The sequence below is a fragment of the Choristoneura fumiferana genome, chromosome 6 (genome assembly GCF_025370935.1).
Source record: "Choristoneura fumiferana chromosome 6, NRCan_CFum_1, whole genome shotgun sequence".
NCBI lineage: Eukaryota > Metazoa > Arthropoda > Insecta > Lepidoptera > Tortricidae > Choristoneura > Choristoneura fumiferana.
Genome location: NC_133477.1, coordinates 12,987,578 through 13,124,954, shown reverse-complemented (window position 1 = coordinate 13,124,954; position 137,377 = coordinate 12,987,578). Strand labels below are relative to the sequence as shown.

At 36.5% G+C, this 137,377-nt stretch overlaps 3 protein-coding genes across 5 annotated transcripts; 1 reads left to right on the top strand and 2 right to left on the bottom strand.

Moving 5' to 3' along the window:
• Window positions 1-24,732: 24,732 nt before the first annotated feature.
• Window positions 24,733-32,687, bottom strand: LOC141428662 (uncharacterized). Of its 2 annotated transcripts, XM_074088667.1 has the most exons (8): window positions 32,600-32,687; window positions 31,475-31,642; window positions 28,389-28,540; window positions 28,068-28,113; window positions 27,666-27,746; window positions 26,923-27,026; window positions 25,401-25,636; window positions 24,748-24,825 (listed from the first exon to the last, which is right to left on the bottom strand). In XM_074088667.1, the coding sequence occupies exons 1-7, from the start codon at window positions 32,615-32,617 to the stop codon at window positions 25,531-25,533; spliced, it is 675 nt and encodes a 224-aa protein (XP_073944768.1). In that variant the 5' UTR covers window positions 32,618-32,687; the 3' UTR covers window positions 24,748-24,825; window positions 25,401-25,530. The 2 variants fall into 2 exon arrangements, with proteins under 2 accessions (XP_073944769.1, XP_073944768.1); XM_074088668.1 differs by lacking the exon at window positions 25,401-25,636 and having other exon boundaries at window positions 24,733-24,825.
• Window positions 32,688-46,856: 14,169 nt separating this feature from the next.
• On the top strand, window positions 46,857-99,126 carry LOC141429108 (sodium-independent sulfate anion transporter). 2 transcript variants are annotated; one of them, XM_074089310.1, is made up of 13 exons: window positions 46,857-47,019; window positions 73,788-74,010; window positions 75,087-75,282; window positions 77,759-77,898; window positions 78,248-78,328; window positions 79,050-79,213; window positions 83,749-83,903; window positions 84,616-84,777; window positions 85,574-85,686; window positions 91,754-91,927; window positions 92,932-93,082; window positions 93,672-93,845; window positions 94,188-99,126. In XM_074089310.1, exons 2-13 carry the CDS (start codon window positions 73,810-73,812, stop codon window positions 94,379-94,381), a joined length of 1,905 nt encoding a protein of 634 aa, XP_073945411.1. In that variant the 5' UTR covers window positions 46,857-47,019; window positions 73,788-73,809; the 3' UTR covers window positions 94,382-99,126. The 2 variants fall into 2 exon arrangements, with proteins under 2 accessions (XP_073945411.1, XP_073945410.1); XM_074089309.1 differs by lacking the exon at window positions 46,857-47,019 and adding an exon at window positions 51,662-51,758.
• A 136-nt stretch (window positions 99,127-99,262) lies between these two features.
• Window positions 99,263-110,412, bottom strand: ect (ectodermal). Its single transcript, XM_074089311.1, has 8 exons — window positions 110,269-110,412; window positions 109,901-110,124; window positions 108,795-108,902; window positions 108,299-108,706; window positions 104,213-104,420; window positions 103,585-104,038; window positions 100,797-100,931; window positions 99,263-99,630 (listed from the first exon to the last, which is right to left on the bottom strand). Exons 2-8 carry the CDS (start codon window positions 110,115-110,117, stop codon window positions 99,493-99,495), a joined length of 1,668 nt encoding a protein of 555 aa, XP_073945412.1. The 5' UTR covers window positions 110,118-110,124; window positions 110,269-110,412; the 3' UTR covers window positions 99,263-99,492.
• Between the last annotated feature and the right edge of the window lie 26,965 nt (window positions 110,413-137,377).

Genomic DNA, 137,377 nt, shown 5'->3' with positions numbered 1-137,377 from the left:
TGTACGGACAACAAAGCGATTCAACAAGGGACCCGTTTTTGCTTTAGAAATACGTAAAGTAAATTAATACTTCCTAAAGTTAATTTATTGTAATTATATTTTAATAATTGCTTTGTGGGTTCTACACGAAAATGTGTCGTATGGAGGACTAACTTAAAAAGTTGTAGTTCATTACGATTTTAACACAACACACGTCAAAGTAACATTATATTGTTTTCATCACGCTTGCTCGTAAACAATGTTCTAACAAGCAGGTAACGTCTTTTCTTCTAGCATTGCAGCTCAGGGGTTTTTTATTCGTGGAAAGACATAGTTCATAACGTGATACATGTTTAAGTCCAAGCAAAGAGGTTACAAATGGCACGGTAATAACTTATTTCCCATCATCATCATCATCATGTCAGCCGAAAGACGTCCACTGCTGGACATAGGCCTCCCCCAAGGCTCCCCACTCAGACCAGTCTTGTGCATCGCATCCACCGCGATCCCGCGATCTTAACCAGGTTGTCGCTCCATCTTGTTGAAGGCCTACCGACAGCACGTCTCCCGGTCCGCGGACGCCATTCGAGAACCATTTGACCTCATCGGCCATCAGTCCTGCGAGCAATGTGCCCCGCCCATTGCCACTTCAGTTTCGCAATTCTTCGACACGAGGACGAGGCATCAACATTAATAGCGAGTACTTCACTCACCTTCGATTCGCCGACGATATTGTAGTCATGGCTGAGACCATGGAGGACCTCAGTGCTATGCTGGCTGACCTCAGCAAAGTTTCCGACCGAGTTGGCCTGAGAATGAACATGGGCAAGACAAAAGTCATATCTTATGTCCATGTTGTGCCAACTCCCGTATTAGACGGAGGCTCTGCGCTCAAAGTTGTTGACGAGTATGTATACCTAGGACAAACGGTCCAGTTAGGTTGGTCCAACTTCGAGAAAGAGATCACTCGTCGAATCCGACTCGGCTGGGCAGGTTCGGGAAGCTTCGCAGTGTCTTTTCATCCAAATTACCGCAGTGTTTGAAGTCAAAAGTCTTTGACCAGTGTGTGTTGCCAGTGATGACATACGGATCCGAGACGTGGGCGCTAACGATGGGCCTCATGAGGAAGCTCAAAGTTACTCAAAGGGCTATGATGCTCGGGGTTTCTTTGCGGGATAGAATCAGAAATGATGATATCCGCAGTAGAACTAAGGTTACCGTATTTCCCATAGGGTTGCCTAAATTTTACGTCGCATCAGTGGTGACAAGTATGACAAAGGTTTGCACAAACTACGCGGTGTTTAATCCAAAGTTGTGCCTAGCTAACACGTATCCGGATTTCCTAACGAACATTTTTACTCCACATTACTGGTATAAAGCTAGATAAAATGCAAATACTCAAAAACACTTTTCAACCCAGTGCTATAAACGTAGACAGTAATGTGAGCTTCGGAAGCCATAATCTTAATAATTCCTAATGCATTAGTTTGCCTAACAACCGTGACCTCAGCTATAAACATGAAACCTTTATGTAAATGCTCACCGGCCAAGCCATCCGTCCACAGAATAAAGACTAATAAATTAGCGAGTATCTCCGGAGATGGTACACAAAGGATTACCGCAGTAACCTCCAAAATAAACTGAAAAGTCTCGGAAACACGAACGCCTGGTCACGTCAGTCGTGTCTACAGGATAAGCTGAGTAGACCCCGATAAAATTGAGACGGATAAGGGTACAGCGCGACACTCAGCAGCTTTTTGAGGATCTATCTTCATATCATTATATTTGAAAACCTTCTTACTTAATGTATTGTGTGGGGCCAGTGATTGGAGTGAGCTGAGGAAACTAAATCGTGAGCCAGAAAGGTCGTATACACTAACTGCGAGGTGAAACGAGTTCATCCAAAAATATACTTAACTCACGCTTTTTTGTCCAGGTTGAAAATAATTCACTTCAAACGACTGAAATACTCTGACAATTATATTACCTACTTAAAAATAGCAATAATTAAATACTACACGCTTAATTATATCCAAGCATTTTCAACTTGAAGAAAAGTGATTCCTTAATTAGGTTTTATTTATTGTTTATGTCAGAACTACAGTAAAGGTATAAACTGGTCTAATAATTACTATCTAAATCAAATAAAAAACTTTAACTCTTTCATACATATTTGAAGCTGGTCATTATTTGTCTGAATTAGTATTAGGTATCTAAAGCCGTTAAACATTAAAAGTTATAAATAAAAAGGGAATTAAATGACTGCAGACTTTCACAGATTCCTGTCACATTCAGATATACGGCATTCCACCCGGTAATGTATTGCATTACACGTGACTCAACAAAACTGCGCCATGAAAATACCCAATAAAATAAAACTAATCCAATGAAATATTGGCCTGTGAAACATAAATTCAATTTGAGAACATTCTTTGCAAACAGAACGCAGATAAAAGTAACAAGAGCGTCTATAAATAATTACTTAACTTTTAGATTCATATCTCGGAACTCCGGGTGCGGAGCGACTCGTTTTTTGCGGGTCGCGTCCACAATGTCCGCGGTAAATAATATATTGAGTGACAAACGTCTCGTCCTTCTCTTTATTCGGGTCACCCTTGAACCGAATATATTGCGAGCAATTTTCGGGGTCGTTTACCACGCTCCGGGACGCCAATGATACGCTTCTCAAACTTCGCGTGAGCTCGCCCTGTCCTTTACACATATACGTACTACGTAGCAATTCGCGTTACGTTTGTAAATTGCTTTATACGGCTATTTATTTATGTCCCGTGATACGATTAAATAAATTCGGTGCGTGCATTGATCACCGTCGTCGTTTGAATATTTGAACACAGATTGGTCGGACGGAATCTAATTACTGTAACTCGTATTTTAGGCTCCGCTGGGGTTGCAGGATTGTCTTCGAGCTGTGTTTTTGTCAACAGCCACGTCGCGACAGTTGCTTAATCATGAATGACACGTTTACGTATTCAGAAGGCTCGCCTCTCCCGCTAACGAGAAGACGAGATAAGTTTACAAACGTCGTCGTCTTGAATTCCCTACGGTGTTCAGCCCCGCGTTGATTGTCCGGGATTTGAAATTAACATAACAGGAACGTTCCGTGTTCAGCGACTGCTTTAGATACGGCTGTAAGACGAAACGATGTACATGTTTGTTTGAATAGCGAATTGAGCTCTGACGTCCTCTAACGTCAGCCTCATAAACAATGGGCGCCTTGTCTCCTATCCCGGTGGCGCGTTTCTTGTGTACGCTGCGCCTATAGGTGCTCCACGAACACGCTTTGCTTAAGGATAGTTCCTATTCCTCCGAGACAATCGTCATTATTAACAACGTAATTACTATATACTGGATTGTGCCAAACAACGTAATGATGGCGCGATAATGTATTAAACTTTTGTTTCCTCGTCGCGTTAATATTCAAGGCTCGTGATCAATAAGACGAAGTGTCAATGCTACTTTTTACAATTAACTCGTGAAACAAACGTCGTAGTTCAAGTAATTCAAGGCGAGGCAGATGAATCATTAGTCCTGAACTAATATTAACTCTGTGTTGTGCAAACAACGAATTTGGGGTGTAATATCATCAGTGCGGGCGTCGCCGCGATGCGTGTGCGGGCTCTTGTTTCGCTTCAAGCAAACGTTCTTTCATTTTCTAATGGATCGGCACTGAGGGAATATTTGTTGGCAAACTTTCGCCAGACACAGATATTTACATAACAAAGAAAGGGGTAAGGGATCCCGAGTGTCCCGAAAAACGTATTCTTGTCAGGAGTCCGGATTTTGTAAAGGATTTGTCGGTCAATTTCGCGTCAGTACGTTTTTGTTGTACTCAATTTTGTGCATAATCAGGATCCGGATTTAGTGACGCGTGTAGGCAGCTCGTACTTTATTAAGCCATGAGAATTCCTGAGGAGATTTATTAGACTTTTTTGTGCTCAGACATATATTTACATACCAAGGAACTTATTCGTACTTAGTTAATAACGTGAGCTTATAAAGGTGAAACTCATTTTAAAAAGCGTAGTATTCTGCAATTATGCTAGACGTTCTTTGTTTGATATCCAATAAGGTCATATTATTCAAACTTGTGTTGTTTTGATAGCTTTGTCAAAGGCTCTTTTTCCCACAGGATGAGAAAAGTACGATAGCCGCGAGTTCAAAAGGATATATTAAGGGGTTGCTAGACAATCCACATTTTTTCGGCAATGTGTGGCGGTAATTTTACGCACCAGTATGACCTATGGCTGTGGGATAGATAGAGCTTTAACCACAAAATTAGCTGGTAGTGGTCAAGTTTCTGTTGACGCTAGTAGAAACACTAAAATGTTCTAGTCTTACTTTTGAGACGTGTGTCTTTCTTTCGCATAGGGAAGATCAAGTGAGAGCGGGCAAGATGAACTAGTCCGAAAACAAAACTGCTGTTAACAGATTTTTTTAGACAGTGTACTACCTAATAAATAACGATATCAAATCGTCAGTATACTTTAAAAAAACTCGTACCTCAAAATCGATGTTTTCTGAGTAAATTTGATGAAATATATTTTAAAGCTCGTCTTCGTTGACGTACTCGTATTGATTTGAGAGAAGAGATTTTTTATAAAAAATAAGAACGATGCGCTGGACATTGTACGAGTATTGCCGTAAAACGTTGATCGTGTCGAAGCCCCTTTACATAATGCTGAAAGCCACTTATGTCGATTTTGTTCTTTGTTTCACTATTGTTTTAAGAGAAAGCTTTTTTTCTACCTGTAATGATACTCTGATTTAACAATGAACTGAATTGGTAACCCTGAGGCCACTATGTATGTGCCATTAAGCTTAATTATTCTGTTTGTTATTTTGTTTAGGATATTTGATACCTTAATTCTGTCGTTGTGCATTATTATATTCTGCTGAGATATGACCTACGAGCAATAATAAACAGTTGATACTTTTTCTTGTGAGTACACATATATAAAATATAACACGTATGTACATATACTATTAATTCAATTTTGACCGTAGTTACAGGAGAGGAAAATTACTTAGTTGCGCCCTACAGCGCAGCAATGGGTAACAGGAAACATAAATATAAATAAATTAAACATAATTCGTGCTAGGTGTGCAACGTGCTTTGTTTAGCCATTATGAGTACATTGCTCTTAAATTGTCAACCAGCACTTGTCTTCAGTGTAGCTACATAACTAATTTAATTCTGCAAGCAACGATGAGTTTGGAATCACGAACTTCACTAGATTTCCTCAAATTAAGGGCATGTTTCACCACTCATTGATAAATGTATGTTACAGATATCTATGTGTTGTCTCTATTTGTATTATCCGAATAAATAGAAACGGTATCACATTTATCTGTCACGTAAAATTTATCCATGAGTGGTGGAACAAGCTTTTATATCTCGCAAGCCTAACTCAAACTGTTGCAATTTACTAAACCGTCAAGTAATGTTTATTTAAATTGTTAAGTCAAGAAAAAGTCGTCCGCGTTTAGACTCTGAACTCTGCTAAGGATCACCGTGAAGTCTACTCTAGTCTACTATCTGCAAACTAGTTATCATTCCTCACCTTGTTTACGATATTCCCTTCTCCCTCGTTAGAAATTTTCCGGTACGTTCGCCACTCGAAAACTTTTTCGTTTCCCCATTTTTTACTCTGGAAATAAACATTTCCAAGCGTTTTCTTACTCTTATACTTTTCTTACATTTGACACTACCAAAACATTATAAAATCTTTGCTACACTCGGCAAACATTACTTTTCAAAAGTTCCCTGCTTTTATCTACTGTGCAGTTTGCGGGGAAATAGAACTGTGTCAAAATGGCAGTTAACTTTGCCTGAGCTGTAAATGCCTCCAGCTCTTGTCTTCATGAAGTTCGTTTATGTAATAACATTTTCATATCCATATACACACGCGTATGGGTGTTTAATGTATTCATATTTTGCTTTAGACTCAAAGTTACCTACTTGCCACTTTTGGCAGCGGAAACTTGGAAAGTAGGCGTCTTATAAAACGTGATGTTTTTTACTGGTTTACATTGTCGCAAAAAAAATGAGTTTGACTCAAATGGATAAAAGATCAAACAAATTTTTATCTATGATTTTAATTTACCCGTGTTTTTCAACCTACTACTATTTCTATGGCGCTTAATAGATAGAGCCAGATGGCACACATTACACAACAATATAAACTTACATTGTGTAGATATCATGTAATCGTTCACATGCATAATAGGTGTATAACGCAAGACCTGCCTTTTTGACGTTGGTCATTATAATCGCTTCACATGCCTATTAATTATTGCATTCAGTTTTACGCCCCATAATACTGGGTGGACCCTGTAACAGGCGCAAGAAATTAAACCACAGTTTCCTCTAACAGTTAACAAACTAAAGAATGTATGGTAATTTTCTGGCCTACTATTATTTTGACAATATTCCAGGGCTAGCTCTCGGAAGTTATTAAAAGTAATCAAATTTTGCTGTCATTTCAATAAATTACAACTCTAAAACAACCAGAAAGTACGAATGTGAGGTTAAAATTAACATCGTTTGCTGTTCATGTATATCTTAAAAAGCATTTAAAAACTCGTCAAGCTGTCTTTGTCATACATCTACACTATATCAAACCGAAACTTTTACAATAACCAAGTTTGAACATTATGAATTTACGTAATTTCTAAGAAAACTTTAGTTCCACCTGAGATTTATTATTGTTACATTGTCAGAGTACTCATTGCATTTGAACTAAATTAATATAGGCTTATGATTACGATTCGCTCAATAAAGGCAAATGTCTGAGCCTTGCATGTTATATGCATTTAAGTTTTTTATTTAAGTACATAAGTATGATTATCCGTTGCCATTAAAGTACCCATTGTATAAAGCTTTGCTTAGTTTAGGACTAGGTCAATTGGTGTCAATTGTCCCATGATATTTGTTTATTTAACGTCCTAGTTATTGACATGCGAATGCCAAAAATATGACACTGTTGTAATTTCATATATTTTAAGATGGCAGCTACTGGGATAACTACAGTACAGTACTCGAAATTCCACGAACGAACTGACTACGAAGATTAATGTCCCGGGTTTGATCCCGTTCGGGGCAGATATAATGATGTACGAAAATACAGTTGTTTATTCTTGCGTCTTGGATGTTTTATTTATTGACTAAAGAGTTATGTTTATCCGTTGCGTGGTACCCGTAATACCAGCTTTGCTTAGTTTGGGACTAGATCAAAATTTATGTCCATTGACACATTGTAACATTTTTTTTGAGAAAAATGTATGTACAATAATGCTTTTTTAATGCTTTTATTGCTTGTTTAACAGGAGAGGCTTAAAGCGCTCGGTTCAACATTGTCATGCGCGGTGAGCGCAGCGGCAAGCGTATGTTTGGTAATTAGACCAGCTGATGCAAATTGATGCGCGTATTGCGCGTCAAACGCATTGCGTTTAACGCAGCGTTTAATACTGAACCGAGCGCTTAATACTGCGTAGCTTAATTGCCGATGAAGAAAGTCTGTTATAGTTTATTTTATACGTATTTATTGCGAAAGAATCACCCAAATATCAGACAGAACCAAATTATCAATAACATAAAATTCCCTGTACGCTCCCTTAACAAGTATATAGGTAAGCAATTCGAGTTGAGGAAAATGTAAAAAAAACTTCAGCGCAGCAAGGGAAGCGTTGAAATTTTGACAAATTATGCTTGATCCGCAGAAAATATGAAGGAAGCGGCGTTCCAGCGAGTAACTGACGAGTGAGTAATGCCCTTTATATGAACCACAATTTATTCGGCTTTGCTGTACCCAGCTAATACTAAGCCCCAAACATAATATTGCTTGAGGGAAAATTATACCCGTCATCCATTGTACGGCTTTGCCTCAAGCGGTGCTTTTTTGTTGCTAATTGTCACACGTGTGCGAGGAAAATTTGGGGTTCGTAACGTCTAGTTACTTATCTTTTTTTAAATAAAAATTCGCCAATTCTGAATCAGACTCGTGCACCCAGGGTTCCGTACAAGTTTTTATATAGTTTTATCAAAATAGACGCTTTGATAGATATGATTGTTGAATTTATAATATCCACTGTTAACTGAACTCCGCTTCTAAGCAAAATTTACGAAATATGAGGTCGTAAATTAAAAAATGGTCCCACAAAACTTACAATGTTTTTAAAAGACCTATACAAAGATTCTATAATTCAACTTAATATTATGTAGCCTAATTTTTTCGGAAGTCTTAACTTATTTGTATTAATTTAATCAGTTTTATTTTTTATAATAACACAGCTATTTTTCTGTACCAACTGTACCATTTTTATTCCTTGATTTAAAAGGTAAAGTTACCCTTCAGGAATCTTAAAAAGCTCTACCTAAGTGGATAGAGTGCAGTCAGCTATCTCCCAGAAAATTTCACCTTACAATGAACAAATCAAATAGTAGTACGTGTGATGTTAACAAGAAAAACGAAAGAATGTCTGCACCCCAGAATAGCATCAACCGTTAGTTGAACTAGAGTTCACAGATCTCAAAGTTTATTATTTCGTTCTTTGTTCCCGCGAGACTATTCCTTTCGTTTTTATTATAAAATGGGGATTTACTATGTTATCATCTGAAAAAAGCAGACGCGTTACATATCCCCAAAAGGAGATAAATATTTTATGTCATAATTCATCCGAGCTATAAAAAGGGTGAGCGCAGACGAGCGTCTCGAAATGATTTTGCGCGGGCCCGCGTTAGGGGGAAATATGGTATCGCCAGCACACTGATGCCCGGGGTAATCTCGGGAATAAAGATAATATCTACTTACGTTAAGGAAACTAATTACAAGTAACGTTTAGTTTTTTAAAGTTTTACTACACTTTCCTTCGGTTCTATCAATACAAGTTAAGACTCATGCGTTATGCAAACAGACAAGTCAGACTGAAGATCAAAAAATTACGGTTTTTAATGGTTCACGTTTCACTATAATAGATAATATTTGTTACGGGGTGTAGACCGTGATTACTTGTAACTCCTGATTTTTTATAGCAATTAATTAATTAATAACCGGGGCAATCGGCACCAATTGACTAAGTCCCAAACAAAGCAAAGATTGTATTATGTATGGGCTAGGCAACGGATATACATACTTATATAAATAAATACATACTAAAATACATATTAAACGTCCAAAAGCCGAGAACAAACATTCGTATTAGGTACCTAATCATTAATTAGAGAGCGGATTTGAAGTAGCGATCACAAGTTTAATATGGATATGACTAGTGCGATTTGTTAGATGTTACGAGTAGATAGATAGATTTATTTACGAGTATTAGATATCATGTTGTTTATTGGTCTTACAGTTATCTTATTAGGTACTTACTTTCTTACTTACGGCAATGCAATGCAATGTTATTCTTGCAGCAAAGGTATACGTAAAGAAAAATAAATAAAGCATAAATCCTTTGTGTCCGATCCCGAACCGATCCCGAAATCTCAAAATAAATCCAATAAGTATACAAACATTTTGTTAAAATCGGATCAGCTTTGATTCCCATTTGAAATTTATTTATATTTCTCTTTAGTTAGACTATATTGTTATTTGTGACGTAAACTTTTTTATAACAATTGTGCACTCAACTAAGATTCCTTCAATATTACAATAGATTGTGTAATCAACCTTTGCTGGACTTCGGAATAACTACACTTTTATTACGTAATTATTAAAAAAGTCTTTTCAAAACTACCAGCTGTGTTTTAAGCTGCTTTCTACTCCTATCGCTATATTAAGGTCAATGCCCTCGACTTACTAAAATATGAAACTTTCTCAACCATCTTTTCTGCTATTAACCTCGAGCTATTCTTTTTACTACACTTTAGAATAATATCAATAAATCTTTGAAACCATATTACAGACTAACTTGACAAAATATATCAAAAAAACGTAATATGGTATAAGTATTATTATCATATTATCATGTTTTAAAATACAGAATACCGAGTAACACTATAGACTATACAATATTTATTATTATTAATATGCGAGTTTTATTCGTACATTGTTTATGCTTATTTTAAAAATAAATAATAAAAAAAAACGGCGATGCTAACAAAGAAAGCAAATCAAACCAATGTATAATAAAATTGGCATGTTTCCTGTTCTGTTACCGACCACTGGATGTATTTTTGTGTGTTTGGAAAAAAGACAATGGATTAGAAAAACATGCATCTCATTAGGGTTTCATCCTCGATGCTCATACGAGAACAACTTTTGCTTATTAGCAAAACATTTCAAACAAAATAACAAGCGGGAAAACTTTGTTATTACTATTACAGCCATTGAAAACTTCTTCCATTATTTAAAACAACTGAATTATCAACAAATGAACTCCGGTAATTTGCGAAACTAAGCTACATTATTAGCAGTGACACTGGATCTAATTTACTGAAATTTGCAGCAATACTTACTATCTTATAATTGGAAAAGTTGGCCCACAAAAACGGGGGCTGGCCACAAAAGAACTATAAAATGGCAGTTAACTTTCCCAAACGACTTCTCAATACCATTAGCCGAATGCTGTCTTAAGTACCTAAACCTTGTCCTTCTGCTGAGAATACACTCATGGCAATCAGTTGATGAAAATTACATTTTTGTATGACCAATCTCCTTGTAAGTGATCATAAAAGTGTTCGTATAGCGCGAGAGTCGTAAATCTAGTTTACTATCAGGAAATCGAGACCTCTTGTCACTTGTGTATGGACGTTTGACGACATTGTATGAGGCGTTTATGGATATTATTTTAGGACTGCATGTAGTTTTCTGCGATGATAAATAAATTTGTTGCCTCAGTTGCAAGGCTGAGCTGATATACCAGACCTGCTAGTCGTTGTGCTTTTTACAAGCCTTAATTAACTTCATCTTGTATATTTGTTTGTTTGCTTCCAATCTAGTTGTAGGTACAAAACAAGTACAATCCACAAAATGTACAATCAGCAAAAAAAACTTGTATGAAAAATGTTTTTATAGTAATAATTACTATTGTTGAGCAAAAAAAAGTTCGGAGTTAAACAAACACGGTGTTTTGAAAATCCAAAAGAATGTCTTCAGATAGGTACATACTTAAGTGTGATTGAACACCTGTGTTAATGTTATCTAGAATTATTTTTAATGGTGTACGTTGGTAATTCATATTGTACCGCATCAAAGGCTTGAATACATTTTAATCACACATTCCGATTAATAGTCGTGGTGGCCTAGTGGTGTGACCTATCGCCTCTCAAGCAGAGTTTCGTGGGTTCAAACCCCGGCTCGCACCTCTGAGTTTTTCGAAATTCATGTGTGAAATTACATCTGAAATTTACCATGAGCTTTACGGTGAAGGAAAACATCGTGAGCAAACCTGCACACGCCTGTGAAGTAATTCAATGGTATGTGTGAAGTTCCCAATCCGCACTGGACCCGCGTGGGAAATACGGCCCAAGCCCTCTCATTCTAAGAGAAGGCCTGTGCCCGGCAGTGAGACGTAAAAAGGCTGGGATGGTGGTGGATTCCAAAATTAAAAAGTTCCTAAGCGATGTTCAGTCAAACTAACCTATAACCTTACTCCGAATTCATTTTATCCACCGTTATATCCAATAGTTTCCTTGCACCGATTTATAGTACGTAATTAACTTAACATATAATTAAAAAAACAAGGGAAAATTTTTAAAACACCCTTGTACAAGCCACAATTGAGAAATCTCTGACTAGGCGGATGTTTAATTAACCAATTTAAGTAAATTACAGGAGGGGAAAACATAATATGATATAATAAAATAAATAAATATCACAGAACATTATATGCAAGTAGGTACCTAAGAAAATATAGTACATTGTGTCTTAAGGGCGGTAAATAAGGAATTACGAACGAGAGTCTATTAGAAGCCCGATGTCGAAGACTGAGGGCTTTATGAGTCGATGTTCGTAATTCTAGTACCGCCCGTGTGACATGCAATGTTTTTCATCTTATAGCAAATGCGAGTAAAATTGTATATTTGTTAAAGAAAATCTAATATTTTTTCAAAAATTGCGGATACCGCTGACTGCGCTCTTGGCAGTGCCAGCTCCCCGCCGCCCTCCCGCTCCGCAGCATGTGCCTGACGTGCGCGCGCTCTTGCAGCAGCAGCACGCGCAGCAGTATCAGTACGGGCGATGACTCATTTACCGACTTTGGGCTTCATGACAAGAAAATTAGTACGGGCAATGACTCATTTACCGACCACGGGTTTCATGACAAGCACATTAAGGTCGAGGGTTTTATTTGGGGGGTTGCAAGCAAGGTAGCCTGCTTGTTACGACACTATTTATGAGCAAGTGTGATGAAAAAATATTTTTGACCTAGACAGACATTATAGACAGACGAAAGGACAGACAGGCAAACGAACTGATCCTATAAGGTTTCCGGATTTCCGTTTTCTTTTTGAGGCATGGAATCCAAAATCGCGAGCACACTCGTTGGTTTCTAACAAACGTTCGGGGCCGTATCTGACCCGATCGGTATGATTAAACGGACAACCATCCAATCCACTATGCAAATACCGTATCAGTACGCGAACCCCGACCCACGAGTCAAAAAGTGTACACGAAAACCTTTTTACGATTTGCGTATTGTCCGAACGTATCTACTCGGTCCTGTGGGGCTACAACGAAATGCGAAAACCGAAGTTCGTATTTTACCGTCCCTCTCACTCTCGTATTAAATAATATTAGCATTAGCGGGACGGCAAGATACCAAGTTCGAATTTAGCACTTCGTAGTATAGGGCCTGTGCCGTACTGACCAATATACCAATAACCTTTTCGTTAAAGAGCAGGATATACTCATAACCGAGAAGCGTTTGTGACAAATAAATTTTATTATGTAATTTTTTTTATGAAAAGTGGTTTTCGTAGACTACTTTTTGTTGACTGTAGGTACGCTTTGTCGTCTGACTCTTAAACCAAATTCCAAGTCGATTAAATTAGATTTCCATGTTTTGACCCATAACAATTTTATTAAGTAAAAGCTAAAAAAAAAGTTAGGTACTACCGTAACAGCTGTAACAAATATTCACACGGATTTCGCGAAATTGACACGATTATGTATCTTGTTGTTCACGAAACATTGTCATATTGGCTGATCAAGATTCATCTTTGTATCAAGATAGGTAGTTAAACCTCCAAACAGATGCCATTATGTATATTAGCCACACAGCAATTTTGATTCCGTCCATATTACCGTATAAATTGAAATTGATGCAGCCGTCGTAACAATGGAGTAGATACGACGTGATTTGGACAATCACATTTAATAACCCAAAAGTAGCACTAGGAAATAGATAGGAAAGTACTTAATAATAACCTGATTTATTATTATTACTATGTTGACTGCGCAGTGCCCATACAGGGTTCAATTCAGTATTTATTATTAATTTAGTATTATTATAAAATATGATAGGTTGGAACTAATGAGGACACTTCGTTTCGGAAGGGATGGGAAATAACTCTTGACACTTCATTCATAATTATTTTTTATTCTTCATAATCATCATCATCATCAGCCTACAGCAGTCCACTGCTGGACATAGGCCTCTTCCATGGCGCGCCACAACACTGTCTTCAGCCCCTCGTATCCATACGCCACCAGCGATCCTCTTCATCCGTCCACCGTGCCTCAGGACGCCCTACACTGCGTTTTTATTCTTATTAATTGTTAATAATAATACTACATACCTGTGCTGTTTCCCCGTCTGCAGTTTCCCACGGTTGGTTCTATTAATTGTTCACCACGCGGTGTTAACCACGCAATGACAATTTTTCTAATTATTTACTTTGTATAATATCATTCATTATTATTATGTATCACCGAAGCAGATTGACGTAGGGCAACTTTTATAATAAGTAGATTACAAACGAAAAAGCGTGGCCTGGTTGTTGGCGAAGCGAATCGCATGTTGTTTTGTTTGTTTTTTTATTGTCTATTCTTTCTTTTTGTTAGGAACAGGAAGGGTAAAGGAGACTGGCCAGTGCCTATGCCTTCTTTTTGGTATACCTACCTACGTTATGCCTATACAATTTACTTTTCATTTTATAAATTGGATCGAAATACAATATAGGTAACAAAATACAACATATGTAACATTTTCATTTTAAGTTTTTTTTAAAGTGAAAATTTTATCGGTCTTACTGTATTATTTTACTATGTAATATTTTTAATGTGTGACCAGATGGTCCTAAAGGAAGACCAGCGCCGTTCGCAAGACCGGCAGATTGCTGATTTGGGACCATTTCGTTCCATACATCATCATCATCATCATCATCAACATCATCTCAGCCGTAGGACGTCCACTGTTGGACGTAGGCCTCCCCCACAGACCTCCAGTTGCTTCGGTTGGCAGCGGCCTGCATCCACCGTGAACCTGCGGCTTTAACCAGGTCATCCGTCCATCTTGTTGGTGGACGTCCTACGCTGCGCTTGCCGATCCGTGGCCTCCACTCGAGAACTTTTCGGCCCCAACGGCCATCCGCTCTCCTTGCTATATGGCCCGCCCATTGCCACTTCAACGAGCTGATTCGCTTGGCTATGTCGGTGACCCTTGTTCTTCTACGTATCTCCTCATTTCTGATTCGGTCCCGTAGAGAAACCCCAAGCATAGCTCTCTCCATAGCTCGCTGAGGAACTCTGAGCCTATTTATAAGGCCTAAAGTAAAGCACCACATCTCCGACTATACTGTTAATAATAGAAATAGAATGTTATTGCTTGTATTTCCGTTCAATATCGAAGTCATATTTTTTTATTCTTTTGCAATCTATTTGAGCCCTAAGCTATTTTGTGTTGTTTAGTAGATAACAGTAGGTATTCTCCAATTCCATTTTGAACCCCAATCTCCACAATAACGCAAACTTCGTTACAGATTGACTTGAAAAAATAACATTGCTTTTTAGCCTGATGTTAGCTCCCCGCTTTTAGCCCCCATGACATTTAGGGGCTGTTTCATCACCCATTGATTAGTGTTAACTGGCGGTTAGGTGTGATGCCATCTCTATTTGTTTTTTTCGAATAAACGGAGACGGCATCAGATTTAACCGTCATTTAACACTAATCAATGGATGGTGAAACAGCCCCTTATACTCGTATTCCTCTTATCATTATACTTCGTTTATTTTAGCATTTGAAAGGAGGTAAGCGACTTTGACATGTCTTTTTTTAAAAGCACTTGTGAAAATGAAGTCACTTCAAACATATTGATTGCCGGACTGCTACCACCATCTTGCTCGCTAATCCTGCCGTGTAGCAGGAGTACTTGCACTGTTGTGTTGGGCGTGGAGAGTAAGACAGCCGGTAAAATTATAGGCACTTGAGGTGCTTGAGGATCCCATCTTAGGCCTCTAGGTTGGCAACGCATCTGTAATACCCCTAATGTTGCAGATGTTTATGAGAGGTGGTGATCACTTACCATATATATATATATTCAACAAGAAAACAATTATAGGTAGTCATTTACGCATTATTTACATTTTATAAATAATAGTTACTATTTTTTAAAAAGCGTTGTTCCAGTAACAAAACTCGTCAAGATTGTTAACATATTTATAAGCAATACTATCATATAATAGATCCTGGTTATCTGAACAAATATTTATTATTATTATTTTAACCCTTTTTCTAATGAAAAAATAAACGAATTATCGTTGTGGTCAGGACCGATGCACGTAACACATGAGCTAAGCGGGCCTAGATACATATAAATAAGCATCGAACGCTAGCTCTGATCGCTACGGTTATTTTATTGGACTGCCGCAACGCGCCGACGGCTGGTATCCGAGATATTCGGTAATCAGTGCCAGGCCCGTATGCCAATCAATGGCGTACCTTTCAACGCGCTCTTTTTTTGGTCGACATTGCAATATCCTATGAACGGCAGGTTTTTTGCATTTGTGATTTGTTTTAGCTGTGGATTTAAATACGGGTGCGTGCTTTTGATGTATGATAAAGTGCGTACGGTTCACATAATTTAATTTTTTCTTTCTTAACTAGATTAGCTGAAAAAGATTCCTTATTCAGGATAAGATTACCTTATAGTTCTGGAAATGATGCCAGCATTTTTAGAACCTTACCTTTATAGATGTACTTTTAGTTTGGGATAGCTGTAAGTGCCTAAATAGATATAATTTAATTACCTAAATATAATCCAATACTTTTTTCTGTGAAAGTGTATCTGTATTTTTTATAACGCAACAAGGAGTTTACATACCTACTACAAACATCCAACAACATAATTAAAAAGAAGATAATTTATTGAATAAAATTAAATAGAACCACCATAATACGTAATCCAAAAAATTCAACTTAAACCTATAATTACATACTAAGACCTTAAAAGTAAATTCGCACTAAATACTTCCATGAATGTACTCGTATCTCTACTATTATTATTATACACTGGGGGTTGCTCAAAATGTGCTCTCCTAATTTTCACAGCAGCCTCTACTACACTCTCGTTACTCCATGAATGTTTTGTTCATTTTCAGTATTTTCACCCGTAAGAAAGATGAGGCAATGTGTTCGTGGAAAAATATGATATGTAAATAAGTTAGTGACCCTTCTTCGGCCACTTTCAATACATTATCGGACCAATTCATACTAATACTATAAATGGGAAAGTGTGTATGTTTGTCAGTCTTTCACGTCGAAACAGGATCGACGTGATTTTTGGCATAGAGATAGTTTATGGAGAGTGATATAGCCTACTTTTTATCCCTGAAAAAGGCACAGTTCCCGAGGGAACAGCGCGCGATAGCCGAATTCCTCGCGGGAGAAGCCGCGGGCAAAAGCTAGTCATATTAATATTATAAATGCAAAAGTTTGTGAGTGCGTGTAACGTATACGTTTAAACGGCTAGGCGGATTAAAAGAAATTTGGTAGATCTTAGCTGGCTATTATGCCAAGATTGGTTTTTGGAGTCTATTTGTACTTTTTATTTCAACTCCAAATTTTGTTACGTTTACGGTCATCCCGTAAAACCCATATCGAAAATACAAACTGATACATAGATGCACAGAAAAACTAGAAAAAATAACCAGCGCTGGGAATCGAACCCAGGTTCGTGTCTGTACCCCTGTCCAGTCTCGCATTTTAGGACGACTAAATATAATATTATTTTCTTACTCAGGAATCTACCATATTTTTGAGAAATCAGTAAAATCCCGGAATTTCAGTTTTCCTTTCAGACAAACAGAACTCAGAACAGATTCACGCAAACAGAACCGCAGGGTAAGGCATTTTCATAAACAAAAGAATGGTGGAACAGTAATGGACGAATGGACTTTAATCCTATAGGGGCTAATAGAAATATGGGATGTCGAATAATACATTGATTGATCTTATACAGAGGAGCTTTCTTAACTTTAACAAAGTTCGTAAGTAGGTAACTTGCAAGGTATCGAGCCTCAAAGAGGGCTCTGTCCTTCATTCCTAATTCATAAAAATTAAAATATGAGTGAGATGCAGATAAACATTAGTACAAAGAACATGTTTTGTTTAATTTTGTATCAACTGTACTTATTACACTATTTATGTGCCAAGGTTCTTCATTTGTTTCCAGCCGTTTTAGCGTGCAAAAGTAACTAACATTATCGCACTCCGAGATCAACAGCGTATGAATTCAAAATATTACACCATTTTGATTAAGAGAAGTTTCCCTGCCGGCCGCACGGCCACGTTATTTATTCGTTTGGGATATTGCTGTCTTTATTGCTCGTGACAAAGCGTTTCAACTGGAAACCGTACATTGAACATATATGTAACAAATTAGATCACTGCGTGCTAAAATGACTATACTCAAATATAAACTACCTTATAATGTCTTAAGGATGCTTTACCTCTCTCTAGCCGACTCAGTCATAAGCTACGGCTTAAGTAGCTACGGAAACACATATAAAACTAATATAAATAACATATATAAACTGCAACTGAGCATTCTTAAGCTTATAGTGCCAAAATATATAAAACACAATCTCAACGATGAAAATAGTTACTTTAAATAATGTAAGGTTATGTCGGTCTTTAATAAGATAATTATGTCAATTGTTGTCGTGGAATATGACAAAATAAACCAATTAAAAATTAAAAGTAGGCAAAAACAATTACGTAACCTAGCTTACCAGCCTAGGTATGTTCTATCGCAGTCTAGAAATGTATATGGTAAGAGAACGTGGGAAGATACATATAGCAGTATCCTCAAAAACAAAAAGTCGTGTAAACAGGTTTTAAAAAAAACATTATATTGGAGAAGAAGACGACAAAGGGTAAATGCAAGTGTGATGTTATGTTATTGTCGTTTTTTTCGTTTTTTAAAGTAAATATTGCCGCTTGTATAAATTAAATAGATAGTTCTTAATATAGATGATGTTTAGCATATATATATTTATATTATGCTGTGAACGGTGCGGTACATTCGCGTCTCATATAAACCTTTAACAGGTTTCTGTAGCGCATCTTAGCAATAAGTATTTTTTGTAAAAACTTTATAATTATTGTAAAATAAAAGATAATTACGTCTAGTCCATACTTACAAAATTTCATCTATTTCTGTTGCCTAGTTTTCAAATGAGACCGGGACTACGTTTGTATGGAGAATGGAACGAAGAGATTTGTCTTAAGTCCTTTCAGAAATTAAATAAACTCTTAATTAAAATGATTCATTATTTTGAATTGATGTGGCGGCCTTCTAGTTGTTTGACCTATGGCCTCTCAAGAAGAGAGGATGTGTGTTCAAACTCGAGTTCACACCTCTGAGGTTTCCGTAATTTATGTGCGATACATTTGAAATTTACCTCGATGTATATGGTAAAGGAAAATATAGTGAGGAAACCTGTATAAACCTGCAAAGAAATTCAATGGCGTGTGAAGTTTGCAATCCGCACTGGGCCGGTGTGTGATCTACGGGCCAAGCCCTCTCATTCTGAGAGCAGGCCTGTGCCCAGCAGTGAAACGTTTATGGGCTGGCATGATGATGATATTCTATTCATTTTTAATACTTAAATAGAATACTTATATAGCAAAAGTTTCGATATGTTAGTGTATAAGAGAAATAACATTGTGTTGCGCAACCCAATAAAAAGCTCGTATTTCGAGCTGAGCTTTAAAAGTTGATGAAACTACATTCAGTGATTAATGTAGGTGCCGGCAACACTTTACTACAATTTAAATTACTCACTAAAGTTCGGCATAGTGTTAGGACGAACATTAAATAGCATGCAGAAATATCAAATGTCCGAAAGTTTCGGTCGTCTGGAAACAGTTTCGCAAATTGCACGTAATTTGTGTGGTTGCCTGAGAGGAATTTATGCTAATGGCCGGATGGTATTCGTCTAAGTTATAACAGACCTTGTGAAGGGGTAGGCTTTAAACATACATGTGTACGAGTAGTCCAGTAGTGCGGCGTGAAACTTTAATCTAGACAGCCCGGTGCGAAAAAATACATTGAAACTACGGCGATTATGATAGTGATCGTTTTTTTTTACATAATACTGACCTGTGATTGGTCCCTATCTAACCTGAGGTAAAGATTTTTTTTTTTCGTTTTTATTTCTACATCGTTTTTATATTTCGTTATTATTTCGTTACGGATCTTTGCCGCTGATAGATTACTCTAGTCCATCATTTCGCATTAATACTGATACAGGTCAAATTTTCTTTCTTTTTGTATTTATTGTGAATGGAAACAGATGGGTTAATGGAGATTTTCCTGCCATAATTCGTCAGTGGATGAAGTTGAAAAAATTTCCACCAGTACAGTCAAGGAATTTCATTGATGGGCCACCATGGAACCTTTTCAAAGGAAAAGTCATTACGACTTTCCTTGTTAATGAATACCATCTCACTATGACGTTTACTGTGAAATGGTTCCATTGTGGCCAATGAATTAAACTCCTTAACCATACCTATTTATATTTGGGCATTAAATGCACATAGTAGTCGCTAATCCTCTGCCACGTGTTGTAGTCTTAATTCCTTGCAGATACCCATGTTGAAATCAAACATTTTAAAGCATAATGGAAGCTTTTAGTCGTTTGATTCCATCGTAAATTTTTGGTCCTTCTCGGCCCTACTGTAATTTAAAAAAGTTTTAAATTCTTTTTCTTTGCTTTCATGATTTATTTGTCCTCCAGTACACTTTAGAAATACGTACCTTCACAAAAAACCTTTTTCTACTCGCGTACTGAGATGTGCTGCTAACGATACCGCTATTGGTAATCCAATGAGGTGCATTGTGTGATCGCAACTTTGACATTTAATTGTGAAACCTTTCACAATATTCATTTTCAATGTTGATTTAAAAACAAAAAAAAAACTTCAACCATTCTATTTTATTTACTTAATTATTGTTAAATCGACTTTAAAGATTAATTAAAATATGTTTACATAAACAATTAATGAATATTGAATACTTACATAACGGACAATAAATTAATTTTACAGCTATTATTAAATTTTAATATTTCAACATTATTAAATTTGGCTGTATGTATTCGAAAAAGTTCCGAAATGTTTCAAAATAGCGGGGTTTGTTTTGCTTTTGCACGGAGTTCTTGAAAATTAAAAGAAATAAAAGAGTTAATCACTATTTAAACCACTTTTTATCTGTGAGAACAGCCATTGAGACAGTTGCATATATAACTATTATAATAGCATAGAAAATAAACGTCCATTAATTGATTGTTAACTTTCACTCACAATACCGGAAGAATAGATTATGCCGGATAATATTACTCGAAAGACATAATCACATCAAATTTCTGCCACTAAACTAAAACCCTGTTTTACCACTCTCAGACAAGTTCCTAGTAGTTTATGTGACAGATATTTGTAATGGCAATGGCGTCTCTATTTTTATCCAACTATAATCAACAGACATTTTATTACAGACATCTGCCATAGAATAATTTTCTATCAGATTACGCTTTTCATCACTAAAATGACCCGTTGCGGTGGTATTAATACCATTATCAATTAGAGAGGTTAGGTAAAACGGCATATTTCGATTTAAATAAGCGTAAACATTAACTTTACCTACAAACAATGAGGTCAACATTTAAAGCGTCTCATGTCTGACTATCGACGTTCTGAAATATCAGTCCTCAATTTTAGCCATAGGGATATTGCCTTTGCATGTGGATTGCGTTCCAAAAGCGATGCTCAATCATTGAGGCGGCAAGCACTAATGTGAGGCTAATTTGGCTATTCTGGCCTTTCACATAGGTAGTAAATAGGTAAGCTTGTTAGCCGCAAATGCAAATAAGTGATGTTGAATAAATATTGCTACTAATCAGAAAAAAAAATCCACGTAAGAGCTTAACGTTAGACCTGGTACATTTTTAATATCTGTTTCAGAAAACCTATCGCAATTTTTAAATTGCAATTGAGATGAATTTGGGTCAGTGATGTAAAAACGGTTTTTGGAAATGAATATTAATTTATGAAAATATTTAGTAGTAAAATTATCACGGTGAGGTACCTTCTCAATTGTATTAAAATCCATATTAGCTCATTAAAATTTGTGGTGTTTCCTTTTTTTTGTAAAATTGAAATATTTTTCACGTTGCTTTTTTTGGTTAGCAGTAAAAGCATCATCACTTAGATTCCGAACAATCTGCAAAAAGGTTTCAATATCTGGCATTTATCATATTTTTGTCCTCCAAGGGTTATCATAAATAAAAACTTTTCCATGTTGAATCTTCACCCACTAAAGCAAGTAGTTTTTGTTGATTTTGACAATTGTTGATATGACTTTTATAACCTGCGACACTGTTCGAGTACAAACGTCATCATTAATGATTGTATAAAAATGTTTTCATAAAATGACGGGTAAGTTAATTTTGGTGAACAAATAAAAATAAGTCACAAGTTAAGTTGCTTGCCCTATCAAATAATTTTCAAAATGATCATTTCAAGATATTGACATATTATTCGTATCCCTTTTAATTTTTTTTTCAAAATTATCAGCAATAATAATCTCTCTAAGTATCAGATCTACTTATGTACAGAAATATTGTTCTGAAATATGTCTGAAATACAAGCATTCACCAACTGTAATAAAAATAATCAGAACCAATTTAATCAGATAACGATTAATTAGTACTCAAATTACTATCATTACTTAAATAACAGGGCAATATAGTTAATATTGAAACTGTGGCTGGTAATTAGGTTCTGCTGTTAGATTAATACTATTTATTACTGATAACCAAATGTTTCCAATTATAGACAAGACTGATACCGCGGCTGTTTCTGCTGTTTGGTAGTTGGCTCCACTAACAGATATAATGTAGAAAATAGTTGGGCCTAAATGAAAGAATTAAATCCAAGTGCAGCGTGTACCAGGGAAAATAATAATATGAAATATCCTTTCACTTACATCTGTTAATCCTGTCGAAACGTGGGTTTTACAAGGTTTCCCTATTTCTCTATTTCCCTTCATAGGCATAAGCATAAGCGTCACGACTTTGAGACTGTATAACATTTTTCGTCACGGTCAGTGACTACTTAAAAATATTTTAAATTGCTTGGTTAGGAAGTAAGGTAAGTTTAGATCTCAATTTTTAGCATAATTTTACAAAACAGAATTAGATTGTGTTAGGTACGGTCGGCTCCCTAACTTTCCATTTTTTCATACAATTTGCATAGAAAAGTAGATACTTTTCTTAGAGTTCACCCTCACTAGACCGAATATCATAAAAGCTAATTTCACTAGGGATACCAACGTTAGATATAATTTTCATTAGCCCTAATATCATGACAGCTAAACGTGTATGTTAGGTTCAGAAGGCTAAGGCGGGGAGCGAAGCGGAGCGTAGCTCCCGCCTTAGCCTTCGACGTTAGGTAAATTTTATAGCAGCCAAGATAACTCCCACTAGGAAAGTAGGTTGGATGGATGACATTCAATATGTTTCCAAATTAAGGTGTTCCAATCAATACATTTGACGAAAATAATGTTTTAGCTTTTTGATGTTAGGGCTAGTGAAATTAGGTACAACGTTAATTCGGAATGCTAAAATTAGGGCTAATGAATAGTTAGGAAAATCAAAAATTCGGCTTGTTGATTTTAGGGCCAGTGAAATTTAGGTACCACGTAAATTCGGAATGCTAAAATTAGAGCTAATGAATATTTAGGAAAATAAAAAAATTGGCTTTTTGATTTTAGGGCTAGTTAAATTAAATGTAACGTAAATTCGGAATGCCAAAATAAGGGCTAATGAATAATTAGGAAAATTAAAAATTCGGCTTTTTCATTTTAGGGCTAGTGAAATTAGTGGTAATGAAAATAGGATTAAAATTTTTGGACTACCATAGGAAAACCTTTTCTTAGGGCCTCGACTGTACTCGTAGTATGTCCAATATGTGTCCCCACAATTTTAAGTACGGTTTATCAAATGTTATTCCCTTGTATTATTATGATTATTATTTAATCCATGTATTAAAGTTAAAGTTATGTATGTTTTTTTTGCGTTCAAACCGAACCAAAACAATTTGCATATTGTCAAGGGAAGCACTCAATAAGTTTGGATTCCGGAAACTACTCGGTAACAATAGCTTCGGTTTTTCGCCAGTTTATTAGCTCCAGTGTCAATATTTGTTTGAACCCCATCCGTTCGGGAGTTAATTACCCTTCTCCATTTCAAACTTTTCAGTGGAAATTCCAGGACTGTACATACATAATCCCTGCTGGCTAAACTCTGATCCGTAATTGAAAAGCGAAATTGTAAACAAAAAACTGTCGCTGTCAAATGGATGCACTAGATTTATGGCACACCTTTTGTAAGGGATGTTTTGTTTGGTTTGTATTACACGCGGAATTCGGACAGGGTTTAGAAACAAATGTAACCTTTGTGTTATACCAGACTTTCAGCCGTCTACATGCCGAATTTCATCCAAATCCGTCCAGCTGCTTAAGCCTTAACCTTAGCCTTAACTTAAACTTACTCACTCGCAAACTTTCGCATTTGTAATATTAGTTATATGGAAAAAAAACATTGATTTCAAATAGTTTCTACGTACTTTTTGTTTCAGGAATAAATCTGTTGTTACTGTTTTTGGTATCTAATTACGGCCCTGGTTACAAAGTGATGAAAATTCAAACAACAAATTAGTCCTAAAACAACATTGACTGGTGACTATGTTAAAGGGGAGAAATCAAAGGGTCCTTTTGCACGTGTTAACCCCGAACCTATTTCCGAAGTGGCTTCAATGCGGCCGCAAATATAAATACGTTTAGATGTAAGTTTCACACGCCCTTTGAAGCTCGATCATTTTTATCTCAGAGTACTCTATACCAAATAACATTTTAGAGGAAGTTCCCCTTTTTTACAAATAGGTTTTTTAGGGTTCCTTATCTGAAGGGTGACAAAAGAAACTGTCCATCAGTCTATCTGTCGCAAGGCTGTATCTCGAGAACGAGAAATTTATTCATAACCAGCTGTTGCGGGTCTTGTTGTAATCCTGTATAATATACGTGTAGTTTCCGTGGAATATACCATGTACATAACTAATTAGGTACCTGGTACATATTAAGTACATATACGAATATCAGGAACTAAAATGTTTATACGACCGCATTCTAACAAATTTGATACTCGTAACGTTCGCTCTACTAAAAAAATAAACTCATATTTTCCAAAATACGTATAATTAATTACAGAAACTGTGTTAACATAGATATCATAAACATACAGAATTAAACCTCTTGAATGGTATCTCTATCCGTTTCGGTTTTCTTCTTTATTTACTTTTTCTTCACTGCTCCCCATTAAAATTCTGCTCCTGCATTTAAAATAATACGTTACAAATGGACCGTCGCCATACTTAGTTCCAGATTGTTTCATTAACTTTTATCCGACAGTCGATATCACAATTAATTGAAAAGTTGAAATAAGAATCGGAAAAGTTAGCACGAATGAAAACTGTGATCAAATGCACAATACTAAGTAACAGGCAGTAGACCGACTCGGCCGTATTCTTGAAATGTATACCTACGGCTGCGCGGAGCGCTAGGGCTAGATAGTGACATAAAGTTGTATAGATATTTTTGACGTCTTGGTAACGTACCTACATATTATATTTATGCCCTTGACTGTACTTAACAAAATGTAAACAACCGAAGAATGTTTTAAACTAAATACGTTTTTAAAAATGTGAATTAATATAAGTTCAACTTCATAGATTCGATCGGATTTATATTTTGATAGAAGGTTTAATTTGTAAATAGCAATTTGCATATTTTTTTTAATGTAATTTTCTATAAATAGACACATCACTATGGTTTACATTTTGTTAATTAGTACCTAGACAAATTTTAATAGACTAATAATAAAGTGCCTAATAGGTATTAATTGTACCTTTCAGAATCAGCGTTGAATTTAGGCACCCGTAAACACTGCAGTGCGCACGTTCTCGTGACGCCGCCATTATTAAATAAAATATTATAGTATGTACCCAGTTACTTAGTACCGAGCGTTTATAGCCACGTTACGGAATCGAAACGGGGGCGAATAGAGCGGGTAGCGCAGCGCGCGCAGCACTCACTCGACCATGGTCGCTGCAGCGACCGGACTGCGCGGCGCGCGGCGTGGCACTGTGAAGTTTGGTTAGCGGCCGTGTAAGACGTTTCGCTGTGTGCGTGTGTCGATTCGGGCGCTCTAGTATGAAGTCGAATTACTGTCTATATTACTTGTATTGTGTCAAATGGGTAATCGGCTGTCTTTTGATTTAGTCGTTATTCTTAATAATGTACTAGTAAATTGATAACGTTTGAAAAAGAAATTTAAAAAGAAATAATACATTTATTCGTACATTAACTAATATAAAATAAAGAAAAAAATGTATAGATAGGTGATTCGACTAAGATTTAATCCAAACAAACAAACATTGCAAGTAAAATATAAGCTTGTAAAATAGCGAAGGCCACGTCAAAACACGTTTTTGCCTTAGAAATTTTTCACGTTTTCCTTTTTACTGTTTGTTTAATTCGTTTGACAGACGTTCCTGTTTATGAAAACATAAAAATGTTGAGTTATAAATTGTTGAAGTAGCAAACAACCTGTTGTAAACAGATTTTTAAATAAGTAAGATATTAATTTACAACATTTATTTATTTATTTATCATGTTAAGTTACATTATTATAATCATAAGCTCGATTTGAACGACTTAAAAAAAGTCTTATATAATATTTATTACAAAATTATTTCATTGTTTTTTTCTTAAATTCTTGTATTTCAAATAAACATACAATACATAACTTCTTTTTATTTTTTCAACTCGAAATTTACAAATTGAATGAATTTTGTAAATAAACACACCAGTGCGAGGAGTGTTAGTATGAGTTGTGACCACATCGCACGAGCCGAGCGAGCAAAGCGAGCGTGCCGCGGCAGCGGCCGACTAAGTACCAGAACCAAATTAGTCGTTAACCTTAGCTATTGTTTGATCAAAATCTATTTAACAAAAGTTTTACAAAACCGATATGGCGGTGTTTCATGTTATGCCTAGGAATTTCATGGTCTGCCTAAACTGGCCAAATCATGAAATGGCGGCGTTTCATGATATCCCTAGGAATTTCATGATCTGCCTAAAAGTCACTAGTAGTCACTTTGACCGATATGACGGAAGTCCCTAAGATATATCATGAAATATCGCCATTTCATGATATGCCTAGGAATTTCGTGATCTGGCGGATTTTACGATCGGCCGCCGACATATAGACCCAGATGATGATGAAATAACTGTCAATAATTAAAGATTATTAAGCATTGTTATGTAGAAAAAATTACGAGTACTTAGTTGAAGTTGAGTTAGACTAGGCTTAGAGTCTAGTCATGTTCTAGGTATACACAGGATATGCCCTGATCTATTATACTTACGCTTGCGTCGATTCATAGCGGCTGGGAACTAGGCAGCAATTGGACTCCCGATACCTGATATCCCGTTTCTTGTTGCACGGCCACGCCAAACTCCATGCGTCGTTCTATTATAATTAAAGAATATGCAAATAAATATTAAATCAACGTTATTTTTAATAATTCGACAGGAAGAAATTTGATTTCAGAGTAACGGCCAACCTCGAGTAATGGAGTGGTTCTTTAAGAAGAAGAACAATCAACATAAGGTCATTATTAATTGCATATATTAATACCGAATACTGGTTGACACTTAAGAGTTATGAAGCAAGAAAATTCACTAAATGGGTCATTTTTTAAAAGATATATCAGAAACACAATTTTACTTTCACTATTCAAGTGATTTATTGTTTGCAATGTTCGTTTTTTGACTTCATTGCATTAAAAATGTTGTGATGAAGAACATTAATTTAATATGAAATGACAACTTAACTAACTAATCCACTTGAATAATGCTAAATAAAAGTAAGCTAAAAACTAGACTAGTCCTGCATTTATTAATTTTTCCTGTGAAATAAAAATACTTACCTAGAACTGAAAATATTTTTTACCTCCTATTTTAAAAATAAAGTTTAATAATTTTGTGATTTAGCAAACGTTGTATTTGTTTAAGTGAGCTCCGTTCTAGGAATTTAATAACTCGTAAATATACATATATAAAGGAAAATATGGGGTGGAAAATAGCTGAACAGTTGAATATAACTCACAGTCTTTGCACCTTTGAACACTCTTTGCTTCTCTTGTATTTTTGATTCACGAAGACGCTTTTTTTCTATTATTTCATCCTCCTAGAAGTATAAGAAAATTATAGGTAGGTAACTAGCCTTTACCCGCGGCTTCACACGCATAAAACATTTAGATCTGGTAATTAAGTTGGAATTGCGAAATTTTCCTAAGTTCCCTTGGGAATATACAGCGCCCTTAAAAATGTGTATTTTAAGACAAAGCGGTTAAGATTTTAGGGTTTTATCTCGTGGTAATATCAATATACTAGTGGGGACATAAAAAGTGGTCTAATATTTTAGAGATTCAGCAATCACATACAAAATTTCGTCCTTATTCGTGAAGCCACTTTATTAGTAGGCTGTAAGAGTATCGAATAGACTTACAATAAAGTCTTGATATATGACATGCATAGATTCTTCCACATCAGGGCTGCAAAAAATGAAAAATATTTTTTAAAGCAAAATAGACAAATTTTGATATTAGCTAAAAAGACAAATGATTCAAACAAAATTCTCTAGCCGAATCAGGTTCAGAATATAGAATAGGTCTAAACGTAAGTCCTACTAAAATCTAGACTAGGAGTATTTTAATCCATCCAGTTTCACATTAAAAATTAACAAAGCGAAACAGTTGCCCTTGAAACTTTAAATTAGTTTCCAACTTCCATAGCATGCATCATCCTGGAGCTATAAAGTTGAACTTACGCGGACAAGACGAACTTTATCTCTAGTCCAGATTCGAGGATCATATCGTGGGCTTGTTGAATTGTGAGTGTGGTGGAATCGACGTCGTTAATACTTTGAAGAAAGTCACCAACTTGAATACCCGCATGCTCCGCGCGACTTCCTTCCTTCACCTAGAATGAAACAAAATAAAGTAGTAAAAATCTGACCCTCAAATGTATGGAGTAACAGTAACAAATAATTTTGTATGTACCTAAAGTGGGCCAAATTTTATGCCGCTGCTGCACTGATTTATTACTTAACTACCTATGTGTTTTTAAATGATTACGGTGAAATGAAAACCAAGGAATGGGTTAGTTTGACTGAAGAATTATGTAAAATGTTTGCAGAAGTTTTTACAAATGTTTTAGTATTATTTTAGTCAGGGCATAAATATTTATACAGCCATAGTTCAAATAAATTGATTCTCGCACCAAATGCCCAAAATTAATCTAGGTATCTTTAAATGTAACTCATAAAATAAAAACGAAATTAACAGTCAAGTTCCCAATTCGTAATTAAATGCTATAATTAGAATTTTTGTGGATTAAGGGATACTTATATGTTATTTATTACATTTGACAATCCATTTTGGTTGCGGTTACCAAATGAAAAGGGTTTCAGGTCAACGTGTTTAGGATTTCACAAATGGAACGGAGACGTACTTAATTGAAGTATTTACTTGTATATTGTAGCGGTGAAAGGCATGCTTCATTTATCTTAGTACTTAACTACTTACATTGAGTCTGCCCTTAGGGTGACCTGAGTCACACAAATCAAACTTTATAGACCTCTATAAGGTACATGTCTCGTGCTATTAAAGTTTAGTTTTTGAACCCTTTTAACCCTGACTATGTTCTTTCGTACAGCTAGTCCCCGACTACAGTAGCGGTCGCAGTAACGACAGGTCAAGGAGTGCTAAGAATCCCCGGCAGAGGACCGCGGCTACAATGGGGGAGTCCTATATCCAACTGTGGACATCCTATGGCTGATATGATGATAATGATGACTCCTTTTACGTCGTGATAGCCCACCTATGGTCTCTCAAGTAGAGGGCTGTGAGTTTGACCTCGGACCTCTGAGATTCTTCGGAATTTATGCGTTGAAATTTCCCGTACACTAAAGTGTAAACGGTGAAGGAAATTTGTGACGAAACCTGTAAACATTTGCGAATAAATTCAACTGTGTGTAAAGTTCCCAATCCACACTGGGCCCGCGTGGAAACTGCAACCAAAGCCCTCTCATTCTGAGAGGAGGCTTGTGGCCAGCAGTGAGATGTTTACAGGCCGAAATATTGATGATGACGCTTTATAAACTCACTAAATTTTGCCTACAACTTTATCAATGGCCCATGGAAAGTTAGCAATATCCAATTATAAAAAAACATAACCTTCCTTGGGGCAGTCGGGTAAAAAGCAGCTTAATGAGTAAATCAATTAGTGTAGCTTTCAATTGGTGAAAGATAGGTTTTGTCGTGTGTGTTTTTCCATATTTTCTTTGAGTTTCTGCTCCGTTGTTTTAGGTACTAATTTTCGTAAGGAAAGTGTTAAAAGTGTAGCTCTACCTAAAATTAGCGTGACGCTGCGGGTTGTGTAGTAAAAATGTTCACTGCACGCCACTGGAACCTAATCTTCTCAATATCTTCTACCTACCTATAAACAATCTTGCCTAATTGATTCACTGACTTGAGTCAACACGCCAAAACTTTTGCGCTTATCTCTTTATAACTCAGCAAGCTAAAAGGATGGATTTTTGAAATTCAAGATAAAATACATTCATTAGAGTTATGATAATAAATACATCTGGCGATATCGTGGTTATAAAATTTAATGTGTTGGACACATTTTTCGACTCAGCCCTTATTCAGCAAGTATCTGGAGTGTAATGTTTGATAAGGAAATTCGTTTATCAAATATTATTCAGTTAAACTTTACTTTAACAGAATATGTGTAAAGTTAAAAAATGCCGTAATGCAGATAGGTACCTACCTATATATTGTCATTTTTTAAGTTATTTATTTATGAAGCACAATTTTTTCGAGACAATAAATTAGTTATATTTCCTCCTTAATTTAGTATTTTACGCAATATGCAATGACAATATGTCTATGTTTATCAATATGTTTTGGCGTACCACTAAATTTATCACGACTCATTTATTTACACAGGATTCCATTTTGGTCTTGATCGTTATTTTAAATCTGGAAAGGATGTAACACTTACATTGCCGTTTAAGTGACAAATAATCTAATCTATTATTTAAATCTTTGCTTTACGATGCGCATGTCTGAGACTGACGTCATTGAACGAATAATAAAAATAATATAAATGTCAAGCAAAACAACTAAAAACACGAGGCATCCATGTAAGTATTTAGCTATTTAAAAATCTATATATTTATTATCCCAGCTCAATCGCGGCGTCGATAACTGCTCAAAAAGGAGGTTTTTGAGAGATTGTAGTTCAAAGAGGCTAATTTTATTGGTGACTGGGTACTTTACTAAAACTCGTCATCATCATAATCAATTATTAAAAAATCTAAGATTTTTGTAAAGCCAAAAAGTTTTCGAGTGCACTGGATGGGATTCAAACCTGCATTCCTTGGCTATGAAGCTACGAAGAAATAATATCGTTTGACTTATTATTTATTCGTAGCTATGAAGTAAAACATTTTATCTCTTTCTAGAAAAACAAAATGTAATATGGACTTTCTATGGTTGTGGTAGCATTATGACGTCATAGTTCATGACGGATTTCTTTGTTTAATTGACGATTTTAAAACCATTTATCTTCATAATCTTTTTAGACATTTAATAAACTCTTTCACAAAACGGTTTTGTCAAACAATAAAGAAATATTTGAACACATAAAAAAATTGCTGCCCGATCGGGACAGATATTTGTACGAATAATACAAATGTTTGCTCCAAATGTTAAACGTTTATTATTTTAATTTTATTTATAATCTCTAGTTCTAGCTTCTATTTACTAGTACTTGTTCTGCTTTTACACTTATTAACACCTTGATCACTCACTGATAAACCTATGGTTAATTTAGGAGTCTTCTTACCTGTGTGACCCTCAACGGAGTATTATAGTAAGCCCCACCAGCGAGACTGAGGCCCCATAAGGTGTCATCGAAGTTGACTCTCTCATGAACTCCTTCATTGCTCGACTCCCACGTCGGACGCTGTTCAGCTTTCCGTAGTTCTTCTATGAGAGCACGAGGCAGTTTCATCTACAACAAGAATAAAACCACTCCGAAGTCAAAATCAAAATATTTATATTCGATTTGGGCTATAACAAGCAATTATAGACGTCGAAAAATCTAACTTAGGATATTGAGAAGAAACCAGCAAGAAACTGAATGATGTATTTTAACCGACTTCAAAAAAAGGAGGATGTTCGTTTGTATTTTTTTTATGATGTTACCTCAGATTTGTTTTTTTTTTCATTTCAAACGAGCTTTTAAAATTGTAAACGGTATCAAAATTGTACACAATTTAAAATAATAAACGTTACGTATTTCTTGCTTCTGTACCTAATGTAAAACAGGGCTTGAATACTGATTAATTATGATGTCAAAATTTAAATAAAATAATACTAAGTCATAAATATTATACAGTTTAATTTAATAAAACAATGATCGTGTTATTGCTTTACTGGTAGTAAAATTAGCTTGAAAATAATTCAATTAAATACTATCATATTTACGACGTCTGTAATCCAATGTTATAATAGCGATAATATTTGAAACAAGGATTAAAAACTGGCAAAATTAAATCAGTTACTTTAATTTAATCAATTACTTTTTAAGGTTGACTGGTAGAGATCCCTTAAAGGGATAAGACCGCCTTTGTAACACGTATCTTAAAGTTTGTCAATTGTATTTTGTTTCTTTTCTTTTATACAATAAAGAGTTTGGGTACATAATTGTACATACATACTTATTACAGTATCGTTAACTTTTGAAGGGACTTCTAATATAAATATTTATTTAAAAGTGCTTACTTATAATAAAATACCCATAAATATTTTTTTGGAAGTTGGAAGTCCGAGGGAGAGGCCTTTGCCCAGCAGTGGCTAATGGCTAACGAAAAAAAAAATTTTTTACTTAAAACATAATTATAATGGGTATGGTGTAAATCAAACAAACGTATTAAATTATTACACTTGGAAACCTTGCCGAACTTACATTTTTAATTTCGTCCATACTTCAGAGCGAGATTGCGGATTCTTAGTTATTAGCAAAAACCGCTTGGGTAACACTTTTTACTGACAAGAGTGCACTGAATAATGAATCAGTCGGCTTATTCTGGATCTAGGACCGGCTTCTTTAATTGGACGATATTAATACTCTATGATTGGCATTATTAATGCAACATCGATAAATCGAACATTGTTTAACGACGTGCAAAGGGAAGTTGGTAGAGAATATAGGTAATGGTTTTTTTGTATAGACTAGACAATTACCTATATATAAGGTGTTAATTAAATAACTTAAAACCTCAGACACCCCAATTTTTTTATTTTATTTTATGTTAGTTGATGGCATTTATTTTTGAATACATTCATTATTTTGAAGATTTTCGTGTGTAATGCTAAGTCGGTAATTCTACTTCATTTCTAACTCTACATTATGCTCTACACTTATAAATAATTTGTTGTTGTTGTTGTTTTTTTAGAAAAATCTGGCGCTGTCCATTGGAGCACAATTTTGCCAGTGTCTAGTAGGTTTTGCCGTTGTACGGTAAAAACATTATAGAAAACGAAATATCCATAAATAATTTGTATTTGTCAGTTGCGCTTTGACTTTTTAGAAGAAATTCACACATTGGCAGCAAAACGGCCAGTATTAAATTATCGAAATAGTATGCAACCTCGCTAAAATATTTAATTGGCGCCTGTTGCAGCCGTCTTTTAGACTGGGCACAATAAAATACAAACATTGGAACATAGAACCTCCTCCTTTTTTTGAAGTCGGTTAAAAAATGGTATTTAAGAACACAAACACAACCTAATTTAAAACATAGTTTATTCGATTCTACTCTCTATTCTGAGCAAAGTACTTTCTGGTTTTCAGTTATTTAAGTAATTAAAACCTTGTATAAATAACTTACTGATTGTACAAATTTTGTACTCTCTGCCAAATTTACTTGCTTCTTTATTAAGGAGCTGTTTCACCACCCATTGATTAATTTTCTTTGTTGGATAAATGTGATGCCATCTCCGTCTATTCGACCAAAACAAACAGAGACGGCATCACATTTATACGTCAAATAAATTTAATCAATGGATGGTGAAACAGGGGATTAATCTTCATACGTGTAAGTAGATGACATTTTGAAGTTTGGTCACACACACACACACACACACACACACACACACACACACACACATCAATAATGTATATCCTAACCTACGAAGCCCAGATCTAGTCTAGCCGAGGCCCGAAGCGCAAACTCGAAATTTTGCTAACCATAAACTGAGCACTTTAGGTGTTCAAAAGGTTTATAATTGATGTCTGGACGAAGATCGCCAACTCAAATGGGGGACACCTAGAATAAGCTTTAAAAAAACTGAAGCAAAAAGATTTAACAGTTTTAACAAATGCGAGCGATGTTACCACACGTTATATGCGCCTATTCCGAAATAAACATGTCAATTTTGATATAAAGACGTCAAGACTTCTTGACATGATGTGAATTAGGGGGCGGGAAGGAACGCAAGGCACTCGAATCACTGGCAACGATACAAATTCCACCACGAACCTATAAATCAACTAGAACCGTTACTAGGTATTAAACTAACAACTCACACGAACCAAATATAAAATAGATTTATACACTATTGAGTCATTCCAAACTTATAACAAATATTTTTCTAATCCCGCAAATGTTATAAATTTGATATACGTATTCATATATAGCTGGACGTATGGAATAACACATACGTTACATTTTATCCCTTCCACGGGATCGGGATAAAATCTCTAAATTTCCACCACTTGGGTTAAGCCGAGTTTAGACTTGCAAGAAAACGACGACGAGTTTGTAGTGGTCAATCGAGCGCCGCAATGTAATGCAACTTGCACGACTTTTCTTGCAAGTCTAAACTCGGCTTTAGAGTCATCAAATTTGGCGCGAGTTTTTTTCTACAATACCGTAATTCAAAATGTTTTTGGAAATTCCCCACTTTTTTTTTTAATAGTCCCGTAGCTTAAATTCGACTGCTAGATCTAATGGTCTACGCATGCAACGCTCCAGAAAGAGGCTAATATTAGTATACCTAAAGTAACTACTAAACTAGAGTTATTTTAGACGAAGAGTTTTCGTGACTTTCTGTCATGAACACCGGCAATAAAAATGAGTTTGAAACTTTAAATTTTGGATCACTTATATTTTTATCACAGCATAGTGCGAAGGCCTCCTGTCTATACCGGACTTCGGTTCCCAGACATGAAGAGAGATTTCTCTATCGTGGTGTCCCCCATGCTATACTATTTATTTACAAATACCATTAGTTTATAGTTACAACTACTAGATACCTACTCTGCAAAAATTTGTTTTGGCGGAGCAGTAAGGATTTTAGTGATTTAAGTATGATCCAATATGTCGTCAACTTTTAGGGCAGCAAAAAAGTACTCGTTTTGTAAATGTGTGTTGTTTAATAGAACTTAATAAGCACTTTTTCGCGTGGTACAACGAAGAAAAACTTTTAAAACATAAAAATCACGCATCGTTTATTAGACCATCTGCTGTAAATATAAGGTTAATAAAGCTTATCGTAAAAGCATTTGGTGTCAATGTACACCAAAACGACTACGTAAGATTGTGAACGTAAAATAATTAAAATAAATTCTAGTCATGAACATACACAAACTTCTAGTTATTCATAATAATGTTTTTAGCTTTACACGTGGCATAATTTTTTAAAAAATACTTTTGATTTTTGGTAAAATAGAGCACCCAACAATCAGTAAGTATACGTTATACGACGAAAACAAGCAAAAGCAACGAATACGATATAAAAAAAGCTTTGGAGCGTGTTTTAATAAATTAATTTCGCATTGGACAATAAACGTAACCAGCAGGGCTACTACGAAACTCGAAACTCGAAGTTCGTATCGTACCGTCCCTCTCGCTCTCGTATTAAATAGTATAAGTGTCACAGGGATCGCACAACACGAACTTCGAGTTTCGTAGTAGCCCTGCTGAGCTGTACGGATTTAAAAAGGGTTTGTATGCTACAGCGTGGTTATTAAATTTCGATTTTAAGCTTTATGCTTCTAGGTGATAAGAGGATTTTGATTCCCGCCCCGTTTTTGCGATACATCCGCATCTGTTCAGTGTGGTGGAAAAACGTCCCAGCCCGACGCGACGCCACGCCACGCCACGAGGCGGGATTACCGTGTCAATGTAAACAAGATCAGTGGAAATATTTTTCATGCAAGAGCAACGCAAATGGTAGTCGTTCCATCATTTCGCTCCATCTTCGTTTCGCATGCTAACATTTATTTCAGTCGGGGTAAATTTCATTTCATTGTTTTGTTATTTTACGCCAGAAGAAATTCGTGTTTGTATTGTGTTATTGTTGTTTCATAATGGGGTGGCTCTTTCTCTTTTAAATGGACGCAGATAAGTTGGCGTTAAAGTGACGCGGTGTTTTGTTTTGTCTTTTGCGTGATCGTCGACGTAAATCTGTCCTCTTTTCTTTTAACAGCGCGTATCTTAATTTAGATTATTTATTAAGTAAATCGTGTAATACTGATCAGTTGATTCTGCGGATATCGTGTCTTATTAAATGTCTCACATCAGCCATATTTTAATGATACTTGAGTCTAAAATAAGCCCGACGAATAGAAAATTGCCGGAGAAATATTCAAAATTCAAGCTAAGAATCAATAACATAATTTTGCTTATCAACGTTCCGCGATGATTAATTATGGAGCTCATTACAAAGTCCTTATCAACTTCTAATAATTGATTGAAGCACTTAATTAACATGTCTCCCGCACGCTCATCTAATTGGCGTTGATACGTTTCCAATTATTTTTTGCCACGACATACCTAAATAGGGACCGATAGTAATTCGTGTTTTCATTCGGGAAGGGGCACATCGGTAAATTAGATCAACACCCAGCCAGGGGACCCGAGGGAGGGCAAATAGCGGCCGCATTCCATCAAGCCTATTACGCTTATATTCGTTTTATTGACTCAACTCTGCCCAAAAAATTCTGAACTACAAATATGGTCTCTTATTAAAACACGATACGAGATAAATTATGGAAGCATTGTAAATCAGAGAGCAATTTGCTTAATGAGAGAAATTGCGGCAATATTTGACGTCCAACGTTGCATTTGACACTGATTTTAAGGGTGACATCGGCAAGGATTGTTCGGCGGCAGTAAGGAAATAATAACAAAAAAACATTTAATAAAAGATTCAAGTATGTTTTATAAAGACTTAGGTAAGTAAGTAGATAGGTACTTATGTATTTATGTGAGTTGTGGTTTCAAAATTTGCAAATTTGACGACTGCTTGGGTGCTTCGATTGAGCTGTGGCAAACTGTAAGTTCTGTAATGTGACTGAAATTCTGTTAGTCCAGCCAAAATCATTTTTGCTGGATGGAACTCTTTAAGGCATCGACTTGAAACTTGGTACGTGGCTGAAAGCAATAACATTGCTCAAAAAATGTATTTGTGATGTGCAAAGAAGGTACCTATGTATTTATATATGTAAACTCTTTATTGTACAAAAGAAAAGAAACAAAACACAATTAACAAACAATTTATTGATTAATTGATTGAAGGTATTTCAATGATTACATACATTAGTTACCAATGAGATATACACCAGCTTTAGCCTCATCTGCACTTAACATTAGGTTAGATAGGGGTCAATCATGGTCAGTTTTATGTAAAAAAAAACTACTAAAGCTTATGAAAACTTAAAAGGTATGCACAACAACTGCTTGACAACAAAAACGGCGAATTAGTGGTAACGTCAATTGTAGACAGAAAAAATACGATAAGTAGCAGGTACAGTCAAGGCCATAAATATATATACGTTACCAAGACGTAAAAAATATCTGTACACCTTTATGCCACTAACCATAAGGTCGATATATGCATAATATATTTGACGCTATGGCTATTAAATATATATGCCCTCGACTGTACATATTTCCATTCCTCTTTTAAATAAGTTCTTTGGCTAACACCAAACGAGCAATCAAATTCATCTAAGGCTTTCATTACATTTAAACACTAGCCGTTAATTAGTTTATTTTTGCAAAAAGATTTCAATCGAGTCAGTATACCCTAATTTCATTTTCTAAGCAACGTCGGAAGAAACGCGCAGTGGTAAAGAAAATATTCCCAACGAGTTTGTAGCGAACTCAAGTAAAAGTTCGAGTTATTTGTTGCTAATTAACAAATTATGCAGCTCGGGGAGTTCTTCGTTTGTTCTTTAAAGGCGCTACGAGCTCCGGCGTAAAGGCGAAGATAATTATGATAATTATCTCGATAACGATTTAAGTAAACAATAAGATATTTACAAGATAGGTTTGTACACTTTTTGCATTGATTTAATAATGTTTCATGTAAAAATGAGATACGGAATAGCCTTTACTCATGGCTTTATTTGCTTGTTTGCTTTATATTACATGAAAAACAACCGTACAAAATGTAATGTCTACATAATAATAATATAAACCAGTCAAATCTTGCAATAAAACCCTAAAGCTGCACAAGGTGATGTACGAAACGTTCATTCATGAACGCGTGTGTACCTACCTAAAGCTACATTTCGGGATATTATTAAGACTCCACATGAAATTGTTAAAAAAGAAAGAAAGAAAGACAGAAAACATTCATTCATTAATACGGAGGACACACAAATACAATAAAATTTACACAAATAAACCAAAAAAAATACACTAAAATCACGTAATTACGTAATACGGTTTTTTCCTTTACCGCAGTGTTTGTGGTAAATTTTAAATGTTAATTTTCGCATTTATGAGTTCCAAGAACTCTTAGTTGCGGGCCCAGGTTTGAACTTACTAGGCAACTGCGGCTAACAATAAGTCAAACGAATTGCTAGCACAGCTTTTATTAATGATCTAACTTTAGTGAAGACAAACTGCAAAGGTAATCTGTTCGCCCCTGACATTATTTAGAAAAAAATGCTCACCCAACTTTCAGTTTCTACTTCCGACGTTTTCAACCGGTGTGCCGCGTATATTTTCAGGTTTGCCGCGATACTGTCGCGAAGTGTATGCTGCATTGAAATCATGAATATCTATTTTAATGAGCAAATAGAACGAAAACAACTGACGCATGACAAGTGCGATTAATAAGCCGCTCCGCTGTCCATTATGTTAATACATTATGGGTATACTGAACGGAACCCTCTACGCGCCAGTCCGACTCGCACTTGGCTATTTTCTACTGGTGTGCCGTGAAACTTTAATGAACGAAAAGTGTGCCATTCAATCCAAAAGGTTGAAAACGCCTGTTCTACTTTCAAATTAAACCCAGTAACGTTGCTATTGCTGTCTTTAGAAACACATAATGACCAGCAACGTGTCACCACCTAAACCAATGATTACCTAATATTGCACGTAATTCCTTAAATACTAGGTTCATTTCCAAACAACAACTTTAACTTTGCAAAAGCGAGCCGGTGATTTCGGGTCGTTACACACGGCCATCTGTCGAACGTCGCATCAAAGGATTTCACATGGATTTAAGTGTAAACATTTGCATGGCGCTAACCGCGGCAACCGGCCGGAAAATTCAAGTTCTTTCCGTTAACGGTCCGTCAAATTTACGGTTGAGGATATACTTAACTGACAAAAAACCGTGGTGGCTTAGCAAGGGCAGATTCAGCTTTATAGCCGGGCGCCATATTTTTTTGCAAATCAAACATTAAAACATATACAGTTTGATCGGGGTCGAAATCCCAACTATTATTTTCTGACTCAGAAAATAATTGCGATCTTAACTTTATATCCCTTTATTAATAAATGTACATTATTTTGTGCACTTAAGAAGTCACATGCATATAAAAACAAAAATAAATAACCTAAAAAATCTTAATTAATCCCTTAATTGAAACACTAATGTCCTATGTTTATTAATTTATTTTATTAAAAATAAACTAAAAATTAAATTAAATTAGGGTCATCCTACTTTTTAAGGGGCTGTTTCACCGTCCATTGATTAATTTTAACTGGCGGATAAATGTGATGCCGTCTCCGTCTATTCGAACAAAACAAACAGAGACGGCATCACATTTTACCGTCTCCTAAATCCCTCTTTGAAAACTAATCGTCTTTGTTGGAATATTTAGAAACTATGAGTAGTAATGTCACATTTTATTCACATAAATCATTCATTCATTATGTCAAAGTCAATCAACGTCAAAACAAAGTAGAGCTTCTATAATCTCCAATAATTCGTTTGTGTTTTTTTTGTTGCTGTAAAAAACAAACTAAGGCATATACCTTTTGTCCTATCCTATTGTGATCATCATCATCATAAATCATCAGCCGGAAGACGTCCACTGCTGGACAACGGCCTCCCCCTTAGAACGCCATAATGAACGACAACTCGCCACTTGCATCCACCGGTTTCCCGCAACTCTCATCGATGTCGTCAGTCCACCTGGTGGGAGGCCTGCCAACGCTCCGTCTTCCGGTTCGTGGTCGCCACTCTAGGATTTCCTATGGCGGTACTTTGATGAAAGTATGTAATATATTCATTTTATGCTCCACAATCCCGAAATCACCCTTACCTCTTTATTGTAAAATAACATTAATCAAATAACAAAATCAACTCTCCTCTTTCTTCGCAGAAAGGTATTAGCTTTATTCAAATATCTACTGTTACCCTAGACTCAGCCCAGGGCCCAGGCAGGGATCATAAGGTCATGGGGTCATGAGGTCATGACCCCTCCACATGACCCCTTTCTATTAGTATAGAAAATTTAAAACAATGTAGAGTGCCTCTAGTAAAATATAGAAATAGATTAGAAGCATACTTCATTTCACAGACATTAAGATTGTCCACATCCAACTAATTTCTCCAACTGTAACTGGTAGAACTTGAGACCACATCTTTTTTTCACTAGTGTAATGCCACCCTTAACGTTTCGTGAACATTTAAATTTAAAACCATAAACAAACATGAAAGGATTTTTCATTTTAGTTTATTCCGTTTTCAGCTAGAGCCTGCGTCTTAATTTGTCAAAGGGCGTTGCTTTATTTTCTTTGACGTGCGATATTTGTTTTTGGTCAAAGGATTTTTAACCTTTAGTCGACACATACCTACCAGAGATTATAAAATTTGAAAGTTGTAAAACGACCATTTTGTTGCATTTTTTTATCGCTAGAATCGATAGACATGTATGTTCAAAATAGTCCATATAGGTATCCGGCCAGACCTCCGTGACCCTCAAGAAATATAAAGGAGCCAAAATTTATACAAGTCTCTCTCACCCTATTGGAGTCTCACAGCTATGCCATATACAGGAAAATTAAATTAAATATTGTGTATTTCGTCTGAGCAGTTTGTACCTACATATAAAAAATCCTTTTATTAACTATCCCGCAAAAATTTCCAAAAAAAAACCGGCCAAGAACGTGTCGGACACGCCCAAGATAGGGTTCAAAAGCCATTACGAAAAAGTCAAGTAATATTTTTAAAGGATTTCGTATTGTGCGAAATCTTCCAAGTTTAGGTATACAATAATACCTTAGGCTGCTATTCACTCTTAAACTACTAATAATTCTCAAGCAATCTTAGCCGTTATTTTATATATAGTTACTTAATATAAATTTTATGATTTTTTTTATTTTATATTAATATCCTCCTAAGTCCTCGCTTACTTTATAAAGGACTAATTAACACTAAGAATAACGGCCGAATGTACTTTATAAGGTACAAATTCTTTATTGAATAAAGAATTCTAAGAATTTGGAAATTATGTCCAAAATAACAAAGCAGTGACCTGCTTCTCGTTCTGCTTCTCGTTCTACGTCTAGGTCTTAAACGCTAACTTTGTTAAAAAATGTCAGGACACAGGATATATATATTTTTAAATTTCCACCAAACAGTTTAGATTTTAGAGAGGTGGGGCGACCCTCGATTTTAATGAAAATTTGCACTTTTAAGCTGAATATTTCGCAAACACATCACTGAGTCGAAAAATCGTCTCGTTCTCTGAGTTTAGCTAGCCGCGGATAGACAGACAGACAGACAGACCGACAGATATGGAAAAAGTAATAAGGGTTCCTAGCTCACTACGGAACCCTAAAAAAACGTCTTATTGCACCTCTGTGACACGATAGCAAAAGCCCGGAAAAGCTGCACTACATTAAATATTAGCGCCACCTAACGGGTCCAATTATATTTTCAAATCATTCAGGAACTTATTGAAATATACACATAAAATTACCCACGTACAGAAGAATTATATATTTATAATATAGTTATCTACGAAACCACTAATTCCCTATCCTGTGGGAATTACGAAAACCTCTATGACCCTCACGATCCAGTTCTAGTTCTAGATCCAGTGGCTAGGATGTGCAGTAGGTACTCTACTCGTAAACTAAACTGTATTTATATCAATTAAAGATAGAATTAAAGACAACAAAACATGTCCGTGTTACACCGATGTATTTATAAGGCGTTCCCATTCATCTACCGAAATAATAAAAAATCGGCTAAGTGCGAGTTGGCCTCGCGCAAAGGGGTTCCGTAGTTACCATTATCTACACAACATTAGACATAAACATAAAACGGCAAAAAAAACACGTTTGTTGCATGAGAGCCCCCCCTTAAATATTTATTTTATTCTGTTTTTAGTATTTGTTGTATAATAGCGGCAACATAAATAAATCATTTAAACTGTCTAGCTATCACGGTTCACGAGATACAGCCTGGTGACAGACAGACAGACAGTGAAGTCTTAGTAATAGGATTTGCAGGTGGTAGGACCTTGTGCAAGGTCCGCCCGGATTGCTACCACCATCTTGCTCGTTAATCCTGCCGTGAAGCAGCAGTGCTTGCACTGTTGTGTTTCGGCGTGGAGAGTAAGACAGCCGGTGAAATTACTGGCACTTGAGGTATCCCATCTTAGGTGTTAGTACTATTATATATTCTGTGCCACTGGGTTAGCAACGCATCTGCAATACCCCTGGTGTTGCAGATGTTTATGGGCGGTGGTGATCTCTTACCATCAGGAGACTCACTTGCTCGTTTGCCATCCAGTCGAATAAAAAAAAATACAGGGTCCCGTTTTTACCCTTCGGGTACGGAACCCTAAAAACTGTACCTACATACAACTTAGTCTATAACTGTATAAGTATAAGTATTAATTTTCCCGTGACAATTTTCTACAATCTTTTTACAGTAAAACAACAATCATCATCGAAATGTAATTTAGCGCCATTAAACAATACCCAGTAAAACCGCCATAACTTCTATAGCACCTACGTTATAAAGTTACTTTTACCGTCACATTTTATTACCATTTTTATTTGAAAATATACTTAGCGCAGCGCATCAAGGGGTGTTGGACAACCGCGGATATATTGCAAGACATTCATGACCGTATTTGTCACCCTAGAACCCTCGCCTGTGAAATTGTGCTCATATTGTAAGGGCTAATCCTCCAAGAGAATTCATCAGGTTCTAACGTGCCCCTTATCACGACCCTCGCACTATACAACTAACCAGTTTATTTATTTTCTCATTTTTTAGGGTTGCGGAGCCAAATGGCAAAAACGGAACCCTTATAGTTTCGCCATGTCTGTCTGTCTGTGTCTGTCTGTCTGTTTGTCCGTCTGTCTGTCTGTCTGTCTGTCTGTCTGTCTTGCAGTCCGTCCGCGGCTTTGCTCAGGGACTATCAATGCTAGAATGCTGTAATTTTGCACGGATATATAAGTAAACTCTGCCGACAAAATGGTACAATTACAAATTCAAAAATAATTTTCTTTAGGGTACCTCCCATAGACGTAAAGTGGGGGTGGTTTTTTTTCTCATCCAACCCTATAGCGTAGGGGTATCATTGGATAGGTATTTTAAAACCATTAGGGGTTTGCTAAGACGATTTTTCGATTCAGTCATATGTTTGTGAAATATTCAACTTTAAAGTGCAAATTTTCATGAAAATCGAGCGCCCCTCTAATATCTAAACCTAAGGTGGGTGGAAATTTTTAAAAACATTTAAGATGGTAGTAAGTATATCAAACTTTCAAGGAAAACTATAACGGCTAAGTTTGCTTGAGAATTATTAGTAGTTTATGAGTAAATAGCAGCCTAAGGTATAGAATATTCCTGAACTTGGAAGATTCCGTATAAAATACGAAATCCTTAAAAGAATATTACTTAATTTTTTCGTAATGGCTACGGAACCCTATTTTGAGCGTGTCCGACACGCTCTTGGCCGGTTTTTGATAGAACTCTTAAATCTTGCGAAGGTAGACTTTTGTAGCAATGCGCTACCTTTCCGTTAGAATGTTCGCTGCAGCTAAGAATTCAATAAAAATTCATATGCTTTTAGCTTTAGGATATTGCTAACGATTTCGAGATGCGGCAGCTAGAAAGCTGCCTTGGCTTTTTGTGGGAGCTCTAAAGAAATAGGTGTAGGTACTTATCAACTTGGTATCTAAGTAATTGAATTTTATCATTATTTTGGTCATTCCATCTATTTCCACCTATTTTATGTGAACTTGGTTGGCAACAAAAACAGAAATTAATAATGTCTGTTAATTAAAAAAAAAAAAACATTTTATACATCCTTTTTTGCTTCCTGTACTTTTTGTTGACTGTACTTGCATTGTCATCGAACATACATAAATATTACGTAGGTATACCAAATACAAATCAATCCAAGTCACTGGAAGTGGGTAAATCCAAAATAGCTTGCAAGATTTCAGCCGAAAAAAACATCAACAAATTAAACAGGAGCAAATTACGAGTTTAAAATTACATTCTTGAAAAGACATTTTGTGAGGTAAATCAAAATGGTTAATAATAGTATACTTTTTTTATCGATAAACTAAAATAAGCCAGATTATATACCCGCGGTGATTTAGCCACTTGAGCATTAGAGAGAATGATCTATTTATCCGATCGTTTATATTACTTTTAGTCTCGAGGTGCAAAAACTCTATTTTTTTCAGTTCGAAATTGCATGACAAAAAAAATAGAATGGCGCCACCTTCTATGCGGAAAAAGCATAGAACAAAGACCACGTAGACTAAGAACGTAACATTTTCGTCATGAAAATGGTCCACACACAATCTTATTTTATGCCAAACACTAAGCAAGTAGGTACTAGCTGTTTGAGTTTATCTGAGTCACTCGATGTAAATTAAAAAAAAAAAATACTTTTACTCCCTAGGGACTAAAGTACTCACTTTACTCCCGCCTCGCAAGGTTATATTGGCCTACTTTTAGAGCATGAGAAGTGAAAAGTATTTTTCTGCGAAACAGGATTCGAGAAGGAGCTACTCTGAAAAACACTTTTCATATCATTAAATGTCTCTACAAAGCCCAGGTACTCACTATAAATACGTACCTACGTTCTGCAGCACCAGCGAGTCAAATATCATCCAAATTAGCAAACATCCGTTGCCTCCGCTTATTTGTATTCTAAACTCTTGTTGCAAAATAGACGCCATTACCCGTTGTTTCATTAGGGTTGCCAACTACATTAAAACGTTAGCGGGAGGGTGGCCATAAAAACTGAAACTTATCAAAGACTAGGTGCGTCAACCTGCGAGTTAATGAGGCGACGTAGCAGCGATAATACCACCGTTACCGCGTTACTACCGCGCGACGGAAATATTTCCTGGGAATTTTATAGTAGAAAGATTAGATAATCTACCGCTTCTTGAATGATCGTTAGGGAAGATGTGAAAATTTTATCGCACTCTCCGTAGTTGTTACCTTGGAAGGCTTAAACTGATTGCAGATTTGATAGGCACGGATTGCAAAATGGAAGCGCTGTCGATTTTATGTTTGCAGGCGGCAGGAAGTATCTTTTCATAAAGTGCCTGGACGCCGTAACAAGAATTACTCTTAGCGTGATAAAAACTTTTGAACCAATTTTGGGCGTGTAGATCGAGATTCACCAGGCTATTAATAAATCGCCGTGAGTTCATAGTCATTGTTAGTCATCTACCAGTATCTTTAGCATATAAAAATGTTAGATAAAAACCCAACCTAACACAAGCACATCATGCGAACGGGGCTTCTTCAGTTTTAGATCAATATTTAGGGTGAAAATGAAAAGATAAGATAAGAATTCGTTTTAGTAGGAAACTATAACTCTATCAACTACATATTTGATTACTATTTTTACGTATGTAGCTCAACATTGAATATTTTTACTTCTTTTATTACGGCGTACACTCGTAAATGTGTGTGTGTGTGTGTGTGTGTGTGTGTGTGTGTGTGTGTGTGTGTGTGTGTGTGTGTGTGTGTGTGCGTGTGTGTGTGTTTGTATGCCGCAAGTACCTTAACTTCTTACCTTACAGGTAACTACTTAGGTACTTATAAAGAAAAATACAATTCGAAGTCAGTGACAGATAATTTAAATAGCTTTGGAATTTAAAGATATTATACTTTTAGAATGACATCAATAGGTATCCTGTTTCTTGAATTCATATCATATTAAGAAAATATCTTGTAAGTTGTAAGTGTTGTAACTACAAAACATACATACATACATACATAAAATCACGCCTCTTTCCCAACGGGGTAGGCAGAGACTATATCCTTCCACTTGCTACGATTCTGGCATACAACTCTCGCTTCCTCTACATTTATCAATCTCTTCATGCATGCACGTCGGTTTAGAGTACTCCTGACGACCTTTCTTCTTTCTTTCTTTCTTAACTACAAAAACTTTTAAATAAAGCGCTACTTGTCTTTTTAGTGACGATTGCCGTCCCTCGTATTCTTCTGTCGGTCCAAATTGTAGTATAGGTGAAAAACTTGAGTAAATGACCTATTGTGTATATAATAGTAACGTGTCCGTGTGAACAAAATATATTGACGTTCCAAATTCGAAAAATGACTTAAGCTCAATATTAATTCTGTAAACCACTACATACAACAGGTCACTTAGATAAGTTTTTCACTTAAGTATAATAATAATAATTTAAAATTGGGTGTATGTCATCTTATTGATCTTAATTGAAAAATATTTAGTCATTTCTGGTGAATATGTTTTTCTAAAAATGTTAGGTATAAATAAATTAGCAGCAATTTGTAATTTATAAAAATATGTTTAAATCAAAAAGACAAAAGTGCCATTCATGTAATTCTTTTGAATTCCGCAATTACAGCTTAATTCGGACTCTGATGCCGCGTGAACTGTCAATGTCAAAGTGACGTTCATGAAAATGTTTACGATTTCACTCAACAGGACGAGTTTGACGAGTGTTGTATTGAAGTATTAACATAGATTGAGTATTAAATAATCGTGAAAGTGTTGTGTCCAGTTTATCTTTCTTTAAATATAATACAAACCAAAAAAGTGTACGATGTTTGATGTTTCCTGTAGCTAATATTGAAAAAAATATTCTACAGGTAAGTGCTTTAGTTTCGCTTTGTCAAATTATTCACGACGGTGTAAAAAAACATATATTCTTAGAAAGGGATGAATGGAAAAATAGTCTAAAATCATTATAATAGTAAGAGAAACATGCTAGGTTCTTTTAATAATAAAATAATTCATAGGAACCCTAGCAGTTCCTTTAATTATGGAATCGATGTTCGAGAATTATCTTCACGATTTTATTATGTGGCCGTGTAAACGAGCGAACGAAATCACGAAATTTCATGCACGTTCAGTTAAGTTGTTTAGTGCAGATTATGAAATTATTTTGTACCTACTAAACCTCATTTTAAATTTCATTATTTAACTGTTGTTAAATTCAGCAATTCAGAGCATAAAAATTTGTAGCATCAGAAAGACTAACTAACAGCTGTTTGTTAATTAATAGTCTTAAAAACTATATGAATAATTTCCTACCAGGGGTGGATCATGTTATTGTCTCCAGAAACATGGTTCAAGGTGGCAAGAGAGATTACAAGTCCCATACTAGACTGCAACATATAAGTTTTAGTTTTGCTTTGTATATGCATAAACTGAGGGTATATTGGATCCTTTTGAACCAATGTTTCCTATCCGAACCAAGGCGCTACCACAGTGGGTCCATAGACAACCAAAAGTTTTAATAAATAATAAATAACTAAATTGGGTTTTTTAGGGGTCTGTAGATTGTGATAAGGAGAAGCTAGGGGTCCATCAGAGTTACATGTTAGGAAACCAATCTTTTGTATTTATACACATTGCGTCTGAAGCTGTGTGCGTGCATCAATGAAGTCATAATCTCACTGAGGGTTGTTTTCTAAATTGTACATTTCTATTTAGCTAATTAAAATACTTCAATTCATAAATTATAAAAATAATTGAACTAACAATGCTCTAAGTACATTAATTTTATGACAATTTATTGCATTAGGTACTCATTGCCATGTTGAATTGAAGCAAATCATACCAGTGTCCCTGTTTTTTTTCCTCAATTTTTTTACAGATGTATGTATGTATGTAAATACTTTATTGTACATAAAACACAAAAATAATACAAAAAGAAAACAACAAAACAAAAGAGTACAAAGGCGAACTTATCCCTAAAAGGGATCTTTTCAAGCTAACCTAAACAGGAAAGGAACACTTAAAGATAGGCGAACAGTAATTTATGCACAGTGAGAAGAAAGGAATAGGTATATAACATATAAATAAAAACACTTAATAAACAACAATTAGTTTTTATTTTTATTTATATGCATTGCTCATTCATAATTCCTCATGTGTGCATCGTGTTCAATGTAAGTGGCAACTAAGTACCTATACTATTTATGCATATAGGTTTTTTTTTACTTTTTTTCAATCTGCTTTATCCCACTAGGTACTGGGCATAATCCTTGTTGTATCAATAGAATAGCAAGAGAGAGCTGCCCACCTTCTCTAAAGGGGGAAATCATTCGATTTCACCATGCATACCTACATTTGCGTGGACCATCAAAGCAGAGCTCTGAAAAAAGGTAGAAGCTTTTCAAATCTGGTATTATCGTTGCATGCTTCGCATCAGCTGGACGGATAAAGTTCCAAACATAGAAGTTTTGCTTCGTATGGGAAAAAAACCTAGAACTTGTCCGGACAGTCAAACAGAGAAAGATTGCCTACCTCGGACATGTACAGAGGCATGATCGGTATTCCCTCCTGGAAACCATCAAGATAGGGAATGTGCCCAGGAAGCAAAAATGTAGATCAGGTACTAAGACCGTGGAGCAACTGTTCAGATTGGTGCTTGAAAAGAAAATATACAAGGAGCTGACTGCCAACCTTCAGTAATGGAGTGGCACTTGAAGAAGAAGAATACTTAAATTTACAAATGTAACATAAATTCTAAATATTAAACAACACCATATGACATCAAATGTTAATGTTTTATTATTTTAAAGTGAATATAATAATTCTTGAAACTGATTATGTAAACTTATCTCACCATCACATATGATCACCAACATGGTCAACTAATCCAACACCTATTGCAAATTGTGAACATACAGACCTAGGTACTTTAATTTTTCTGTTTGTTTTTTTGAGCAATACCTATATAATTTGGTTACCATAATTTAAATGTTTTGACAAGTGATTCTTTTTATTGTTTTTATACATTTCTAGTATTTACACTTGTCTTCATATGGGGGATGCCTATGTCCAACAGTGGACGTCCTACGGCTGATATGATGATGACGATGATGATCAATTGTCTTTATACTTAAAAATCAAATAAGTTTCATTTAAAAAATAAAATTTTAATACAAGCTTTTTTTGCTGACTTGCATTGTTTCCAACCTACATATATATTATGTATACCAAATTTCAATTCAATCCAACCACTGGAAGTGGGTTAACATGAACTTGTAAAATTCGATCCAACAACAAGGAGCAGAGCAAGTTAAATAAAAGCTTGTTAAAAATAAACTACTTTATATTTATCGTGACAGTTTTTAGGGTTCCGTACCTTGAAAGGAGAAAAGGAACCCTTATAGGATCACTTTTTTGTCCATCCGTCTGTGAAGACCCTTTTTCTCAGAAACGCGTGGAGGTATCAAGCTGAAATTTAAATCAAACTAGCTTTTGCCCGCGGCTCCGCCCGCGTGGTATTCGGTTATCGCGCGCTGTTCCCTCGGGAACTGTGCATTTTTCTGGGATTAAAAGGTAGCCTATGTCACTCTCGGGCCCATAAACTATCTCTATGCCAAAGATCACGTCGATCCGTCGCTCCGTTACGGCGTGAAAGACGGACAAACACACTTTTCATTTATAGTATTAGTATGGATAATCAGGTCTACTATAACTTGGAGCTGTGAAAAAATCAAACTTCTAAGCCACCGCAAACAAAAGATACAGCCGTTTATGCCGCAAATTTTCGAAACTCGCAAGGGAATCAAAACGTACCCTACCCTGGTACTTCTCGTGAACTCAGAATCTTGAAATTTGGTACGAGAAGCAACGTCTTAGGTATAGCACAGATAAAGGACAAATTGCGAAAACCGTAAATTTTTAGTTACGTTTACATCATATTATAAAAATATTTTTTATACTTAATTTTTAAGTTACTAGGTACCTACAGGTTTATACGGAACCCTCGGTGCGCAAGTCCGACTCGCACTTGGCCGGTTTTTTTCTGTTTCACAGACAGTTTAATCAAATCAAGCGACATAGCACAAAAAAGGAATGACCTTCATGATATATTAAGAACATAAATATATATTTATGCTTATGCATATTCGTAGATATAATAGGGTGAGACAGTAAAAGGATTTCCGTATGATTTGGTGGTTTCGTTACATTCGGAAATATCTTCGTATATATGGTCATATTCTTTCAATTTCAAGGCGGCCGTTTCGCGGCAAGGTCGAAAAAACCCGGCAATGACAATTAAAATCATAATAAATTCGTAATACTTTATCTTTTAGATTATTTATAGTGCGCGCAAAGTACATTAGGTAATTGTGACGTTGTAGGAAGATTAGTACATTCATTTTTACAATATTATAATGGAAAACCTGATATGACTGTTGCGTATTTAGATTAAAAAGTTATTTCACCTCTGATAAGGTTTTTATCTGATGACTAATCATACGAAATTATAGTTTAGTACAGCTAATAGTACGGTTGAAAGGAGAAATTGACTAAGCGACATTTTTTTAAGTTAGTGAGTTATATACATTCTCGGAATCAGTATTTTTTTTCTCTGTCGTTTGGGCTGTCTCAAAATTTTCACAAAAATGTCACTTAGTCAATTTCTCCTTTTCACCGTCGGTATGACCTAATCAGCGCCTAGCAGACGGACAGGCGGACATGGCGGCACTTTATAGAGTTCTTTTTTTCCATTTTGGCTACGAAATCCTAAAAATAGCCTATTTTTATTCTCAATATACTAACCAACAAATATCTGTGCGAACTATAAACAACTACTTTGTTCACCTGGCACCTAACGATAGCTATAGTGTTTATGAAGTTCCTCCGCCTCCGTAAGAACACAAACCCAACTATCACCACAAACACTACGCTAACGCGTTTCGAACTCGCCCAGAGTTCATCATCAGAGCAACACAACCGTTCACCATGCGGGCGAAGTAATTGTTTATAGTAGGTGCCTACATTGATATGGACCTCCGCTAAGTAAATGCCTGATCTAATGCACTAAGTATTAAAATATTTTGTGTTTTATGTCTTTGACTTGAAAAGGTAACAAATTAATAATACTACTTTCGCTTCTGTAACTTTTTGCCATTTGGGCCACAAAATGGGCCACAAAATCCTAAAAAGTAGCCAATGATCATTTTCAATAACAAACACTCTCCCTTCACGATTCGCAATTTCCCTTCTCGCCTTTCACAATTAACTTACAGAAGTAAAAAAACTGATAGTATTACATTCGCTTCTGTAATATTGTCATTGAAATACCTATTGTTAATTTATTCTAACTGTAACAGTTTACTTTATAGACAAACCGGCCGGCTGAAAACGCGAATCGATTGTAACTGTGATTAAAATTAAATGATATCGCTTAGATGGTAATGATTATCGATCAATGGCATAACATTATGCCGAGGCTGCGCCGGCGTCGGTTCTCGGTACAGTCTAGTTTCGAACGCGGCCGCACGTAACGTGTGTGTCTAAAAAAACACTTTTATTGTGTAATGCAGTTTAAATGTAATTTTTAACAATCGTGGATCTGAACACGGTGAGTTTTAGATGTTTTGTGTAATTTAATTATTGTAAAGTAAATATAGAGTTTTCGTTAAAATCCTTGAAATCGTGTTTGTGAGATATTTTACTGTGAATATTATCATAACAAAGAATAAAACTGCTGTTATTTTTACACGTCATTACATTTTGTTATAACTTATAAGAGTTGTGTGGTCACGGTTTTTTTATACAGCAACGTTAGTGGTTCTCGCTCTCAATTTTGACCCATGTTATCGGTTTATAATTAGGTAGTTAATAAGTAAAAAAAAAACGAAACGTGCCACCGTAGCTATTGCTTGTTTAACAGCATGTATGTGTTTCGTTAAGTTTAGGGGATGGACTCCTTTGTCATCCTCCTCCCTACTAAAAGTCCTCAAGTAGCGGAATATAAAACCGGCTTGTTAAAGTTAAACTCTACCAAATACGTCCTCGTAATCATTTTCTTAATTAATGAATAAATATCACCTGTTTAAACGTGTACAAAAGAAAGAAGTGTGGGCAAGCCTTTAATATAGAACCTTGTCATAGCAAAATATTTCCTGACAACACGTAGAAGCTCATGGCCTTACTATGACAGGGTTCTATAGTGGCGCAAGAATGCCGTCTGCGAATGTACATAAGTCGTTTTGGTGACGAATAGAGTCAACATTCGTTAAAACCAGTCGGTGGCCCGGAGTCGACATCTTTGACGGAATGACGCTTGTTAATAATTCTTATTTGGTATAGCTTTAAAATTCAGGTGTTTGACCTGTACCCATCAAGCTTCTTGTAAACCTGGAAACTTACACTGTTTTTTATTATTTTTATCACACTTGCACTTAAACAGTATCAAAACATACAGTTTAACCTGGCCGTAATGCCCCATATAGAACCCTCGACCTTTTTTCTTGTCATGAAACCCCAGGTCGGTATTCTGCTGCACGCGCTGCTGCTGTGCACGGAGGAGCAGCACGCCGCGCACGAAATGAACGACACGCACTGCAAGCGGTATCAGCAATTTTTGTAGAAGTACCTAATACTTATTCTTTCCCAAATATACAATTTCACTCGCAAATGTGATGAAAAACATTGTACGTCGCACGTGCGGTTTTTAAAAGTCGCTGAACTAATGTTGTACAGTTTGACGATGACGACGATCTATGTTTTAATTTTTTGCTCGTATTACAGGCCACACCCGTTATACTATATGTAGTATACTCGCGTTACAGGGTCAGTGAAAGTAAAGGACTCTGAGCGACACGGGGAATCGATTAGCGAAACAGTATTTTATGCACTTGTTTTGATCCAGTACAAGGCTATTGGACATAGTAACACTCGATAAGAGACTTACCTATGTACGAAAAGACGATTATCTAGATAAGAGTTCATTAAGGTAATAAAGAGCCAAGCTTAAATATGTCTATATGACCCCCACTAAATTATCCTGTTTCCTTAGATATTGTAGCAATTTTTTAATCAATATTTTTATGAATATCGAAATCAATAGATAGTTACGCTAGGAGTTTCTTTACGCGATATCCAGAATTCGGAAATTTGTCTAACATCTAGCTAGAGTCACAGAGTACAAGCGCGGCGAATAGATATACTTGGTGTTTTTGTTTGTCCTCAATTTCGTAAAAATAATTTATTATCCGGATTTATGAAGCCGTGGTGGCCTAGTGGTTTGACCTACCTATTGCCTCTCGAGCAGAGGGTCGTTCCCTTTCAACACAAAACATTATTAACAAAATAAAAGTTTTTCTGTCGTGTTATCCACGACTTATAATTTCACGAGCGATATGAAAAAGTAGTTTTTAGGGTTCTGTAGCCAAAATGGCAAAACGGAACCCTTATAGTTTCGCCATGTCTGTCTGTCTTTCTGTCTGTCCGTCCGCGGCTTTGCTCAGGGACTATCAATGCTATAAATCTGTAATTTTGCACAAATATATATGTAAAGTATGCCGACAAAATGGTACAATAAAAAATTTAAAAAAAAATTTTTTTTAGTGTACCTCCGATAGGCGTAAAGTGAGGATGTTTTTTTCCTCGTCCAACCTTGTAGTGTGGGGTATTTTTGGATAGGGTTTTTAAAACCATTACGGGGTTGCTAAAACGATTTTTCGATTCAGTGATGTGTTTGCAAAATATTCAACTTTAAAGTGAAAATTTTCATTAAAATCGAGCGTCTCTTTAATCTAAACCGGTGGGTGGAAATTTAGAAAAAAAAAACAGGATGGTAGTAAGTATATCAAACTTACAAGGAAAACTATAACGGTTTAAGTTTTCTTGAGAATTATTTGTAATTTATATCGGTATAAATTTTATTTATGTTTTAAATTTTTGTACGAAACTACGTACAGTCAGCACCAATATCTGACACAAAAAAGAGTGCATAAATATCTGATAGTAGCTTTGCCCGCAGCTTCGCCCGCGTGGGATTCGGTTATCGCCCGCTGTTCCCTCAGGAACTGTGCATTTTTCCGGTATAAAATGTAGCCTATGTCACTCTGGCCCATACTACCTCTATGCCAAAAATCACGTTGATCGGTCGCTCCGCTTCGACGTGAAAGACGGACAAACACATAAACACACACACTTTCGCATTTATAATATTAGTATGGCAGACATATACAATTTCTAGGGCCGCTAGGACGTGTCTGATATTTTTGCACGCTCCACTGTGGCAGATGCAGTACCTGTTAACTTTCCACGATTCCAAATTCCTTACGCCAATAGCTTGTTTTAGAAATCGATTTTTAACCTAAATCTTTTTGCGTGACTCGTTTACGTAAATATTGGAATGCGATACAATTCGCACCACGTTATCGACCGTGCGAACGCGAAGCGCGAGCGAAGCGTCTCCTTTTTAGCTTGGGCAAATGCTTTCGTATCTGTACAGCGGGTGGACGTCCAGTGTTCTTCTCTACTCTACAGGTAACATTTTTCAACCGACTCTCGGTGCGAGCAGGTTCGATAATTAAAGATTATAGAATATTTTTTGTCGATTTAGCTTTTAGAAAATTTTCAAAATGTCCGATTGATGGTGGTTAATGTAAAAGAAAGAATTGCGAGTTATAACTACAGCTCACAAAGCCACTAGTTATATTTGTATGATTGCGAACTTAACTATTGTCTCGTGTCTCCTACACTAGGTACTTGTCCGGGGCAGCAACCGTCTCGCTGTCTCCTGTCTTTGTCTCGCTCGCTAACTGTCGTTTATAGAGTCTGGCTAATGAAAGATGAACCTGCAAAACCGCGGCAAATTCAAACATTTTGCAGATGATGGTATCACCATATAATAAGTACTAGTACCAGTACAGAAGCTTCTCTGCCGTACAAAAGTGACGATTAGGCATAAGAATCATGCCTACTTTATGCTTCTCTGTCTAACGCACGCATGCCTGAATATTGGAAAATAAGTAATTATTTAACACGATATACATGTTGAACATAAAAAAGTTAATACGAATATTTTTGAGAAAAAGTGAATCTTAGGAACCACAGTTGTATTGACCAGTTCTGAAAGGAATATTAGTATCAAAATGTTTTGCTATGCCTACTAACCTACAAATTCGGTCACCGCATCTAAACACTTTTATTCTGAATGAAAAAGGCTTCCCTTTCTGCTTGTTTTTATTTGAATTTGCTTATCATGGTTAAAATAATCTGTGGCACACCACTTTTTATTGTTTCGCCCATGTTTAAGCAGTAAATTTACAAAAAACTATTTTACGAAGGTACTAAAACTCAACAAGTCACAGAATAGATAATAGTACAAGCTCAAGTGTCTGTTTTCTTATACTCTTTGGTCTGTTTGCCCATGACATTTGAATAATGTTGCCACTCAAATAATAGCTGGGTTCAGCTTTCATTAGCCAAACTATACCTAACCCTACCTAACGTCAAGTGACCGTCGTGGTATCCGGTCGTGGTCTCCTGTCTCGGTCGCTTGTCTGTCTCTGTCGCGGCGCGAACCGCCACCACAAGCTGGCCTAAATAAGTCTAGCTAGGGCTATTACAATTTCTAGCGAAGGACCTTTGCACACCACGTGTTTTAATTAATAAGAGGTCAAAAACACTATGACGTATATATCTTTAAGTTATGTATAAACATCACATGCACGTAATTTAATTAAGTAATTAAGATTACAGTCATGTGATTCTGTTTAACCTAGACTACTTATTAATGCACTCAAAGACGCCCATTAGCTTTAATTGATAATCAAAGAGCGGAACTTTCATGGCATTTTTTGACCTATCATAGTGACTTCTCACTTATTGACTTCCGGTATACATTCATATATCGATACGATACACAACATAGATACTAAAGAAGATGAAAAAAAAATATATAACAAAAAAATTTAACCGACTACAAAAAACAATGAAAATAATTTTCTGCCAGTCTGAAGTCGGTCGGTGCCTCAGCACGAGCCAGCAGGAGTGGACCTATAGTCATCTACCTCACCTATGCACTTTATATTGGGCTTCAATCACTCCTGCTGGCTCGTGCCACAACTCGTGCTGAGACACCGACCGACTTCAGACGGGCAGAAAATTAATTTCATGGTTTTTTGTAGTCGGTTCAAGTTTTTTTTATATTTTTTTTTCAGGCTTTTTATTGTTAATAATCTAAGATACAGTTTTATATCAACTGATCGTCACCTTTTACGAAAGACTGCTTTTTCCGATGCAGAGACGTTCATTATTGAGGAGTCCTGGTGCTTCACCACCTGTTTGACCATATGCATTACGAGGAGCATAAATTGCTTAGCAACTGTGTCAAAGTAATTAAAATTCAACCCGTGAAATACTTGTTATTGAGTAGTAACTCCGGTCCGGTGGTCAACTGTGGTTTTCATCATCAGTTCCACTTACCAAATGATGGTTTTCAAGAGCAAATGCACGAGTTACTACTAAATATATCCAATTTACTATAGGTGTCCCTACGACATTTGAAGAGTTCCCTCGATTTCCTTAAGATCCAATCATCAGATCCTGATTTGGTGCTTATGGGACCTAATTGAAGACGAACGCAAAAAAAAATTCAAATGGGTTAATAAATGACGGAGTTCTGAGGTAAAAAAAATGCAACCCAATTGATAACCTCCTCCTTTTCTGAAGTCGGTTAAAAAGTAGAGGTAAACAATAGGCGGCCTTAATTAGCGATCTCTTCCAACTAACTTTCGAGCACTTGAAAATGACAGACATATGCAATGATCAATGAATGGATAACAATTACTAATTTAATAATTTCAGTTCAGTTTTTTTTTTCAATTTAATGTAGAAATTCTCCTGTTGTAATGTTAACAAGTGTTCCATTTTCCGGGTTCATACTACTTGTTTTACAGTCAAATATCCATTTGTATGCGGAAAAAGAACTCTACTCGAGAGCGCTCTACATAACATGATAAGAAAGTTTACGACAATCTAATTAAGTAAAGTTTAATATGTCGACATCATTTAGGTAGAGTCGATAATGAGAAGTCATTATGACAGAATAATTTATTGAATCAGGCGTTACTTTACGGAGGTCCATATCAATGAACTAAAAGAATTTCCTTGCTGACCCGCGACCTTACGATAGCTAAGCTTATGCAAAATATGCGTGTTCAAACTCAAACTCAAACTCAAACTCACAACATTTATTGACAAGAAAAACACACTACATCACAACAAAAACACATGCAGTTCCTCCACCTCCACACTGTAAGAATACACACAAACCAATCTATCACCACCACCACACTAAACTGACGCGTTTCGAACTCAACCAGAGCTCATCTTCAGAGTAACACAACCGTACACCATGCTACCAGTTTTTAGACTAAACAACTAACAACTAAACAACTACACAACTAACAACTGGTAGCATAGTGTACGGTTGTGTTAGTCTGAAGATGAGCTCTGGTTGAGTTCGAAACGCGTCAGTGTAGTGTGGTGGTGGTGATAGATGGGTTTGTGTGATTTGTGTGTGTTCTTACAGTGTGGAGGTGGAGGAACTACATGAACACGCATATTTTGCATAAAGCTTAGCTATCGTAAGGTCGCGGGTGAGCAAGGAAATTCTTTTAGTTCAATCATTATGACAGGTCAAAAATTGCCATGAAAATTCCGCTCTCTGTTGAATAATTAACCGCTCCATATTTGAATATTTGTTTGGCCAACCGTCATCAATGAATGGTTTTTCAGTTAAAGTCTCCAGTGAGGCATTTAGTTACAGAACAGGTATTAAAATAAGTATCTGCAAAATAAAAAATATAAAGCGAGGAAACGTTCTTATAATTGAACTTGTTTTCCTTTTTTTATACTTACAAATCAACATCAAACTACACTTTAGTGATCATCATCTTCAGTTTTCACACGTCCCTTTGCTGAGCATAGGCGTCCTCACATATTAAGAGGGCTTTGGGCTGTAACCCTCACGCTCAGTGCAAATTGGGAACTTAACACACACACCATTAAGTTGTGTGCACGTTTCCTCACGATCGTTTCCTTCGCCGAAAAATTTTGCGCAGTAATTTTGAAAAACTCGAAGGTGAAAATTCGGGTCCGAATCCACGAATTTTTAGGATCTTGTCGCTTTAAAACATCATTAACCTAATGTACTCGTAGGTACTAAATATGAAGACAATCCTATTACAATGCGACAATGGATGGATCTCTGAGTTTCTCTGTACAGTTGACAGAATTATATCGCGGACTGCACAATCCCAGCGCATGAAGGAGGATGAATAATTCTAACGTTCTATCTTCTAGTTGCATTTGCTATGCATTCTAATAGCTAGTTTCCTACAGTTCTATTAATCTCTGTCCATGTACCTAAGGTAAGCTAACATGTTGTTGGCACGTTCCAATTACTGTCAGTTGCGTCACAAAATCTTATTTATATTATGATCTTCCTTGCTGCTGCCCGCAACTTTCATCATCATTATCATATCAGCCTTAGGACGTCCACTGTTGGACATAGGCCTCCTCCATTAACCTTCAGTTGGAGGTGGACTGCATCCACCGTGGACCCGGAGCTTTAACCAGGCTATCCTCCCATCTCGTTGGTGGACGTCCTGTGCTGCGCTTGCCGATTTGCGGTCTCCATTCTTGAACTTTTCGGTCCCAACGGCCATCCTGTTTTCCGTGCTATATGGCCTGCCCATTGCTACTTCAACGAGTCAGTTCGCTTGGCTATGTCGCAACGTTGTGTGCCTAATATTAATTAACGCTGTCAGCCATCCCATTATGCGTGGGTAAAAATCAAAAGACCATTGACAGTCCCAACACTTTCTTTGAAATGAAATGAAATAGTAATTCATCAGTCATTCAGAGCTTGATGTCAGGTGCCGGCCAGCGGGTTTCGAGGAGCCCCGGCGTGTCTGGTGCCTGCTGAACAGAATCAGGACAGAGGTTGGTAACTGTGCGTCCCTGTGGCACAGGTGGGAGTGGTGCGAGTCGCCACGGTGTCCGTGTGGCTGCCCGGAGTAAACAGTCATATGGTCTTTGAGTGCCCAATCACCAAATTTAGCGGGCAAGCGGCAGACATTAAAACCCTCTCGACAGATGCACTAGCATACCTTAAATCTAGCCTATTAAATATTTAGTTTAAGTAGGGAACCAGAAGCCATACGATAAATAAATAATAAATCAGTCTCTGGTATAAGCTTTTTTACAAAAAACGTCTCGGACGTTAACGTTTCAATTACTGTAGGCGAATTGACAGCGTCTCTCTAGCGGCACGTATAGGCAAAATACTGTTCTCACACTCCTACTTGATACTTTAACGCAAACCGTTCGAGAATTTAGTTATGACCAGAGGTCGGACGGTATAGCATCGTATTTCTCAATATTGTGGACATGGCTTCAAAATTAATTAATAGGTTAAGTAGTCAATATTTTTTCTTTCTTGAAATTACATTTTGATTTCTGGACGACAAAATAATTAAACAAATCCTTCTGAAATGAATATTGAAGTGGTATTTGTTGTCGTTGGAATAAGAATAAATCATGACCACAAAAATGTTGAAAAAAAAACTCTTAATTTATGTAAAAGTACATTAATTATATTATAACAAATCTTTGTGTTTATCGGTATCTGACGGTATTCCACAAGAAATCAAAATTAAATCTTGAGTAAGAAATTAATTATTTCCTTATGTAATTAATTTTGGAGTCATGTCCACATGATTGCGAACAATGACGCTAATCCCTAGTTATGACAAAAACTTAGCTTAGGACTTCTGTTGTTATTTTTTGAATGGCTATTCAAGAAGGTAGTAAAATACATTGTAAAGATTAAGTGTTAAACAGCGTCTTTTAAAACCCATGAGCCATGACATAATTTTGAACGTGCGTACTTATATTCTGTGTACAACATTAGAACACAACCTTTTATTAGCGTGTCTAATACTTAATAGTTTTGTCTAATACATAACACGCGTTTCAGTCATAATAAAGCCTTTGTAGACTAACACAATTATAGCGTAGATATTGTTATGTTATCTACGCATAAAAATCAGATCGAAGCGCATATTTTTTGTGTCAACCTGTCATTTGCTCTGAAAATGTTATTGTTATGTGTGCGTTGTCGGAGTCGATTAGCTTTAAAGTACCCTGTTTTTGTTAATTCCATAGGGATTTCGTAAAATCCTAAAATTTGATATTACCTGTTATACGAGTAACTACCTACTTGTACTACTTGTACTATTATCTATTCTGTGATTGTACGCTAAATTTGAACTTTCTAATAATAACAGTACAGTTACAGAGATAGAGCTAACTACTTGGGTTGAAAATATAAATGTCTTGTATTCCCTATCCCGTCGAAATTTGGAAAAATACTTCTAAGGGTACTTATATAAAATATGAACCTTATTAAATATGTATATTTTTTTTATTCGACTGGATGGCAAACGAGCAAGTGGGTCTCAATATGTCTCCTAAATTTCAAATCTCCATCTTTAATGGTTTAGGCTGTGCGTTGTGTGGTATAGTAGAAGGTAAAATATAGATTGATTTTTATTACAACTCAATTTACACTTGTTAAAATCCAAACATTAACTGTAGAGCCCTCGCCCACGGCGACTTTTTGTAGCGACGCTGTCGCGTGTTCGTCGTACTGTATAGTCGTGATGCGGTCGCTAGCTGTGTGCCCTCGTCCACATAACCACGATTAAGTCGTAATGCAAACGCGATACTGTAGCGCTTCACCCCCCCTCTCTCCGTTCTCTCCCCAATGTCGTCCGACACGGTCGCGCGTTGCATCGATACAGTAGCGATGCTGTAGCGCGTTAGTAGCACGTTGGCATCGCTTCAGTAGCACGTTGCAAATGCGACTAACGCGCGTTAGTAGCGATACTGTCGTGCGTTTACCGTCAGTTTTATTATATTTCCTTCGTACACGATCTCAATAAATGTCATGGTGGTACGGATACGACCCTTCCAATAGTTCAATTCCGTCTCGCACTTGATTTTTTAGGATTCTATAGTCGCCATCTGCGATAAGGCTATTAAATTAATCAATGTATCTATTTTTTTTACTAGAAATTTCGATACATCATTTTTAGTTGTATTAATTTAAAAAATAATGTTAAGTGCCCAAATTTCGCTTTCCTAAGGGAATTCGATTCTCTTTCTTGTCGAAGCACTCGGCCAAAGTGCAGGTGTCAGTTACTACCAGTCTCTGCCGAGCTAAAGGAGCATTCCGTCTTCTGTTACGCGATACTATACTCTTATTATCAACTTACCTTCGAAACCGCGGTAATAAACGCATTCCGTGGTGAGCGCAATATTTATTTGATATCCAGAACTTTTCACATGCAGAGGTGAGAGAATATAGTAATTTTTAATTTATGAGCAACAATATTTTTTTCATCACACTTACTCGTCAATGATGTTATTCCACGCCTGTATACTAAAGGACGACGGCCTAACAATTTAGGCCGATCCATTATTCCCGCGGGAACAGAATAATGTATTTACGTTTAGTTTTTCCTCCCACGGAAGGAAAAGTTTAGTTTTTAATTTAAAAATAAATTAGTAGGTACGTTTTTTTCAGACTAAAGAGGTTTCAAGTCAGCCATCGTTTTATTTATATTTAAAACTTTGCTATGACCCAATTTTACACCACAAAACTTATCTACGCTTCATGAAACTTCGTTAATTTTATATTTTAAATTTATATCAAATTGTTTTGCAGTAATTTTAGTAATATTTTTTTAGCATATTGGAAGAATCTGGCCGTATGACCATTTGAATTCTTAACTACACACAGTTCTTAGCATTATCTATAGACAACTTGAAAAAAGTGGCAATCCGGAGGGCTACTACGAAATTCGAAAATCGAAGTTCGTGTCGTATCGCTGACCCTAATAATTATTTAATACGAGAGTGAGAGGGACAATATTAATACTTATTTCTTAATAAAATAATACAATATGTCTTATTAGCCCCCTGTATTGATGGGTAGTCATTATTTTATTCAGTTGTTTTCTTAGCGTCTTTCTTTTGCCGAGTTGTGAAGTGTTTAGTTAGAGAAAATACTTAATTTTATTTTTTGCATTTTTTTCCGCGCAATGTGATGAAATATCATGTGTGTATCACGGGCAGGAAAGGGATTACAAACTCGAGTCATTAAAAGCTTTAAAGCTTCTAATAGACTCTCGTTAGTAATCCCATTTTACGGCCCTTAATGCACAATGTAATATACTTTGCTACTTTTATTCTCTGCTTCCAATTAATTTAATTTATATGCTCCTCCGCCGAGAATCAATAAATTATTTATGTAGTCGGAACTACTACATACGGGTTGCGTCACATCCTTGTATATTAGACTAGCAATTATTAGAGTATTAATTGCTCTCAAGGTAATAAATAACACGCATTAATTGCACCTGAGTTATCCAGTACCTTACCTAGATTCATCAGGTAATCTGCTGCATTTGGATTGTCACCAATCAAAACTTTTGAACATGTACCCAGGTATATTGAAAAGTGTATCAATAATTTGTTTGTAAGTATAATATAATAAAATTTTATTTTACCAAATTAGGTAATTAAAACAATAAATATTTCCAGTAATAACTATAATAAAATATACCCACTGCAGTAGGTATTGCCCCTTTTTAACGTTGAAAGGACACACTGCCGTAACGTATGTCTTGGAAACACGTTGCTTTCCAATGAGTGTATTATCCTACTAATATTATAAAAAGTTTCTGAGTATGTGTGCGTATCTGTTATACTTACTATTTCACGCTGAATCTGCTAGATACATTTGGATGAAAGTTTGCATGGGTGTTGTTCACTTAACTTAAATTAAGTATGACTACGATGTAATATTTGGGGATTTCCGTAGGAATAGCAAAATCTTGAAATTTTTATTCAACTACCGAATGAGGGTTTTCACAGAGGCGAAATATCGCTAGATGGCGTTGTATCGAGAGGTCCGTTTGACGTTTGCTCATGATTGGTTAAAAAACTAAATGAGCCAATGAGGGCTATCGTTTTTTGTCTCACTAGATGGCGCACTGTAGCGTGAGGTTTTTAAGTATGACTTTCAAAGTCTGTTATTACAGGCGTGAAAACAAAGTTTAGATTAAAATCATATTTAATACACCTTAAAATCGTACCATAAAAATATCGAGCATGCCACAGTGTTGCATAGTCCCCGTTTTGTTCGGAAAAAAGGGAGGACAAAGGTTTCCGAAAGGCAAAACTGTCTCAAAACACAGACAATCATTGCCCCGGAACGCATATTTGCTATAATTAATTTCAGATATTGCAAAATATTCACAAATTTATTCTAATTATAAATAAACCCGCGTAGCTCACCCAAAAACTATGAGATTTGACATTTCGGAGACCTCACGCTACACTAGCGCCTCTAGTGGCGAATTCACACGCGATAGCCCCCATTGCAAGCAAACGTCAAACGTCAAATGGACCTCACGACTCACGATACTAACGCCATCTGGCGATATTTCGCCTTTGTGAAAACTCTCATTGAATGATTTTCTCTAGCGAAGCCGCAGGTATTGGGTAGTCTACTAATATTAAAATAAATAAATAAATATCACGGGACAATTCACACCAATTGATCTATTCCCAAAGTAAGCTTATTGCTGTGTTGTGGGTAGGGTACTAAGCAACTGATAAATATAATTATATAGATATAGATACATACTTAAATACATATTCAACACCCAAGACCCGAGAACAAACATTCATATTTTTCATACAAATTTCTGCCCCGACACGGGAATCGAACCCGGGACCTCAAGCTTCGTAGTCAGGTTCTCTAACAAGTAGGCCATCTGGTCGTCAAAACTAATATTAAAAGTATTCATAAAACAAGACCAAAATCAAAAGAACAAAAGACGAATACGAATAAATCACGTGTTCTGGCGCCCCTCTATCAAAGACTTGATTAAGTGAAGCTATTCTATTATTTGATCTAAAGTTGCTTTGTTGCCAAGAAAGAGTATTCATGAGTTCAAAACGATCACCAGTCGCGATAGAGACAATCTGTGTATTTTAAAGCAATCCCTGTAAAATAAGTTTTCAAGAATAATAATGCCGAAGAGTATAATTCCCAGTCAGAAAGAAAAACATGATTTTGTACCATAATATTTGTACGTGCTCTTTATCCCCGTTTCGCTTTCTTTATTCGTTGCAATATAATCACTCCAAATGATAACGTTTCTCGTTAGTTTATTAACCAGTTTTATGAGTATTGCAATTCATGCTACGCAGTAAAAGCTGTGCAGAAGTTCAAATATGCTTGAAATGTTCTTGTTGCTTACGGGGTTCTCAATATTTTCTTTACGTTTGCTCCATTGTTGTCAAAAATATTATGTATTCAACTGGCAAAGTGAACAACACTAACAAACACTTAGTGGTTCATCACAAACCTGTCGGGTCGGATGGCATCTCGTTAACTACGTTAAGTACGAGTTACTAAGTTGTATCGATGACACTGGCGCAGTTTTTTCAACGTAAATGTACCATGAACACCATGCTTGAAAATAGCGTATGCGTTGCCAAGAGGACTAAGATAATTGATATTATTGTGCCAGTAATTCGATCAGCCGGTCTTACTGAAAACGCAGAGAACAGCAGCGCAGTAAGATCGTGTGATAGCGATCCAGACAGAACTTGTAAATAGGTACCAGACAGTGTAACGTGAAACGACTAAATAATTCAACAGCGATGGCCGGATGAAGTTCTGATTGAACTGAAATTCTTCATGCCCGTATACCAAAAATACCACTACCTACCTACCTCATGGAACTACCTATAGGTAAAGGTAGTGCCACGACTTTAAAGTGAATGTTTACACACACAGCTACAAAAAGAACTGATTGCGTATAAGGAGAATGAATGAAATGAATGAGTAAATCTCAAAATTCCGCATGACATGTTCTTGTGTGCGTGACCTCAACTGTGGTAACACTACCATTACCTCTCGATATACACGTCACCAAAATAACTCATCTAATGTGCATGCAATCGCTCATGCCCTAAGCAACTCTGGAAACGTATTACGTATGAAAATGTCGTTACACTCAAAATGACTTCGCTCAATCTTCTATCGAACCTTGCACCTTCGGAGCGCTCATGAATTAAATTTTGTTGTTCATTGAAGGTGGGCCGTACCCCGATAGCGTTTGACGGATCACGTTTTGGACGGGTCGGATAGATGGGCCAAGTACGTGCCGCGCCGACCGGCGGGACTTGATGAATCGGCGACTTGTAATCGGTGGACTAACACGAATCCCGTAATTTGTTAAAGGAAAATTCGAAGGGGCCCAGAACCCCACTGTGATACGTACAACATCGTGCCTTATAAAGCGCTGGCATGTGTTGATTTATTCGAAGTTATTATCCGATGAACAACAACGAATAACCTCTTTTAAGGTTATTTATAAGTAGCTTATTTACACTTCGCTCTCATTATAGTAGGTCTTGCCTGGTTTGAGAAAACCTTTATGCAAATTTTTTATGGGTTTCAAAACTTTTCTTCTTATTAGGTCCATAAGAATCAACTTTATTTAGTAGGTGAGTAGTGCATGCCAGACGGTGTTCTATAAGATGTAAGATATAATAAATACAGTATGATTTCCTACCCGAAATTTCACACGCACCCTATAAAATATTGGGGGTCGAAATAACAGTTTTTCTCTCCCGAAAGGGTGCTGTGAAACTTTACGCGTGGCGGTATTAATGACCGTAGAACGTGCCCTATGCCCGGTGCGTACGACAAGATGGAAACAAATCGGTGTCTCGTATACGATTGACGTTCACTTTTTTATACGGCGCGATATTGTTTACTATAAATCAGAAAACACGATGTTACTATGGGAGTACCTACTTGCTATGTCAATTCTGTACAGACCTGATTAACCCTTAAATTGATAGTGTTTGCCACAGTGGACATGATTCAAGACTATCTTTTTGTATTTTTTAATGTATAATTTTTTGGACTATAAGGTAACGATGAGCTTTGAATCATGAACTTTTTTAAATGTCAATTTAAGAGTTAACATATTAATTATGACGTCTCATGACCTAAAAAGCGAGCCACTTATATGGCTAAAAAAGCTATGTGTTTATTTTCTAGCCCAGTCTGCAATGAACTAAATTTTTCAAAAATGCCTAATTGCAGAAAATAGGTAGGTATGCATCAAAATGATTATAATTTCACTAGTGAGTACCTTAATTTAAAAACCTAATTGAAAGCAATTCTTTTTGTATTTTTTTGTCCCTTTATTATTAAGTATTTTTGTGTTGTTGCTATTGCACTTTTAAGAGCTACATTTCCATTCCAAAAATGTAATTGAATTGAAGTGAAAAAATAAATTCTGTTACCCGAAGCATTACGAGTAAGAATAGGTAAATTTGATTGCACTGACCATGACGTGTTATCTTGATTTAATATTCAGTTTAGAATTTAAACGTTAATTCTAAATCATGCAAATGCCGTATTTTGCGTCCGAAAGGCTGTCGTTTAATTATGCATGTCGCTGCAGTCTGGTAATACTGTCCGAGTCTTAATAATAAATCTTTGTTAACAAAAGAGAACATTTTTTTTGTCAAAAATGTAAAGTACCTACCTACGAGTACATATTTATTTTCGTCGTCGTCTGTGTCGAGAAATCTTTACATTCCGTTATGATTTTAAAGGACCTATCCAAAGATATCCCACACTATAAGGTTAGACGAGAAAAAAAATCACCCCCACTTACCCCTCTATTACGGCTATGAGAGGTATCTTAAAAATGTTTTTTTCTTAAATTTATTTTTCCACTTTGTCGGCATAATTGCTACATATATCCATGCAAAGCCAAGCATGTCTGAGCTAAGCCGTGGACGGACAGACAGACAGACATGGTGAAACTATAAGGGTTCCGTTTTTGCCATTTTGGTTACTTAAAAATGAAGCATCAGTATGTTAGTAAAATCACAATATACGTAAGAAAGTAAAGTGGAGCTTGCATGCGTCTGCATGCGCCGGAAGGAAATGTTTGGAATTGTTTAATATTGCTTTGTAATATAAGTAGTTTGTTTGACAGCTCTAGCATCTTATACTCTAACCTCCTATTTCACCATTCATTGATTAATTTTAATTGACCAAATAGAAGGAGATGGCATCACATTTATCTGTCAAATAAAATGTAACCGTGAGTAGTAAAGTAAATATAACAATTTGGTTAGTTTTCGATTTATATATACACACTAAATACATAATTTAATCTGCACACGTGGTCAAGCAGTATAAACACAAATAGTTGATATGATATAATATGTAAAACGCATATAATATATTATTAGTTAGTCCGTAGACGGGACCCAGGCTCGTTAGGGTCGGTTATTATGTATTGTGGTTGCAGCTTAATCCGCACTGGGCTCTATCATACATAATCATGTTACTCGATTGAATCGCGTATGAGCTGACCGTTTATCAGATTATCATACAGCGGAGAGGTGCCGGGCACTGAAACTATATTGCCATAACCTATTAGGTTGTGCAGGAGGCTTTGTAGCGTATTAGGATTTCCTATCCTTCTAATATTATAAATGTAACAGCTTTTAGTGTGAGCGATTTGGTGCTCGCTGGACGAATTTGGATTTGGACACAAAAATTTTCTTCACACACACAACGAAAATGAGTACAACGATGTAATTGTATATCTATTTTATTATTTATTTTCCTCGTGTTTGAACATTAGTAAAGTCCTCTTATTAAGTAAACAAAACATATTTTATTATATCTATTGTAAGTTAACGAATAGTTGTTCAACTACAACTACATACTTTCATCTCTGATGCTACATTGAACAAAACGGTACAATATCTTCCATTTATAACTCAGTTATACATTAAGGACAATATGTTACTGACAGCCGAACGCTACATTTACATGATTGAGCGTTTCCACATATAGAATATATATAGAACATTGCCGCAGGTGTGGGAACATTATACTTGGGAAAGACGACGTGTATAATTTACTATGCATTGTTGTTTGTATTGAGCTCTGCCAACTAATTACGAGTATACAATAGAAAGCCACAGGAACGACTAATTTTCCACGTGAAACTCTTTTTCTTTTGGGAATTGAACTGATTAAAGTTGAATTTGATTTAATCTTGTCTTGATGTAAATTTTTGTTTATGGTAAATGTGTGTTTGCCTAAATACATGTTTATTTAAGACATTCCATCCTAACGCCTGTAATGTGACATGCAATAAACAATTTTGAATTTGAATTTGACATTTATTTAAATGAGGTAGTTATTTGCTTGTGTTCATGTCTTGTGTTAATGTTTAATTATTGGTACCGCCAATATCGAGATTAAGGAAAACATTAACAATTTTGATGTACTCGTAGCCGTTGTTAGGGAGCTATTATTATATTATTATTAATATTGCGTGCAGCGTTAATTTATTTTTCTTAGATATTGACCACTTTACAATTTTTATTTAAGTTGCAATGTTTATTTATTAAGGATATTATATTCATCTAGACAAATAATTTACAATGTACAGATAACAGTAAATAAGAATTAAATAAAAATAAAAATATCCTAAACTTAAAATACCTACTTACAACAAACAAAAGAAAACAAAAACTATTTTCTTTAAAACAGCATCCATTGGTATAAGGAGCCTTCAGCCTTCTTTGTCCGAAGAATCTGTTAGCTCTTCGGTCTTCTGTGATGTCTAACTAACCTCTTAGATAATCTTCTTTGTAAAGCTTCAGAGAGCAAGGACCGCACGGATCAGGGGTCTCAACACCGACCGGGACAAACTCGTATTCGGACCCTAGAGCCCTATATCTGATCAATTTCGCTGTTTCAGCCGCTTCAAATGCTGCATCAGCTTTGTTGTAGGTTCCATGGAGATGGGACGGAGCCAGCGTGTCAGTACAAGTAGCACCCCACACAAGCATTCGACCCATCTTCCATGGAATCAAAGTCATACCATCCGGTCTCTTACCATCGTCTCTTGCAATACCTGCGGGCTCGAGTAAAGATGGCACGTTAGCGGTGGTAAGGGAGCAGCGTATGATGACATTTAGTCCAGCATGTCTGAAGAACTGGCCTGCAGTCTTTTGGCAAGAAAGTACGTGATGTCCTAGCCGGTCGACGTCACTGCCACAGGAGCATTTATGAGGAGAGCAGACCAGAACCCCGAGCCGCAGGCAGGTTGCGATTGTTAAGGTCAAATCTTGCAAATTGAATGTCACTTCTATAATGAGCGAATTGACTTGAAGTTTGGTACTTACGTTAATTTCAATTTAACTGCCTGAACTGATGGTTAACGCAAGCGAAGCCGCGAGTAAAGGCTAGTGTTTGAATAAAATTCTTCTCATAACACCCATGAACTCGCCCACTTGTGAACATAATCACGTTGAAAAAAAAACGTCTCTCACCTCGTCCCCGAGGGGTGGTTCACGGATTATCATCCGGAGTTCCGTGAAGTCAGCGACACATTCGTCACGGCGACGTTGACGGATCGCGCGACAGACGACGGCCCGACGCCCCGACAGCCCGACCGACGGATTGATCGGGGAATAACGTGGCTAACGTCTCCCAAACCCCAAAATGATAGATCGTCATCTTGGGAGAAGAAATTATTGCCAGCTCCCAGATAGGCGTTTAGTATGCGATAGATGGCGCCGATGGCAAGCGGTCGTAAAGCTTAAATATTACTTCGATAGCGGAGACATTTTTATTAGCAATCAAGGCGGATAAAATTTTAAAACATGAATGCCCTTCTGGGTGAATCTGTCAGTTTTATTTTATTACTCTTCTGAGTACAATTTTTGGGAAAGATAATAAAAATCTCTACAGATATGGTATATAGTTATAGTCAACTCATGCCTCCGCCACCATGGAACTATTTATCCATACTTATAAGGCCTGTTCAATTTACTAAGCGGGTTGTTGACTTTCACACTATTTCTATAAACAGTTGATAGTTATGTTATGCTTTCACCAATAGTCTGTCTGTCAATAGTTTTGTTAATCACAAATTGATTCTGCCAAAATGGTGCACAGGTCAATATTCACTACGGAAAATTGCAAAAATGTTTAAATGTTCCAAGTCAGATGTATACCAAATCATTAAAAATTTAGGGAGAGTACGTAGGTATCATACGGTTGAAGATTTACCAAAATCACGCCACAAAGCAAAGCAAAAAAAATGTGCTGAGGCTGCTAACATCGAAAAAATACATGTCTGTTCGCGATATTGCTAAGAAAGAGCAAGTTAGTTAGCACAGTACAAAATATCAAGAAGAGAAATGATATACGATCCTACAAGAAGCAAAAAATTCGAAAAAGAAGTGCCGAGCAGCAAATACGCTCCAAAAAAAGGTGTCACAACTTGTACAACATTTTGCTGCAGGACAAATCCCAATGCATATTAATGGACGACGAAACGTATGAAAAATTTGATAGTAATACGTTACCGGGGCCTCAGTATTACAATGCCGTCATAGGTGAAAATTTACCCGATGAGGGAAAGTCTACTTTTTATCCCGGAAAATGCGCAGTTCCCGAGGGAACAGCGCGCGATAACCGAATTCCACGCGGGCGAAGCTGCGGGCAAAAGCATAGTAAATAATTTTATCCCACTAATATTATAAATATGAAAGGTCGTGTATGTGTGTGTGCATATTTGTGTATGTTTGTTTCTCCTTAACGCTAAAAGAGCTGGGCATCTTTGATGAAATTCGGTATGTCGATAGCTGAACCTCTGGAATATAATATAACATAGGCTCCTTGATTTATCCCGATGTTCCTATTGAATATGTATGAATTTTCAAAAATCTTAACTGCACTAGTTCGTTTATAACAATGATTATCGAATGACACACCTAAATGTCACGAGATGACTAGGTTCTATGGCGGCAAAAGAAAGATATTCTATGTTGCCTTATTTTTATTAAGCCGATATACCTAGTTTAACTAGCCTTCATCCGCGATTTTGCTCGAGTGGACTCAAATTAAATTCCAGGGTGTTACTATTCCTATGGGAAATCCCGGAAACTGCATCGAGGCCTTCATTCCCATTGTATGACGAAAATCCGAGCAATATAATTATATTTTGCCATTAAAATTTTGGGACTTTACGTGTGTGCGAATCGATCCCGGAATATCAAGAAAATGTTGGAAAACACCGACATTGTCACTTCAAATTTCAATATCTCAAAAATGGCTGAACCGATTTTGATAAAACATGTCTAAGAACCATCGCTAGAAAACCTGCTTTCAAATAAATAAATAAAACACATTCAAATCGGCCCACCCGTTCAAGAGCTACGGTGCCACAGACAGACACACAGACATACAGATGCATATAGCAGTCAAACTTATAACACCGTCGGGGGTTAAAAAGTAGTCTTGTGTGTTATTCTAGAGATTCCATTGTCTGCATACTTAATGTCATCCAAATCCATTTGTCCGTTTTAGTGGGAAATAGTAACAAATACACTCACGTACCTACTTATTCATATGCTCACATATTTTCACTTTCATTCATAACATTACGGACGGGATATGAATGATATTTTTTGAATTTTACGGGTTAGAATAAGGAATATATGTCCGTTAGTTGCTAGTCTTATTATGATAAAATGGTATTAATATACTATGTACATCCACTAGTTAATTTAATAACAGGAAATCGGAAAGTGGGTAAACTTCATAATGCATACAAATTAACTTTTAGCGAAACAAATTGCTTCACCAGGGCCACATAAATCCCGCAAATTATTGTACGGCGCTAATAATATTCAATTGTCATTGTCGTTGATTGGTCAATTGCAATGGAAACTCTTGCAATTTTCTATAATTTTCCTGGCTTTGAACTTCGAACAGCGAAATGATGACAAATTTATTTTTTAAGTGTAAAAAAAGTTGTACCCTACGTACTCATACATACGTATTCATTCATAGTTTTTTTTTAAAATGTATTTTATGTCTTTTTGTTTGTGTAATTTTAATTTTACAGCGCATTAGTGTTTACTGCAATGCTGTATATTTTTGTTGGAATAAACAAATAAATCTATCTACTGTAGGTAGTAAAATACTTGCTACGTTATATTCTAAACCTTATTATGTAAAAATGTAAACACGAGGGTTAATGGAAATCCCGATCCGATGCCAGGCAAATAATTGGTTAGACCTACCTGAATGTGGCAACAAAGCGCCCCTACGACATTGTTCACCAAAGGTTTATTAGCAATCAGCCAATGTTACATCTCATCCCAAATTAACACCGCCAGCCACAATATCATCGGGAACGCGACCAAAGGTTCCCGTTCGGCCCGACTACACCTTAATAGGTTATTTTCCTTTGCCAGTTACGTATTCCACTGAACAGAAATGACAGTAATTGATTTGTTTCCTCCGAAACTCATTCCACCAATCTTTGCAAAACTCGCAAGTTTCTGTTATATTTTGTAGTCTTGTATACACCTAACTATCTACTCGTCGTAGATGTTTCCGTTCGGACTATTGCTGTAATTGGATTTCGTCAATCGTAACTTTGTCACTCCTCTGTGATGGGATTATAGTCTCTTGGGAATTAGATATCGAAATACGAAGAGTTGACGATACCGTTTAGTCATTTCATAGAAATACGTAAGAATACCAAAATGTTAACGTACACCTAACAATCATAATCATACATAACCCAAGTTTACCCGGCGGGGTCTTTTTAATCCCGGACACAAAGCTCAAATAGGGAGCTTAGTAAGCTTCCACAATAATGCGTAATATTTGTCATTTTGAACAATAATACATACTAGGCAGCATCAATATTGCGGCCCTTTCATCTGTAAGAACTGCCTGCTCGCCTTTGTTCTCGGACGGTCGTGTTTAGCGCGGACCCGTTTATTAGGAAATTGGAAGTGTGCGACACAAAGGGCCTTAAATTAAATCAACTGCCCCAATATTCCCTCCAGGAGAGCTTTGTGGGCCTTCGCGGGAAGGTGGGGCGCATTAATCCGACCGTCAGCGCCCTAGCATATATTGACTAAGTATGGTCAGCCAGCACACAAATGGAGCATTAGCTTCGCTGGGCTCCTTTCCTTGTCGTTTCTACGAATTTACGATAAACACGTCCCACTGTTTGGAAACTTTTAGCAGCGACGTACGTACTCGTACATACGCGAGTCAATTACCTACAAAACTTATTTCAAACCCGCTCCTTCATTTTGTTAGAAATAAAAGTATACTCAGTAAAGCGAGTACAACGAATATGGGAGTATTCTGAACTTTAGACATGTAATTTATTGTTAGATCGTGTTCCTGGAAAGTTGTAATTTGATACGAACCACGAACCTCTCTGTTTTAATGTTTGACATTCGCATGTCAGCTTTTGGAGCTAAAAGCTGCGTCTTTAGCTACGGCCTATATTCCTCTAATTTCGCTGTCGGCTTTTCATACCGTATATCTAGTGTGACTTAATTTCAATCTCAGTAAACCCCGTGAGTAACAACTAGAATACTTAATAAGTATTTTATATTTTTCATTTGTTGCCAGGTACTGCTAACACAATATAAAGATGCCGTCGCCATCCAAAAATCGATTTAAAAACCAGCCTTGGTGCAAACGGCTATTGAACAAAAGACTGCCTATAGTGAACTGGCTGCCTGAATATAACTCAGATAAAGCCGTTGCAGATTTGATAGCTGGTATAACAGTTGGGCTCACAGTCATACCGCAAGCACTAGCGTACGCTACACTAGCCGGCTTGGACCCTCAGGTAAGCCAAAGATCTTGAATATTTCATTATCCGCAGGATCGTGTTTGACTTTGAAAATGATAAATTCATGAGTCTTCGTGACAATGGTTGAAGTTTCTTCCGAGTTTGTCTTCTCTCTAAAAACTCCAATGGATCCCACATTAATGTGACATCTATAAACGAACAATTCTTGTATATTTATTTACTTTGGGGATCTCGGAAACGCCTCTAACGATTTCGATGAAATTTGCTATATGGAGGCTTTTGGGGCGAAAAATCGATCTATTTAGCTTGGTTACGTTGAAAAAAAGCTTGCTTTCGAGCTTTTGTGGCTTTTTTTATGAACACGCGCATTAAGATCGATAATTTAGATAGCTCTTTCATCGGCGTGTGATGATTAGCGGTATAGTTTTGGAATTGCTAACTGGAGATCTAGGATTCTAATCTAAGTCAGACGTAGTTATTTCCTTTTATTTATACATTTTATTTAGTTTACGTTTTCCTTTAACAAAAAAAAATAATCCAGAGCAAAGCTCGGTCGCCCAGGCGCTTAAGATGTAAAATAGGAAAATGTTTCTAATTGCACTCTTCTTTTTTCAACTTAAAATTGCCATTCTTGTAAAAGCTGTAGCTTAAAATCAAAGTTTAAAATTATTCGTCGGTTTACTCGTATATGTAGAGCAAACTACTGATAGGTAATTTTGCGACCCGCAGTAGGTACACACTTTCACACTGCGACTAACTTGATAGCATCTGCAAGTATGGCTGACGACAAGCTCACATATTGAATAGTACGAGAAGATTTGTTCCTATGGACAGCTTTTATTTGTGGACACCATCGTTATCTTGAAAAATAAAAACCAGATTGTATCCGGACGTATCCGTTACGTCTTTTTGCAAGTCAGTGCTGCCATACATCAAAAACATTATTTTCGCTACTCTTTTCTTCCTATTTAAAAAATTGTATACATTTTAACGTGGCGTGGGAACTATGGCCCAAGCCCTCTTGTTCTGAGAGGAGGCCTGTGCCCAGCAGTGGGACGTATATAGGCTGGGATGATGATGATGATACATTTTAAACCTGTCCATGTTTCCAGGATGGCCTATACTCTTCATTCATGGGATGCTTCGTCTACGTCATATTCGGCTCATGTAAGGACATCACGCTCGGGCCCACAGCTCTATTAGCACTAATGACGTACGAACAGATCCAAGGGAGGGGTGCTGAGTACGCGATACTGCTCTGTTTCCTCACAGGCGTTGTCCAATTGGCTATGGGGATGTTACATTTGGGTAAGTGGAAAAAAATATTCTTGTATCTCGATACACGAGAGTTTGAGTTTGCGCCGTAACACAAGGCAATAAAACTCAGTGAGCGTATGCTGCAATCCCCTTTTCGGTGTTTTCCCGTCTGCTTATTAGGAACGGTTGTGATTAAATGTTAATTTATTGCGTCTTGTGTTAAAGATTATTCGTAAGAAGGAACATTGTGCGAAATGTATGTTTTAGCTGCGAATAATACGGTATTTGACAACTCCTGATTTTGCCATATCTTAATATTATTATGAAAATATAGACTTACAGATAGTGTTTAGCGAAGAGAAAATTTAAATCGGTTGAAAATTGGATTTATAGTGATTTTTTGAAAAATCTATATACCTGTCTCTTTCTCAAACGCTTTTCTCTATGCAGCAAGTATGGCGGGGCGGTACTGGCGTGTGACGTCACATGCCAGTATGTCCTTCTCTGTCTAATCTTGAATTTCAAACCTTTATAACTTTGTTATTTGTAAAGGTAGCTTAAAAATTGTTTTTCTATTCGATAACAGGCATTGTGTAGTTTTAATTTATAAAACATTACAAAATAGTGAAATACCGTATTGTTACCAAGAACTTAATTTACCAAGCTAATATGATATTGTGACTGCACACCAAAACAGCTTAGCAATTAGGTGTCGTGAAGTTTTCGGATACTTTAATGTGCATAAACCATGCATAAACATAATACTTATTCAGAATTTTGATAGTCATCTGCTGGCTGCACCATCAAGATGTCACTGCCAGATTATTGTATGGTAACCAAATTTACACAAGTATGCCAAACTTCAGGTAAATCCGACCACTGGAAGTGGGTCAAATTTAACTTACAAGATTTGACCCAAATAAATAAACAAGGCAAGTTATATAAAAGCTTGTACTCGTAAAAATAACTGTATCGCATCTTTGTAATCTATAAAAGGGAAGGTTTCTGGTAGATCAAGCCGCATTACCGGAATACAGTCCTGTTTAAATAATTACACGATTTTATTTGTACTCGCATTGGCTACGGTATTTACTTTTACCACAAGACGGAAATGGGGGCCTAATGCATATGGCAGGCAATTAGCAAGTTTCTACTCCAATTTCTCGTTTAGAGCGCCGTGAAGTTCCACCAGGGAAGCATTTTTTCTGTATGAGCAATATCAACGGTAATAATAATGGACTGCACCCGAGAGCATCCAAAAAGAGCGGTCTTTGTGTTAAGTCTCTTCATAGTAAATATATTTTTATTTTCCACTTGGTTATTAAAAATTCAAAATGCGTTAAAATACACATTTTTTTTAAAACAATACTCTTCCCACGATCTCAAACTTAGAAATTATTATCTTTACTTCGGGTATTTTAGCGATGAAATACTGAGGTACTTGTTATTCAAATTCAAATATTTTTGTTTCAGGCAATGCCCATTATTGTTAGTAATAGCTTAATTTATGTAAGATACCTACAATTAAATAAATATATAGAAATTAAACGAGATTAATCCGACACATGAAAACAAATTGAATTAAAATAAATCCGTTAAATTAAACCATTAAAGCAAAAATATGAACAAAATTACATTAAAGTACAAATGTTTGTTTGTTTGTTTATACTCTTTATTGTACAAAAAGGAAAAAACAAAAAGGTTACATAAATAAAAGTTGTGTTAAGTACAAAGGCGGTCTTATCCCTGCAGGGATCTCTGCCAGTCAACCTTTGAGTAGTAGAGGAGCAATCCAAAAAACAAGGATCGACAAATAGAGCAAAACATTTGAATAAATATAAATGCATATATAAACCTCAAATACCAACCACAACCAACCACAAATCAAATTAAAGCAAAAATATTTCTTTCTGTCATGTGCAAGATCCGCCCGGATTGCTACCACCATCTTGCTCGCTAATCCTGCCGTGAAGCAGCAGTGCTTGCACTGTTGTGTTTCGGCGTGGAGAGTTAGACAGCTGGTGAAATTACTGGCACTTGAGGTATCCCATCTTAGGCCTCTAGGTTGGCAACGCATCTGCAATACCCCTGGTGTTGCAGATGTTTATGGGCGGTGGTGATCTCTTACCATCAGGCAGGAGACCCAATTGCTCGTTTGCCATCCAGGCGGTAAAAAAAAAGTGCATCATGTTCCAGTGCTGTGCATTGAAAACTTCTTATAAAAAGATAATTACTGGTATTTAAAGAACCTTAACAATATAAATTACTATGTCATAATATATCCTAATTGAATTGCGCTAGTCTAGTAGCGCAGTAGTTGTGTTACTTTTGTTATAAATGTGTTTTTGAATTGTAAATAAGTTTCTAATGCAAAAAAAACAAAGCGTAACAATATCAGTCAATCAAACGAGTTTGGTTTCATGCAATTATGCTATTAATCATTGCATTGTTTATTTTATCAACCTTCATGACATTATTTATTATGTAATAGCTTTTTTAATCAATACTTTTTCCTGTATTCTATCAGGTGTTCTGATAGATTTTATATCGGTGCCAGTTACGGTCGGCTTCACATCTGCGACTTCAGTCATTATCGCCGTATCACAGCTCAAAGGTTTACTCGGGTTGAAGTTCAAGTCTGGAGGGTTCATTAATACTATCAAAATGGTGAGTTTTAGGCCCATTTTGTTTGGATTTACAGCCGATGATTATTACAGTAGGCCGTGGCAGTGATGGCTTGACTATCAAAGCATGCATGTGATCGATTGATCAACGACTGATTGACGAGCTGATAGCCCAGTGGTTAGAGAACCTGACTAAGAAGATTGAGGTCCCAGGTTCGATCCCCGGTCGCGGTATGTATCTATCTATTTGCATACTTAAATAGATAGATACATACTTAAAAACATATACATATACTTTCTTAGTGTTATAATAAAAACATAATTTGCAAGCATACTTTTGCTAAAAATCAATTGTTCTTGCAGTATTTTATTTTAGTGTATCTTTTTTACAGGTTTTTACTAATTTACCGAACGCAAAAATGTCGGACAGCACTTTGGGTATTTCGTGCATCATAATTTTACTGCTAATGCGTGTAAGTGAATATTAAACAAATAATTTTTACCTTTTTTGTTGAATACGGCCTTTTTTTGCTGATTGTACACTTAAAGTCTACTGATCTACTATCAGATCTGAGGGCTATGCTCGAGGTTTCTCTGTGGGATAGAATCAGAAATGATGATATCCGCAGTAGAACTAAGGTTACCAACATAGCCCGAAGAATTGCTAAACTGAAGTGGCAGTGGGCTGCTCGCAGGACTGGCGTTAGAAGGTTCTCGAATGGCGTCCGCGGACCGGGAGACGAGCTGTCTCGGTAGGCCTCCAATAAGATGGAGCGAACCTGGTTAAAATCGCGGGATCGCGATGGATGCGGAAATTACAAGACCGGCCTGAGTGGAGAGCCTTGGGGGAGACCTATGTCCAGCAGTGGACGTCTTTCAGCTAACATGATGATGATGATCTACTGGTACTGATGATGAGTATATTTCATGCCAAAAACGTTTGATGTTCCCACGGCATACGAGTGAAGTTGGGAGCAATAGCTAGTAAAATACTAAAGGCTACAGGTACTCCTAAGCCATATATTTTTCTAGTCAAGCCTGGAGAAGCTTGCGATGTTTAATTACCAGTTTCCGATGAAATTAAAAAAATGATATTTTTATGCACTTTTACAGTAATCCTTCTCTTATAGATGAAGATTCATAACTCATAACACATCAACTATTATTGGTGAACATGATTTGTTTTTCTTGCAGAAAATGAAGGACATAAATTTGTCTCGGAATAAGAAAGGACTAAAGAAGACGCTTTGGTTGTTGTCTACTTCGAGAAACGCTATTGTCGTCATAATATGTTCTCTATTGTCTTTCGTGTTTGAGCTGTACGGTCGGGCTCCTTTCCAGCTCACGGGCACAGTGAGGTAAGATACTTATTTACATATACAACGTGTTTTCCTCATTTACTTGGACGTTAACTTTGACACGGCTTAGTTCATTGATAGAAACTAGCTTTACTTTCTAGCCAACCGATTTTTTTTGCGCGTAATATAAGTTCACAATTTTATTAATGAACTGAGTAGCATTGAAGTGACACATAAGAGAGATTCCCAAAAACTTATATTTAACGTTCTTTTGCTATAAATGTAGAATTAACAACACAAAAGCGTCATAAATTAATAATCTTTTACACAGTTTACTGAACATAATTATTTGTCTTATTTCTTGATTAAATAGTAAGTTAGGCCTTTATTGTCATGTAGAAATTAACTTTACCTACGCGAAAATTAAAGGGTATTAATGTAGAATCATACTACGACCCCTGTCACATTTGCAAAGACTGCTAGGGATAATCGTAACATAAAGTAACTAAAAGCCACAAATGTCACTTATTTTTCAGTTGCCGTTTTTTACTCTGAAAGCAGTAAGCTGCAAACGCAGACAGACCAGTCATGTTGCAACTAAAGTCAGTTCTGGATTGACCACCTTTTTCTTACACTTTCGCGTTTTTTTTTTATTATTACGGTTGGTATTTCTAAACCTGGCAGGTTACATTGTACGGTATCACTTGAGTCATTCTGAGTAGCTAAAGCATGGTTTCCTTTATATTGATTTCGAATTTGTTTCAGACACGTAAGAAACTATTCTGATTATTCATGGGTTGCGATTAGCTAGGTTATAGATCTGCTAGGCACGTATACTCTGTTCCAACGGCAGGCGTAAAAATAAACATTGAAGAAGTAATTTTGTTTATCATTTGCTCTTAGTACAAACTTGCAAAGTACATATGTGCTGTTAACGGTCATTCAAGACAATAAAACTAGTTGTATCATGTTTCAGAATGACGTTGAGAGATACCATGCGAAAGTTTGTCCATAGTAAGTTTTTTCAGCTACTGTTGAAACTCTTGGAACAGGCTATAGATTGTTTAAACTTGTGCAAGTACACACACTGCTTCTTTGAGCCTACTAAAATACTTATATTTATAAACAGAAAAATAAACGGATCAACTAACGATTAAAAATCAGGATCGGTTCGACTAGTTTCGGTAATTTCGGAATGCCCTTTTCAAGATGAGTGCGCTCACGACAGTAGCGCCCAACGCACTAAGTACCTAATGGTATTTTTACTTAGATTTTCGTTCAAATACATTAATGTTGGATTGCTGAATTTATTATTTATAACTAACTGACACAGCCAGCATCATTATGAATAGTTTACAATTATTTATTACTAAGGAATAAAATAAAAGAAACGTGCCGATAAGTTTGTCAGTTAAAATGAAACGGTTTTTAACCAGTTGTAAAGCTGATTAAATGTACACTAACAAATGTACTTCATTGACCTTATCGTTTCCAGTCCCGATACATAAGTAAATGGTGGCACTTAAATTAAGTCTACTATTAAACAAATGCCTATAGCCTTTATATGTGCTATAAAAGTACAGCCAAGGAAACTGAATAGTGTTACAGGGTGGGTGGGTTACAAACCTTTTCATAATCAATTTCGTTATGATTTCTTGGGGAGATGTATGAAATGCCAATGTGACATCAGTAGCACAAAGGTTCCACTCTGGTACGCGATTCCTTTTATTTAACTGTACAGGGCTGTGGGTACTGAAGACAGTTTTGGACTGGAAGAAAAGAATCTATAGCGATGTCAAAATCAACTAGATGCAATACTACTTGTACCTATGTGTTGTAATACTTGCATTAATAAGCAAAACAGCTGAAGTAACAATTGTTCTTGACTTAATTTACATTACGAGTATCTTGTATAGTTAACAATGTAGGGGTTCCCAAAGTTTTTCAGTTTGCGACGTAATTATATAGGTTTAGTGTTTTGCCACGGCGCCCTTGCAGCTAGGGGGACTAGCTAGTTGAAATAAGCAATTATGATTTTCATCAGCTTGCTTAAGTTTCCGTGGTAAAAGGAACCTCACGCGGCGCCCTTGGGGACAGTCCAGGGCGCCCTAGAGCGCCGCGGCGCACAGTTTGGGAATCCTTACAGCGAAACTTTACATTACATTACTTTTAGGTGCGTTAATTAAGCCCCAACACGGTGTATGTATATTTATCATTAGGTACTGTGAAACATGAATACTTGAATTAATATGATGACAACAATTACGCGATAATTACTATATTCCGTATATTCCGGAATAGTAAAGATTATTATTTTTAGTCGGATGTACCCAAATGTAGGAAATAGCATATTTAACCATACCATAAATATTGGACACATATTTTTTCTTTTGTCAATCAAATAAAAAATGACAAAGCTGAACCACTTTGAGCCATGAGCCCTTGACACACGTTGTGCTAAAAAACCGGGCAAGTGCGAGTCGGACTCGCGCACCGAGGGTTCCGTATACATTTATAGGTATTTAAGTAAACGGGAATCGTGTCTTGAAGATATTTCTCGCTTTTTCCGAGTGCTTTAATACATCCAGTGTATGCAGAATTGCAGAGCCCTACTCTTAAGCAAAATGTACGCAGTGTAGGGTCAGATTATATTGGTCATTGATGTTTACAGACAGACATAAAAAATCAAGATTTTCGAACTTTTTTTGTTGTTTGTGTTGTAATAGCTACCTTCATACCAAATTTCAAAGTTCTGAGTTCACGGGAAGTACCCTGTAGGTTTTGATTCAATGGCGAGTTTCGAAAATTTGCGGAAAATTGCAGCATAAATTGATTGAAGCCAACGGGCTTAGAAGTTTGATTTGTGTGTTTGATTGAAGGGACAGTAAACCTCAGAATTTGATATAAATTTCAGCTTGATACCTCCACGCATTCCCGAGAAAAAGGGTCTTGAAAGACAGACAGACTGACAAAAAGTGATTCTATAAGGGTTCCGTTTTTCCTTTTGGGGTACGGAACCCTAAAAGTGTCGCACCATGTGACTACACGCAGAAATTTAACTATAGCTAGTAGTACTTAGGGGAGAGTGGGTCACAGTGGAGCAGATTTTTTTCAAACTGATTTAATCTCTTTTTTTTCTTAAAACATACGTTTACTATCTATGTTTGAAAAACAAAGTCAAGGAAAAAGCACTTGAAAAGTTTAGTAATAAAATATATACATTTAAAAAAAAAATTGGCGCGTGATCCACTGAAACCCATACCTGGGTGACACTGAATCGGGGATCTGAGGTACAACGGATCGTACGGGATTCACTAAATTATAATTGAAAACAGTGGTTTTACTTTAATTAAATGATTTTTATTAGACAATATAAACTTATCTTCGCATTGTGACGGTTGGACGTAGAACATAGAAAATTGTGCTACATTTCAAGGTAAATTATACTCACTCGCTCTCTTTAAAGCTTGTAGGTACATGTACAGTAATGTGTTTTTTTCTATTTCATGTTTTTTTATTACAAAAACAAAATTTTAAAAAAACTCACCTATACCGGTTACTTATAGTAGATCGTGATCCACTGTGACCCAATTTAAATTGATCTGGTGTTCCCCAATGACAGAAGATGTAAAAATAAAAACGCATAAAATTTTACATTTGACGTGAGACTGAAACATGGTAATATAATCCCACGTTATAAATCAAAGAATCAGAAAAAAATATTCAAATTATGTAATGACACAATAATGACACAAACAGAAGCCAAACATGTTTGAAAATGGCTTTAAAATATACTTTTGTACTTACTAAGGTGCCCGATGCACTGCAACGTTACCACTCGTTTCGATACTGAGACGATGACTAGGTAGTTTGGCAAGCGGGGGTATGTAAGAGCAACAATGTCGCAACTGCTCACTGGCGTGCGTGTAATACACATTAAACTATACCAAAAGATCTACTGATACCCATGATCCACTGTAACCCTCCTTATACTACCAGGCCAAACGTATGTTTTTTTTTTATATTTGAAAGAAAGAAAGAAAGAAAGAAAATACATTTATTTAACGCCATAAAAAACAAACATAGGAACAAACATAGAACAAATAAAGACATACATGACGCTGCAGGCAGGCAGGCAGGCAGGCGGGTATTTAATGTTTCCATTATTATTATTGTGTATTGGTAACGCAAAACTTACTTGAGGCGGCCTCAAAAGAACACCCAAAAGTATTCAAACATCCGAGAGTAAAAAATATATACATTTGGGAGCTACAAATCGACCTTTTTATTTGTTTTTTTGCGAAATGTTGAATTTACAACTTTATTTATCTATTTATTATCATTTTTACTCCTTTGTTTTCGAATCACAAATAAAACAAAAACACAGACTTTTATTGTTATATAAGCCTGTCTCCATACTTTTGGCCAGGAGACAGGGGTGTAACTTCATATTTTTTTGTTTAATTGTCAAAAGAAATAAAATGTCTCATTTTTATATAATCTGACGAACTATTTTTTTTTTTAGAAAAGTAACCCGTTAATGTACGGTCCGTTATCGTTATCTAATATTATAACGATGCCTCGTTTGTTTTCAGAGAAGGTCTCCCATCGTGGAACATGCCGCCCTTCGGTACATACTCTAACGGGAACTACGTATCATTCATCGAAATGTGTTCAGAGCTCGGCTCATCAATTATTCTAGTCCCCATTATTGGTGTTCTGGGCAATGTGGCTATTGCTAAAGCTTTCGGTAAGGGACAGTGAACCTTATTTTAATGTAGTTCTAGTTCAATGTTAAAATAAGATGGTTGTGCTAGCTGAGGTTATAATTCTTAGTAACATTTACTTACTCTCTTTTGTTTTAAGTGACTGTTACAATACCTCTTTAATTGTATGATCGATGAATAGCGAGTAGTCGAATCTTTATTGCTCGTACTTTTCAATTGTATGGTCTCATTTGATGAAAATTTCGCGCTACATTCTAAATTTCACGCTTCTGCCCAATCAAAACAAACAAAAACAACACAAAACTTGATTTGAAATTTGAGTTGTCGAAAAAGGAAGAAAAGTAACCACTCAAAATAAGATACGCCACAGTATTGTATATGATATTGTAAATTTGTTTATCGCTATACCGCGGGAACTATGAATATAGTTAGCTCTTATTGCTTACTTCCAGTTATTTTTGGCTATTTTGTACATTTTGCTTAGGAGAAAACAGAGAGAGAGAGAGAGAGAGAGAGAGAGAGAGAGAGAGAGAGAGAGAGAGAGAGAGAGAGAGGACCTTGTCGCTTTCAGTCGGTACATAATTTCGTATGGCTTTTCAAATATGACGTTAAAATGACAAGGTTCAAAAGTGATCACTTATTTATGACGTTGACTGTAGGTACAAACTTTGTTTAGTTACAGCTATGTCACTTGGATTAAATTGTATATTTTTTTTAATATTGAATATTTTCTAGCCAGTGGAGAATCAGTAGATGCAACTCAAGAGTTGTTAACCCTGTCGCTCTCCAACATTCTGGGGTCTTTCGTCGGTGCCTTCCCCATCACTGGTTCCTTCTCGAGGAGTGCCGTCAACCATGCTAGCGGCGTTGCCACGCAATTCGGAAGTATTTACACAGGTAGGTAACTATTATTTAGTTCTTGCTCTTTGCGTCTCATCTTATATTTTACATGAAACTTATCGGACGCCGTCGATGTGAAATATTACCGCTTATTGTTTACCGTGAGCATTCATAGGAGCATGGTCTGGTAATATTTATTTATTTATTTGTAGATTTTTAGACTTATGTAGTTAAATGGACGTAATTCACGGTAAGTACATACATATAGCGGTATGTACCGTGAAATATGTGCGTAATGTGACATCATCCGTCTAAATGCGACATTAACCTTCCACCTATAGTACGTACAGTCGAACAAATTGAATCATGACCCAGGGTGGAACCTTTGTGCTAATAATGTCATGTTGACATCTCATACATTTGTCAAGGAAATCATAGTGAAATTGATTATTAAAAAGTTCCACCATAGGTTATGATTCAATTTGTTCGACCGTACCTAATCTAACTAATTATAGTTTTTACTCGTTTCTTAGAGAAAAGCGCAAGAAAGCTATCAATATGGCTCCTTCGCTGCGCTCAGCTTTTCCATTAGATCTGTGCTTTGTGAGCATAGGTAAATTAAATGTTTCTATTGGGTCATTAAAAACACATTCTTTGCAAAACATCCTCGCACATCTCTGGTGGAACCTACTCGTATACTGACCATTAGTAGTGGCGTGGCACCTTAACAACTCAATTCCTACCGGGCTGCCTAAAGCGTAATCCACACATAGGACGGAGCGGGTCCGGATTACGGCGGGCCTATTAAGTGGCTACAATTTACAGAGATATTAAAAAACTGTTTTAATTCCAGGTACCCTAGTACTGCTAGCTCTGAGCCTTCTAACTCCATACTTCTACTACATTCCTAAGGCTGCACTCGCCGCAGTTGTGATTTGTGCTGTGATATTTATGATAGAATATGAGGTAAGTCCAAATTAGATCTCTATTAATGCAAAAGTGTAATTAGTCCTACTAATAAGAGAGATAGAAATGTCACACACGGGAACTGTAAATGCGACCATGCATGTGGCTGAAAAGCCCTGTTTATTTTCCGAGCTCAGTCTATAACGAAGTAAACTTTAAGAAAAATTGTGGATAGTGGTTCTGGTATTAAAAATTTACCTATAATTAGTGGGTACTGTTATCTACTAAAACGTACTTAAAATGAAAATGTAGGCTCACTGACAGTGGGAGAGGCTAAAGGTGGGACTTCAATTGTTAAGGGAAATGTGATAACATTCCTATTACTCTTATTGTCAGTTCAGTTGTCTTGCCCCTTGATATGATTTGAAACACCAACACCAATATCTGACACAGCAAAGCGTGCGTAAATATCTGATACGACTCTATTTCTAGGGCCGGTAGGACGTGCCAGATATTTTTGCACTCTCCTCTGTGTCAGATATTTTTGCACGCTCCTCTGTGGCAGATATTTTTGCACGCTCCTCTGTGGCAGACATTTTTGCACGCTCCTCTGGGTCAGATATTTTTGCACGCTCCTCTTTGGCAGATATTTTTGCACGCTCCTCTGTGGCAGATATTTTTGCACGCTCCTCTGTGGCAGATATTTTTGCACGCTCCTCTATGGCAGATATTTTTGCACGCTCCTCTGTGGCAGATATTTTATGCAAGTGTATACTGTACTGTAGACCAGCGGCTCTTAACCTTTTTGGCTGGCGACCCAAATTGTAATGTAAAAATATGTAGTTATACAACGCGCGTCAAAAATATGTAGGGTCGGTTCCCTAGCATAGGTTTATCCGCTTTTCCATCCTAAATGTAAAGTGGATATCTTACAGAACCGACACAGTGGCACACAGTCTGCGTGTACCACACTCTAAATTCGACATAATAAGGCTGTGGCAACATATTTTTAAGCAGTTTAAATAGAAACATATTTTGCACTTGACTGTACTAACTAACAATAAACAGTTCTTTCTGATAATATTTTACTGAAAATGATCTGATTGTTTTGAATTTTCGTACATATATTGAAACTCCGGCGACAGTGCAATAATTAAGTACTTGCTGTCAAAATTAATAATTGTTAACAAAACTTGTTTCAAAATTAATTTCGCTGTATATCAATTGATAAGTTTATTTATTTATTTGACTGGATGGCAAACGAGCAAGTGGGTCTCCTGAGTTCTAATATACAAAGTCGAGAGTAACTACTAGGTATAAATAACAACAACTGCTATGTATAAATGTGATATGCAATTAATAAATATAAATTTTAATTACCTACCTATGTATTCTGTTTGCGTCATGAGTATTTTTATTTCACTTTCAAAACAACCTGCACAAATATCGTATCACCTGCAGTTAACAATGCATATCTGTACATATTGTAGAAAACTTATGACATGCATGTAGATAATAATTATTATTCAAAGTCAAAGTCAAAGTTAAAATACAGGCCATATCTGAACATATTATAGAAAACTTATGATATGCATGTAGATAAAGTTATGTATGCGGCTATACATAATTAGGCATTAAAACACTCGTGTGATCTTATTATGAAACTCGCCTTCGGCTCGTTTCAAAAAAACCACACTCGTACTTTAATGCCTCTCATTATGCACCAGCCACATAAATAACTATTAAGTATGGATCTATCTATTTGCACCGACACATATACAAGAAGATTCTTTTGTCGCCATCAAAATTTCGATAAATATGTCATTCAGTTCAGTACCGATAAAAGAGCACATTAAGCACTTAGTTTACTTACTTTTATTATAATTTGAAAATTTGTTCATAGAATCTGTTAAATAGTCTGATTGGCAAAGTCAACAAAAAACAAAAATGACAATAATTCAATGAAAAATCCTTTAATAACTAATGTTTTTTTGTCTTTACCGAATCAAATACGCAAATTTGAATGGTGACTAAAAATCGCGTGGTATTTTCATATTCCTGAAAACAAAGTTCAATCGACTTAGGTTTGCTTACCAAGTACTTAACCTGTTTGGCCAGGAAATCGCTTATCAGAATGTTGTTTCGGCACATACCTACTGACTGACAAAAAAAATAGGGCTTCATTGTCAAAGTTTGCAATAAAGTTCTTTTTGAATTTCGTAAACAAGGTGTTAATTAAATAACTGAAAACCTGATATACCCCAACAGCCTTTTTTTATGTTAAGTTAGTTTATTTCATTTTTTTTTTTCAAATGGATTCATTATTTCAAATTTGTATGAAATTCGGTGTAGATAGTTTGAGTCCTGGGGAAGGACATAAGATAGTTTTTATCCCGAAAAATTGCATAGTTCCCGCGGGATAGCGATAAACGAATTGTACGCACACGGAGTCGCGGGTAGCAGGCTAGTAATCGAATATTTTGCTAAGTCAGTAATTGGACGTAATTTCTGACTCTACACTCGTAATTTGTACTTGCCAGGTTGCCAGTTTCGCTTCGCCGTTATTAAAAAAAATAACTGACAGAAAAACTGCCAGTATTATTTAGTATTACATTTTTTCGGATGCAAGCCGCTGTCAACCGAAGCAACTGGAGGTCTATGGGGGAGGCCTATGTCCAACAGTGGACGTCCTACGGCTGCGATGATGATGATGATGATAAAATTCTCTAAATTATATGCGGCCTTACTGAAACGGTTAATTGGCGTATTTTTGTATCGGTATTCGTAACTTTTAGACTGGACACAGTGAAAAAAGGGATATATAAACACTACCTGCTTTAAAATACGATGATTTTTAATCGGTGATCAGGAGTTGGAAAATATTAATAACCAGCTCAAATTTAATTCAACAGGCAAGGTCTTAAGCAATTAGGTCATTTTTTAATTATTTTCAATTAATTATCGTATTAAAACCAATAACTACGGGATACATGGGCATCCTAAACACATTAATTATTGAAGTGGAGTAGATACATTTACGGGTAATTCCTCATAAGTCGTACTTCAATATTCACAACTTTGACAATGACAACTTGTTAAGTATTCATAAGTACTCATAACTTCATAATTTAAAGTATACACCTTTTGAAAGAGGTTGTGAACATAATTATGGACAAAAACACACACACAGGGATGACAAAGAATTTCTGTTTAAATTTAGTTTTGAATGTTGGATGTAAGTGTACCTTAATTGTGACCGCCATCAATAACTAAATTCGAAAAATTAGTACCTGATCACCGATTAAAAATCACCGTTTAGTGTTATCAATTCTACTCTCGATTCTGAACATACTGCTTTCAGGTTTTCAGTTGTTTAATTAACACCTTGTTTACAACAAGCGGTGATCAGTGTCGACATTCTCATTTCAAATAGGATATTTAAATAAAAAAAATATTTTTATTGGCACATTTCACTATTCAGGTGTAACATTTGTAAGCCAACTATTTTAATGATACAAATAAACTTGAATATTTTCATGAAAATAATGCCAATACGTTACGTAAATAATTGCGAGCACATGTTTTTCCGGTATGGATTGTTTATTTTTTTAATGTATTGCGTAATGTAGTGAAATCAACGTTTTGCTTTATTGCGTGTTATGCAAAGTGCTGTAAAAAAATATTGCCGGTTAATTAATGTTATGGTTCGTTTAACCATTATTTGTGAGGTGCATGTTATTTTACTCGAATCGGTTACAACGAGTAGATATAACAAAAGTTAAAACAGGACATTATTTTATTTGATTGGAGAAACACAAAATGGCTTTTGATTTTTACCTGACTTCAAAAAAGTAGGAGGTTCTATGTTCCAATGTTTGTATTTTTTTTTATGTATGTTCACCGATTAATCAGTCAATTGTGGACTGATTTTCAAAATTCTTTTTTTATTCGAAAGAGTATTCTTCTGAGGTGGTCCCATTGTCACCGAGTCAAGATCTGATGATGGGATCCTAGGGAAATCGAGGGCAAACCTCAAATTTTATAGGCTCACCTATGGCGATTTTGGCATTTTTAGCATTAACATTCAGAAAGTATCATTTGGTAACCTGGACCTGATGAAGAAGACCGTAGATGACCAATGGAACTCGTCAAAGCTAAGTAATGCTCGCGCGTCTATAAACGATCATGAATAATATACCTATATAAGCGACTACGAAGAAGCTCTAAGTTAATAATTCTTTTGAACTGATCTGATGCTGAAGCCAGGGGGTAGGCAACGGAACTCTGTTATAAAACAACGTAACTAAGTCGTATTTGGGCATAATGGAATCGTTGTGAGATGCAATTTGGCTACGAATCACTAAAAAGTGAGAAATAAAGAAATTTTTAACAAAAATGTAAAACCGACTCCAAAAAAATAACAAAAAAAATGGAACCGACTACAAAACCCTTAAAAATATTTTTTTTGGTACCTACTAGCTCGAAGTCGGTGACTCAGCACGACCCAGCAGGAGGGATTGAAACCCATAGTATGAAGGTGAGGTAGACGACTATTGTTCCACTCCTGCTGGCTCCTGCTGAGGCACCGACTTCGAGCTAGTAGGTACCAAAAAAAATATTTTCAAGGGTTTTGTAGTCGGTTCCATTTATTTGTCTGGTTGAGCTAAATTTGGCATACTGATATGAGTTCGGCGACTATAGAATAATCTGGTTGTGAATTTTTTGTAGTCCAGGCAAGGTCGTCTCCGCAAGGCGGAACTCTTGAACAGTGGATGGCATCGACTTCGAAACTTGGTACGGATATGTAGTTTGGATGACAATCCATACTGGCGTTAAAATGTAATTTTAAGCAGAAACTTATCACAATAGGTTATAACAATAACAAAGCATTTTTTTGCAAATGTTATTTATTTTTTCGTACTTATATTTTGACCTATTTATGCTTTAACTAACAGTAATTTCTATAGAGAACCATAAGCTGTGTTGCACTAACTATGACCACTTTATTTGACTACAACATCATAAAAACTGATTATACTATCGGTAGACGGTCCCGTTTTAATCATTCCATGGACCTTTAACCTGACGCCAAGTTCCATCCAATAGCGATGCTGCACGTTGATCAATATTTGGTTACAATCGCGTAATCAGTAATATTCTGGAACACATTTTACATTAGCCCATTCGTTGGTGGAATACGCAGCGGGACGCCCGGCTTATCGCGATGTAGTAAGTCACAAAAAATACAAGTTTTTTTGTAACAATGATACACTGTATTGAAAAATTAATCCGGTATATTTCAGAAGTTGTAGTTTGCCTTAATGTTTGTCAGATTTTTTTTTACTATGGTCGTGAAAATAACTCATACGTTGGTCGAGGTACGGTACAGCGCGTAAAACGAGTGGATACATTATGAATCAAAACATCTGGAGGAAAACTTTTGCAGTACGATAATACTAACCTGCCACCTGCTGAAATATTCTGGTTTAATTCAAAAAGAGAAAAGCCAAGGTCATATTTGGTAAATAATTTAGTGTTTACTGAAAGTGAGTCTTACTTGCCACGCAAACGCGACGAAATTTAAACTCAGACGACATATAGTCCTAATTACTTGGCATTTAAATGTAAATGTCGTGACTTAAGTCTTGAGCGAGCGAACCACGTGTTAAGAACCACCTTGCATAGAAGCGCACATGGTGCGAATAGAAATAGAAATATATTTTATTTGTAAATATGGTCGGACCAACTTCGATTTGGTGTTTAAACTGAAGCCGCCGAGGTTATTGAGAAATAATTACAAACTTCCTTCTAGAGAGAATAAATTGGAAATATTTGTCATTGGAATCCTTATTGCATCTGTGTTTATTGCAATCATATTAGGTACCTATTTATTTATCTTTTACGAAAACCAGTCATGCTGAGTGGAGCCTACTTTATAGGCGTTTGCAAAAAAACGTGTACCGTTTCTTTCAAAGTTTATCTCTCTCTCTCTCTCTCTCTCTCTCTCTCTCTCTCTCTCTCTCTCTCTCTCTCTCTCTCTCTCTCTCCCCCCCTACTCTAAAGAAGGTGTCCAGGGTATTTACAATATAAAAGCGTGTTTTTAGTTTTTTTTTACTATTTATTACAGGTAGTGAAGCCGATGTGGCGGTCGCGCCGGGCGGACCTCGTGCCGGCTTTTGCCACGTTCGCGGTCTGCTTGGTGGTCGGCGTGGAACTGGGGATACTAGTGGGGGTTGTCATCAATGTGCTCCTACTGCTGTATCCTAGTGCGAGACCGCAGATGGAGGCTGAGATAGTAACGGTGAGTGGGAAATTAAATCCAAACTAATCCTACTAATATTACAAACGCGAAATGGGACGTTTGTTACTCTTTCACGCAAAAACTGCTGAATGGATTTGGATGAAATGTCGTATGTAGATAGCTGGATATCTGCAATAACACTTAGGTGGCTTTTTATCCCGATATTCCCACGGGATCGGGGTAAAATCTCAACCGGTGCAAAACGTCAATGCGGACCACGATGTAATTTTGGGAAAAGTTTAAAGTTCTCGTTTACACATACACATACTACAATGAGGGCTATCGTTTTTTGTCTCACTAGATGGCGCACTGTTGCGTGAGGTTTTTATGTGTGGCTTTCAGAGTCTGTTATTACGGGCGTTAAAACAAAGTTTAGATTAAAATCATATTTAAAACACCTTAAAACCGTACCATAAAAATATCCAGCAACCACAGTGTTGCTTAGTCCCGTTTTGTTTGGAAAAAAAGGGAGGACAAAAGTTTCCAAAAGACAAAACTGTCTCAAAACACAGACATTCATTGCCTTGTAACGCATAATTGCCATAATTAATTTCAGGTAATGCAAAATATTCACAAAAAAAATCTAATTATAAATAAACCCGCGTAGCTCACCCAAAAACTATGAGATTTGACATTTCGGAGACCTCACGCTACACTAGCGCCACTAGCGGCGAATTCATTCGCGATAGCCCTCATTGGCAGTTTACGAGAGTTTACTAGGTCAAACACCCAAGGCTCAAAATCAATAAAGATCAAAACGCTTGAAATGAAGGTTTGGTTAGGCGCTAGTATTGTGTGGTCCGTTTGACAACTTTGACATTTGTATCACGTTTGTGATTGGTTAAATAACTAAGTGCGCCAATCGCAAGCAAGGCAGTAACGTCAAACGGCCTCTCGATACTAACGCCATCTAGCGATATTTCGCCTCACAAAAAAACATTCTTCAAACTTCGCGACCAAATTAATTGATATTGAAATCGTAAACTTATCTATTTCAATTCCAGAACGCGTCCGGCCTCCGTTACCTGTTAGTAACCGTTGGGAACAGCTTATACTTCCCCGGAGTTGAATACATAAGGCAGTACGTAGAAAGAGCTGCAAAGAAACAGGGCGGTTGCAGCATGCCCGTAGTGATAGACTGTCGATACGTGCTAGGTAAGTTGTTTGCCGTTTTTTAACGCTATCTTTATTTCTGTCATATCCTTTTTTAACGCCATCTTTATTGCTGTCATATCCTTTCACCATTTTTTCTTAAGTTCCTGTTATCTCTTGTGACAAATATCTATGATGCTGTCTTTGTTTATTCTGTTCGGTTAAATGGAGACAGTCTCACATAAAATCAGAGCAGCAGAGTTAGGCAAAGTTAGGGCTAGCACCAACAGCATCCTGGGCGTGTTTTCGAACAGACTGGATTGTCCGTATGTCGGCTACTGTTGCCAGTTTCATTGTAGGCTTAATATGTTGTACTAACACTTAAGTATTAATTGTACTATTACTAATACTATGATAGCGGTGGAGTAGTAGTCAATTGTTTATAGTGTCAGTGCTGCTCTTGGCTTGTAACGTTAACGCTTTGAAATATTAGTAAAACGACTAAATTAAATAACACCTGACAGAATACAGCTGTGACATAAAATGGAAGGAGCTCCGCTTCGTGGAGCTCCTATTCCGCTTAGTTTAATTTCCATTTTAAGAAAACAATTATCAGTTCTTCGCCTTTTTTTGAATACCTATATTTTTTCAGGCGCAGATTTCACAGCAGCCAAAGGCATCTGTGCGCTATCGAGCTCCCTCTCTGCGCGCGGGCAACCTCTAGTGTTGTTGTCGCCGCGTAGTACCGTTGCTGCCGTGTTTAGCGGGGCCGGTTCTAGTGTTGTTGTCGTGCCCACTGCCAACGACTTGGAGGCTCGGCTACAAGGTAAGGTCATAAAGAAACCATCCAAAGAGTATAATAATTTGAGTGAAAGGCTCTTAGGGGGATTAATTTGACTGCTTACGATCAATACCAAATTTGGCACCTTTTTTGTGACTAACTTGACCTGTATTACATATACTCTGACAGCTTCACTTACTGCTAATGTCAAATGTTACCAGTTTTTAACACATTCATTTTGTAAAAATAACACCTGCCCGTGAACTCTATTCAAAAGAATGAGGTGGAGACTGAGTGATACAAGTCAAAAATGTCTCTCATCGTGCACGTTATAATCTCAACGTATAATAATATTAAGATTTATCTTCTAATATATTTTCACCCCAGATCTCACCGGCCAGATACCCTTACTGAACTCCGGTAATAAGGAGAACATCACACCACCGCCTTCGTACAATTCCTTAAAACAGTACGACGAAGACGTCACAGAAGTTGTTATAGCTGAGGCGAGAAATAGCACCCCCCTACTGAGGATGGAAGGCAGCTCAAAATCGCTGTCAAGTGAGGTCAATAACACGTGACCGTGCGACCAATTACATGTGAATATAGACAATTTGTGTTACTGAGGCGTTCGTACAGGTATTGTTGACATGATCATTTTGAATTTCATGGTAAGTATGCTCATTCACAGGCACGGTTTTAATAGAGGGAAACAGTGCCGTTTTTAATTCGAAAAGCTCAAAAATAGAGACGAAAATTTATATAAAATAGGTATCGTTTTTTTTACTTATTATTTTGGCAGCCTAAATTTCATAAACATATCCAATAGAATAACCAAAGACGTCAATAACCAAGATAGTGGAAATATAATTTATTTTATATAAAAAAAAAAAACCATTGCGGCGAATGCTGCACCGATTGACCTTTGTACAGTTTGGCAAACCGATATTTTTATCAATATCGTTAGTAAATATTTGATCATCGCGTGGCGTAGTGAAAAACATTCCTTTTTAATTTAAACAAAAAATTGTATCTAATCACAATTCTACTAATAAGGATATTAGTGCTAATACATTACGAGAAAAGATAAATGAGTTTCAGAATTGGATGGCCAGTATTTCTACTATTGGTTCTATGCTCCTTGTAAGCCAGTGAATAAAATATTTTATACTTAGATCATTTAAGGGTGAATATACATAATGAAACCAGTGTTATATACCTATTTAAACTAATTGCACTGTTTTTCGTTGCTTGTGAAAAAAAATACCGTTTTTTTATTTTTTATCGATAGAACAATTTAGAAGTTAGGAACAGGACAGTTCAGGGCATCAGTATGCAAACACGAATATGTACGAAGGGATTTTTTTTACACTGTATTTGAAAATTTATGAGACTAGATTCTGTTAAAATACGATTGTCACATATTGGATCAACCTGTATTTAATTATTTTGTGATGCACACATAGACATTATCATTCACCCATTCAATTCATTCGTGCCAGCTCTTGTGAATCGACCTGTAACTTTGCAAACTGACAGGTGACAATCGTGTTCCTGCACAAAACCTTAGACTATGTCAAACACGTTACGCATGGCAACTGACGTTTCACGTGTACTATTACCGATCAGTACTTTTTGCGAAGTTTCCGTATTACCTAAACATCGTTCGTCATTCGACATATATTGTGTATGAATACTTGCTACCTATAATACTTATTTAAAATGCTCAACAGCTTTAGTTCTGGCTTAAAAAATTGAAACTACAACCATTAAGAAAAAGTGCACTAATTATACTAAAAGAAATTGACGTGTGGTTGAACAAAAACCATGTGTTCTAGAACATCTGATGCATTACGTTACTCTTGAAATAGTGCAAACTTCATTTGCATAGTACAATTTATTTATATTTCAATTTCCACTATACTTGAGAGTATAGTTCTCCAATTCGCAGATGCAAGGAAGGGTCAAACGATAAATCCGCCATCAGTGCGTACGTCACCCTTCCCGCAAAAGCATCACAAACGTCTCTTCATAGGCGATAGCAGCTTGTCCATGAATCCACGATTGGACGCTGCCTTCATTGTTCTATTATTTCTTTTCCACCCGCTGATTTAGAGCTTCAAATGCTGTGTTATAGCGGGTTACTTATACAATTCGTGATAAATGTTTTCTTATGGGGGTGATTTTAACTACGAGTCATTACAATTACAATACTGAATGTATGTTGTTGTCAATCATACTTGCACTTATTTTATGAAAATACATTCCGTACCTACATAATTTTTCGTTATTTACGCAGCTATAATTACAGGTATACGCGTAATGCAATGGTGTACAATGTATTTTTACAATTTGTTAATAAGTGGTAAAAGCATTCTCGTTAAATTTTATTTCAAAACATGAGAATAAATCTCATAAAAAAAAACTCAAATGTGTAATATATATAATAAGGTACAATGAGATCTAAGTTCACATTAGATGTTGCCCGTCATATGGTTAATTCATGTGGCAGTGGCATGCATCCAGATTTTTTCTTTCGCGTCGTTTATTTCGAGGAGCATTTCTTTCAGACACGCGCATTACCAAGGATTTTTGATTTGATAAATCCTACATTATTTTTAGGCCAACACAGAAGTATGGAAAATGGGGCAATTTTTTAAATTATCAAGTGAAAGGCGTGGGTAAATTTTTAATGAAATTGTTGGACAGATCGATAAAAATGATTTTTATGCAGTTTTCATTTAAGTGATCGATACAGATGGTTAAAATACGATAGCTATGGGCAAATGTTTTAGGATCATGTAGGTAGTCTTAAAATTTTGATTTAATAAATACATTTAGATAAACATATGTATTTAGCAAATGTATGAGTTTTGCGTAGAGAGCACATTTTTGTACAGTTTTATTTTTTATTCTTACCTTTACAGCAGGTAGTCTGGCGTGTCCCACATATCGTTATCCTTATTGCAATTGATACTTGTTGTACTCAAGTTATCCTTATTTTTTGGTAGATAACTATCAATATATTGTTGTTGGCGATGTAATTTATCTGACGTGATTCCATAGTTCGCGGTTTATGGGATTTAGATAATTATCGTAAACTGTTTATGCCATTTTTTGCGCTATCTAATGCAATGGTATACTAGTTGTATACTTAGTGACTCGCAAATTGAGTCAACTCTCTCGCTAGTCACTAAAATGTCGATAAATTATTTTCATTATAACTTGATTTTTTATTCTTTCCTTTACAGCAGGTGGTCTGGCGTATCTCGTTGTTCTCAGTCAATGTTATTAGTTTTTTCCCTATTAATATTTCTAAAGTTATTAGTTCATATTTTCAGCCTAGCATTTTCTCAGTGAGAAAATCCAATTTAGCGACTTCTTACGTTGACCTTAGAATTTTATTTCTTACGATAACTTTTTGATAAATTAATAACAATAAAACCTGTTGAATTGACGTTTTAATCAATCTGCTATGATTCCTTAAGCCGCAGTTTATGAGGTTTAGATAAGTATCGTAAATACCGTACCGTACCGTATCGTACCGTTTATGCCATTGTTTTGCTCTGGCAAATGCAAAGGAAGGATGAATGGTACGACAAGTTTTTAGTAAGTGAATCGCAAATTGAACCAGCGATGTCGCTGTCACTAACTTCAAATTTCGTCAAAACATATGCTTTTACAATTCTGTATTTTATCAGGGATTAGAGAACCTGAAGCGAAGGTACGAAGAAACGAAGGTTTCTATACGACCTTACGGGTGAAGGATTTGAATAGCCACCAGCGATTTGGTGGACTGTATATTTGGGGTATTAAATGACGACAGTCCGCGGGAAATTCATTGCACGCCTACCTTGAAATATCCTTTGTGTCTCGCCGAGCCCAAGGTCCTAGTATGATCTTGAACAACACAGGGGTGTGGCGCAAGTCACACACCAAATAGGAGCAACTATGCCCGTTATCTAAATGTATATGGTGTAAAAAAGGTGGCCCCTTGCACCCAAGTCACTCGTAACAAATCGAGGGGCTTGTATGTTTAGCTCTTCTTTCCTATATTTTATGGGCAGCAAGCCCGTAAGCGAAGGCTTGCTACGACAGAACTCCATTTTTCTTTACGGTTTTCATGACATTAAATTGGCCAATCAAGTGGCGCGCTTATGTCAAACGCGATATAAAATATGTAGGCGTTCAGAAGAGACAGGGACAAACTACGAGATTAACTGACTGCCAACCTAACGGAATAAGTATATCTTTTACGTAAAAAAGGAGGTTAATCAAAAGCTATGCATAAAACTATTTGGCGGTACCACTACCTCTACAGCAGGTGTTCCGGCGTGTCTGACATATCGTTGTTCTCAGTAGGTTTTATCACCTACATTATCTATAATAGATACGTCATGCAAAATTTGTTGTTTTTTTATTTCCTAATTTTTTCGCAGCATATAACTGTTGTTCTCAACTTTCGTGATTTCCAATCAACTAATAGCTTACCCGAGACTTATCAGGTTCTAAAATATTGCTAATGCTACCTCAACGTTTCGACCAGTTTGCAGTTGTAGTCTTGAGATAGTTTTACCAATAAGTATTTCAAAACGTTCTAAATAAATTTCTTTTAGTACAATTCCGTCGATGGTTATTTTTAACAGCCTGTTGTAACTTACAGTCAAATGATAACTTTACTCATTAATAGAAAAGAATTATCTCTGCCAGAACTATAGCAAAATGTGGTAGTGATCAATGCACATTATGTCTTATTATTCGTATAATATTAAATGCCGATGCACACACTGCAAGAGACTAACTTCCTGTTTCATTTATCCGTCAAGTAAAATTAATCAATAGGGTGATAAAACAGCCCCTATGTAATAAAGAAATTGTCAGTGCTAAATACCTATCAAACTGTGAGTTTTTTTTACAGTTATTATCCATATTGAAAGAAAACTTTGTCTAGGCATAACGTGTAAACAGAACAACGAAAGAAAAATAACGTCACTACTTTGAAAAATCTCGTATCTCAAATCAATACGTCAACAAATTTGACCCTTAAAACAATGGTCAATGTTTACTCGGAAAGATCATCGATTTTGAGATACCGCCTTTTATCAAAGTAGTGACGATAAGTTTTTTTAACTGTCACTCTCATACCTAAGTACTAACATCATTTAATTTAAGTTCACTGATGTGGTCCTATTTATTTAATTTGATTAAGTGAATTATGTTTGTGTTGTTCCATTATTGTTTAAGAATCTTTACGTGGTTGTAAAAATTGTATCCATTACAATATAAAAAATACACGAATAAACATAGACAGTTCAAATGACCTTGATTTGTTGTATTATTATCTACTAGGTATCTATATTATATGCCCAGAAACCTTTTCACCATAAGCAATATAGTTTGTGGTAATATTGAGAAGTAATTAAAATGTTAAGTAGCCTTACACTGGAATGAAAATTCAGATAAAATTTTACTATGATTTTATTATGTTATTCTCTTACTATACAGAATATCTTAGCACCGTAACACTATAAAATAATAAATGCATCTTCTGACTATTCAAAAACCTAATGAGTATCATTAAATCTTACTTATAACCATTTGACAGTCTTAACTCTTAATAAATATGAATTTAAAATCTATAAATGCAAATCTGAGTTCATCACCCTGCCTTAACCCTTCTGGAACAAAAAGTTTACTCTTTGGTCACACTTTGATGGAAGAACATGGGTTTGGAGACGGTCATCAGTTTTTCTGAAACTACGTGAGCGATTCTTGCACTGCGGCGCCAAACTAATTCTCTTGTGCGCTCATGATTGCTATCCACGCGTACCTGTAAAATAATTAATGTAATACAGAAAAACTGGCAATACTTTCTTGCCATCCTTGCTTCCTTGACTGTTGGCAGTCCTATTCGGTTTGGTTCTTGCGGAACCTTTTGGCAACTATTTAGTAAAACTGAAATCTACTTCCAATGCCAATATTTCCGAATGTACACCCTAGGACCTCGCTAGTAACTTATTTTATGGGTATCCATGGGTGGCGATTATTGCTTTCTACCTATTATCTTGCTACCAGTGACCACTAGTATGTTAACGCGTGTAGTCATGGCTTGTTAGGCTTTACCTTGTAAACAATTTTGTGCATAACATCCTTCTTGGAATGGCGAGGTAACGCACTCTAACTAACCTAACTCTTGTTTATTATTATTAAAATAACTTTAGTAGGTATCTGTATTGTCGATTCTCGATTGTAAGAGGGATCAGTGTAAGAGGGTATAAAATATTATATACTGAGCGGCAAAAAATCTGGCCCTCAAATGTATGTATGTATGTAAACTCTTTATTGTACAAAAGAAAATAAACAAAACACAATTTAAAAAAAAGGTATGCAGAATCGGTAATTTTGTATGAAGGGTGGGCCAAATTTTGGGCAGCTAAGTATATTTTAAAAACTAAGCCATAATATTTCGGCAGATGGATGGCTCAGTTGGCTTGGCTAAACACCGATGTAAACATTTTTCTATGTAGGTATGAATACTTTTTTTTAATATTGATATTCAAATAATCTTGTTCAATAATCATTTACTGGGTGTTCAGTCAAAGTAACCCAACAACAAGCGGAAATATATAATCATCTTGTATAGGTAAGATACATCCTTAGTAGTTCGAAGTTCAGACCAAATAAAAAGCAAAGACAGGATTCTGTGAACAACGAAATGAGGTCAGGTAGGTAAAACTCTTCAACTGCCAAGTTTCTATGAGTGTCCCATCTGGATAAAAAATATTTCTATTTTCAACAATTTTGGCTTTTAATGCTGTTTACTCGTATTTATTTATTAATTTTGGGACCCGCTGCATCTTAGCTACAACTATAACATATTTGTGGCCCATACAAATAAAAGGTTGGATATAGCCAAAGTATAGCTTATCTAGCTCGATTCGATTAGTTTGCGTAAAGCTGTGTTGTTACAAGATGTGTTTATGATTATTTCTTTACCTGTTTGGGCTGTAATACTTTGATAGAATGCAGTGTGGCGACTCCCTGGTTATTTACTCTCAAAGTGATCTTCCCTGTCATCTCTGCTGTTGTAGCTGTTGCCGACTTCAGCTCTTTCTTAGCTCCACGCCCGACCTGCGGTAGATAAGAAAAAATTACACCCCTACTTGACGTGAAAGAAAATGTAAGTATATTTTTTTCCTATCACTTTCTCGTACTAGAGTCTTGGAGCTAAACTAGCAGACAGACATGCAGACGGAAGAATTGTAAAGATCCGCGCAAAAATAAATGAAAATTTAAACTTTTTGGCCGCGCAAAACAACATGAAAATTGAATTTGATATTTGTGGCTTCAACAGTTAAATGTTCCAACCATTCATCTTTCATTTCACCTCTAGAGATTGAATTTCTAAAAACCCGCCCTTTTAATTGCTCGCCTACGTTATGAAAAGATGGCCTGTGCAAAATTTCAAGCTTCTGAGCCCCTGAGTTCAAACTACAGAGTTTGGACTGTGCGTTGATATGTCAGTCAGTCATTCAATCAGCTTTGTCACGATGCACATAGGCGATCGCTGACATCTTAGTTAGCTCAGTGTAAGCTAGATGGCGCTTTCCTCAATAAGGGATCTCTGAGCAGAATGGCGGACGAACTCTAGAGGTCGCCACCGTAGTTTCTCTGACTTATTTATTTACGTAATAATATGTATTTAATATTTATTTATTATTTACTTAATTATTTATAAAAGTAGGCATTTTATTACACTCATTTACTACACGAGTTTGTACGACTAAATATATCTATAACCAACTCACCCTTGACCGTTTTGTCGGCCAAGGGGGTGCTGTCGATCAGCTGTGACCGGGGAATTCTAACTGTAATATTCTCGCCCTTAAAAGCTGAAGCACAGCTGTAAAACACAGATTCAACAGCTCACACTACACTAAACAGCTCTCTCGAAAGCTCCATACGCCCAGACTTGGGCACCTCCGTACGGCTTCAACTTCCAAACCTTTGTACGGCTTACAAACCTTTGTACGGCTTACAAACCTTTGTACGGCTTACAAACCTTCGTACGGCTTACAAGCTCCGTACGGCTACAGCTTTCTCCGCTCTGCACGGCTACAACTTTCAAAGCTCCGTTCGGCTACAGCTCTCACGGCTCAGGCGGCCCCTTTACGCCCTAACCTGACACTAAGCCCTGACGGCCTTAACTTCCGGAGTACTGCACATCCTTCCTGGCTCGTCCAAGACCCTGATCGTTCCGGCGTGGAACACTTGTCCAGGCTGCTCGTCCTGCCGCCCTAAGGCCCCTTTTGACCTCGGCACCGACGACCACTCAGCTGGACCAGGCCCCCCTGCTGTGGCCAGCCTCTTCGCTCCGGGTTCTTCTCTCCGACTCCAGGGAAGTGTAGGCCAGTGAGACCGAATAATCAGAACCACCTCTCAATAAAATCTCTTGAACTCACTACCTGAGATTCTCGTAATACTTTTACTTTAATTTTGTCAAACTAGGCCTGTTATTTTTTGTGTTAATTTTTAATTAAAAAATTGTTATTTAAAACGTCTTATTGTTTTACTCAAAGAATAACTTACTAGGCCTCCCTTAAGGTCAAACCTCCCCTCTAGAGGTCTGCCCTTGACAGTGGCGCCCGTGGGTTTTTTTTGACGATGCACATAGGCGATCGCTGACATCTTAGTTAGCTCAGTGTAAGCTAGATGGCGCTTTCCTCAATAAGGGATCTCTGAGCAGAATGGCGGACGAACTCTAGAGGTCGCCACCGTAGTTTTCTCTTGACTTATTTATTTACATAATAATATGTATTTAATATTTATTTATTATTTACTTAATTATTTTATAAAAGTAGGCATTTTATTACACTCATTTACTACACGAGTTTGTACGACTAAATATATCTATAACCAACTCACCCTTGACCGTTTTTGTCGGCCAAGGGGGGTGCTGTCGATCAGCTGTGACCGGGGGAATTCTAACTGTAATATTCTCGCCCTTAAAAGCTGAAGCACAGCTGTAAAACACACATTCAACAGCTCACACTACACTAAACAGCTCTCTCGAAAGCTCCATACGCCCAGACTTGGGCACCTCCGTACGGCTTCAACTTCCAAACCTTTGTACGGCTTACAAACCTTTGTACGGCTTACAAACCTTTGTACGGCTTACAAACCTTCGTACGGCTTACAAGCTCCGTACGGCTACAGCTTTCTCCGCTCTGCACGGCTACAACTTTCAAAGCTCCGTTCGGCTACAGCTCTCACGGCTCAGGCGGCCCCTTTACGCCCTAACCTGACACTAAGCCCTGACGGCCTTAACTTCCGGAGTACTGCACATCCTTCCTGGCTCGTCCAAGACCCTGATCGTTCCGGCGTGGAACACTTGTCCAGGCTGCTCGTCCTGCCGCCCTAAGGCCCCTTTTGACCTCGGCACCGACGACCACTCAGCTGGACCAGGCCCCCCTGCTGTGGCCAGCCTCTTCGCTCCGGGTTCTTCTCTCCGACTCCAGGGAAGTGTAGGCCAGTGAGACCGAATAATCAGAACCACCTCTCAATAAAATCTCTTGAACTCACTACCTGAGATTCTCGTAATACTTTTACTTTTAATTTTGTCAAATTAGGCCTGTTATTTTTGTGTTAATTTTTAATTAAAAAATTGTTATTTAAAACGTCTTATTGTTTTACTCAAAGAATAACTTACTAGGCCTCCCTTAAGGTCAAACCTCCCCTCAAGAGGTCTGCCCTTGACAGCTTTCTGTTTATGTAGATTACAAACCTCCTTTTCAACTCGCAGGATTAGTGGCCCAACGGCAAAGTTACTCTTCACGGTAGTATGATCGGACATAATGCTAACAGCAACGTCCCCTGTTCTCCTCAATGACGACAGCCCATACAAGGTCCCCTTTGCCCTAGGTTTGCTCTTGGAAACGGTTGTCTTAGTCTTATTCTTAGTGGGCACTGGTTTTTTATTAGTGCTAGGCTTCGATGGAGGTTTTGTTTTAGGCTTTGTAGTTTTAGTTGGAGGTTTCGGCTTGGGAGTTGGTTTTGCTTTTCCGTTCTCTGATTTCAACGCCCTGCCTTCTGCGGCATTCTGAATTTTCTCTACAGGCTTATCGTTGATTGGTTTGTCAATATTGTTAATTTTTTCCGTATCATTGGATGCAATTTTGTCGCTCGTCTTTTCAGCGTTACCAGCACGAGCTGCGTTCTTTTTCTTGTTGGATGATTTCCTAGAAACAATATTAAATGTTAATGAACACAGAGAAAAGAAAAGTGAAAGTTATTCGATACTAACGATGTCTAAGAATCGAATTTAAAGTAGCACTTGATCGTTAACGAAATCGTTTTCATGCATTCATTGATTTAAATTAAGTAGCCGTCAATCAGACGCGTTTGGTTCTGACCTCTTCTTCGATTTAGTCTTGTTCTTCTTAGGCTTTGTGCTCTTCTTGGTTGCATCAATTGGCTGCAGCTTCACACTGACTGGGTCGTAAGAGCGTCGCAGGATGTCATTCATCTTCTCCAAGATATTGTCTACGAAGCGATTGTACTTGACAATGTAGACTGCTGGGACGGTCGTCGGTTTCTTCACCGGTTCTGGCTCTACTGAACCTGTTGATCGACATCGCGGCTTGTTAGTAAACCTTATAATGCTGTAGAAAGTCCTAGATAATTGTATTCTTATTTTATCAATAACTTTTAAATTATCTTATAAGTATTATTCTCGAACATTTACTACTCGTAGGTATCTTCACTAACGAGCAAAGTAACGGGTTAGGTTGCGTAGACTTTCCATACAAAGTGATCCGTTATTTTTGCTGTCCAGTACCTATATTCTGCTAATCCGACTACCTGGGCTTGTAAAGAAGGAACTCATTTAATTTTACATCGAGATCATATTTATGAGTAAGAGAGTATAAATTAATGGCAACTTGATGGAAAATATATAATCTCGATTTGATTTCAACTATCACGACTGCTTTTTGCGCTTTAAACTAATAACGCTTTTTACAAGCTTTTATTTAACTTGCAATGTATGTGCGGTCATTCATATCTGTCATATATCTATTATGCATTAGCGTAGCGTGTAGTGTAGAGCACGCGGACGTTGACCTTATCGAAAAAATCCCGACACATCAATCAAATATTAATACCATACCATCCAAAACATTCTCAGCTTTTCAAATTAGCGGAATGATAATTGTACCTACACCTATTTAACGTACACATCAAACGAAGATTACTAAACACAATCAGCTAAGTCATTTGATTAATTATTTTATCTTTAGGGAAACGTTGAATAGGAAAGTACTTACTTTTATAATATTTAGAACAAAAAAATCAATGGGATCGGAGATCGAGTGCTCTTATTTGATAATTTAATAATAAGATTGTGACACGCCTAAGTGGGATCGAATGTTGTGAATCTTAAAGTATTTTCATATTTACTGCGCTACTTTTAGTGTCTTATCCTAGAGAATTTACCTAGCCCCAACAGTTTTGAACACATCCATTTACATGTTTGTATAGGTAATAAGTATTATGTTATATTACCTACTTATGGGCGGTAGAAATACGTAATTAAGTAACACAGCACTGTTATATAAACAGACTCAATAATACTTTAAAATCAGATGGCTATGGATTGATATTAATTGCCTGCGTCGAATTAGGTACCCTGAATTTTACAATCTGAGCGTCTACAATTCTTTTTGTAGATTATATATCAAGGTATGTCGACATGCCAGTGACAACACTGTATAAAAATATTGTTTACAACCACTTATTAAAAGATACTATGTATATTTTTAATTAATCGACGATAATCACAATTCATACTTGGCATGTTAGCATTTAGGTACGTGTATTTAGTTACTTTTCATTTAACAGTTTTTTATACGTTTCTTGACAGTTAATATAATCAATTTGTAGTTTTGTGTAATTACTAGCTCACTACCTATATCAAGTAGACACACTAGCTCCTTCCCACGTCCGCGGAACAGCTATTCATGCTGGTGCAGCAGCAGAGGCGGCGGAAAAACTCAAAATAAACAAATACAAAGGTCTCGGCCCTGAATACAACTTTGTTCCATTCGGGGTTGAGTGAGACCTTAGGTCCGTGGGGGCCCAACGCAAAAAATATCTTCAAAGAATTATCCAAACGTCTCTCAGATACCACAGGGGACCGTAGAGCTGGCAGCTTTCTCGCACAACGTATCAGCATTGCTATACAGCGAGGAAATGCTGCCAGCATCTTTGGGTCCATGCAGCGGGGGGATAATTTTTCAAATTTCTTTTAGTTATACTTTAGTTATTAGTTTGTTTTACTTTTATAAATATTTTTAAATTAGTCTAATTTTAATCAATTTTAATTTTTAATTTTGTGTATTGAGTTTATGTAAATATATATCAAGTTAGTTTAGCAATAAGTAAGGTTTATATTCAGAGTTGTCGTACATTGTGGCGTCCTAAGGAGACCTTTGTTCAGCAGTGGACGTCTTCCGGCGGATGATGATGATGATGAAGGTTTTTATTATACAAAGCGTTATATAATAAGTATATGACCTCATATGAGTATGATATGAACGCATCCACCACACTCATTTTAGAAATCCATTATTCAAAAGTGGCACTAAATGTGTGGTTTGCAAATGACTGTCTGAAATAGTCGGAACCTCGAAAACAGAAGGGAAACTTTGCCAAACAATTTCTCTTTCAACGGACGTGACATTCTTGTCATTTGTATAAATACAAACTCGTCACTTTTTCATTGCATCACGCGAGTACCTACATTATAATAATTAGCCTGCATAATTCATAGTATACACCTAATTCTGATCACGTAGTGTACACACGCGATCACCTAACTGTATCGTTGCCGGAGCTACGCCTGAATTCTAATGGCCAGTTACAATTAATACACGCAGTCAACGGTGAATTTTCTATTTTCCACACGTAAAAGAAACTGCGTGCCGAGACATGGTAAAGAAATCTAATCTAACCAATACGGAACAGTTTACGGATAGGCACTTGCCAAGTGATGACTCCTGCACCTCAGTCTTTATTGGCAACAAACCCGAGTTAACAACGCTCTTGATATTGGTAGAGATGATAATGACACTATATTATGCAATTTGTTTAGTTGTTTATAAAGCCAATTTTCACTCTATCTCCGTCTCAAGACGGCTATTAAACAGGTGCAGGTATGTAGGTTGCCACTACCGGTAACAAACGAGTTCCATTCGGGTCGAATATGACTCCCCGCGACTCTCCCAGCATTTCACGACGACAAACATTTAAAATTTCTCTTCTCGCATCTCATTATCTCGTTTTCACTGAGCCGGACACGCAAATTTCGCGGTGCACACGTCATTCAGTGAGAGTAAACATCTAGTGCGATTTACTTTCTATCGGTTGTTGAAATGCTTTGAGATTCCTCAAGGTCGCTCCTGAGCGGTGGCGGAGCAAGGTCAAAGAAAGTGTCAAGGTTGTAGAAGAAATCGGATGGGTTCGATGAACGGGCCGGATTGGGAAAGTAGCGGCCGCCGCCTGGCGTCCGACCCCTTAACACACATCGAACAAACTAGTTCCTCCTGGCGACCGCGCCCGCGTCCGCGCACTCATCTTAAGCACGGGATTTCTAGATCGATCCAAACCGATTTCTTTCTTTTTTCTACTCTGAATTTAATTTGATTTGGCAGGAATTTAGGAACGGGATCATAGATTTGTGCGTTAGATATAGATAAATCGGTCAAAATGCTAGTTAATCATATCTACGATTTGATATCTACATAGAATACTAATATTATTAGCTAGTTTAGATGTAATACGGGAGTGAAACAGATATATGCATAAGAGAACCATTACATACATCTATAATCATACGTAATATTATATGGGTTAGCATAACTATATTTTTATATTGACTAGAATACATGATTACAAACAAAATTAAATTAATTTTACTAGATAATGTCACTCTATCAGCTGATAGAAAGAAACTTGTACTAGATTTCTGACCGATTTTTTACATTAAATCAATCATATGCATTAACGTCATGAACGCACAAATCATTTTGAAGGTTCTATAAAAAATTGCACACAACAAGTTAGAACAACAGATTTATTTCCAATAAATTGCCACGAGACCAGTGTGACATGATCTAGACATTAATTTAACTCTCTCGGTTCCATACTTACACTTTCACACATCAAACACACTCACTTAATAAATAATAATAAATTAAATAGAATAAATAAATAGTCAATAAATAGCTAAGCTAAAGGAGGGGACCGCGGAGGTCTCTCAGGTGGATGCGGGCGGCGCCCGGGACTGCGGTGGCGTACTCACTATCTGAATTTTTTGTGCTCGGCTGTCGCCGCCGCTGCCGATGTCGCTTTGGTTTTCTTTACTTTACCCAGGTAGTTGGCTTTTTTCCCTGACTTTTTCGTATGTTTGACGAGACTAGCTTTCAGCTTTTTGGACTCACGTGCTTGTTTGCCAGCGACCTTTCTGCCGAGTGCGTCAGTGATGTCTTCATCGTCGTCGTCGTCGTCGTCATCGTCTTCTTCTTCATCATCGTCGTCATCTTCAGGGTCGAGTGCGTCAGCAATGTCATCTTCTTCATCATCGTCATCGGTGTCATCAGAAGCGGCAGCTACCTCTTCAACGGGTGCGACGGCTTCAACTTCTGCGCTGGCAGGCTCTTTTTGACCGGCTTCTGGTTCTTCACCATCAGCGGCTGCTTCCGATTCAGCTTCTCCTGCTTCTTCAGCAGCAGCGGCAACTTCCTCTGAGGCGGCGGCGGCTGGTGCGGCGGGCACGGCAGCCACAGTGTCGGCAGGAGCAACGACTGACTGCACCGGTGATGGTTCATCGTCGTCGTCATCTTCGTCATCTGTGGATATAAAAAATATGGTGTGAAATCCACGTTTGACGAATTGTAAATCACCTATATTGAATTTCAGTTTAGAAATCAGCCTTACCTCCTAAGATGTCATCGAAGAATCTTTCCAAATAATCATCATCGTCGTCGTCATCAGCCTCATCATCATCATCAGCTTCGTCGTCGTCGTCATCGTCGTCATCATCGCCTAAAGCAAACATAAAATTTATGAAAAACCTTAAAACAAAGCTCTAGGTTAAGTAGGCTGTAACGTAACGTGTTCATTAGTGCGATTAGCATCACTTTAACGCAAATGAACTGTTAAACAAACAGTTAATCAGAGTCGGCGGTAGCGCGTGACGTCCTGCGCGAGACTTTCGTCGTTAGAAAGCAGAGGAGCATCAATTTCTCTGATTGAGTCTTTCTGTTTGAATTAATTAAGTATTGAGCGCGGCTGTCACGCCGGCCGCTTCACATTCCGCGGTGCTCGTGTCCTGATTCTCAGGAATTTATATCGAAGAAACGTAACACTTTCGACGTTCTGATAAATGGACGCCATTGTATTGATAGTTTTAATTGCAATGCTCTAGATTGTTTCGATTTCAGATATAGAAAGTTAAGTAAAACGGCTGTAGTGTCTTAAAAGCTGTCGCTTTCTTTTTTGTTGTTGTTTGCCTTACTGTCCGAAGAAAGGAGCGTATTGTGTTTGAGCTTTCAACTATACACTCATCTATCAAGTAACTACTAGTGCCTTGATCAATTAGTAAAGTCAAACACATCTTGCCATCAATTATTCTGTTAAATATCATGTTAGAAATATTTATCACGATTATCATTGGATTATCATTCCTCTAATGACGCTTCACCACAGGTGTTAAAGAGACGCATTACAGTGTCTGCATAATTTAATCGCCTTAACGTCCTTTATCTAAACGACGAACAAAACTCTTTAATGATCTTTATTTAACGTTAACTATAAAAAAAATATCGTGGTGCAAATGTCATAACGTTTAAAGTTCTACCGTTAGTTCCTTTGAACGGTACAACTCATCAACAGGCCACTACTCGTATACTTGACTAGTCACAATTTCACGATGACACGTTAAAGCAAAACGGGGTTTGTTGTTTGGATAACATTTAGTGCCAATTTAGTGAGTCTGACCAAAGGCAAGCCGTTGAATTTTTCGTTAAAAAAATGGTGCTTACCCGTCAGCGCGTCGTCTAGGTCCACATCATCGTCATCGTCGTCGTCATCGTCATCATCATCGTCGTCAGCAGAAGCGGCAGGCGCGGCCGGCGCCGCTGCAGCAGCCGCCTGCCTTCCAACCTCCTTCTCCTGCGCCTCCTCAGATCGCGCGATGGGACTGCCCGTCGTTGACAACACTAAGCAGCAGAGCGCCGCTAACAAGAACAACGACCTCATCTCGTATCTGAAACAAACAGAGGCCTTTAATACCAGCATCACAGCCGCGATCGCGACAGTGCCTCGCACTCCATCGCACCACACGACACTGTTGCCATCACGATATCACAACACTATCACACACGTGCACTGATCCTTGGAAGCACTTCACCTTTTGTTGAACTAGGGGTCACTGTTGAGTCCTGGATTGAGAGCTGGGGGCTCCAGCGGAAGAGGTTCCGCTCGCGTCCTTGGGTACCGGTGGTCGGGACGCTATGTCCGGGCCTGGCGAACGGAAACGGTATAGCGGCGGCGTCTTCACTGCGCACTCTTTTATAGAGTTACGTCACACACGCAGGGAAGGAAAGTAGTGATGGTAGCCGGTGCGCACAGAACAGCGCGCGCGCAGACACGTTAAACCATTCCAAACAGTTTCAAGCCGTAACCTCAACCAAACTACACTACCTTACCATTCAATTAAATATAAAACTTGATGGACGTATTAAAATTCGTTTTTAAAATGCTTTAGAATGGAAATTGTCTAAGTAAATCGTTCATCGTTCCAAATTGTTTTGACAATAATTTCTAATCTATGAATCTAAGAGGTGCAGGCTAGTTGGAATCGATTAATTTATTCAGCTTGTTTACCAACTCGAGTCTCGATGGAGAAAAGTGCGAGGGGCAAGTCGGAATCTTTAAACATTTTGAACATTAGTATGAGCGGGCTAGCCCCGTACTTTCACTCAAAGTTATGTATGTTAATGTGCTTTAAGGTGTAATTGATAACGTGACGTAAAGTTTAGACGATTGATAATGATACCGATGTATCTTGTACGAGCAGCTTTTACGTTATGCAACGCGTGTATTTGAGTGAACTAAGCTTTACACAAGAGTCGCTACAATCGTGACAATAAACGTGTTGTTCTTTGACCTAAAACTTGTAACGTAATGTATCCGATTAAACCCATTACTGATGAATTAGTTCACATTTAATCAGACATTATTGCCGTGTGATAACTTTCTACCAACAGCTACCGTTGTGAGTCGATTGCTTAGAAAGCTTTAAAATGGTTAAAATTCGCAGAAAATTAGAAAATTTGTCACTAGCGCTTGAGTGGATCGAAAGAGTTATTTTGTGTCTTCCTACCTATAACTCTAAGAGATTATGAATTAATGTATTGTAATTATTTTCAATCAGTTAGATTAATCTACTTACATACATTCTATATCTAACTGGGTGACAATTAAATAAACAGGAATGTGGTTCTTAAAAATAACATCTGTAAAGTTTTTTTTATAAACATATTTACATGTGTGTTTATAATAGCAATTCTGAAAATTAGATAGGAACTCATTGTTCAGTTATATTTGAGAGTATTTTGTTTCTGCCTGCTCTACAGACATGCTACAGGCTCTTATTGTTTATCTTATCTTACACCTCCACACGTTGCTGACAAAATGGATCTTGACAGCAAAGTGATTCTACAAGGGTATGGATTTTCCTTTTGAGGTATGGAACCCTAAAAATAAAACTTCCTGCTAAATATCTTAGATAACTTTGTTCAGTAACTTGTACAAATCGTTCGGTTCTCATCGACTACATTCCGGTTTTTTATTGTTCGTATTAATTTGCTTTCATTTTTATTCGCTTCACTCACTTTATGCCTTCGAAAATATAACTGAGGCGGAAGAACTTTCCAATAACTCATATAAGTTATTTAAGTTCCAAAAAATTAAGGAATAATCAAATTACAAATAGATACTACTAATCAAGAAAATAATAAACAAGAAAAGAAATACACACCTACTCAAGTTTGATTTTGAAGTTACCTGTAAGACCTGTTACATGTTCCTTTGCCTTTAACATAATTTAAAGTAGAAATAGACTACCGGACTGACAGAGACAGCTATCTAGAATATGATAGTATAGGCACTTAATATACTTATATGGTGTAATTTTGAAATTTTGACAAATACGTTATTTGCTTGCTTGTTAATAAATGCATTATACAGAATGGCTAATTTAGATCGGTCAGTATGGGAAAGTGTGAAACTATAAGACATAATGAAGATCTGTTCTTAGGAACCATGTCATCGGTTTTAATAACAAGAAAAACTGCATTCATACATTAAAAAAAACTGTACTCAGGTCGAATTGAACCCGGACGTGTTGAAGTAAGTAGTCGCTTTTGGCTGAGCTAATGCCTTCAATATTGATTTGCAGGATGCGGACTGATGGTCCAACATCTCTAGTCAAGATTCCCAGAACAGGATTCCCAGAACAAGTATTTTTTTCATGTGGATACCGCTCATAATTATGCGTTTCTCTATTTATCAGAACGTTCAATTCGCCTTAAGTTTTGTCACTCTTTAGCACCACGGGGACACGTGCAGGGCTGTGGTAGGTAAATCCTGCGGACGCGAGTAACAGTTGTCCCCCAATTATAAATAAGGGGGTGGGGGGATATGACTTTACTTATAGGTACCTATTTAAAGTAAGTACCTAATTCGGCAACCGAGCTTTGCAACTCGAAAAAAGCATTTTCTCTGAGACAGCTAGATGGGTTAAGACGAAAAAGTTGCACACCTTAACGCAGATAGTTAAAATTACTATTATTTTTTTCCATTGTAACACGAATATTAATCATACATTCGTATTAAGGTGTGCAACTTTTTGGTCTTCATCCAAATCAATTTTGTGACCTCTTAATATCTTATTTACATTCTTGAAAAATGGTCCTCAACTTCAAAAATCTTTAAAAGTAACTTTACAATCTTTAGAGCCACTTTCAAGACCTCAAACATACATAAGTCTAGTTGCTTTGTGGACGCTTCACATGGTTTCAGTCCTTTGTAATTTTAGGAAACCACACTTACGAACATAAAATATAGTTAAACGGCATAGTAATGAGGGTTTCATGGGAATGAACAGACAAATTAACGTGAGCACGGAGCTCATAAGCTTTTAAAAAGGCTTAACGTTTTATAGTCATCATGGGAATAGCACTTTAAAGTTAACACTTAACGCTTAATTTCAAACAGTGCGTGGTGGAATCAAGTCCTTTAAAAAGTTACGTTTTAGTTCTAGTCAGTTGTTCGGTGCAATAGCGAAGTGCATTTTATTACCTTTTGTTGGTCTCGTAGCATTCCGACTAAAAGTCCAATTAAGAATGTTCCCATTAATAATTTTATTAACATTCAACGAATAATTAGGTTTAGAAATCAACACGCACTTCTTCCTCTGCTGCACATTAATCAAATACTTAAAATGCCTTGTATAAATAATAGGGTACGACCAAGTATTTGGGCAGTTTGAAAGGTCCAACTCCTATAAATCCTTACTAATATTATAAAAGTAACTGTCTCTCTATCCGTGTGCTACCTGTTTAGGTGTGGACCGGTGAACCAATTATATGAGGAAACTAGCTTCTGCCCGCGGCTTTGCCCGCGTGGAATTCGGTTGTCTGTTCCCTCGGGAACTGTGCATTTTTCCGGGATAAAAAGTAGCCTATGTCACTCTCTGCATGGCCCATAAACTGAAACTGGCATAGAGATGCCAAAAAACACGTCGATCAGTCGCTTCATTTCGACGTGAAAGACAGACAAACATTCAAACACACAAACATACAAACACGCAAACACACACATTTGCATTTATAATATTAAGGATAGTTGGAGACCCTGGATAGGACTTAGCATAGCTATTATCCCGGAAAACTGAAAAGCTCCCGCGGGACTGCTTTAAACAGATTTTTCGCACACGAAGTCGCAGGCGAAGGCTAGTATTTTATGACGGTTTGTATGTATTTGTTACTCTTGTGTAAAACGGCCGACGAATTTGGATGAAATTTGTTATCTCGGGAATAACAAAGTTACCTTTTGTTATCCTAAAGAATTGGGATGTATTCGTACATAGGTACTTACACCTTTAACATTTTTAAATTTCAACCGCTAAGTTGAGAGACAAATTTTGCACTTTGTTCCTCCTAGATCGTTAATAATAATAAGGCCTCGATGTAAGTTTCGGGTGTTTTTATTATGAGAGGGAGGCAAACGAGCAAGTGGGTCATCTGATGGGAAGTGATCACCACCGCCCGTGAGTACTAACTACTGTAGGAGATTCATTGGTCCGTTGCCGGCCTTTCAAGATAGTATATGCAAGCCCTATCTATTTTTTTATATATATAATTGACCGTGATTGACCCCTATCTCACCTGATGTTAAGTGCAGATGAGGCCAAAGGTGTATCTCACTGGTTCAGTAACAGCCTATTCACTCTAGCCTTGAAGAGCCCTAGAATGTATTTATCCGGAAATACAGACGACGGGAGCGAATCCGTTGGCCTCTACTTATATGTAGTATGGCCTCTCGAGCAGAGGGACGTGGTTTTGAGCCCGTACTTGCACCTCATATTTTTCCGAAATTATGCCCGAAATTATAATAAAAAATTTACCTTGAGCTTTATCGTGAAGAAATATCGTGAACTAATCTGCACACACCTGCGAAAAAAATCTACAGTGTGTGTAAAATGTCCGACACGCTCTTGGCCGGTTTTTATGTTAAGAAATAATATCCTTTTTTGTGTTACTTACTCTGTGTTTCTATTTTACACAGAGTAAGAAATATCCGCAGACTGTTCTGCGGATATTCGAACTGAAACTTAGTAAACTGCTCGTTCATCCTGCTGCAGCGATATCGCAACCCGAGAAAGGCTTTAGGCCGGTTTTGGTGTTGTAGGCGTCCACAAATATTTGTATGCGGGCTGTGAATGGGCCTCGAGGACTTTCTCTCGCTCAAACTGAGTCTCTAACACACACTGCCGCGTGTGAAGTGGCTGGGCAAGTTTGAAATCCGCGCTTTTGGTATTTTGCCATGAACAAAAATAGCTTTGCAGTTTTTTTTGCTTTTATTTATCTGAATTTTTTCCCGGAACTATGAGTTTTGAAGTCATAGGTAACTTCAACCGTAAAGAGTTCAATCCCTGAACTTTAGTAAAAAATCTGATCTACTTATTGACTATAAAGGAATTTAGAGATCCTTCGACTGATCCTGAGTTGTGTCCTTATAGGGTAAAAGTTTGAAGCTGTACATACTTTTGAAATCTTCATCACAATGTAATAAACACAATTCAGGTTTTGAGTTTGAACACACGTCATGAATAACGCCGAAGAAAATAGAAATGGAAGTAACTTGTTTTATTAAAGCCAGAAGGTCCAGACGGTCAGAATGTCTGGAATCGCCAACAACCTGAGCTGCTTTCTATTCTATAATGCATCTAAAACTATGCACACCTCACGCACTTCAGCTTAGTTAAGGCGCATGCCCGGCTGCTGATGGAAACCATCGCGAGTACTGTGGTCTGGCCGAAAGACGGGGTACCATGCCGCAGACGAATACGAAGTCAGGGACCTAGTTGCCATCAGTCACCCAGTACATTTTGTGTGTATTAGGTAGGCTGGTTTATTGGTAGGTAGGTACTTATGTTGCTAGAAATAAATGGTTTTATTATTATTTAATTATTATTAACATACCTGGACATTAGTCAAAAGCCCTGTTGCTCGCTTGTACGGCAGCACACTCACACGCATACTCTCTTATACAAATAGTTCAGGCCGCCGGCACCTGTCGTCATAAGGTCAATGTATTCGCAATGTGACATAGTTATCGATTATTTTGTCGCACTTCCTTGCGAGCTCGAACTGTTATGGATGGTTACCTGGTTATTTCATTTACGAATCAATAACATCCGTACTTACATTCATTCGTATTCTAATGTTACAAGATATATATTATCAAAGTCAAAGAAAAAACATCTTTATCCATATTACTGCGTTTCTAGTAAACTAGGATCGAGGATTACTTATAGACAACTAATACTGCTACAACACAATACAATACAAATATTCTTTATAATATTGCACACCACGAATCAGTACAAAAAATTTAGATATAAAATAAACACATAAATTCAGGATAGACAATAGGCGGGTTTATCGCTTAAAAGAGATCTCTTCCAGACAACCATTTGGGCACAAGATCTTATGATTATGACAAAATTAGGTGGCGGAAATAGAAACAAAAAACAAGAACAAACGAAAAATCATGAATATTAAAATAAATACAAATGATATACATACATAACTGGCGGTAGGCCTCCTACAAGATGGAGCGACGACCTGATTAAGATCGCGGGATCGCGGTGGATGCGGAAAGCACAAGACCGGTCTGAGTGGAGAGCCTTGGGGGGGGGGGCTATGTCCAGCAGTGGACATCTTTCGGCTGACATGATAATAATGATGATATATAAAAACATACATACAATACTTATACAATACATATACTACTAACATAAAATAGCATTGCTTATATAAAGACTAGATGAACTTCATACTGAGTGATTCGGGAAACATGAGCAGCACCAAACCTATACCCTCAGTAATTGATAGATTAATAGATCGTTCACAATCATAATTAAGTACAACCCCACACTTTTAATTGCAGAGCGACCATTTAATAAACGACCATCCACTACCGCCATTTAATTTTTATATTTTATTTTTAATTTCTTATGTATTGCTTTCAGGTTGTTGACACTTGCTGCAGTTTTATTTCCGCTAACCAGGAGAACGATTTCTGAAATCAGTAAAAAAATCTATTCCTATATTTTATTCCTAATATTATATACATATAAAATGGGAAAATAACTTTGTCTGTCGGTCTATTTTCAACCTCTTCACGGCTGAATCGCTGAACCGGTTTAGAATACTCGTATTAAATATGGTAAGAATATATACATAATGTAATACAATACGTAGATAGTTTGAGATACTGAGAAGGAAAAAGGATTTTTATACAGGAAAATCGCATACCTAATCCTTACGGGAAACTTCACAGACGAATTCGCGGGAAAAAGCTATGTTCACAATCTTTCATCATTTTTGGATCTTATTGTTACAGATATTTGTTAATATAGTTAATAAAAAAAAACGGTCCCTTGCATATAACTTTGTTACTTCTCGCTTAGTAAGTCTTTATCTTTCCACAGCTATTAAACGCAAGATAGAGAGAGACACAACTAGGTACAAAGAGTGCAGGAAGTAACCCGTATCTCAAGTCCTTATGCGTGGAGGCTTGCGGGCGGAAGTGAGACCCGAAAGAAAGTACCGACCGGTCGCGATTGTGGGCCAGCCGGGCACAGCGCACTCGCGCACAGATGTGGCACTCTATCATTTTTAGAGCACCGCATAGTACAGCCAAGGATACAGAATATACAGTGCGTTACCGGCAGCCAGGCTTTTTTTAAGCGAGGTCAAAGTAACGTATTTCTGTACCATAACCATGACATTAATTTAATTAATAAACTAAAATTCAGACTTTGTTAACATTCTAACAAAATTATAATTGCCAGCAATGTACAGCAAAATAAATTGACAAGTAAGTGTAAATGACAGCCAGCACATACTATGTTTATTAACATACTGTATATATACGTATCACATACGTATATACGTTACGAATATGTCAAAAATATTTATACATACATAGGCAATTAAATAATATTTGACGCTATGGCTGTATATAATGGATGTTGACTGTACAAGGAAAATATTTTGCTGATGTAGAGTGCTAAGATTGAATACTGCCACATGTGGCAATAATGTCACCTTTTTAATTAAAATGTTAAAGCAATATTTTTCATATATTTTTTTTTATTGATTGTATTTGTATTGTCACCCAAACTACATAAATATATGTACCTAATTTCAAGTCAATTCGATCGCTGAAAGCAAGGGAAATTTGACTTCCAAGATTTAAAGTCAAAAATTGACTTTTAAAAAGGAACCATTGTAGAATCACTTTGTTGTCCATCTATCCGTCAAGTTCTGACGTGCTCAAGACAGTCAAAACTTTTAGGGCAGGTACCTAGTAGTCATTAGCTTTAAATTAATAGTTAAATTTGGCAAAAACACTTTATTCTTAGAGAACAGGTCATGAAAAAAAATGAAAAATGTATGATTGCAAACTTACATTTGCAGTGAGACTGCTGCCATTTAACGGGTAACACGGGGATTTTTTTATTATTTTTAAGACGTAGTTTTCAGTTTACAGAACAAAAAACTTTTATTTCGAGAGATTTGTTATTTCTTTAATTTCGAAAACATATTTTAAAAAATCAGAAAAATATTTTTTTTAAGCGAGCGCTGGATTTCTTTATTTTTTTTACTTTTTAAAGTTATTAATTGCTAACAAGTCAAATGTGTAATATACTGAAATGACAGCTGTCAAACGTGACTTTTTAGAATCATCCCACTAATATAATAACTGCGAAGGTTTGTAAATCTGTTTGTTTGTTCGTTTGTTACTTCATCACGTCTAAACCGAACCCGCTGAACCGATTTAGATGAAATTCGGTATACAGATAGTTTGGGTCCCGGAGAAAGACATAGAATAGTTTTTATCCCGGAAAATTTCGTAGTTCCGGCGGGATAGTGAAAATCGAATTCTACGCGGAAGGAGTCGCGGGTAACAGGCTAGTCAACTAGGTATATTTTTTATTCTCAGAAACTGGTGAAGTCGCAAAAAATTCCTAAAATATATGAAAGAGGCGGATGACTCGCATAATGCAACGGCTTAGGTATACTACGAAGTTTGATCTCAAACTTCGTATCATGCCGTCCCGTTCACGCTAATATTAATTAATGGGAGAGTGAGAGACGGTATGATACGAACTTGCGAGTACGCCCCCAGATTATTTGAAATCAACCAATTTTGTTTCGACTTATAAATTGAAATGTTGGAGTTGAAAGAGCACTCTTGATTATTAAATTTTACTTAAATAAATAATGAGATCAAGAAAATCACATAAACTGTGCTGAAAGTTTCTCGATGAGGGCTACAGCATAGATGTGGTGTAGCGGTATAGCACGCGGCACGGAATGCCGAGGACCTGGGTTCGATTCCCAGCGCTGGTCTTATTTTTCTGGGTTTTCTGTGCATCTGTGTTTCAGTTTGTATTTTCGATATGGGTTTTTACGGGATGACCGTATAAGTAACAAAAATTTGGAATTGAAATAAAAAATACAAAAAGATTCCGAAAACCAATCTTAAAATCACATAAAGCTTTTTCGTCTAAAAAAAGTCATATTAATAATCGATATTTAGCTTTTTTTTTTTCATATCAATTTATCTGGTTAGACAAGTAGGTCACCAGCATTCATATTTAATTAGTTTGATTTATAAGACCGATTTTACTACTTTACTTTTTTATTTCATTTAACATTCTGTCTTTTAAAAAAAAATTATATCTTTGGAAAGAGTTGCCCTTTAATATTTCTGCATCCGAATAACCTGGTCTTAAGAGGTTACATACTCTGTTGTAACTGTACCAGTAACCGAACGTGTAACACAAAGTGACAAATAGGTTCTAATTCATTTGCATAGAAAATATGCTTTTGTTACAAACTTGTTATGAATGTATGACACAGCTTTTGTGATTTTAAACATATTTTTGGATAGTTTTCGTTTTAGGTGATTTGTTATTATTATTATTTATTTATTCATGAACAATACAGTGATGTGTTTGAACTTACATAGTACATGCACTTAATAATAGAAGTATATGACTAGGATTATGTACATAACTTTGGTTTACAAAATTACAATTATAAAAACTAGTTTTTTAATCTTGTGCAAATATTTCTTCAATGCTATAGAAGCACCCTCTTAACAAATATGTTTTTAATTATTTACTGAACGTGACACAGCTTGTAATCATTTTTAAGTTAGTGGGAAGCTTATTAAACATTTTTACTGCTTGGTTTCTAGTACAATGCTCCTCTATCTTGTACTTAGGACAGAAACCAAGTTTTAAATTTGATGATGAGCAACAACAGCAATTAGTGCTTTTTCTTGTCACTAAATGGCTTAGAAATCATAAATATCTATTCAATCGGATGAAAGGTTTCGAGGTTGTACTATTAATTTGTTTCATTTAGATTTACATTAGGTAACTCAACTGATTAGTTTTGAATATATATTTGACACCAAATGAATAAAACGTTAAACGTTAACCTATGGCAAGGAGTGAAAAAGCGATTTGAATAATTGGATGGGAAGCGGCGAACCTTTAAAAAACCGGAAGATCTTTTTATTAATTTTAAGTAATTAAGTTAACAACAAGCAAGTTTTATCATTTTCCTCGTTATCTACTTTTGTGGCACTAAAAAATATTCAAGTCCATACTTTAGACATCAACGAGTAACCATAGGACTTATTAAAAAAATACAAACTTTGATAAAGATTTCAACTATCACTTAAGTACATATAGATAGATACACTTTGTTATAGGTAGTACAATAGTCAATAGTAATTATTAAATTAACTAACGAAAATGTAATTTATTCGATGTAATCATGACGAACAGCACCATCTACCGGTAGGTAACGGTACTACATCGAATAAGAAGCCTTTTTGTTGCTTACGAGCAACAAGAAGTAAGAATGTAGAATCAACGTAGGCGTGACTAAGTTTGTATTAATTCGCAGCACAACGAATAGATGGCGCTGTATGCTCGACTTATAAATTGCTTCTATTTAAAATAAATGAAGTTTACTTAACTATAAGGAGCCGGTCTATTAATTGGATAGCCGTGGGAGGATAGAGCACTTCGTATTTTATTACTATCTTCTTCTTATTCTCACTGTGACAAGGCTCCAAAACCTCGACAATACAGGACAATCTCAGAACAATAACCACCATAGAAACCACGCTAAAATAGGAACTCAAATCAATATACTTGGTTCACTGTGATTAATGAAAGCTGCTGATATATTAGAGAAGGATAGGCATATAAAAGACGTTTCGAAACAATTTTGAAATTTCGTAGGTTGTCACTACTTATTTTCTGCCTAGTGATGTGACTCAATCAATTTCAACGTCGATAAATTTAAATATCGTCACTACTTAAAAAAAAAACTCGTACCTCAAAATATAAATAATTCTTCTGAGTGAATTTTACTAACATTTTGTCAAGGTTCAATTTAGTTAACATATTGATTATACTCGACGTGGAGAGCACTCTATAGAGCGACTTGTGGTGCAAGGAAGGGTAAATGGGAAAATATCAAGAGAACCATCTCCCATGCGCTGGACTGCCCAGATAAAAGCCCTAACAAATACTCCTCTCAACACTTGCGCCAGAGAAGCGACAGCCAGGGCGAACTGGCGTAGAATTGTTCGACGTGCCACGTGACCACGACTGCTCTGCTAAGAGTATCTGGCAAAGAAGAATAATTCCAGCCTCTAAGTGCGAATAGCAAATGAAAAGGATGAATATGAAAAAAAATGTCCGGCTTGCTCGCTTGCCTCACTGAGAATCAGAGCCCGTACTTTTGGTGCCGATGACATCACTTTGACGTCACGCTGCATATAGGATAACTTAGTGAAGTACTATTTACATACTAGTGTTTAAACTTGGCTTCGCACACGTAAAGGTAGACTTCCGACTCGGCTCTATCGCAACGGCCGCAGCGTCAGAGCCGCTGCGTCAGTGTCGCAGCGGCTCTGACGCGGATTGGCTTCCGAGCAGCGCGACTCCGGTGTCAGTTTGTTATTATTCCATGCAAAATAACCTCGAAACCACGTGCGATCCCAGCGATAGCGCGGCAGTGCTTGCGCAAACTTGGCACGGCCGCTATCGCTCGGCGATACTGACACGGCGCCACTGTCGCGGCGACAGTGACGCTGCGTTCGAACGTTAGTTCATACGTTTCCGTACTGCATAATACTATCGCTCTATCGCCGCGTTACTGCCGCTGCGTTAGTAACGCCGGAGCCGCTCTACTCGAAAGTCTACCTTAAGTCATTAGATACAGCAGTTGAATTGGAATTCCGGGATTTTGCAATATTCCCGTAGGAATTCCCGAAAATTGACTAGACTTCATATTTCTAAGACTATAATTTGATTCATTCTCTGTATTCTGATTGGAAAGAGAAAGACGCTGATATTTTTAAAATTTCGCTACTATTATTAATTTATTTATTACAATTTTTTAAAGATGTGCTTATTCTAAAAGGGCATAACTCCAAAACTACCACACAATAGATCCATTACTTTTGTCTAGTCTCTATTAAAAGAAAAGATCACGTAAATCTGACGTAGAAGTTGTCAAAATTATGAGAGCTCCTTTTTCTGGTGAAAAAGGCAAAGGAATCATATCTATTCTGTAGTAGTGTTGGCAAATTCAGATATATTTTTTATTTTTTTTGTATTTTTTTAAATATGGAGAAATAAATTGTAATAAATATTTTCCCATGTTCAGGAGGCAAAACTCTATCGATTCCTGTAGTAATATACAGGTGTTCAAAAAATGAAATCTTGTCAATTACTTAGACGTCCTGTACTGATTATGTGACAGGTTGACAAATGATGAATTATAACGAAATACTAATTGGAATCATCCTATATACAGCGTGACGTCAAAGTGATGTTATCGGCACCAAAAGTACGGGTTCTGCTGATAATAAAAAAAAAACTTACGGATAAACACAGACAGAGACACATTCGCATTTATAGCATTAGTATGGATTACTAAGGATAAAGATAAGAATTAATATCCTTGATGACACATGGCCGTCTATATTTACCTTTGAAAAACAAGCTAGCATAGCAACAGCTAGGTAATCAGAAGGCGAATTCCTAACGTTTGCAAAACAACATAGTTTTATTAAAAAAAACTGCGGATCACATGACGAGTCACATTATGTGGCCTCACAATGACGGCCTTGACATTTGAGAATCCCCGGAGCTTTAACGCACGATCGAGGTATACTGTTTCATCATCATCATATCAGCCGAAGGACGTCGACTGTTGGATATAGGCCTCCCCCATATACCCCCAGTTGTTTTGGTCGGAAGCGGTCTGCATTTACCTTGAATCCGCTGTCAACGAGGTCATCTGTCCATTTTGTTAGACGTCCTACGCTAAGTGAGGAAAAATAGCTGTACAGGAAAATGAGATTCCATCATAAACTTGTTTCCTTACTCATCATCATCTCGGGCTATGTTTCCCACTGCAGGGACGATTGTGAGGACTTGGATAGTGGTTCCCACGTGGGCCCAATGCGGATTGGGAACTTCACACACACAATTGAATTTCTTTGCTAGTGTGTGAAAGTTTCTTAAATTACAAATGTAACTTCGCACGTAAATTTCGAAAAGCTCAGAGATGCAAGCCCGGGGTCGAACCCACGACCCTTTGCTTGAGAGGCTACAGGTCAAACTATAGGTTATCGAGGCTTCTTACTGTAATTGGTTAAATAGATCGATCTATGTACTTCTGAGTGGCGACCACGAACAGTACGACGCTATGGATGTAGATCTTCTATAAATCCTTAATATTGCTTCCACAGATTCATATTACTTAAGCAAAAAATATGTGTGAAATATTGTTACATGAGCATGAAAATTACGAACAATAAGTAAACGATACCAAAAGAATCAGGCAAAGGACTTAATACAATAAGCTATTTATTACCCGCGATTGCGCAAAGAATATCCTGATTCTTAAAAAAACAGCCTTTTCTGAAAGCAAACAAAACCAATAATATAATGATTGTACTGCTTTGAATGCAAATTTATTATGGCGCGGTATAAAGTGCAACTTGAAGGATCTATTTGAAATGCAAAGTGCATCAGATTTTAGTGCAGCCTCGTTTAAGAACCCTGCGCTGCTACGAGTAGGCTGCCAACATAGGCTGCTCTGAATAACAGATCCGCTTAGCTTAACTAAAGGGAAGATTTGAATGTATGTATGTATGTAAACCTTTATTGTACAAAAGAAAAGATACAAATACAATTGTCAAACTTTGGGATACTTGTATAAAGGCGGACTTATTGTTTTAAGGTAAGGAATGTATACATATATAAATAGGTGTTTGTTTTCTATTTTTTTGCTTGCGTAACAAATTTTTAATGCCTTTAAAATTGGTATTATTTTTTGTTATTTTTTATATGTAGCTTTAGCAGAAATTATTTTTTCAAAAAGTACTGCTTATTTACAAGCTTTTATTCAAATAGCAATGTTCGTAACTACATAAAAGTTATCTTTATATCTGCTAATATAAAGGTAACTTTAAATGCTAATTAAATTATCGCCTATTTCTAGTACAATAAGATGCCGATAAGTTTGGTAACAATACAAACACTGCGAACAAAAAAACAATCAGTAAAGCTTGTTTTTTTTTAAGAATTTAAATATCCTATCAACTTGAAATTTTATCTTAACCTAGTTTGGATAATAATGCAAACACATCCAAAAAATATATAGTCCGGAAAGAGAGTAAGTATTACATTAATATTTTAATAAAAACTTAAATATCTTAACTTCGCCAAATTTTTATAATTATTTTCGAATAGTCTATTGTACTGGACGAACTCAACAGTATAACTAGGGCGTGCAAAGTTTGATAGCGTGCTTCGCGACCGCAGGCGCAGGATTCCGGCTCCTCGGACGATCCGCGTGTTTGAACGATAATTGGCCACACACCTCCGAGAGTACCTCCAACTCCTGCCTCAGTAAAACCCCAACATACAGTACCGCAAACTTTGTTCTTGTTTAGTCTTAGCAATAAGAGTGGGGACAAGACAACGAGCCGCACGGACACGGATGATAGCATTAATTTATTTGAATCAAATAAATATTTTTACACTAAATGACAATTATAGCAGCAGGCAAAAACTCAACAGGGTTTATCTGCCACTGTTAATCGCTCATTTTACATCTTAAGACCTGAATTATTGTTACTGATTCTTACTGAGTTTATTTTGTACTGTGCATCTGCTAACTGTTTGTGAGCCGACACAAAGATACCTTGAACTGTAACCTATTATAACAGATCCTGTAACATAGGTTAGATAAGGGTCAGGTTAGCAGATAAAACAATGAGATTACCTATTAATGTCCTTGACTACTCAATAATTCCTGACATTCTGTCTGAACTACTTAAACATTTGAGACTTATCACACTTAATAAAACCAGTAATAATTCCCTTGACGTTTCAGCCACGTCACAGTGGTCATGGTCACAAGTTAGAATGAGCCGTAATGTAGGCTTAGCAGTGCGAGTCTTTCGAACTACCCGCGCTTGATTACGATTAGTATCGGCACACGTACATCGAACTACCCGCAATCAAGTAATCGTAATCAAATGCGGGTAATTCGAAAGACTTGCTCTTCTAATCAATCATACATTCGTTTTTTGTTACGTGACTGCCATTGAAAAACGCATATCATAGCAATTACTTACTCGTAGTTTGGCAAAATTTTCGGGCTAAATAACTTACTTTTGGTGCTTGTGCGGATCTTCTCATTTCTGAATTCGGTTTTCCTCACAATGAGCTAAAGTTTCGGATATTTATTTAGGATTTTTTTATCATCTGGCAACCCCAAATAAGGTTCATTTAATTTTGTTGACTTACAGCGTTTTCAGATTATCCGATCTGATATCGGTATCGGACGCCGATACGATATCGGGGCAAGTAAAATGTATCAAATATGTATGTCTTTCATATTGTCCAGCCCGATATCGGATATCGGAGCTGACACCGATATGTTGGCGGCACCATCGGACGCCCGTGGGCTGTCGGACGATAATGTTTGTATATGTGCTATACCTACGTGTATCTAAATTGTCTCCGTATGTGCAGAGCCCCATGCGAGCAAATGGCCGTATCGGAACGATTTTGTATGTATGTAAACTCTTTATTGTACAAAAGAATAAAAACAAAACAATTGACAAACTTTAAGATACTTGTACAAAGGCAAAAGACAAAGGGTTTTTTAGGAAATATGTGAAAACACCACATGGTGTCGGGTATCCGGTGTCGACCATCGTCGTCCGATACCGATATCGGATCGGATAATCTGAAAACGCTCTTAGTGTATCACTATCAAAGTCAGTAAAATTATCTACTTCCCAGTTTTTTTGCCCAATATACCGTGATGTAATTATGCGAATCAGGTGACAGAAAAATCAATCGCTGGTCAGTTTAACAAAATCACACTGTATCTATGAGTCATCATTGCAAAGTGTCACATGGATCATCTTAAAATAACTCTAGGTACTTCATTCATTTGCTCAATAAGTAAAGTTTATTATGGATTACTAAGAAAATGATGTCAAAATTGACGTGGAAGTGTGGCGTAACATAAAGTTAAGTACAAACCATTGACAAATAAAATAAAGTGCCATTATCATAGGTGTGCGATGAGGGTACCCCGTACATTACTTAAACGAAACTAAACCATGAAACGCCAATAAAATCATAATGATTAATGATTAGTTTGCTCATATCCTTTTCTAATCATTATAACTGCACGAACTTTCCATAAACTTGCCTCAAAATAAATTACATACTAACTGCCCCAAATTACTATGTCTGTGTACCTCTCACTTATTTAAATTTAATTACTGAACGTTAGAGAAGAGATAAGGACAACTAACATCAGTGTGTACTCGAATCTTACAAACACATGAATACAAACGGTTTAATTAATTGTGCAACCGATCTATGCCAATAGAAACATGCTAGAAATATAAACTTGGTGTGAACGTAATTGTGTACCCCACTTTATGTTTGGCTAAGTTTTCCAAGAACGTGATTTTGAGCAACAAAGCACTCAACAAAACAAAATCAAACCTTATTCTGCTACTTTAAAACTCACTGCAGTGAATAATGTGGTAATTGGTAAGTTGGTATCTTCGGTAAAGTTTTCGCAAGCGATCCCCTTTGAGCATTGTTGCACCCAGTCACATGATCGGCGCGTCACATGCTCCCGCGTTGACTATAATGCAATGGCGGAAGAACAACCACTTTCTCCCGCCATTAGACATATTTGCGAGCCTCCCACCACTTTTTGTCGCAGAGTACAAAGGGCAAGAACCAATAACGTTTGCTAGACATACAATTTATATGTTTTTTTTTAGTATGAATTTACCTATACTCTACTTCGTTTTGTAGTAATAGTAATAAAGTAAACAATTCTGTCATGGATTTTAATTCCTTTTTTTATTATACCTATAAATAACTATATCACACTGTTATTTAATGATTAGGTATTTTAGGTACTTGCTGCTTCTTATTTTGTAAAATAATTTTTCATATTTATCAATAAAAAGACAGTTCAAAATTTTTCGCTTTGTTATTAGGTAGTGCAGCATTACAACGCTGCATGAGTGTATCGTAATGCATACTTTTCGGTCGTTTTCCAGGCGTTTTCACTGGCCGGTTTTGTGCTGGCTGTTAACTCTTTTTGGTTTCGTATTTGGTATGTGATTTGAAATTTGAAATTTAAATTCTGTGTTTTGATTGTTCTTTCGGCGTTTTTCTTTCGGATTCATTCTTTGATCACACCAAGATCACACGTTGTCAAGTGCAGTACCACGTCCCGACGCTGAGAGTTTTCTGATTTAAGTAATAAGTGTTTAGTGCCCAGTTTTATCCGAGCTCATATACCTGTTTATTTTGGCCTAATCTAGAGAAAGTGCTGTTGGCTTTGCCATTTATGCCTGTGGTAGTTTTTCCTGCACGCCTGTACTAGAGGCGCTTTACCAGCATTGCCGATTTTTCATCGGTTAAGTTTTTATTCCGTTGTTGCCCAGGGTCGTGTTAGTTAGATTTTTCCTTGTTGTGGGTTAATTTTAAATTTCTTTTCAGTCCGAGGTTTATCCCAACTTGTACCCCGGGTTATGACGCACCCGACGTAAGCATCGATCCGATGGTTTTTTCCCCATCCGAATAACCACGGAGGTCGCGTTTGGCGGTATCCATTATCCTCTGGGTACCGAGCTGCCAACCAGGATCCAGGTGGTTGAAGAAAAAGTGGATATCGATGTGGTTCAACTTACTTAGTGTATCCTAATAATTTACCGTGCAGTTCTGTATTTTTTCTAATATTCTAATTCCCAAAAATTGATTCTTAAGGCACTAGGTTTTCTAATAGGCTGTCATAATTTCTCCATTTCTCCCAAATTGTAGGCTGGTTACTAATCTATACGATCGTACAGGTAGTTACTAGTTTTATTCTACTTGGTAGAACCTGTTAGGAATACTTATTTTGCACTGCCATTTTGAATACCTCTTGTATTGAAACCGTGCACTAATTTCTCAAAATTCTAATCGAGGCTTCTTCTAAATTTCGTATGTTATTTTTTTACCTATGTTGTAATTTAAACAACAGTTTACTTACTTGCAACGTATGATACTGTTTAATCATTGTTGTTTTTGTTTATCCCACGGTTTTGTGTTTATTTAAAATTTGTGTATTTGTTTTTTTTTTAAATATATGCGGCTCAGTTTTAAATAAATCATATTTTACCGTTAAAATTCCTACGTTCTTTAATTTATGTCGGCTTATCTAGGGTCTACGGGCACCCTAAGTGCCTTTGGATCTCTAATTTTGCTGCAATAGGTACAGTACAATTAGAACTTTCAGGATTTTTCCTTATTAGTAATGTAATGATTCATGGTTCTACGCAAAGAGGTTAGGCGTAAGCGTGAATTGACACACGTACCTAGGCATAAATACGTTCTAAGTTTCTCAGAATTTTATGAAAACTCCGGATAGATTATGAACGAAAATTGTGCAAGATTAAAAGCTATTTTAACATGATTCAGATATTGTATCGCGAGACAGATAAAACCAATTTTGCGGAGAATAATTCAATAACAGTTTGTAAAAATCACGACGTAAAGAATATAGATCGTGACCATGAAAAATTGAACTATTTCATAAAAACCAATGAGATGTTATTTTACCATTTTTATGAGGTCAGCTTTGTTATAGTTTTCATTTATCTTATCGCGATCTTACCTATAATTTAACCCGACTTATAATTTGAAGTTTAAATATAATTTGTTATTTGTTAAGGTTAAGATTAAAAGGAATTTCACATAGGTACTTCTAGTGCTTGGATTGACTTGAAATACAGATATGTAGTTTCAATGGCAATGGAAGTAAAGTGAACAGAAAAATACGTAGAGTTTAGTCTTAGGGGCGTTGAAGGTTTTCATTTGGATTTGATCTGCACAAAGAAAACCGGGAGCCACTCTTCTACATTTGGTACATTTAAGGTGAAAAATATTTTTTTCTCATTACTATCTCAGCAAATATTATTAACAGGGATGATACTAAGAATTAGCTAGAAGAGTTACGAAAACTAAAGACAATACCGATGATCTAGTTTGATCAATGTTCCTGTGACTTGTCCTTCCGTTGTGGTAATAATCGTGGAATGATTAATGATGATAGATAGCCGATACGCTTGAAAATTCATCTTTTTTACATTCGAAAACATTATATTTATAAAATTATAACGTCATGACAAGCATTATGAGTATGATAATATCTGTGTGAAATTACTGTTATATTATCCGGTAGATTGGCTGACCCAGTGGCACTCAATAACAGAAAGTAGGTGAGAGTTAAAAATATACATGACTACACTTTACTTTTTTTGAAGTCATGTGCGGAATTAATTATAATACAGCAATAATAATGTTATGTCACTTCTCGCCTTACTTTCTTACAACAATTTAATTACAATTTTTCAGTTCAAAAGTAATAAATAATAAACAATTTCTAAAAGAAAATGAAAATCATCACAAATATATATTTTTTTGAATTTTTTAAATTTATTTCTCAGTAATACAGGTCCAACCATAAAAGGTAGGTACAATAAAATTAAATAAACTAAAACTATAATAAATCTAAAATGGACCCTGCGGCATAGTACCAAAGATGCTGGCAGCATTTTGGATACTGATGCGTTGAGCGAGGAAACTAGCTCTTCGGTCTTAATATTATATTTGAAATTTTTACTTCTAGGAAAACTCATGTCTCCGAAATAAGCTTTTGGCTTGATTATTGATTAGTGATAAACGGTAATATACTTGAAAATATGTATTTAACGTAATAACTAATTCAGGCGTTAATTTGTGGAGATATATATCAATGAACTACAACAAATAACACTACGCAAACCTTTTGCCGTGTTACGTCACAACCACATCGCATTCCGCTCTTCTGGTTGCGGAGTACCTAGCAAGGCAGGTCATAGTTCATGATATTATTTTATCAATAGTTACATGATGAAAATACAATTGAAACAGATTATAACTTTAATCTGAATCTGAAGCAGATTACACTGCGGTGTGGAGGTGTATCCGGAGGCCGTACCTATTGGCTGACCCCCGTGGTTTCGTGATCGCACTCGCCATCTCTTTATACCCTCATCCCAAGCCGTGTGACAGAGAGGAATGCTGAAAACGATTGTGATCCCGAGTGTGTTAGACAATAAGGCCCTAGTTTTTCAAGAGCAACTAATTTTAACAAAGTGTAACTATGATTCCGATTCCTAAGTTTCTCACTAATTTATATCGTAATTGAGGAAATCTAAGACGTTTGTAACTGTATATTATAATGTGTTATTTCGATCAACTCCCTAAAACCCAGCCGGATTCGCAATTCGTTCCGCTTTGCCAAATCGCCGCTAATTCCCCAAAACCATATTTACATAGATTCATCAACTGCAGCCAAATCTGGTTACGTAGAGGATTGCGTAAGGAAAGACATTTTATTGCTGGCCCGAACCGGTTGGCTTGTTTTACGTGTATATAATGCGAGTCACATGACTCGTGGGCCACAAGAACAAAGATACTACAGCAGGTCAATTAACTTAAAACATTAAGTAGGTTTTCGCACCTTTGTGTTCACCCTTTTACCACATACCTACTTCTACCTTCACTATTCTTTTTTGAATTTTTTTGATCCCTCTTTTGTATTTTTTGGAAGACATGCATTTATTACAGTGCAATTGGTTGATTTAGGAGACGGGAAGACAGGCTACCTTTTACTGATACTCAATTTTCTTTTTGGTCGTTGCAAGGGCAAATTACAATCAGGGTATGTGTTCAGGATATTACCACATGGATAACTGTTTCAAAATTACGAAAATAATTTTATTGTTTTATATACTAATTACTCGAAACGAAACGCTGTGACAAACTTGAACTTTCCTAGTAAAGCTACCTTGAATATCAGTAGCTAAAACTTTCTACGAGAAATCGGATGATTTTTAAGGACCTGTTTCACCACTCATTAATAAAGTTTGTCTAACTATGTGAGTGTTGAAACGGATTTCCAAACTTTTAGACACGAATAAAGTTACTTACCTATTCAAATCACAAAATAATCACATTGGAACTTCGTTTTCGATCATCCCTTTCAAACTTAAACCAACTGAAGATCCTAGACCGACTTTCTTGGTGTTATTTCGGCTGTTTAAACCTGTTCTGCTGTGAGTTCTTCTCTCTTTGTAGTTATTAACTATTAGACGACGACGTGTCTCGGCGTGCATGCAAAATCAAAGCTTCGTGTTTTATCTTTCGGGTAAATATTAAACGGAAGTAGGTATAGAGATAAAAATTAATCGCCACCTCAATGTTTTCTCAAATTATGTATCAATTGGCACTGAAATATAATGGCAATAAGTTATATGATTCAGTTTGACTACAGTTTGCGTTTTAAAGCTAAATTTTTCAAAAGCAAAATATATTGAGACCTCGCTAATGATATTAATTTAATATTATGTTTCGCTTTGTCTTTTGATGAGAAATTTATCCGTACTGAGTAGTATTTATAAAAAATAAAAACAGAAACCTAAGAGATCAGTGCTCTTAATGTTTTATATTAATATCAACATCTGCGTGTCCAAAAAAACTGTTTTATAGTAGGTATATTCCGATCTTCTTTTTACTTCTTTACCATATCAAATCTCATGATAACATTGCAATGTAAGCTGTATTTTATATTTTAAAAGGATATTTTACAGGTATTTTTGAAAATAGTGTGCGCTTTGCGACCAATATTTATGTAGGTATGCTATTATCATAGATTGCAACGAGGTGAAGCTATAGTTGACGAACAAAATGTAGTTCGAGTACTTGTAATAGGTATTACTTATTCTGTGGCTCGAGTTACTAACGTCCACTAGCAGGCTTTTTAATCTAGGTTTAAGTGGTCTTAAGTCCTGTCAGAGCCATACGAAAACTGACAGTTTAAGCCTTAAATCGAGATTTAAAAAAGGCCTACAAGATGTCCCAAGTGCACGATAACTTTCACGACTTCTGGGACTGTCAAAACTTTTAATTAACTTGCCAGTTTTAGTTTTTAAGGTAATCCCATGTCAGTTATGATGTGCTGGCGGAGGCTAAGAGGTCAGACTCTTAGAGTATCCGGGTCGATGAACTGGCACCAGGAAAACATGCTCTAGCTGGACCTTTTATACTTACTAAGAAATTGTGAGTTTTCTTTGTAACTTGAAATATTACTAGGAAATGACTACAGATCTACCTTTTTATACTGTGAACACGACTGCCTTATGTTAGTGTTAAGCATGTTACAGCGTGATCAGATAGATATTTAGATTTTAAGCACATTACTAGGTCTCTCCGTTTGATGATAAATTGTACTCTTGCGATAGTAAAGAATATTAATAAAACATAGTAAATATTTTAGGATAATTTAGGATATTAGGATAATATACGAATAGATTGATACATAACCTAACCAATAAAAAGTTGGAAAACCCCCGACTTTGTCACTTCAAAGTTCAATATCTCAAAAACGGCTGAACCGATTTTGATAAAACATGTCTAAGAACCATCGCTACAAAACCTGCTTTTAATTAAAAAGACCGCATTTAAATCGGTCCATCCGTTTAAGAGCTACGGTGCCACAGACAGACAGACACACACACACAGACACATTTTTTTTTTCATAAAAGTGGTTATTTTTAAGTATAATAAAAAGATTGTTTTTTGGAATCTTTTTGTATTTTTTATTTCAACTCCAAATTTTTGTTACTTTTACGGTCACCCGTCAAAACCCATATCGAAAATACAAGCATTTGAAAATACAAGTGTCGCTGCTTAAGTGACTAAATAAGAAACAAACAGGCTGAGATATGTGATGCATAGGAGTAATTCGTGTCTGTACCGTTGTCCAGCGGTGGTGTAGCGGTATAGCACGCGGCACGGAATGCCGAGGACCTGGGTTCGATTCCAAGCGCTGGTCTTATTTTTCTGATTTTTCTGTGCATCTATATTACAGTTTGTATTTTCGATATAATAAAAAGTACTAAACTCTCCAAAAATGTTAAAGGCGTAAAGGTTAATACTTTAAAAAATACAACATATGTACTTTAGTTTCCTGTTAACCTTAGCGGTCCCCGACTCCGACGACGCTTAGATAAAAAAAATATTACTAGATACTTATACTAAATTAACTTAGACTAATTTTCCGGGACATCAGCATAGTCCCCGCGGGATAGGGATAAACGAATTCTTCGCAGATGAAGTTGCGGGCAACACCTAGGTAGTGCATAATTATTTTTTACTTTTTAAGTGTCTTTTTAGCGACGTTTTTTTCGGGCGTTTTTATTATTATTTTTGCGGGCGTTTTTTTATGTCGAGGTTTTTTAAATTTTTAATTATTTACGCGTGTTTGTTGTATCCTTTTTAGATTTTTGAGAAAAACATTATGTTCGCCTGGGATAGAAGAGCACAATTGCTGGTTTCGTATTACTAAACGAAGTTGCAAGCTCGTATTTTAGGTAGGTACTTATACCAATACGCAGTCACAATTGCCTAATTCAATCCCGGGCCTAGCTTGGATGGAATAATCCTTCATCAAAGAATAATCCAGTAATAATGACAATACCTAGCCAATAATGTAACGAGATTTATCTCACTGCAGAGGAGTAAAATTAAATTATATCAGTTTTTTGTATGTCTCTTTCTACAATTTGTCATATTCCACCAATGGTTAATTCCTGATTTTAGGGAGTTCAGCCACCGATGATACCATCAAATAAATCATCTGATTCGGTCTAATGACTAATACGAAAAGAGATTTACATATTTAAGATGTATATGAGTGCTTTGACCTATACGATATAATTTCCAGTGACTGTACAAATTAATAGCATCTAAATAGATAATTATACAAAACAATACAGAAGTCATTTATTTTTATTTTCTAAAAACACACATCTAGGTGTAATTAAAATGGGATTGGTCAACTCCAATCTAGCTTAATATTGATAAAATACTTATCTATCCCATGAAACAATATAATCCGCATTAAAACGGACTCTTACATATTTTTTTAGGCTTTTGATGCGCATATAAGTCAATGTAACTCTTAGATACCTACCGCAGACAAAATACCGAAACAAATTGATTTGAAGATAGACCCCGCCATTTAATTTATGAACTCAAGGGAACGCCGATAGCTAACAAATAGGAAACAATTACGGCTTCAAAATTGTTTTTTTAATGGCTACATAAACTATATCCTCCATTTGAGGGTTAAATCAACTTAATAACCAATAATACCATGCATCTATCAATAAATGAGCATTTTGAGTGTTACAATGGCGCACGTCACGAGTTACCGTCACGCGCATCCTTGGCGGGCAAACTTAAACGATTGTCCCTTCTCCTGAGGTCAGAGACCCTGACTGATGACAACTAGACAATACAAGGATTGTAGAAAAAGAGCATGCGGACTGGACTACCACGCCTAAAATCCTTTGTTCTCTTGAGAATTAACAACAAACTGAAGATCCTCACTACTTAATATTAAAAATTATAAAGTACCTCTTTTTGTCCATCTGAAATTTCGCTATCGAGATTACTTGAGACCTTGTAAAGAGGTTTTTTCCGATGTGACGAAAAATTGTATATTTCACGATCGGCAGGTTATTACGAAGCTCAACTCAGGTATTTAAATGAGTCTCGCTGGTAATTCCTTAGTTACCGCCCTTAGCACACAATTCACTAAAAACGCTTAGTCTCATATTATGGTATAGATACAGATTGATTGAAATTACTACACTGTAATACATCAGCAAATCATAGCATAGCATAGCGATCCTTGTAAATCTCTAACACCTTTATCTGTTTTACCTACCTATGTTTTGCAAATAAATAAATGATTGATTGATTGATTGAAAACAAAACGAATACCTAATTATGTAGGCATACGTAGGCCCTCACAGTATCTAACATATAAATAAAGTTTAAAACCCTTGTATAGTAGTTAGATTAGGAATTTTATTATTAACTCTAGGACTTTCTACATCCCCTTGCTATATAGTAATTTTATTATTAACTCAGGGACTTTATACATCCCCTTGCTATATTTAAGGCTGTATATTGTTAAGCTTATGGATTTTAAACTTGTATATTTTTAGTTTAATTCTAGTCACAGGCTCGCGACGTCGAAGTTACCAAGACGATCCCATAGAGCTCATGGAAACGGTAGCAATACCATGTCCTCGGTACTGCTGTGCTTTCAGAGCATGACATGAGTGCGTGTGAGCTAACTTTGGGGGCGGCAAACGTGAGCTTGCCTTCGGAATCCAAAAGCTTAATGGTTACTTCACCTGAAATGTATATATCAGAATTAAATTATTACTTATTATTTAATTTATGACGGTGGAAGCATTCTACACTTCCACTGAACGTAGATATTGTTAGTGTTTAGTTTTGTAACGAAGGGACCCCATACATCCCTGTATTATTATTATTATTATTGTATTTTTTTTGTTTAATTGTATACTGTAGTTTTTAAGTATTTTATTTGTAATTATTTTATTTTGAAAAAATGACTTTCTGCCAAGTTTCTTGCGGCGCATTCTTCTTGGCAATGATGGTCTTTCCGAAAGCGCTGGTAGTTTAAAAATGAAGTGTAAAGTTGCCCATTGCGGCCTATTTACTGAATAAATGATTTGGTTTTGAATTTTGAATTTGAGTATTGATTTCTAAATGTTGTACATTTTTCCTTGTTTACCTGAAACATACAAATACAAAGTTGCACAAGTATCATGCACTTTTTCACCACGATATCGGTAGTTACATAGCCTTTTAAAATTCAATGAATCAGTTATGTTGCAAAGAAAGTAAGTGTCATTAATTTCGTAACTTAAAACGGAATGTTAATTGGATATTGTGGTGCATCTTGATTGTAATGTTTTAACATTACTATACAACATTAAAAACATTATATTTTTAAACAACTATAACATAATATAGCATAAAACATTAAATTAACAGTATAATGTTTTTTTTAGATCTCAAGACCTCGACCTCATTTGAAAAGATAAAAGGGGCCAAAAAGAAAATAAGCTACAAAGCTCTGAGGAAGTGATAAGATATTATGTAAAGTAAAATATTTTAGTGATCAACGCGGAAATGCAGCCAGCCTATGGGCACTCTTCTTAGGGACAGGACTTGGGGGAATTGTATATATAGTTGTTTTTTTAGGATAGTTTAGTGTAACTTCAACTGTACCTTTTAATTTATAATAAAGTACTTATTATCATTCAAAGGGTAGGAAATGGATAAAAAAAAAATACCGTGATGTTGCCGTGATAAACTTATTTTTCATTTATTTGATCCTTGTTTTTAAAGTACACATAAAAGTGCTTGGGAGCAAAAGGCAAAGTGTTTTTTATTTAAAGTTCTAAAACAATTTTATTTACCAAAATATATGAAAAATTACAATATTTTAAGAGCAAGGGGAATTCTGCTGTAAAATTCTCCAAGCGTGGAATATTTAACAACCACAACAATATATAGACTAGATGTACTCGTAATGCATCTAGCTTACTAAATGATTCAGGTCCTATCAAATAACCATAAGCTAAAATATACAAATAGTGGGCTGCATAGCAGGTAATGATAGGGTTTCATTTAAGACTTTCAGGTAAAGAAAAACTGCTACTGAAAGTGAGTCAAAAAGGCCCATTGTGCCATGGAAAGCTTGTCGAATTGTCCGTACGTACGTATTAAGAACTCGTCTCGTGCGTTGAAAGTGAAATTTTGGTCAATATTTTGTCAGAACAACAATGGCGTTGCGAAACAGTACGTAACATCTTCATCGCTACGGCCTGGTAATGTTTGTTTGATAACATTATAATGGCGTAAACACTAATGATGTGAAAATTAAATATTTTATTTGATTGCTCACCGAAATATTCAGTATTTAGGTACTTGTAATTTAAATTTTTCAATTGTAAATTTACACTTAAAAATTCTATAAAACTCAGAGGTACAGACCTAGGCTCGAACTTCCGATCTGTGCATGAGAAATAATACTTGTTGTTGTTATTGGTGTGTTTGTGTCATGTTCTTCTTGAATGCTTTAAAGTTAAGG

What these genes read in the sequence shown, in the direction of transcription:
- LOC141428662 (XM_074088667.1), bottom strand. An exon ending in TCATATATCAAGACTTTATT is followed by an intron (nt 27,747 to 28,067) that starts GTAAGTCTATTC and finishes TTATACTTCTAG; the next exon opens with GAGGATGAAATAATAGAAAA. An exon ending in TGTTCAAAGGTGCAAAGACT is followed by an intron (nt 27,027 to 27,665) that starts GTGAGTTATATT and finishes TAATTATAATAG; the next exon opens with AACGACGCATGGAGTTTGGC.
- LOC141429108 (XM_074089310.1), top strand. Translation starts at nt 73,810, where the DNA reads ATGCCGTCGCCATCCAAAAATCGATTTAAAAACCAGCCTTGGTGCAAA. An exon ending in ATTCGGAAGTATTTACACAG is followed by an intron (nt 84,778 to 85,573) that starts GTAGGTAACTAT and finishes TTTTAATTCCAG; the next exon opens with GTACCCTAGTACTGCTAGCT. An exon ending in TGGAGGCTGAGATAGTAACG is followed by an intron (nt 91,928 to 92,931) that starts GTGAGTGGGAAA and finishes TTTCAATTCCAG; the next exon opens with AACGCGTCCGGCCTCCGTTA.
- ect (XM_074089311.1), bottom strand. Translation starts at nt 110,117, where the DNA reads ATGAGGTCGTTGTTCTTGTTAGCGGCGCTCTGCTGCTTAGTGTTGTCA. An exon ending in TCCTGCGAGTTGAAAAGGAG is followed by an intron (nt 100,932 to 103,584) that starts GTTTGTAATCTA and finishes TATCTACCGCAG; the next exon opens with GTCGGGCGTGGAGCTAAGAA. An exon ending in AAGTATTACAGCCCAAACAG is followed by an intron (nt 99,631 to 100,796) that starts GTAAAGAAATAA and finishes ATTATTTTACAG; the next exon opens with GTACGCGTGGATAGCAATCA.